General features: G+C 30.9%; 11 protein-coding genes and 2 non-coding genes across 20 annotated transcripts; 5 read left to right on the forward strand and 8 right to left on the reverse strand.

The window, feature by feature from the left end:
• The first annotated feature begins 13024 nt into the window (after positions 1-13024).
• Positions 13025-16538, forward strand: LOC115704912 (protein IQ-domain 26). 2 transcript variants are annotated; one of them, XM_030632130.2, is made up of 4 exons: positions 13025-13713; positions 14513-14966; positions 15403-15609; positions 15696-16538. In XM_030632130.2, exons 2-4 carry the CDS (start codon positions 14535-14537, stop codon positions 16305-16307), a joined length of 1251 nt encoding a protein of 416 aa, XP_030487990.2. In that variant the 5' UTR covers positions 13025-13713; positions 14513-14534; the 3' UTR covers positions 16308-16538. The 2 variants fall into 2 exon arrangements, with proteins under 2 accessions (XP_030487990.2, XP_060971431.1); XM_061115448.1 differs by having other exon boundaries at positions 13131-14966.
• Positions 16539-26334: 9796 nt separating this feature from the next.
• LOC115707548 (uncharacterized) lies at positions 26335-30111 on the forward strand. Its single transcript, XM_030635556.2, has 3 exons — positions 26335-26605; positions 26770-28511; positions 28650-30111. Exons 1-3 carry the CDS (start codon positions 26551-26553, stop codon positions 28779-28781), a joined length of 1929 nt encoding a protein of 642 aa, XP_030491416.2. The 5' UTR covers positions 26335-26550; the 3' UTR covers positions 28782-30111.
• Positions 29176-30375, reverse strand: LOC115707549 (protein OXIDATIVE STRESS 3). Its single transcript, XM_030635557.2, has 2 exons — positions 29684-30375; positions 29176-29587 (listed from the first exon to the last, which is right to left on the reverse strand). Exons 1-2 carry the CDS (start codon positions 30007-30009, stop codon positions 29335-29337), a joined length of 579 nt encoding a protein of 192 aa, XP_030491417.2. The 5' UTR covers positions 30010-30375; the 3' UTR covers positions 29176-29334.
• Positions 30376-35240: 4865 nt separating this feature from the next.
• LOC115708519 (small nucleolar RNA snoR135) lies at positions 35241-35384 on the reverse strand. Its single transcript, XR_004010012.2, has one exon. It is a non-coding gene; the product is annotated as a small nucleolar RNA snoR135 (small nucleolar RNA).
• A 561-nt stretch (positions 35385-35945) lies between these two features.
• Positions 35946-36090, reverse strand: LOC115708518 (small nucleolar RNA snoR135). The gene has a single exon (XR_004010011.2). It is a non-coding gene; the product is annotated as a small nucleolar RNA snoR135 (small nucleolar RNA).
• A 2606-nt stretch (positions 36091-38696) lies between these two features.
• LOC115707552 (profilin-4) lies at positions 38697-40724 on the reverse strand. Its single transcript, XM_030635561.2, has 3 exons — positions 40422-40724; positions 39777-39914; positions 38697-39180 (listed from the first exon to the last, which is right to left on the reverse strand). The coding sequence occupies exons 1-3, from the start codon at positions 40542-40544 to the stop codon at positions 39046-39048; spliced, it is 396 nt and encodes a 131-aa protein (XP_030491421.1). The 5' UTR covers positions 40545-40724; the 3' UTR covers positions 38697-39045.
• A 5297-nt stretch (positions 40725-46021) lies between these two features.
• LOC115704864 (acid phosphatase 1) lies at positions 46022-47493 on the reverse strand. Its single transcript, XM_030632073.2, has 3 exons — positions 46878-47493; positions 46588-46797; positions 46022-46286 (listed from the first exon to the last, which is right to left on the reverse strand). Exons 1-3 carry the CDS (start codon positions 47294-47296, stop codon positions 46109-46111), a joined length of 807 nt encoding a protein of 268 aa, XP_030487933.2. The 5' UTR covers positions 47297-47493; the 3' UTR covers positions 46022-46108.
• Positions 47494-53772: 6279 nt separating this feature from the next.
• Positions 53773-55939, reverse strand: LOC115707554 (acid phosphatase 1). Its single transcript, XM_030635563.2, has 3 exons — positions 55385-55939; positions 55062-55271; positions 53773-54136 (listed from the first exon to the last, which is right to left on the reverse strand). Exons 1-3 carry the CDS (start codon positions 55786-55788, stop codon positions 53959-53961), a joined length of 792 nt encoding a protein of 263 aa, XP_030491423.2. The 5' UTR covers positions 55789-55939; the 3' UTR covers positions 53773-53958.
• A 12642-nt stretch (positions 55940-68581) lies between these two features.
• LOC115707556 (probable inositol oxygenase) lies at positions 68582-104678 on the reverse strand. 7 transcript variants are annotated; one of them, XM_061115576.1, is made up of 12 exons: positions 104607-104678; positions 72683-72853; positions 72227-72302; positions 70502-70583; positions 70108-70312; positions 69954-70013; positions 69815-69867; positions 69583-69705; positions 69400-69469; positions 69221-69299; positions 69046-69127; positions 68582-68953 (listed from the first exon to the last, which is right to left on the reverse strand). In XM_061115576.1, exons 2-12 carry the CDS (start codon positions 72720-72722, stop codon positions 68924-68926), a joined length of 900 nt encoding a protein of 299 aa, XP_060971559.1. In that variant the 5' UTR covers positions 72723-72853; positions 104607-104678; the 3' UTR covers positions 68582-68923. The 7 variants fall into 7 exon arrangements, with proteins under 7 accessions (XP_060971559.1, XP_060971549.1, XP_060971553.1 ...); XM_061115566.1 differs by lacking the exon at positions 104607-104678 and adding an exon at positions 92449-92531; XM_061115570.1 differs by lacking the exon at positions 104607-104678 and adding an exon at positions 92496-92530.
• LOC115707559 (mitochondrial-processing peptidase subunit alpha) lies at positions 83775-88569 on the reverse strand. The gene is made up of 13 exons (XM_030635568.2): positions 88369-88569; positions 87572-87811; positions 87148-87444; positions 86769-86936; positions 86479-86646; positions 86261-86341; positions 86075-86141; positions 85452-85549; positions 84839-84911; positions 84685-84755; positions 84465-84514; positions 84271-84383; positions 83775-84177 (listed from the first exon to the last, which is right to left on the reverse strand). The coding sequence occupies exons 1-13, from the start codon at positions 88405-88407 to the stop codon at positions 84125-84127; spliced, it is 1518 nt and encodes a 505-aa protein (XP_030491428.2). The 5' UTR covers positions 88408-88569; the 3' UTR covers positions 83775-84124.
• On the forward strand, positions 93425-96576 carry LOC115707565 (ATP-dependent 6-phosphofructokinase 6). Its single transcript, XM_030635578.2, has 13 exons — positions 93425-93948; positions 94045-94091; positions 94181-94220; positions 94338-94400; positions 94484-94621; positions 94704-94862; positions 94960-95013; positions 95092-95160; positions 95241-95370; positions 95459-95724; positions 95837-95885; positions 95957-96111; positions 96190-96576. The coding sequence occupies exons 1-13, from the start codon at positions 93685-93687 to the stop codon at positions 96385-96387; spliced, it is 1632 nt and encodes a 543-aa protein (XP_030491438.2). The 5' UTR covers positions 93425-93684; the 3' UTR covers positions 96388-96576.
• LOC115704579 (ATP-dependent 6-phosphofructokinase 6-like) lies at positions 98085-101475 on the forward strand. Its single transcript, XM_030631782.2, has 13 exons — positions 98085-98318; positions 98401-98447; positions 98551-98590; positions 98716-98778; positions 99414-99551; positions 99664-99822; positions 99924-99977; positions 100072-100140; positions 100224-100353; positions 100432-100697; positions 100866-100914; positions 101001-101155; positions 101284-101475. Exons 1-13 carry the CDS (start codon positions 98085-98087, stop codon positions 101473-101475), a joined length of 1596 nt encoding a protein of 531 aa, XP_030487642.2.
• LOC115704580 (ATP-dependent 6-phosphofructokinase 6-like) lies at positions 103151-106333 on the forward strand. Its single transcript, XM_061109813.1, has 13 exons — positions 103151-103247; positions 103360-103366; positions 103470-103509; positions 103635-103697; positions 104236-104373; positions 104491-104649; positions 104760-104813; positions 104908-104976; positions 105060-105189; positions 105268-105533; positions 105702-105750; positions 105855-106009; positions 106142-106333. The coding sequence occupies exons 1-13, from the start codon at positions 103151-103153 to the stop codon at positions 106331-106333; spliced, it is 1419 nt and encodes a 472-aa protein (XP_060965796.1).
• The last annotated feature ends 14719 nt before the right edge of the window (positions 106334-121052 follow it).

The following is a 121052-nucleotide window of genomic DNA, read 5'->3' on the forward strand; positions in this document are numbered from 1 at the left end:
TTTGCTTGTGTATTTTAAGAGTAATTGTTTTTTTTTAAAAAAAAAATTCTTTGTTGGCACGCATTTCTTACATTAAATCCTATACATTACAAATTTTTTTTTTAAAAAAAAAAACATTATACATACTTTTTATTATGTATTTTATTATTGAGTTTAAAAAATTGGCAGATAGGTATGTGTATTGTTTAAGTGAAAAATACATGCACCAATCTATTTTTTTTTTTGAAAATAGATTATGAAGTTTTTTATATTATTATTTTGATTTTGTAAATGTGTAATATTCACATGTTCCACCAATAAATTCATACCACATCCTACAAAAAATCTTAACATGATTAATTAGAATCAAATTGTTTTTTAATAGGCTTGATTTAGAATCTATGACATTACCAAACTTGGAAGAGCATTTTGGTATATTAATTTAAATTTTAATATATTTTCTAAACTTACCTTACGTGGTCTTATCCTTTGGTATATAAATATAAATTTGACATTTGGTTTTTAAAGAATATAAAAAATGAAAGAATCAATATCACATTTTCTTGTGGAATTAGGTACTGGGGGGCCTAAAACCAAGCAAATATAGCCCAAACCCACACAACAAAATATTTATTACAAATACGTCCAAAGATTATTCACTAGTTAAATTGTATCTTTCAATAGAAAAAAAAAATAGAGTAAGTAGGGTCTATGTTGCAGTATCTACAATTTTCTTTATCCAACTACGAAATATGTAAAAAGAGTAGATGATGGTGTTGTTGTTCGTGCTTTTATTGGAAAAGAATCAAAGGTTTTGGTTAGATGGACCCAAGTGAAAGCGATCAATGAGCCAAAAATAGGACAGTTAGGACAGTTGATGGGTTTTGATTGTGATAAAACAAGCACACCAAACAAAGGGGTCGACAGCACAAGCCTCGACTGCTCACATGACCATCCCAACAAAATTTTCCATGCCATGCCACTCTCTCTCTCTCTAAAAACAAAAACCAAAGAAAACTTATAACAATTTTTTCTTTTTTTCTTTTTGCATCAAAATATTTTTTTTTTTCTTTCAATAATGCAACACAATGGTTTTGCAAATCGGTACTTCAACACAAATGATTTCTATCTTTTTTTTTACCCATTAATTATACTTGCTTGTATTGTACTTACAAACAAAAGCCTTTTCATTTTTCAAACGAAAGGGAAACATGTACTTACTTTGGTTGATTGCACACTCTAACCACTTGTGACCACCCTTAAACATAGACCTATCAGCCAAGCCAAGTGGCAACAAACAAGATCCCAACTTCTTAAGCTTCAGATATTATTGCTAAAGACTCGGGGCCAAAATCACTAGTCTAGCCACATTATAGGATTAATTACAACTTAAAATTCAGCTGTATTAGTGTTAGTTTGTTACGGTAATTAGGTGTACATATATTTGAATTTGATGAGTATGGGTTGTTAGTCTTTTCTCCTTTTTTTGTATATAAGAAGATTCTGTAAGCTTATTCTAATGATAAATCATTTTCTTAAAGATGTATCACATTATTTATGTCGAATCACCAAATATGTACATTTTGGGTTCGTTTGGAACGCCGTATTAAATCGTATTGTATTGTGTTGTATTATATTGAATTGTATTTTATACAATATTTTTATGTAAAACTATATGTGGTATTAACTTTTATAGACACATAAATATATAATATTTTAGTATAAATTAAAGTTTAATATAGTATTATATAAAAATACGATATATAATTCAATTCAATATAATACAATACAATATGACCTAATACGACGTTCCAAATGAACCCCTTAACTCCCAATTAATAAGTCTCAATAGAATGATACATTATGCTTCTTCGTTTATAAAAAGAAGGAAAAATCGGAGTAATCTTCCAAATTATCAAGACACAACTTATGTACTTTTATCCCATAAAAATAATAATAATGAAAAAAAACTTTTGTACTTTTAGATGATTTATTTCAAACATGAATGATGATATATAGTCTAAGATATGTAAAGATGACAAAATGGGACACTTTTTCAAGTTGCAGGGTTTCTTGATATAATCAAGGCGACTTCTAAGATAGATGTGATCTGTATTGCCTTATCATTAAAAGAATCGAATCAAATCACAATTCGACCTTGATTATATAATAAAGACTTCTAAGATAGATCGTGATCTTTACCGCCATTAAAAGAATCGGATCAAATTACAACTCGACCCCGATTAGTTTTTTTCTTTCTCATTAACCCTTTGAAAAAAAAAAAAAACTTAGATTAATTTAATAAGTTTTGAAGCTAGGTGGGAAAACATATACAAATATTCATTCTAGCGTTTTGGTATGTAATTAAAAAAAATTGAATATCTTCTTGTAAATATATATTGGCAAGTAGTAATTAAAGTATAAATTCAAAATCTTCTCTTTAACAAAGTTATGCTAAATTTTACTTGTATGAAATTATTAGTTAGGTTAAAAAATAAAAAGAAACTATTGTATTTTCCTAATTAGTTAAATTATTGAAAAAATGGGTCAGTCATGCCCCGAATCATACGGCTTATAGCATCTCTAATAGAGAACTAAAAAAATAAAAAAATTACATTATATACTTATTTTACTTTATATGTTTTAATTTTTACTTTTATTTTTATATTCTTTAAGATATACCTACTTTTATAGATGATGTCCTAATTATACTCTTTAAGTTAATGTAAATTATGTGCTAGACTTAAGTGAAGAGTGATGATTTATTGGACAATCCACTTACAAAAGTGAGTACATTTTAATGAAATATAATATGAGAGTATTTTTAATTAATGGATATTAAAAGAAATTATTCCTCAACTTATTCAAAAAAAAAACAAGAGAAGTTGAAAAATACTTTTTTTTATACATTAACTAAATTTACCTTTAAATAAAATTTAATTTAAATATACCTCTTTTTATGAGTATTGTACCCAAATTATCTACATAACTAACACATAATTTCAAACATAATAGATTTGTGTTCTTTGTAAACAGATGCGTAGGTTTGTAGGAAAATTTGGGCAAAATTTTAATTAGAAAAAAAATAAAAACTATCATAATGTGATAGGAGTAAAATTGGTAAAATAATTGAAAAAAGAGGTAAATATAATAAATTTTGAAAGAAATGGTAAAAATCAAAAGCATCAAATTAAAAGAGGTATGTAGTGTAATTTCCTAAAAAAATGGTGTATTTGGTAACAGTGCTGTTAGGCCCGTGTGGAGTGCAGGGGGTACACACCAGGCCCCTTTTCCAACACTATAATCAAAACATGGGCTTTTTTATGGAACTAATAAATCAGGCCCATTTTAGAGCTCATTCCATCATTCCTTTTCAACAAAAGTTGTTTTCTATTTTGACTCTTTTTTTTCTTTTGAATAAAATGACCAAAATATTTATTGATACGAAGTTGTCTATTTTTAACTTTTGTAAGGTAAAAATATTGACTTTGCGGAAAACAGAAATATTGTCCTTTTTTTTTCTTTTCTTTTTTTTGTAAATTCACAGAAATATTGTCCTTTGAAAACAATAAATATGGCCTGTTTTTCTGATATACACTTTCTAGTTTGTAGTTGGCATAACCAGATTTTCATTTGTACAAAGTAGGCAGTTGGTGATATTGACTCTTTAATCAATTTAAAGAGTAATTATCAATATTCAATATAGACTGATAAGTTATTTCCTCTTTCTTATAATAGTCTTCCTTCTATTATTATTACTTTTGATGATGAGTGAGAGGTTTTAAAAAATTATTAATACACACATCTGATGCCAACAACGACAATACATGGATACAAAATTTATTTTGAAGTACTAATTTTATTCCATTTTTATTTTTATCAAACAACTATTATTTTATAATAAAGGTATGTAACAATTATATATTAAAAAAAAAACTATGTAACAATTATTCATTATTATTATTATTATTATTATTATTATTATTATTATTATTATTAGGATGTATGTAACAATTATTTGAATATTTTTTTTAAAATAAAATATGCAAATTTTATTAAATATCAAAGTATATCAATCAACTTAACAGGGTAGTGACTCCCTGTAAGTAAAATCAACTATTAAAATAGTAACTCTAATTAAGTAGTGAGTAATACGATTCACAAATCGTTTACAAAATATAAAAAAAAAAACATCATGTAAACTAAAGTAATGTTTGACAATCAGTAACACAAAACCAAAAGCAAAACTAAGAAAAATAGAGCTTCTAATAGCTTGAATAGTAACCAAACTAACTCCGCTACCATATTAGAAAAGCTTTGATTCTTTATCCAACTTAAAACTTCCTTAATTATCATAACTTTAGCAAACTCAGAGCTAATTTTGCCCATTTTGCTACTAGATTTTTACCTTCACAATATCTAGCTACCTAATCAAAACTGTATTTATTTTGCTCCTCGAAAATAACAACATCAGCAATGATCTTAATCGTATTTCCAATCAGTTTTATCCAGTGCTCACCCCTCATTTGGTTTCAAAAAAATTTGAGAAGGAACAAGTCTTATAGTGAGTACCATTCCAAAGATGACCAACAGAGCATAACCGCTAATTTTAACTCTTCCTCATTCCACCTGCTAACAACATCTTGAAACCAGCTGCCAAAAGACTAATCCACCTCATAACCAAAAGAAAAATCAACCAAAAACAGCATTTTCAATGCAAAAGGACAAGAAACAAAATAGTGAAAAATGGATTAAGAGGAAAGAGAACATTGTGGACATGCCAAAATAACATTAACATGCTTTGAAATTAGTTGTAACTGTGTTGGTAAACAACTAATCAATGATCTCCAAACCATTAAGAACCTTCAGTGATATTTCAATACTCTATTTTTTTTCAAAAATAAGTGTTAACATCCAGCACCGGCTCATCTTTCAACTCGTGCAGTAAACTATAAGCACTTCTAACAGAATGGTACACTCTTTAAACTAATGCAATATATCAAAGGTAGCAGTAAAAAATAAGGGAATATTCAAATTCAAAGTACCATCCCTACTATTAAAGATATCAACAATACCCATTTTCTTTTACCCACCACCATTAACAAATCCACCATTTTATCCCACAAGAGATTGATTGAAAGAAGTAACATATGGATTAGAAAAATCAAGTAACCAAGGATCTTGTAGAACAACTAACCCCATATTCTGAGCTTCCAATAAACTTTGCCAAATTAATTTAAACTTGGGTTAGGACCAAGTTCAACTTCCAGAAATGATCCCCTTGGATAGTAATGAGACTTGAAATTTTGACCAACCAATGATTGTGGATTGGTTTAAAGCCTCCACCCTTGTTATCCCGAAAGAACAATATTAAAATCAAGACCCCCTACTCTTTAGAAACACACATACATCCCAACTCATCCAATGGATACTCTTAGTTTGCTTGTTTGAGGATCGCCACCAAAATCTACACATCATATATATTTTCCAACTCTTTACACATTCCTTTAGTCAACAAGAATACACTCATTGTATAGTTAGAAAGAGATTGAGCCTTAATTAAAACTTCATTCCTGAGACAAAAACTTACCATCCCATCCCTCAATTCTCCTCTTCATCTTATCTTTTAAAATCTCAAAATAACATTTTTCTTTTTGCTCATTGTATTTGGTAATTCCAAATTGGTACATTGCAAGCCAGCTTCAGAAATACCAAGAATAGTACCAATATTTTGTCTTACCAAAGCTTCAGTATTCTTTAAGGGTGTTTGCGGTGCGGGTGGTGCGAGTTTAGACTATTTTTTCAAAATCAAATTACATATGTAGTTTTTATAATTTCTCAAATCATAACCGCATTGTAAGACCTTAAAACTACAAAAATCACACCACAAAAATATGGTATTGTGCGGTGCAATTTAGGCAGTTTACACTATCATCATTATTAAATATTAAAGTAAAGATTCGTCTAATAAATTTCAACAATTAAATAAAAAACTATCTTATTAAAATTTTAACGTCATAACATATATACTTAAAGTTATTATATTGAATTATCTCTAAAAAATTATATAATACACATATATATCAATAATAATATGTTAACAATAAGAAGTTAGAAATAAAAAATGAGAATAACTTATTTGGACGTTCTTTAAATTTAATTGTGTGACTTGGACTTTGTAACCATATGAGTTGCTCAAAAAGAGAAATCATTGTGTAAAAATTAGTATTATTGTAATATATAATGCAATAAAGTTTGAACCGCGATTATTAAATCTAAAATCACAAACCGCACTCGCATCGTAAAAAATTTCAAACTGTATTTTTTGTGCGGTGTGACGTGGTGCAGGCGGTTTGTGCAATATGGTGTCGGAAGTTTGATGAACACACCTAGTATTCTTGTTTTAAAAAAAAAAAGATTTTAAAAAATTTACCTTTTGAAAGAGGCCCTCTCGAAACAACCTAGCAACTCAACAGTTTGGTGCACTTGATTCTGCAGAGCATGACTATAAAAGTAAATATCTTCAACGAAAAACATGTGAAAAATAGAAAGGGCTCATATGTTTGTAAAACGATTTTGTTTTCAATAAAATTTTGAAAAATATAAATAAGTTACTTTCAAATTTTCTTAAATAATTTACTAAAAAAATTCTATTTATATCTCTTTTTGTCAATATTTATTTTATTTTATTAATTTTTTTTATATCGAGGAGAGGCTTGAGACCTCTTACAAAAAGTATAAAACTACCATCACTACGATTTTGTTTTCAATAAAATTTTGAAAATTATAAATAAGTTACTTTCAAATTTTCTTAAATAATTTACTAAAATAATTATAGGGTGATTCTACAATGCACCCCTATAAAAGGGATGTACTGATACACCCTTAACTTGTTTCGGTATCCAGAAAAAAAATTTAGTCTAATTTTTTTTCATATTCATGTAAGTTATATCTATTTAAGATATCCTACAAAATTTTGAGAAATTCGGAATAATTTACAATATAGAAAATAATGTTCAAACAGTCTATTTTACACGCGTATAAAATAAAATAATCACGCGTACAACGCACTGTTTGAACGCAGTTTTCGGCATGTTAAACTTTTCCAAATTTCTTAAAATTTTGCACGATATCTTAAATAACTATAACGTACATGACTATGAGAAAAAATTTGACTAAAAAATTATTTCGGATGCTAAAATAGATAGGGGTGTATCAATATACCCATTTTAAAGGGGTGCATTATAGAATTTTCCAAAATTATATTTATATCTCTTTTTGTCAATATTTATTTTATTTTATTAATTTTTTTTATATTGAGGAAAGGCTTGAGACCTCTTACAAAAAGTATAAAACTACCATCACTACATATTCATATTATTTTTATCAATATTCATTTTATTTTATTATATTTTTTATATTGAGGAAAGAGGAGTTCGAACTTGAGACCTCTTAAGAAAAACGTGAATCCACTAAACTATCACATATTCATTTTATTTTTATCAATATTTATTTTATTTTATTTTTTATTTTTATTTCATCACTTTATCTAACTAATCTCACTTTGCTTTTAAGATCCTCACTTAAATAATAAGAATAATAAAAAAAAAATACCAATCACATTTTTTATTTTTGAAATTAAAGAAAAATCAAAATTAATTATCAATGCACATTTATTTTTATGATATACAAAAATTTAAAAACAAAAAAGAAATATATAATTTAAACATTTTCTCTTATGGTCACCACTCCAATCCATCATAACACATTATGCAAACAATGCGTACCATCATAATTAGTTTGAGACAAAATCAAAACAAAATACGTACGTGCTGTACATTTTTCAAAATAAATGCGTGATCTTCAGTGGTTTGATGATTTTTGACTTTTGAATCACTACATCATCTAACTTTTGGCTATCAAATATTTTCTTTGATCCCTCTAAATCTAACGAATAATAATTAAAGTTCCTCTTAGATCATACGAATAAGAACGAGTAACGGTAAATAGTAGTATAGATAATTTTTTTAAAAAAATTTTATAAGTGATATAAAGTTAATGTTTATTTTTAGTGGTACGAGTACTTAATATTTGTAAAATTACAGGTTTTGTAATTTAGAGAGTGTAAATATATTATACGGTAAAATATTAAGATATTATACTATTGAAGAGAAAAAAGATGTTATTTTAGGTGGTTGCATGGATGCTATGTAGTAGCATATTCATTTTTTTAAAAAATAAAATTGAAGTTAAAAAGTTATTATAACTAAAAATTAGAATATTTTTAGCATTCTCACACGTGTGTATATTTTTAGCATTCTCAAAAAATAATACTATTGGAGATACTCTAAGATCTAAATTCTAAGTTATTAGATTTAGATAGAAATACCTAAGTATTAGTTATATACTTTTAAATATTCTTTTAATAAATTTAAAATAAAAAAAAATTATAATTTTACAAATATTAAATATTTACCCAATCGTATATATGTCACTTGTTTAGTTTTACAAAAGAGGTAAGCTTTTCATATTGGTATTATTAATATAAAACTCACCATGTCCAATTGTCCATGATCTTGATAGGAAAAGAATAAGCAAATCCCATCAAAAATGAATACCACAAAACTGAATTAGGCTAACGCAAATGGCAAAATACTATTGGTGAGTTTACAGCGCATCGATGGAAGATTATTTTTAAGGTAAAACAATGATATTATGAATGTATTATTATTATTTTTTTGAAAGAGACGATATTTTTCTTTTTTTTTTTGCTCAAATTGTCTTATTTTAACTTTAAGCCGACGAATTTAATCACAAACTATCAATAATTTCTTTTTTGTGAGAACAAACTGTCAATAATTTATCTTCTTTAAAAAGATACATTAATTACTCAGTTGACTGGTCTTTAGAGAGCCTTAATTTATTTGCCTGATCTGATTTAGCTTGGGTCTCCAAAATGTGTCTCAAATAGGTACTTTTTTGCCTGGTCTGTTACCAAACACTGGGTGTAATTAAAAACAGTATTCAACTATATCAATATATAACTCCCTTTCAAAAAAATAAAAATAAAAAAATAACCCATATCAATAGACAATAACCATAATGTTTAAAAGCATTATGAAGTAGTCACAATATAATTGGTGAACTTTTAGGGGAGTGGTCCAACATTCTATTGAAAAAATAACCTTTAATACATCTCCAGCTTTGCATAAATTTATACTCCACATGCCATTAAATGATAATTTGTTACACCAACTATTTGATTTTTTTTTTCTTACTTGAATTTTGGTATCAAAAAATTGAAATGCATGATCAGACCATTATCAGTTTTTGTTAATGATACATTTACATATAGGCTTGGAGCTGGACCACTTTTGTGTTTTTATTATCCGTTTGACTGAGCTAAATAATACATTATCCACTTTCATTCTTTAAATGATGTTATTTATTTCATTACTCTTCAATTTTTGATCTCTTAATTCTTTCACTGAGGTGAATTATACATTATCCACTTTCATTATTTAAATGGTGTTTTTTATTTCATTACTCTTCAATTTTTCATGTCTTAAATCTTTGCAATCGAAACATATAAAATTAAAAATTGTTAATCAAAATAGAACCTCCATTCAAGAATACACTTGGGACTAAGAAAATTATATTCTAATTGAGAGATTATAACTATATAGAGGTACACTAGAAAAAAAAATTAAAACACCAATAAATATCAATGTAACAATAATAACATTATAATACTATATAATAATAAAATTATTTTTGAGTAAATATAATATTTATACATGTATTACAATTTAGAATAAAATTATTAATTCTACGTAAATAATTTTAAAAAATATATGTATATTTTTTATTAATATGTAATTATTCTTATATAGAAGTATACTTTGTTAATACGGGACTTAAAAAATGTATAACTAGTTACAATTTAGAGGTTATTCTTATTTATAATTGGCCGAAATTGGGACTTGATTTTTTTTATAACAAATTAGAGGTTATTCTTGAATAGAATATTATTAGATAGATGTTCTATTGTATATATAAATAAAATATATTGCTCATTATCTATTTGAAGAACATGTTTTTCCAAATATGGGCTATTGAATATTTATCGCCAACCACATGAGACAAGATTGTTCCTCAAAATTTAGATAATAAAATTATGACGCCCTCAAACAACAAACCTAACTTATTAAAATACACATTTTTATTATTAATAGCAGTCACTTGAACTAGCGAATATGAAAAAAAAAAATACATAAATTTGGATACCACATGTATGAGCCTAATTGAATCCAACCAAGAGAGCTAGAGTTCCAGCCCCTAACACTAAAACATTACATGAAACATCACAAAACAAAACCAAAAAACAAATTGTATTAGAATGGCAAGAGTTGAACCAAATAAATTAATATACGAAACTCAAATTTTAACACACAACTCAATTAACTACCGAACCAGACCTGACTTTAGGCGAGGTCAATTTGTTTGTGAATGATGGGCTTCGTGATAAAGAATGTGAAATGGGAATGGGGTTGTTACGTCCAATCCTAATGGTCATGTCCTCTTCTCTAGTGCGTTTTTGAGTGTGGGAACGGTTGAGCCTCATGTCCCAAGGCCAAAGCATTGCTTCATGGACTCTCTCTTTGCATGCAGTTGGGGTATAAGACTGTCACCGCTTTTTTTTTATTACTTGCAATTGGTTCTTGCAGTAAATAGTAAAGATACTTAATGACATTTTTTATGTCTATAAATTTTTTAATAGTATATCATTGTCTCATTGTAAAAAGGTTTAAGAACATTGTTCATTGTTTAGCAAAACGAGCTCTTGTTTTAGGTGAGTCAAGTGCTTGGTGGAAATTTTTCATATTTTGTGCCTTAGAATTGTATAGTTTTCTTTTAAAAAAATAATATTAAAATATTTTATGAAATAATTTATTTGATTTATCAAATCATTGATTAATTAATTACTAAATATAAAATATTATAACACTCTAACCATAAGTATATTTTGATAGATAATATTGTCCCATTCATGCTATATGCTTGGAGGCTTTTCTAATAGTCTCCCTTTATGATAGGCTTGGGGATCGACTTTAGACTAAGATGAGCAAAGCCCTAAGATCCACTCATTTTAGGGCTTAATAAAAAAAAATTACTATTTATTCTTATAATAAAAGCTCAATTTTTATTTTTTCTATGACCTATTTTAACTCAGGATCCTACCGGTAAACTCATATAACAATTGACAATATATAATAGGGTTATTTTCGTCAAAACCCCCTAAAGTAGGGAAGTTTTTGTAACTAACCCCCAATTCTAAAATTTTTGCGGTAAAAATCCCTAAACTAAAGTTCTGTTAGCAGTTAGCCATTTTCGTCCATTTTTGGCTGTTAACTGCCATGGTGGAATGTCTACGTGTACACAATGTACACGTGGCACAATTTTATTGGTCCACGTAAATAAAATTTAAAAAAAATAAAAAAAATTAATTATTTTAAAAAATAAAAATTTAAAAAAAAAATTATTTTTCTTTAAAAATTAAAAAATTTAAAATTAAAAATACAATTTTATTAAAATAAAAATTAAAAAAAAACTTTAACTCCCTTCTTCTTCTTCTTCTTCTTCTTCTTCTTCTTCTTCTTCTTCTTCTTCTTCTTCTTCTTCTTCTTCTTCTTCTCTGCTAAAAATGACACACACACACACACACTCCCGCCTCTGCCATCGTCGAATCCCCAAATCCCCCAAACCCTAATGACCATAACCCTAGAATCCCCAAATCCCCCAAACCCAGATCCCCGAATCCCTCAAACCCAGATCGCCAAAACCCTCTTGATCTCGACGACCCAGAACCGGCTCCATCTCCTCGAACCAGCGAGAGCAATCTCCACCTCTCCGAGACCGAGGCTTTCATCGTCAGAATCTCCACCTCTGCCATCGCCGGTTGGGTGTTTGAAGTGGTTGATATTAGGGTTTCGATTTTGGAGGTCATGGACGGGTGTTTGAAGGAGATGAGGAAGACGAAGAGTTGGTGGAGATTGAGAAGGAGAAGAAGAGTGGGAATGGGTTAGGGTTATTAGGGTTTATTTTTTATTTTTTTTTAAATTGTTTTTTTAATTTTAAATTTTTTAATGTTTAAAGAAAAATATTTTTTTTATTTTTTATTTTTAAAATAATTAATTTTTTATTTTTTAAATATTTATTTACGTGGACCAATAAAATTGTGCCACGTGTACACTGTGTACACGTGGACATTCCACCATGGCAGTTAACAGCCAAAAATGGACGGAAATGGCTAACTGCTAACAGAACTTGAGTTTAGGGCCGGATTTTTACCGCAAAAATATTAGAATTGGGGGTTAGTTGCAAAAACCTCCCTACTTTAGAGGGTTTTGTCGCAAATAACCCTATATAATATTGGAAATGACTATTCATACATTTTATTTGTTTTGAGGCAAATAGTGAATTATATGCATTACAGATGACCATACCATACAATATATATCAAATGTATATTTTTTTTTGAAAGAGTTATATCATATTGTATAGTATATGACAAATTTAAAACAACACATTTTTATTCTTTCATAGTCTTGATGACTTACCTAATTTGTTTTATTATTTCATATGTTACTATGCCACATATATACATTTGTTTGAATCAAGCTGAACTGAAATAACAATAAACAATTTTTTTCTCAGGTAGTAGCTTCATTACAATCCTCACTATAAAACTAATTAGTAATCAAAGAAATTTCAAACAATATAGCAACGTATACTAGAAGAAGATCTGTATTCAAACTTTCAAATCGAATCTCATTTCAAATTAATATAAATAAACACAATTACAGTCAATGATTCAATGACATATAATTATGTGTTTACAGGGTTTTTTTTTTAAAAAAAAAAAATGAAAAAACTTGAATAATGTTAGTTTTTTAAAAAGAAAAACAAAATCGAGCATTAATGGAATTTCAAATCCCAAGAGCGGCTCTCTCTCTTAAATAAGCAAATGCTGAATTCATCACAAGCAGTGAAAAGTATTCAGAGCAACTTCACTACACTCAATTGGGAAAATACCACTTTTCTACTAAAGCATCATTTCAGAGATTTTATGTGCCACGCCCACTGAGATTTTTCATTTTTGTTTAGTTTTGAAAAATAAAAATAGTTTTTTGAGAGAGATACGGAAACTGAAAGATTTTCTTTTAAGCCAAGAAAAGAAATGTTGTCACAGCCTTCTGTTGAGTCATTATTTGAGACAAAGGAGAAGTTATAAAAGGAGCTCTTTTATTGGGACGGCCATTAATTCTGGTTCACCGAACTTGTAGACTCGTAAGTACGGAGAGAGAGACTATAGAGAGAAAATCTTGGCTTTTAAAAAGGGATTGAGATTGAGATTGAGAGAAGGTTGGTTAAAAAGAAAAACAAAGGAAAACCAGGGGCCTTTTGCTTCTTCTTTGTTTATAAAATATCAAATTCTAATTAATACACTCAAAGCTGATTCACGAGATTGTCAGTTCCAATCTTTTTCTTTAATTTTTTACCAGTACACGTTGCTATCCATAAAGTTGGAAACTCTTCATATTCTTAAGGAGAAAAAAGAAAGGAGAGATCTTCTAGTGCTATTTTTGTTGTGAGGGGTTTTTACTAAGTCAGCTATTGGAGTTGGAGAAAAGGGTTTTTTGCTAATTCGACGCTCTTTTTGAATTTAAGAAGGTGGGGCGATTCCCTTGTTTTCTTTATTTACTTTATTTTGAATGTTTTTATGTTTATGAGAGTAAATATTTTGTGCCATTTTCATGATTAGTGTATTCTTGTTTGTATGTATGTTGTGGTGAGTTTTTGAAAGTTCTTTTGTTTGTATATTTTAATTGGGGTTTGAGTTGAGGGAACTTAGCTCCCTCCCTCTTCTCCCCTGTATCTTTCTGTGACCTCTTTTTGTCTTGTAATGCAGTTCTTCACGAGGTGTTGTCAGAATTTCTTTTTCTTTTAAATTTTTTTTTAAAAAATCCTATCTTTTTATATCCGATTTTATTTTTTTTGTTAAGGTTATTGATGCTTTTTGTTTGTTAATCTTTTGCTCCACACTTCTCTGCTTGCAACCTGTAAAGATTCCAAAAGCCCTTTCAGAACATTTCTGCTCAATAAGCTCCACCTGGGGTCTCTGGATTCAGTTTTCTAAACAATATAAATATTTAAATATATACATTTTGACAGTGCTCTCTCTCTCTCTCTCTCTCTCTCTCTCTCTCTCTCTCTCACTATTGTTTGTAAGAGAAAGGTAGCTACTTATGTTAAGCTTCTCAGTCACTCACTGGGGTTATTTTCCTCAATTCACTTCTTCACTTGCTGTCTTTTACTTCTTACTTCACATTTCACAGTAACACAGTGGGTGGTTCAATAGTATTTTGACTAAAAATGACTGTTTGTTTCCAAATAAAACTTCATATTTGACTCATTGACTTAAAAAGGGTACTCTCTTTTTCAAGCTATATTTAAACTCCAAATTCTACAGAGACCAGAAAACTATATCTGCCATGGGGAAAGCTACTAGATGGCTTAAAGGGTTATTGGGTATGAAGAAAGACAAGGAGAATAATGTTGAGACTCCAACAACGGCGGATGCGGTTGCTGTCAGTGACCGGAAAGAGAAGAAGAGGTGGAGCTTTGGTGCTAAGTCAGAAAGAAGAACAAGCGCAAATGGGAATGTTCAGCCAAATATTTCGCCCAATTTGTCACCTTCGGACGCTGCCTGGCTCAGATCCTACATTGCAGACTCTGAAAAGGAACAGAACAAGCACGCAATTGCCGTGGCTGCAGCCACCGCCGCCGCTGCTGATGCTGCCGTTGCTGCAGCACAGGCGGCTGTGGCTGTTGTGAGGCTGACCAGTCAGGGCGGTGCTAAGCATACTGGGAAGAGAGATAAGTTGGCAGCGGTTAAGATTCAAACCGTTTTCAGGGGATATCTGGTATGTTTTTTTTTATTACTTTTCTGTTTAATCATTATGGTATTTTAGTCTGCTTGTTTTATGATTGGGGTAATGGAGGTTAGTAATGTTGGAAGCAACAACAAATGTAGCAAAAGGTTTTTTTTTGTCTATAACTTTACTTGTTGCTTACTTTAATGTCTTTTGTCAAAGGCTTTTGAAAATTGTTTGATATTGTAAATCTTAATAAAACAGTACAAACGTGTTTTAAGGTCCAATGAAACAGTATATTGGTTTCTTCAGTTATTGATCCTGCATTCTTTTTTCAATTTTTATTCTCATTCTGTTCAATCTTCTGAATCTGAGATTTTAATTTTAAAATATCTCTACTTCCAATGTAGTATGGAAAAACTTGGTTTGTGCAGATTCTAAGTTACTGTTCTATTGAATCTGAATATGTTTGCTTCTTAAATTTTAGGCTCGAAAGGCTCTGCGAGCTCTAAAGGGACTAGTTAAGATACAAGCTCTTGTTAGAGGCTTTCTGGTCCGAAAACGAACTGCTGCCACTCTCCATAGTATGCAAGCTCTAATAAGAGCCCAGACTGCAGTCAGAACTCAACGAGCTCGTCGTTCATTCAACAAGGAGAACAGATTGTTCCCTGAATTTCATTCCAGAAAGTCCATTGTGAGTCCCATTTCACTTTGAATATATCCATTACTGAATCTTAATGTCTTACTTAAACTGATATTTTCTTCATTTCCACCTTACAGGAACGATTTGATGAATTAAGATGTGAATTCCACAGCAAGAGGCTATCGGCGACCTATGAAGCGTCTGTCAATGGATTTGAAGAAAGCCCGAAAATAGTTGAGATCGACACATTCAAACCGAAGTCAAGATCGTCTCGTAGATTTAGTACAGCATTATCAGAATGTAGCTGTGGGGAGGACATGCCTTACCAACCAATATCATCACCACTGCTCTGTCCTGCTCCTGGTCGAATATCTATTCCTGAATGCCAACACCTTCAGGATTTCGAGTGGTACTTCAATGGTCAAGAGTGCCGGTTCTCAACAGCTCACAGCACTCCTCGGTTAGCTAATCCCTTATGGTCTAACACCCCGGCCACCCCGGCCAAGAGCGTTTGTGGGGACAGCTACTTCCGGCCGTATTCAAACTATCCCAACTATATGACAAACACAAAGTCATTCAATGCCAAATTGAGGTCTCACAGTGCCCCAAAGCAAAGGCCGGAAGCAACCACGCCTAAGAAAAGGCTTTCGCTTAATGAAATACTGGCTGCAAGGAATAGCATTAGCAGTGTTAGGATGCATCGATCTAACAATGCTCAACTAGTTGAAGATGAAGAATCCTACTGTTGACAAAGATTTCATAAAGATGGATGATCCTCTGCCTTTTGCTTTAGAGAAGATAAAAAATAAAGAAAACTTCTCTAGCTAAAGGCTTTGTTTCCCACTTTAGGATCAACAATTAATAGGTAGAACACAGTGCTTTAATTTGTGTAAATTACAGGCCTTTTTTTTCTTCTTCTTTTTCTTTCTTTTAATTGTCTTTATGAAATGAGCAATGAGAAGAGAGCTTTTCATTTGTTTTTCTTTTCCTTTTTGTGTTTAATTCTTTACAATTTCAAAAGCAAAAAAATAAAATAAAACGAAAGAGTTCTTTGGGTGTGAATATGAATTGTCAATTGGAGAGAAAGAAAAGAGTTTTGACTTGTTTAGTCAACTATGAAGATTGTCAACTTAAGTTCATATTACAGATAGAAAAGAAGAGAGGGCTTGTACAATTGGTACTTTTGCTATGACTATTGATTAGGTAGGGAGGGGTAGGCTGTGGAAGAAAAATAATAATAGGTAAAAGTGGTTGATTATACAAATTACAAAATTTTGAAAACTATAGATTTCCCGCTTTTAAGTAAAAGAGAAGCAGAAAGTGTAGTGTAGTGTAGTGAAGCTTCGGTGTAGGTTCCACTAAACAAGTGGCTAAAAGAAAACAAGTGCAATATGATACCCTGCATTCCATAATTTAGGAATGAAAAGCTGAATTCATATAAAGAATCCACAAGAGAATCTTTTCCATAAATAGCAAATACTAGCTCGATTACTTGTTACCTTTTTTTTTTAAAAAAAAAAAAAAAGAATTGAAAATAAAACTGTGAGTAGTGTGTGTGGTGGTTCAAATTTCATATCCCTAATACAACTCACCCCAAAGCAATCAATGGTGTTTTTTACTTTTTTTTTTTAAGAAAAAAATCTTTGTTCTTTCAGGATACTCTGTACTGTGTGTAATTATATATCTATTTTCATTATTAACTCAATATTTTTTTTTTTTAAAAAAAAAGTGGAGAAAAATGAAAATTAACAAAATAGAGAAATTTTCGAAATAGACGTTATGCATATCATTGGAATTTGGAGATGCCACTATTTATTTATTTTTTAGCTAAAATCTTAAAATAGAATCATGTTACTCCACCATCCTCTTTACTATAAGAATGATTATTTATATTATAAACATAGTTTTAATTTGTTAAATAGAAATTGATTCAATAAAATAATAAAAAAAGAAATATTATTTTGATTAAATATTATTTAAAAAATTGGCAAAAAAAATAGGGACTTATTTTTTTTTATAGTTGGAGTATATTTTTTAAAAAAATCACTCTCTATTTTAGTGTTTATTGTTTAGAGCATATGATTGGAAATGTTCAAAACTCTTCTACAAAACAATTTTATTCAACGTTAATAAATAGGGAAAAAAAGAAAAAAAAAGATGAAAACATAAAAGATTTGCGCTAAGAGCGAGAATGTAATGTATTTATTTATCGAGAAATGTTAATAATAATTTTTTAGTTAATTTTTACGTTTGAAATTTCATAGTAGAAATTTTTTTTATAGCGTCATTCGTTATAAAATTCGTTATAGCGTCATTCATAGTAGAAAATTCGGAATAGTTTATAATGCTAAAAATAAAATTTTTGATATATTTTAATTTACCATACGCTCTCAAAAAATTTTAAACGTAGTTTCAGTACTATAAATTATTCGAAAATTTTTAAAAATTTAAAATGACAGTATAGTACACATAGCAAAAACTGTAATAAAAAAAATTTTAAAAAAATTGTAATATATGTTTTTCGAGAAGATGTATAAATTAAGTCTAAATATAGAAACCTAAAATACATTAAATATTATATTTTTTTTAAGAAAGAAGATGGCAGTGGCACTATAGTGTGGTGAAGTTAAGCCCCATGTTGAAATTGAATGATATCCCATGATACATTTACATGCATTGGGTATGTGCCTGTGTATGGAGTTTGGATAAAATTTGATATTAGCAATGATTAGGGCTTTCGATTTGATTGATGGGTCGGGTCTATTGGGACTTGTGTGGGTCTACCTTTGCTTGCATCATATCATACAAATGCCTCACGTGCTCCACTACAAATCTTCATTATAAAGGGCAATTTGGGTATTTGAGCCTTTCTTTTTGACTGAATCATTATTCATTATTATCCTATTTGCTTAAGCCATACATCATCCACATGCACCTTTTTTGGGACTCCGTGACCCATTGGTTCCCGTCGACAATTCTTTCATTCCATCTCTGCCCTTATGTTTTTTTCCATCTTTTATTTTCTTTTTTAACTCCACAACCACAACAACAGCCCTTTGGTTTTATAAGTTATTTCCATGTAAAACCTAATCATATGAATGAACACGTTACACATATAAGTTGCATGTTACTGTACTAAGTTTGAATATCTTAAAATGACGTTTATACCCCTCTGGTGACTTACTCAAAAACCAAAATAATAATAATAGTAATTTTTTTTTTCTTTCTTTTATATATTTATATATATAGCTAGCTCACTCATTTGTCAGAAAGAGACGTTTGAGAGAACGGCTAAATCTCGATAAAATACTAAACAAGTATTTTCGCCCTAATTATAAGTATGTCTCATCTGATTCAAACACTAACTACTGTGACCAAATGTATAATTTTTTATTTATCTTTTAAAAGTAAAATTAAATAGTATTTTTCAGAAAGTGTTTTGCTCGAAGAACGTGAAAGGGTTAATATGTTTTTTAGGAGAGCCTATGCTTTCGTCATGCTCTCTTGTCTTTTACAAATTTTTTTAAAAAGACGCCTATGATTAAGAAAGCATCATGATTATTTAATATACTAAATATTACTAGTTAATCCTCAAAAGCTTCCATCATATCTAACTTGCAAACAAACCTAAGATTGGTTTTTACTTTCTAGCGCTTTGTTATTTTGAAACTTTCAAATTTGAAAAGTGAGATGGTAAAGGCTAAAGAGAAAGTAAAATTGAAGTAATGTTAGGGGATCATATTAATTAGTATTTAGTATTTAGTATAGTACTAGTACCTATAGCACTACATTAACTAATATGATCAAAAGTTAGACTTAACTATAGGGAGGTACGTAGTACGTAATATATATTTATAATATCTGTGTGTATTATTGTACATACATAATTCTCAACACTAGCTACAATTATTTCTACTATATTTTCCTAAACAAAATTCAAAAAAATCTGAGTGTTGGTCAAAATTTGCATTTATCACAATAAATTTCAATTTGGTATTTTTACAAGTTTTAGAAAGTTTGGATAAAGTAACCGAGAAAGTGAGGAAAACAGAGAGAAGTGTAAACGAGATGAAGAAGTATAAGGAAAAAGAAATAGTCGTAGTTTGACTATCTTGGAGTCTGGCTTTTTTGCATTGATAAGGATGAACATTTATTGTTACATTTGTTTGGGATTAACTAATTAGTAATAACTATGCAATGAATTTAGAAATTTGATAGAATGGAAACATTGATTTTGGTTTGGTCTTTTGATTTTGCTTAGTTGGCCAATCATGTGCTGAAAGGACTATTAAAATCAAAATACTAATACATATTACAATGACTACTACTCTACAATGTATAGGCTCTATGATAGGTAACCTTTTTTCAAGTTCTAAAAAAAGGTTTTTGGGTTTTTGAAACACTTTCACAACTCAAATTGAGTGGACCCAACTCTCCTATCTTAGGCTCAACTGAGGTTGGGACTTTCCCCCAAGTACAAGAACGTAAAGACAAAGATTTCATATACCAGTTTCAATTCAAGTACTCATCCATATCAAAAATACTACTAAAACGCGGTAGCATCATTTTCCCTACTTGGATTTTTTTTTTTTATTATGGTGTACGTAATTAATAAATAGTTATATTAGTGTCAGAGACGACATTTCTTGGGTTTTCCTTTCTTTAAATTAGTTTAGTCATAATTAGAAGCTTCACGTATGAAACCTTTTCATAATTAGGGGACTTTGCTTGTTTTGCAAGGTCTTGAATTACTATTTCGAGGTTGTGTACTTATGTGGGATTAATGATGATCATTTCATCCTAAAATAAACTGAACATTTAAGATTAAAGACAGTAACAGTATTGTGTTTCATCAGAAAATACCTTAATTAATTAAACAGTACTTTACCAGACAGTATCAATGTGAGCAGTGGCGGACCCAGAATTTAAAGTGAGGGGGGCGTAAATAAATTTAAAAAGAAAATAAAAAGTGTAGTTAGAGGGATTTGAACCTTTACCCTCTAACCTATTTACCAACTACCTTAACCATTACACCAAGGTTACTATTATGTCTATAAATATCATCTTTTAATACAAATATATGTTGTAACTAATTAAAATACATATACATTTTTTTCTCGATTTTTTTTTCAGGGGGGCGACTGCCCCCCCTCGCTACAATGTGGGTCCGCCCCTGAATGTGAGGGTAAATTAAAATCATTGTATTATATCCTTAGCAACTCCAACATATATCCTCCCTCAACATTACTTCAAAAAAGCTTGAGTTGGAGACGTGTCATTTCTAACCCAAGTACTCAATCATTTCAAGTGCATGTATAATTCAAATTTTAAATTTGTAGTTTATAGCTAAAAAGAAAAAAAGAGCTATAGACTATACTATAAATACTAGAACAAAAACATTGAGATTAAATTAATTAATTGTAGAGTAAACGATTGTTAAAATTTATTATTAAAATATTGCATTTTCTTAAAGGAAATTGTTGTAGTATCATAATTTTTAATCAGTAATTAATTTATATTCATCAGTAAATATATTTAATATTTTGAAGAGTTATCATTTTGTTATTAGGTCGTGAAATTTTCCCCGTTTGAAGGATTACTCGATGGTACTCGCACTCGTCCCACTCCTACCATAGTGGATCTGACTGAATCTGATCGAATTATTCCTTATTCATATCTCCGATTGGCTCTGCTTAGACCAATTTGATGGGGTTGGCTATTTGGATTTATCTTAAATAAATTTTGATGGTATTTGTGTTGACTCGTCTAACCAGTTTAATAAACGGATCGTATTTAAGTTGACACAACTAACACGAAATTGATTTATTAGTGAACTAGTTACAGTTATTTTAATATTTTAACATGTTATAATTAAGTCAACATGCTGAATATGTCATGAACGTATTAGTAATTATTATTGGTTGACTTGTTTTCAAACAAAACATATTTATATACGGGTTACATATGTTATGTTAACTTGTTTATAAAGGAGTCATGTTCAAATTTTTTATCCTGACACAATTATTAAACAGGTCGTATTTGAATTGAACATATACTTATTATGCAAAAGTCTCGATGTGACATGAATACGACTCACAAACAATTGCCACCCCTAGGCTATACAACTAAATTTTTGTTGGAATACTTGGTCACACTTCTCGCTATATTTCCTCTTAAGATATATGAAAGGTGTTGGCTCTTATACCAAATTAAAAAAGTAAATTATATGATGAAAAAGTGACAATGAGCTCAATGAAAGTTACAGATTAGACCCTGTGTTTTGTTAAATGATAAAATGGACCCTGTATTTTCTAAAATAGTAAAAATAGGACTCTGAGCTTAATTTTTGACAACTTTTTTTTTTAATACAACCAACTTGAAGACAATGCTTAATACGAACAGATACAAAAAATGTAAACAGTTTTGTCATAGCACTTTTAGATCAGATTATAATTAAACTTTATTTTGATAAAAAATCAATTCAGGGTCCTATTTGTACTATTTTAGAAAATACAGGGTCTATTTTGTCATTTAACAAAACACAGGGTCCAATTGGTAACTTTTGTAAAACAGAGGGTCCAAAATGGTATTTACCCCATTATTAATTATATGAGATACAAATATGATTACACTAGAAATTTCAGGTGGTTAGAGGTAATGAAATTAAATAGAATAGAAAGAAAATAATTTTTATTCCATTAATTTGTTTGATTACATTTTAAAGTATTAGAATGATATTGAAATGCTCTTTCTACTATTTTGGTAGAATGATGACTATTCCATTTTTTTTTAAAAAAAGAAGGAAATACTATTCTAATGTAACAAGAGAAAAAATTTAATAATTTTTAATTAATTTTTTTTATGCATTTAAAATTTTATTTTATTATTATTCGTATTTCTATTTTGATTTTTATTCATATACTTTCATTCCTCCTAACCAAATGATACCTAAGAGAAATATGCTACAATTAAGGTAGAGAGGTTACTAGATTTCTACAATTATAATAACAACTCACCTCCTAGTAAGTAACACTACAAATAAATTAAGAGTTTTTTTTTTCCATAAATGTACAACAAAAACAACATAATTATAAAAAATATACAAAAAAAAATTATTTAAAAAACTTATATATTTTGAAAACTTATTACATTGAACTATACATTTTAATCATTAAATAATAAAATATATTTATTAAAACTCAAAATAAATAATTTCGTAAAATTAATTAAACAGTTTTATAAAAATAAACAAGTTAAATATTTTTTTATTAAAAAATAAATGTTGGCACCAAAATTAATTAATTTGCTTTTTGACAAAATTTCATTTTCTTTCTCGAGTCTATGAATCTATGATAGTTTATGGCTGATTTGTTGGGGGAAATTACACTCTATACCATTTTTATATTGTTCTCTTTTATTTTTACCCTCGTTTTTAAAGTCTATCATTTTTACCTTTTTTTTTTAAATATTGTACCAATTTTGCCCCTGTCACTTCAAGATACTCTCTATGTGACTCTCTTATATCAGGGTATTTTGGGTACAATACATATAAAAAGATGTATGTTTCAAATAAATATAAAATTAGAGGCAAATTTGATTAATTGATTAATAAAAAGGGTATTTTTCAAATTACCCCGATTTGTTGGCACCAAAATTAAAAGCCCATAGTTATTGGACAACACGAAGCCCATCCTTTTTTTTTTATGGAAAGGAAGCCCATCCTTATGAATCATCTGTTTGGTATGAAAATAGGAGACGGTTAAAATATATGCGATTATTTCATAAATACATACAAATAAAAAAAAAATTATAAAAATACTATTTTACAGAATTTTAAATATTTTTTACGATTTTTTTAATTTTATTTACAGAAAACACGGTCTTTTTATTTTGTACTCTTGTTAATTTATTGTTAATTTTTTTGTTATTTTTTTTTATGTTATTTTAATATAGTTTTCTTGTTGTTTTTGTGTTGTTTTTATAAAAAACTGTAAAAATATAAAAAGTTTATTTAAATTTAAAAAATGTAATTTCTTTTAAAAAAGAATAGAGCCTTATCTAATTATCCCAAAACATATTAAGTAATATGAATAGAAAATTATTTGGACAATTTTCAAAAATACTATATTTTTTATATTTTATTTATAATTTTACGGTGATCTAATGGTTTTATTTACAGCAATACACTGGCAAAATTTTAAAATTACAAAAAATACATTTTTCTGAGCAAAAAGTGAGAAAATAACTATAAAACAACGAAAAATCAATCTAACGACAATTATAAATTAACTATAAAATAACAAAAAATAATTATTAATTTTACCAAAAGGTATTTTTGTAAATTAAAAATAAAATTGAAGCGTGAAAATAAAAAAAAAAATTCGTGTTGACATTTTTTATGTAATTTTTCAAAAAACATTTGGTTGTAATTTTTTCAATATATTTAAAGTATTAATTTAATCGTTTTTCATACTGATTAGTTGAAGATAAAATGGTTATTTACGCAACATACTGAGTAAGTTTTATACCGTGTACTGTGTTAAATTTTTCACTGTTATTTTACAGTTGTTTTTTAATTGTTCAAGTGTTGTTTTTAGTTATTCTATTTTGTGTTTTACTATTGTTTTATAAAATATAGTATTTTTGAAGAAAAAAAATTGTGTGTCAGTACTTTTTATAAAAGTTAATTCAAATTTCAGTATTTTTTCAAGTTTTCCATGATAAAATTTGGTGACTGTCACACCTAAATTTGTGTTGTGTTTTATCTTTTCTTTTCTCCTCTTTTCTTCTGGACCCAAACAAAAAATGTTGAGCCATAAACAAGTATTCATGGGCCTCACTTCACTTATTTTCAGGAGGAAATTACACTCTATACCCTTTTTATATTGTCCTCTTTTATTTTTACCTTCTTTTTTAAAATCTATCATTTTTACCTTTTTTTTAAATATTGTACCAATTTTTCCCCTGTCACTTCAAGATACTCTCCATGTGACTCTTTTATGTCAGAGTATTTTGGGTACAATACATATAAAAAGAGGTATGTTTCAAATAAATATAAAATTAGAGGCAAATTTAGTTAATTGATTAATAAAAGAGACATTTCTCAACTTACCCCTATTTTCAGATCCAAGATCTGAAGATTTTATTTATTTTTTATTTTGGGAAATTTACACAAATTACTGTTTTTTCCCAATTTATTTCTTTTATACTATTACACGCTCAAATTAACTTTTATACTGTTTTTTTTTTTTCGAAATTAACTTTTATACTGTTTTTTTTTTTTTTCCGGCAGTGTACTGCCAACAATTTTATGTTATTGTTTTGTTTTTTTTTTTGATTTATTGGGACTTGGGCTCAAGTTATTTATTTAATTTTTTATTTTAATGGATGTAAAAGTTATTATTTATTATTTTTAATATTTAATAATTATTATTTTTTGAGATAATTTAATAATTATTATTTTGATGAAAAGGTTGATGAGATGTGTCATAAAAGTGACATGTTTTACTTTTTCTTTTATTTAAATAAATTTAAAAATCACACCCCATGTCTCACTCTTTTTCTTTTATTTAAATAGATTTAAAAATCCCACTCCCATTTCTCACGATTCATCTTCTTCATCATCTTTATCTTCTAGCTTTTCACATAAATCTCACCCCCATGTTCTAATATTCATCTTCTTCTTCAAGTTTTTTTTTCTTCATCTCTACCGTTGTTTTAGTATTGTTCTACTGTTGTTTTTCATGATTTTTATTTTTTTTTCATGTTCAGTTCTTCTTCTTCATCTTCTTTTCTTTTCTTCTTCCTTTTTTTTTTTTTTTTTTAATTTTTTGAAGTTCTTAGTTATGTTTTTTTTTTTGAAAATATAAGAGTTAGTGTGGTTTTATTTTTTTGTTCTAATTTTCTAGAACTTTTCTTGCAAATATAGTGCATTTAGTATTGAGGATGTGCACAGCATAGTTAATTTTTGATCATTTTTTTCTTTTATTGTTTTATTTGTTTTAGTATTGTTTTGGTATTGTTTTACTGTTGTTTTTCATGATTTATTTATTTGATGCCGATTTCAACACCTTTCTCTTGCTCCATCTCGCTGGAATTAATAGGTATTTTCTGGGTGTTCTCGTGTTGTTGTGATGGTTATGTCTGTGAGTGTGGAAGATGGAGGCTATAAATACATTTATTCTTCGTTCTCTTTGGCTATTTTTGTGGTTTTTTTCTTTTGGTTCTCCTATAAATATATTTGACGAGCTCACTCACAAGAGAGTTTTGAGGTGTGTGTTTCTTTTATATTTTTCTAAGTAGTTATATTTGCTTAATTTATTTTTGTGTTGTTTCAGTGTTGTTTTAGTAGTTTTTTTTATTATAATTTTCTAGGAATAGACTTGCAAATATAGTTGATTTTGCATCTGGTGTTGAGGTTGTGCAGGAGATTGTTTGTTTTTTTTAATCATTTTTTTCTTTTGTTTTGTTTGATTGTGTTAGTGTTGTTTTACCGTTGTTTTGCCATGATTATTTATTGACGTCGATTTTACTGCTTTTGTTTAATCTTGTCGGAATTAATGGTTATTTTCCGGTTGTGTGGTGGTTATGTCTGTGATTGTCAAAGATGGAGGCCTCATACTTTTGTTTTGGTATTGACAGTATAAAAGAAAAAAAAAAATAGTACAGTATAAATGTTAATTCTGCCGTGTGGCAGTAAAATTGAAAAGTATTACCCCAAATTCAGTATTTTTGTAAAATGCCCTTTATTTTTATGAAATGCCCAAATATCTGAGATTCTTAATGTCAAATTATACCGTTGGTGATGTAGGTAGGCAATCCCCCAACGGTCATAAAATATGAAAATTCAAATAATTATTTAGCCCCCAACGGTCAGCTTTGCGTTTCAAAGTTCATCCCAAAAGTATTTCGCTCAATTCTGACTCCCAAACTTTTTCAAAAAAACATTAAGCAATTTCATTTCTGATCTGCGAAAAAAGGTTAAAAGACGAAATGAACGATTTTCATCACCGACTTTCTTCTTCACCGTCCATCAAGCCCTCAAAAGGTAACTTTTCTTTCCACCCACTCTACTTTTTTCTGTTCTTATTTGGTTTGGCTAAAGTTTATATAGATAACTTGCAACCAAACGAGATTTTTTTAGTCTCATAAAATACACTCTGTCTAATGGAAACAACTAACAATATGTTTTTTTTTTCTTTTCTTAAATAGATGTAGATGAAAATGAACCAAAGTATCATCAGCAAACAAGTCCCAATTTGCAGAACAATCCAAAACCAATGCCAAAGCATTACATGTCCACAACTATTTCAGCAGCTTCCAAGGCAAATTTTCCTAGAAAGAAGATCTTAGGAGACAGGAACGAGGCTTCCGAACCATCTTCTTCGTTTGAGACTAAATTCGAAAAGATATCAATTCTTGATAACTCTGATGAGTCTTTGTCACAATCGAATGGTGGTGGTGAGGAGGAGGAGAATGAAGATGCTCTTGTAGTATCTGCTGATCTGGCTTCTTCTCCGCCTTATGATCCTTTAACCAATTATCTTTCTCCGAGGCCTCAATTTCTCCGCTACAAGCCTAATAGGCGACATTGCCGTGTGATCTTTCATGGGAGAGAAATTGAAGATGGAGAGGCCAAAGAAGAGGGGTTAACTAGTAGAAGTGGTTCGCTTGATTCTCTGAATGCCAGCCATGAGGAAGAGGCTGCTTCCGAGTCCGGTGGCAGTTCTTCTTCTTCTTCACCATCATCTTCAATAATTCAAAAGAAAGAAGATGATGTAGTTGAGGGAGCTATTGGTGAATCCGAGGAAAGAGATGAAGACGAAATTGTGGAGGAAAAAGAGGAAGAGGAAGATATAGGTTGTAACTTTAAAGGTCTATTCAAATCTTTATTTTTGTTGGCTGTTTTAGTTCTCTCTACCATGTTTATATCTTCCATGAATTCTTCGACGTCTATGTCTAGTTTGAGGTTTGATGAGAGCACTTTGAGTGGTTACTGCAATATGCAGAATCATACAATTTCACAAAATGGGGATCCTATAGAATTAAAGAAGAGTGATTTTGATAGAGGGTTAGAGGAAGAAAACATGGTTGAAGCTATCTGGTTTAAGAATGCAGTTGATTCTAATGTGGAGGAAGAGGGAAATGTAGATGTTGATGAAGATATTGAATTTGATGAAATTGAAAGTACTGATGAAGTGAACGAAGATGATGCTGCTGCTGTGGAAGTTGCTGAAGGTGAAAATAAGTCCATTGTTGAAGATAACATGGATGAGTTCTCTATGGATCTTCTTGAACCCACTGAAGATTACCAGCTACTGACTTTCTCTGAAGAGCAAAATGACATTGAAGTAAGCCAAGATGAGGATGTAACTGGAAGCATTACTGAGGAAGTTGTTTTGTCAGAGAATATGGATACTGATACCAAGTTAAACGATGAGAATCTGAAGCAAATGGAAACTAAATTCTCATTCAAAATTCTTGTTGCGGGTTTGATACTTTCAACGATTATCGCAACTTTGTTTTTGAGGTTCCGGTTGAGAGCAAACCCTTGCACTGAACCTCTTCAAGTAAAGGAAGAAGAGATCATTACAGGTGATTCTAATCCTTTACCCTCAAAGCCTTATTTTGAATCTTGGAAAATAGAGAAATGCAAAGAAGAAATTCCCAGTAAGAAAGATGAGCTCATTGATGAAATTGTCTCTCTTAGAGATCATACCCAACCCCACGCCCCATCAGTTGAATTTCTTGGCGAGTTTGTGGTTAGAGATATTAGGAACTCTGGTGTCAAAAACAGGAGAACAGAAGTTGAAGAAAGCAATTTTTCATTTTCTACAGAGAACCTTGGTGATAAATCTCATTCAGTTTCTATTCAATCCCAACCTGCTCACTCTGAGTTTTCTGTCACGGATGATTCCCCTTCACAAGGAAGCTATGCTGGGAATAAGAAAGATGTAAGTTTTCTCCCAAAATCTAATCTTTTTTCATCTTTCCAATATAGTTCTTAGATTTTAAACCACTACCTTTAATATTTGTTACAATTAATTTATGATTGTTGATATAATTTGTGTGTATATTTGTATCAAATACAGGATGGTGAGTCAAATAATGAGATGATGACTCCAACAACAGCAAAGCGATCAAGCAGCAGAAAAGGAGAAGCTAAAGCAACTCCAGTTAGGCGATCAAGCAGAATCCGCAGTAGGGCAGTATTGTCTCCATAGCAAATGTTATAATTGGTTGGCTATGTCTAATTTTTTGACTTGCTTCAATTGAAAACAGCAGCCTTTGTTGTTTTTAGTATTGTTGTGACCTTAACTTTAGGAATAAAAGAGCTCTTAATCTGTAAGAACTAGTTTTACCTCTATTCCCTCCCTTATCAAATCTATCATATTCAACCTTCTTATCATCTTTTTTGCCCAACCTTTATGTTGCTTTTTCACTACCAATATGAAGGTTATCTCATCTTCTTTTTGGCAGTAGTGGAATAAGAAAAATGTTAAAATTTTCTTTTGAGGTTGCAATTTTGAACTATGAAAGATCACAAAATTGGATAAAAATGTCAACATTGATCAATCTATTATCACCAACATGATTGAAACAGAAGACATTTGAATCTTGGCAAACAAATTTTTCTAATTGGCATTTATAGTCGAAGATGTGTACATATCAAAAGACGAAGGTTTGCATGAATAATGTCATTAAAAAAATAAAGATACATCAGAAGTACTTTTGTACATGAAATGGAAGGGAGGATATTGTTTGTTACATGAAAAACTAGGCAGATCTTCTATTTGTGAAAGAAAAAGATAATGATGAAGAACCTCTTGAGACCTTCTTAGAAATGGTGGCCTTGGGAAGGGTATATAATTTGGTGGTATCTAAACCACCAGCATAACTCTTACATGCCTTCATTTTTCTTCTGATATTGTAAGGATTTTCCTTCTTAGCAAGATCTTCTATACTCAACACTTTTGATAGAGATGTGAATGACTGTGATTTGCCTTGGAAAAACTTGGAAAGACCTCTCCTGAGAATTTGAACAAGAAAAACACATTAGCATAGATTCAAAAAAGGATTAGTATAAAAAATGTACTTGAACAAATCTCAGATGTGAAAAACTTACTTGATGGGTAGTTGGGACATGAGTTCTGACAATTCATACAAAGGTCCATTATGATCATGGGATGAAGAACCAGATGATGAAGGGGATGAAGATGCATCATCTACCAAATCTGATGAAGATGATAATGATGATCTGTTTGAGGAGGTAGAATTCCCAATGGAGGATGATGATGCAGATGATGTTGAATTGTAGGCATCATCATCATGAACATGATTATTATTATCATCACCTTCCATGCTAATCCATCTACTCTTTTTCCCATAATCACCATACAAACCTATAGAGAATGGACTTTGTTGTAGCATCTGTTCTTCACAGGCAGCCATTGATAAGCAGATCACAGCAAAAAAACAAGATAAGGAGGAGAAAGTAATCAAAGGAGAAGAACAACAAGGGAGTGGTTGCAGATATTGTTCTAAAAAACCTATATATATCCAAAGATGAGAACTTGGGATATATATATGTGTTTAAGTGTGTGGAAACGTTTATATAAATAAATATTAATAAAAAAAAAGGTTGGTTTTATTGAATGGATGATAATGGTTGCCTCCCAAAAACAACAACATGTAATTGACAGACAAAGGCATGAAAGTCTTATTTTTTTAAAGTAAAGTAAACACTTGTAATGTGTTTAAACACCTAAACCATTGGTAGTATGAGAAATTGATGCACTTCATTATGGTCCAAGTAATGTCCTTTGTTTTGTTTTTAATTTATTCTTTTTCTTTTATTCTCCATTTATCATGCATTGCCTTATCTTAAGATTCCTAGTTATCTTCTCACATGGTTTGAATTTGTTGACCTTTCTTAATGTGTAACTAATAAAAGAAGATAAGCTCTTTATCTATAAAAGCCATCGAGTCACTTATCCACATTAAATATATGAGTCACTATCTATACCGAAATTGACCACATACTAATTTTATATACAAATTATTTGCATGATTCACAAATTCATAGTGAGTGGGTCAAACTCAAACCTCAAAAAATAAAATTCTTCTAGATGAACCAACCCCCCTAACCCACGTTGGAATTCTTCCAACATTGCCTTCTTCTCTAATAATCAAAACGCTCTCTAGTACAAGTCACTAAGTCAGCATAAACATTTGCTCAAAATCTAATTTTTCAAGTTTTAAAAATTATATATATAATTTTATTAACTAATTCTCATATTAATGGTTAGCAGATGTCAACTTCTTATTTTTTTTCTTTTATTGGTATAAAGTCTCTGTAAAGAGATTATATGGTGGTGAGGTGATGAAACATGCTTAAGGAGCAAATTATAAAATACCACAACAACCGAAACCAATCTAATTGGGCCGACACACACTATTGTTTTTAGTTTGGTCAACACTTGTAAATATAGAAATTAATATATACCCAACATTTAATTAATTAATTAATTAAATTAATTAAAATCTACATCTGGTCCTGTGGTATGGGCAGAATCATCAGATCGAAATAGTCGGTGGAAACACGGTAGAGAAGCTACCTAGCTAGCTTGTGTAATAAACAATTATTTTATTGTTATCTCATTAGTTATATTGGCTAAGATAAGATCCCTAATCTTAAATATTATTATCTTCATATGTTTGGTATCCCTAATCATTATTTATTTCGTAAAAGTTGATTAGTGATAGAAATGAGTTGTCAGTCATAAACATAGTTATGTTTCACTGGACACTTTTTTTAACAAGAAAATTTTCAAGTTCGAATTCTCAATAAATTTGTTTATTGAAAAACAATAAACTTGTTACTTACTACTTATTATTCATTGGCTTTACCACCTAATTCTTTCTCAAAACTTATAATTTCTACATCCATACTTGTTAATTTAAAATTAGTATACAATATATTTTATACCATCTCTTAAATCATTTGGGACTTGGTTTAATTTTCGGCCTCTGAAATATAATGTAAATATGTTTTATTTTTTATTAAAAAATGAACAATCTTACTATTGGGCATGTGTACGTATATCTTACAACTAATTAATAATATTTCTTAAAAATTATTATATTAAACTATATAAAGCTTAATACTTAATTAAATAAATTGCTAAATAATATTGGTGCCTTTTATTAGAATTCTCTTTTCTTTGTCATTTTATAAAGGATTTTTTCAACCTTAAAAATTGGTCTTTTATTTTGATGTTCAAAAATTTGGATTAAAAAGAATTATTGAACTTTAGAGCCTCTGGTAGGCCTTGGTGCATGCCTGGCCCACCTTAACTCAAATCTAAGTCTTGCCCTCGCGATAAATGTCAAGGAGGTGCTCGAGCAATTCTCCAACAAATGGTGCTTAAGTGATGTACCAACAACCATGGCGTCAAAGACTATGCTCTAGTCTTATAGTGTGTGAACTGTGATAATAACATATAAGTTAAGCACTAGGTTCAAGTTATATACTGAAGGGACTCAGCTAGTTGGTTATTCATCAAAACACAAATAACTTATGCATAAAAATTGCAACACATATTTTATCATTTAAATTTTACCTTTTTTTTTTTTTAAATAAAGATTTCATTAACAGAGCAAAACTCAAACAGGATTGGGAAGGTCAGCACACACCGCTGCCCTTACCTCAGAGGGACAAAACCTCTTCCAAATAGCATTAGCTTTAGACTTTAAAGCTGATTTAGCTAGAACATGTGCCACTTTGTTAGTTTCCCTAACAGCAAAACATAAATTCACACAACCAGAAATAGAAGACAATACACTAACATCTGCTACTAAAGGGTCAAGGTCAGAGCAATGAGCATCCTTGCTATTCACCATGTTAATTGCTTGTCTACAATCTGATTCCAAGAGACAGTTAGAGAAACCCGACTCCAAGGCCAGCTTGATCCCAGTCTTCATCGCTAGAAGTTCAGCCCCTAGAGGAGAAGAGGAGATCGGAAAAAATTGGCGAGCCGCCACAACAATGCTGCCATTGGAGTCGCGAATAGCAATCCCAACTCCTACTCCAGGATCCTTGCCGATTACACTAGCATCTACATTGATCTTAAGAAAGTTTGGAGGGGGAGGGGTCCATTTAACACTTCTGTCTTGGCTCGGGCATGTATGGAGGGTTGTCTCAATCTTAAGCTCATGAGTAAAGTCTAGGCACCATTCAACAAGAGCTGACGGAGAAGGGATGACATGACCATGATTTAATGAGTTTCTAAGATACCACAGTGTCCAGGAGAGAATCACAAACATGGTAAACACGGGTTGGTGGTCCTTCTGGATACGGGTCAATAGGGAGATGGGATCCTCCTCGGTATCTTTCTTCAGAAGATGCCACATGCCAGCCGTCTTCCAATAGTTAGCAATGGAATGGCAGCCCCAAATCGAGTGAGTTGTGTCTTCTATTTTTCCCCTCTTGCATCTGTTACAGTGTTTGTTAATTTTCAACCCCCTATACGAAAGAGCGTTATTCGTTGGAAGCTATTGTGACAAGCTTTCCATAAGAACATCTTAATTTTTGGGGGCACTTTCAACTTCCATAGGGATGACCACCAAAGTTCTGTGGCTGCCATGTTGGATGACTCTGCAATGATCTTCTCTTCAATTGCCAGCTTGTAGCCACTTCTAACATTGTATTCACCATTCCTAAAATAGTGCCAAAGAATACGGTCAGGCATAGGGCTGTCTCCACAAGGGATTTGAAGAACTAGGTTAGCATCATCATTATTGAAAATGTTTCTTATAAATTCTTCATTCCAAAGGCCAGAACCCAGCTTCAATTCTGAAACACGCAGATCAGGAGGAAGGTGGGGCTTATCAAACACTTTGAAACTTCTCGGTCTTGGTAACCAGGGATCTTCAAGGACTCTTACTTCCTCTCCATCACCAATCCTCCACCTAGAACCCTTCTTGATTATCTCCTTTCCCCAGATAAGACTTCGCCAAATTGTTGAAGCCTTTCGACCGCAATCCGCAGAAAGGAGGTCATTGTTAGGGAAGTAGCAGGCTTTGAGGACTTGCCCACAAAGGGAAGTGGGGTTTCGCAACATTCTCCAAACTTGTTTTGCGAGGAGCGCTTGATTGAAAAGTTCCAAGTTCCTAAAACCAAGGCCCCCCCGCTCTTTCGGAAGGCATAACTTGTCCCATTTACACCAATGGATCTTCTTCTTCTTTTCCGTAGAGCCCCACCAAAACCTTGCAAACATACTATGGATTTTGTGTATTATGTTCTTGGGAAGTCTAAAGCAACACATAGTATATGACGGGATTGCCTGTGCAACAGCTTTAATAAGAGTTTCCCGTCCAGCCGCTAAAAACATGTGCGCCTTCCAACCTCTGAGTTTCTTCCAAACCCGATCTTTGATGACATGAAAAACACCTTTCTTGTTTCTACTGATGGAGGCAGGGAGGCCAAGATACATACCAAAACTTTCGACCATCTTGACTCCAAGGAGCTCTGTCAGTGAGCTTTTAGTTGCTTGACTCACCGACTTGCCGAAGCAGACCTCTGACTTATGAAAATTGATGAGTTGACCCGACGCCTTTGAATACAACTCTATAAGCTCTTTAAAATGGGCACACTCTCCCTTGTTAGCCTCACAAAAAACGAGGCTGTCGTCAGCGAAGAATAGGTGGGAGACTGAGAGACCGCTGTTGCCGAAGTTGATTCCATTCAGCCTCCCATTATTTTCTGCATTCTTAATTAGTCCGAAAAAGGCTTCAGCACAAAAGAGGAATAGAGAAGGGGATAGAGGGTCCCCTTGTCTCAAGCCTCGTCGTGGAACCACATTGCCATGGATCTCTCCATTAACCAAGAAGGAATACTGCACCGTAGAAATACAATGCATGATCTTAGAAACCCACTGCTGCCTATGTCCGAGCTTGAGCATGACTTGTTCAAGAAAGGACCACTCAACTCAGTCATAGTCTTTTGCCATATCAAGCTTAATTCCCACTTTATTGCCATTCGCCAAGTAATTTCTCTTCATACCTATGATCGCATTGTCACGTATATTATACTTTCATTAGAATACATAAAAAGAAAAAGTGACTAGTCTCTTGTAAAATACTCAGAAGAAAGTGACTATATCTTATCTTTTAATATAGCCTAGAGGCCTACAAACACAAAGCTTGAGTACTCATAATTTTCTAGCCTCCTAGGTAGGTTATTATCATCATCTTTCCTTCAATTCTCACTTATAAACCGGATTCAATATTGGATATAATCTGGTTATTTCCCCTCCAATTTATAATGTCCTCATAATTTAATGTAGATTCTACTTTTCCATTACACCAATTCCTTCAATATCTAGTTCTGATGTGACTTGTGTCATGTTTTCCCAACCCACTATCAATCTTCTACCCTATTTTGCAAGGGTGGAAATTATCAAAAATGCATAAACGACATTGTTGTCTCTCAATGGTAAGTATAAAGATCAGCAGGAACTGTTTCACGAAAGCATAAAAGTGTAGCATATGATCATCAGTCAAGAGACCATACTTCAAAAAAGAAGTAAAACATTTCGAGTTAGCTCAGAAAAACGAAACATTTTGATAAATAGACAATCATAATGAAGAAAATATAGAATCCAAAAAAATTATTTAAATTAAAATATGGGGAAAATGATTGTTGAATTTCAACGAAAGAAAATAAAACACAACTGCCCACTTTCTCCAAATTAATTTTGCAGTGAACTCTTTCGGAAAATATGCACAGAGTTTAGCACAACACCGATACAAACAATTCCTGCTTTAATTTATTAATCAATAAAAAAGAAGAAAAGAGAAATAGTAAACATTATACAACAAAAACTTCTACACTAATGGACACAAACGAACAGATAAAGATTGTGGATCTGACAGTCTCAACAGGTTGTGGAAGTTATTTCATTACTCATTGTAGTTGAAAATTGAACACTGATTAACTACCAACTTATTTTCTATCATTTATGCTCATCCACAATCGCCCAAATTGCTTGCTTAGCATCTAAAAAACAAGAAATTAAACAATAGTATAAGAAAACCTAATCTTAATGATTAACATTTAACCATAAACACTCTCTTCAACCAAATATGATGACTCAAATCAAAAATGCATTCACGACACTATTATCTTGACAGACAATATAAATAAAAGGACAAGAATAAATCTTTTCATGAAAGCATAGACCTGAAACCATTTCTCATTAAAAAGTCTTCTGGCAAATGATCATCAGTCAAAACAACATAAAACATTTTGCAAAATAGACAATAAAAAAATGAGAAAAATATACAATCCATTCATATATAGCGAAAAAAGATAATCATTGAAAATGGGATATGGGGAAAATGATTGTTGAATTTCAACCAAAAGAACATGAAACACAACTGCCCACTTTCCCCAAATTAATTTTGCAGGAAACTCTTTCGGAAAGTGTGCACTGAATTTAGCACAACGCCGATACACACAATTCCTGCTTTAATAAATAAAGAAAAAAAATGAAATAGCGTATGAAGAAAAGCTTATACACAACAACGAAAGAGCAGAGATGAAGATTACGATTCTGACAGTCTCGTTAGGTTGTGGGAGTTTATATAAAAGCACTGCAGATGAAAGAAGGTTAGGGTTTTCACAAAGCCATAATGATTGGGCCTTCCTCAGCCCATTAAATTCAAAAGTCTTTTTATTGATCCTCCCATTGACAGAAAATAGGGGTTTTTATAAAAATATTGGATTTTTGGCAAAAATTTACAATTTTACTATCACACCGAATTTTTTACAAAAATACTATTTCTTTTATAAAATAACCGTAAAACAACAAAACAGAACAATTAAAATAACAGTGGAACAACAAAAAAATAAGAGTAGAATAACTGTGAAAACTTAATACAATACATAGTACAAAACTTATACAGTATTTTTTAAAAAAATTCTGTCTCACAGTAAAAAAGTAAAAAAAATAAGAAATTTCAGTGTGTGGTGTAAAAAGCCCAAACTAATATTATGGACTTTTTGGGTCACTAAATTCGTAGGGTGTTCATCAAATACCTCATTCAATTTAATCCAATACAATTTATTAAAGAGGAAATTAAACTCTATACCCTTTTTATATTGTCCTCTTATTTTTACCTTCTTTTTCAAAGTCTATCATTTTTATCTCTTTTATTAAACATTGTACCAATTTTGCCCATGTCACTTCGAGATACTCTCCATGTGACTCTCTTATGTCAGGGTATTTTGGGTACAATACATAAAAAAAGAGGTATGTCTCAAATAAATATAAAATTAGAGGTAAATTTGATTAATTGATTAATAAAAGGGATATTTTTCAACTTACCCCTTTATTAAATGTGTACAAATTTAATTGAATTAGAAAATTTAAAATCTATACTTGTGTGAATTGAATATTAATTGATATGTAAAAGTAAATGATTTAATCCACACATATTTATGCATGTTTAAAAAATTTATATATACAATTAATATTTTAATACAAAAAAATAATAATTTATGATTAAATTTGTATTCTATTATTATATATATGAAAAATATAATTTAAAACAAAATTAATCATTTCTTTCAACACAACATCTTTTTTAGTTGAATTAATTATTTTATTTATTTTAATTTATTGGTGGAAACATAAAAGAACAATAATTTGTTTTGTTTTGTTGTTATTTATGTGAATTTTTTTTAATAAATATTAAATATAAGGGTGTTCATCTAATCCAATCCGCATTATTTTACTCATAATGTATTTGATCCGCATTAAGTGTGAATTTAATATTTGGGATTTAATTCAATCGGTATAGTAACTCAAATCCAATCCAATCTATAAAAGTGCAGATCGAATTAGTTATTTTTTTATATGAAATTACGTAATAATTTTTTTTTTTTAAATATTTTTTCAGCATAACTAACAACAAAATTAAATAAATTATTAGATTTTAAAATTACTATTATTTACATTGAAATGTTAATTATATATAATTTTTTAATATATATATATATATCAATCTGTATGGATTGGATTAGGTCGATTACTATTACATGTGAATCTACATTTAATCTGCACAAGTACAAAGTTTAGACATTCCAATCCAATCCATTTCTCATAGGTATGGATATCTGTATTTTGTGGATTGAATTAGATTAGATCTGAGTTAATTGTTTAATGAATACCTCTATTAAATAATTGAATATTAAAAAGTAACAAATTTAAAATAACTGATTCAATTCACACTTTTGCAGATTTGATTGAATTAAATTTGAGCTATTGCGCGGATTTGATGAGATCTAAAGTATAAAATCTGCACTTAATGTAAATTAGATGCACTATGAACAAAATAGTAGGGATTGAATTGGATTAACAACTCTAAGCAAAATTGTGACATTTTACTTTCTTCAATTAAAATTTCAAAAAATGATCTAGTGTTTATAATCTTAAATTATGTTTAAAAAATTAGAGTATGAATCCTCCATTTTCCCTGGTCGAATGAAAAATTTAATTAATTTTTTAAATTATGAATATACTTGTATTAGTTATTCCGATTTGGGCCATTAAATAAACAATATACATAACATCTTGCACTTTTTTGAAAAGGAAAAATTAAAAACATGCACTAATTGCAATCAGAACCATGGAGGGATCACTATTTTGTATGAAGCTCCTTACCCTACTTCCAGAATTGAGTTATTTTGTATGAAGCTCCAATCCAATTGAATTGAGTCATCCGATCCATTGGATCGGATCGGATCGGATGACTCAATTCAATTGGATTGGATCGGATGGAAAAATCCAATATCCAATAAATAATTGGATTGGATCGGATGGGTCCAAATCCATTGGATGTGATCCAATGAACACTCCTACCTGGAAGGAGAAACCATTGCTGTCATCCAAGATTGTGAGCAAGCTAAGGAAAGATGATGCAAACCATTGGTGGATTTACCCCACAATGGCTTGCAACCCCATGATTGGTCTCTTGCCCAATTAATTTTAGAGGCCCTCAGGCTTATTAACTCTAAAGAGAGATCGCAATGACACCAATATTATCAAATCCTCAACTATAAAAGTACAAAATTATGCAATATAAATTCATTTAATCATCCCAAGAATAATAGTTTATCTTACTATACCAAATGCCATGAGTGTTCAAAGACTTACAAAATTATAAAACAAAAAAAGCAAACTAATCAAATACTCAACAGGAGCAAACTGTATAGCAATAACAGATACACAAATCAAAGAATAAGAAAATTTAAAGAAATTGACGAACGATCCTAAGACGACGAATATATCATTGCTTTGGTCCAGAAATGATTATTTCAAGAACAACTTCAGTACCAATTCAAGGCCATAGCAGGAAAACAATGCAAGCACAAACATGACAAAGAAAGATCTAAACATGGAAAGCTGCCGAGCCTGAGATAATTTAGAGGTTCTGATCAATAAGGTAATCTCCCAACCTCTCAACGATTATATTACATTGTCCTGGAGTCATTGGTTCATCATAAATGCCAAAAATCATAGCTGCACCGGTTTTCTTCACAGTGATGCCACCAGCACCCTGAATCATAAAACAACATTAGTAAGACTTCACATTGCATACTTGTTCACGCTCAGCATCAAATGTCAAGGCAAAAATGGGCCTTCTTATTATAAACTGTTCTCTTCCCCCCTCCTCCCAGGTTGGGTGTGCTAGTGTGAATATAAGTTATAATGGACCTAATAATTCACTACAGATGTCAAATAGAGTTAGCTAATAAAACTTTATTCAACTGGCATCTATCTGTTTGTGTTTTGTAGAAGTGCTTAATTTTAAGTAGTCTCCTAAAGAGACGGAATAAAAAAAGGTCAGCCGCTTGTATGAAGTGGTCCACAAGTGGGACTCATTAAGATCTGTTATATTCCTTTGAGGGCATAGGTTTGTAGTTTTAGCAGCAAGTGATCTGTAATCTACGTGCACACACACTCGTCACTCGTAAAGCAGCAATTTATTATATAAATAGCTAATTTTTTTTAAACAATGACCGAATTACTGCTTTAAAGCATACCTATTCAACCAGGCATAAGAAAACAGATGTAATGTAATATGAAAATTAGTTATGTATCACATAATGAAAGAAAACGATTGTAGGATGTAGACCAAGGAATAGGACAAACCTTCTTTCCACGAATGACAGCTCCTTGTTCACCCATAATAACCATGTACTTGATGCCACCTAGGTGCAATCCAGTTGGGGCAAGAGACCCAGGTTCATCAAAATCTTTCATGATTGCAGCAATTTCTTCAGGCTTAAACTGCATAAAGGAAATAAATTTCGTCACTGACTGTATCAATCAGAGTTGAATTAATAAAGTTATCACAACTTGGTTGTAAAATTGAGTTTTTCAACTCTCATGTCCACGATCAGATAATTTCACCATCCAATAAATATTCACCCAAAACACCCATCGTTACTACTAATGAAAGGTGCAAAAACCATTAAATTCAATAAATTATGCTCCGGACTGACAACACACATATAAGTGTATACATGTTTTAAAAAAAATTTCTACTTAACATAACGATTTCAATTTTCAAAATCATATTGAACAATGATCCAGTGAAAGAAATAAAAAAAAATTGTATAAGTTTACAAAATGACACAATCCATTTAATTTATGGTTGGCGATTTCGAATACACTCCATACTTCACCAAACCAATCAATCATATTACTGGTAATCGAAATTCGAAACTACTCACATCCAACACTAACCGATTAGAAAGAAGAAAAAAAAAGTGCAAAGGAAAATGGAGAAAGAACCTGAGGAAAGGTGGAGCTCTGAGCCCAGACACTACCGTCGTGGCCGATAATGGCGGCGGCAGTGAGATGTTGACCATCGATATCACACATGAGATGGTCATCGACGTAAGATTGCCAAGACATTATTTTGCGATTGAATTGAATCCTCCCCCACCTCAGTCCTCACAGTTGATTTGTTAATTTAATTTTGTTGTTTTGGGGGGGTTTAAAGAGAGGAAGATGGAGGAAATCAATTAACGTGGGGTGTGGGGCCTAGTTGGTGGAATTCGACGACCGTTATCATTACTGTCGTCGGTGATCTCATCATCTCATCTCACCCGTTCATTACACCTTCTTTCAATGAGTGCCGTTCACGTTCGCCTTTCATTCACATATTCGACACGTGGCAATAGATGCTTCATGGTTCAGATTCAGCTTATGCATGTGACCTCACGTGATTCTCTTCCTTTATACTATATCTGTCTCCAATTGCTTTTTCTCTTGAAAAATAAATGCGGTTTGGTAACACTTTTGTTTTCTAATTTTTTAATTATAAAATGAAAGTTAAATTTTTGTTTTTAAAAATTTTATTTTTGAAAAACAAAAATACGTTCAGTAACTACTTTTATTTTTCAATTTTAAAAATAAAAAACAAAAGTGTGTTTTGTTAAAGTTTATTTTTATTTTTTAATTTTATTTAAGTCGGATCTAGGTCTGAGTTCAGATACGGATTCAGATCATAGGTTGGGTACAGTGCCAAGGCCGTGGGGGGAATTTGGGTTCGGGTCTGGTCGGAGTCCAAAATATTGATTAAGAAAAAAAACTGTTTAAAAAAAATATTGAAAGTAACTTTTTTTTGTTTTTAAAATTTTGATTCTCAATTAAAAAATTAAAAAGTGAAAACAGTTTTATAGAACATGTTTTTGAAAAATATTTTTACTTTTTTTATTTTAAAAATAGAAAATTAATTAAAAAAGTATTACAAAACACCACCTTTACTCCATAATAAAATTTCTAATTAATTTCTTTTTAAAAATAATAATAATAATTTAAATAATTAAATATTAATATTTTTAATTAGATTTATTCAAATACCATTCTTTTCATTTTTCCTTTCTTTCTATCTCTTATCTTCCTCGCATCACTCAGACCCTCCAAACCTACCTAGTCAGGCACCAAGACCACTAATCATCACTACCAAAATACTAACTTTTGGCCCAATCTTTACAAAAATACTACCACACGGCAAAAATAACTTTTATATTGTCTTGGCCAATTTTTTTTTTCTTTTATAATGTAAACACCAAAAAAAAAAAAAATGAGGCCTCCATCTTTTATACCCACGGACAGAACCACCACGAAAACACCAGAACAATCGATAAAAAAAATTAATTACGGTGAGATTGAGAAAAAATAATGAAATCGACGTCAAATAAATAATCATGGCAAAGCAACTGTAAAATAACACTAAAACAACTCAAAAAAAAAAATGATTAAAAAAGCTACAAAATATTCTGCAGAGCAATACCAAATGCAATAGCAATTATATTTGGAAGCCCAATCTTAAAAAATTATAACAAAAAAACTATTAAAACAACACAAAAACAAATATAGAACAATAGGTAGATATAACCACTTAGAAAAACATAAAAGAACCACACACCTCAAAGCTTTTTTTCTAGTGAGCTCGTCAAATGTATTTTTAGGATAACCAAAATAAAAAAACACAAAATAACTATAGAGAAAGAAGAAGAAATGTATTTTATAGCCTCCATCTTCCACACTAACGGATAGAACCACCACAACACTACGAGAACACCCAGAAAATAATCATTAATTCCAGGAAGATGGAGTAAGAACAGTAAAATCGACGTTAAAAAAATAAATTATGGAAAACAACAGTAAAATAACACTAAAACAAATAAAACAAAATAAAAGAATAAACAGTATACTGCAGTATAAAATTTATAAAAAAATACAGTAAAAATATAAAAAATACCATCTGACAGAATTTTTTTAAAAAAATGACAAAATTCATTTTACATGTAAATTTCCCTTATTCTCGTGGAGCATAAAGTGTCAAGGGCTGTTGCAATTTAGCAAGAGTTTTGGGCCTGATTATAGGCCCAGAGCGTTTTGACTTAGGGGTAAGTTGAAAAATGCCTCCTTTATTAATCAAGGGCTATTTACAAAAATATGGGAAAATAAAGATAAGTTTTGATATATATGGCATAAAAACTTAATTACACTAAATATGGTATTTTTTTAAAAAACTTACAAATATGGGAAAAAGTCTTGAGTAATGCCATAAAAAACTTAAAATTTGTGTTTCTTTTTATTTATTTTTTCTTTTTTTAAAAAATAAAATACTAAAATAAATAAAAAATGATCTCAACTATAGATATTATTTTTTTTTACAGAAATTAAACTTGTTTTTTTTTTATTTAAACTACTATTTTTTTTCTTTGTTTTTTTGTTAAAAACTAATTATTTCATTAAAAGCAACAGAAAAAAAAAAAAAAACCAGTTTCATCAACATCATCCTGAAGAAAAAACAATATAAAAAATTATAATCTAAAGATAATATAAACTTTAAAAATCAGTTTCATCAACATTGAAAGAAACTATTAATTTCATTAAAAGAATAAAAAAAATAGTTTCATTATGTTATTAGAATTTTTTTTCAAGTTACTTTTTTATTATTTTGTTTCTAGGTTGGAAACTTACACTTATATTTTGTTATTAAATTATTGGTAGGCATTATGTGTTGTTTTGATTATATTTGTGATTAGTATTTTTTTTTTTTGTATATTTGTGTGTGTGTGTATGTTTTTATTTGATTGTCTGATGAAACTGGTTTCAATTAACTTTATTATTAACATTTGTATTTTGTTATGATTTTTTATAACGTCAAAACTGGTTTCACATGTCGAAACTGGTTTCACATGTTTTAACTATTCTGTAATGGGGTTGCTCAATTTTTATGATATTATTATATATTTTTTCGTTTGTATAAAACCAGTTTTATTATTGTATGATATTTGAACAACAATTTTTATTTTATTTTAATTAATCAGTTTCTGACATACATATTATTTTATTATTTTCATAACTGGTTTTTTTAAGTAATTAATTTTTTTTTATTGTTGTTCATAATTGAGTTTTATTCAATTTTTTATTAATTTATCTCAAGAAACTGGTTTTTATTTGTTTGTTTTTATTTTGGTTGTTTTACTAACTGGTTTCTCACATTCCACTGTTTTTTTTTTGTTATTCTTTTATGGTTTTTATTGCACTTTTGTCTCTTTAATTTTCTTTGTTTCTTTTTTTTCTCTTTGATTTTAATTTGTGATTCTCTTTGTTATATTTGCTGCATATTGTATGTTTAAATTAACTCTAATTTTTGAGCAAGCAAATAAAAAATTAAATGCCAAAATAAAGAATGAAGTTAGAAGTTTGATTATTAGGTATTGATATAAATTTTATATGTTCGAAACTGGTTTTTAAATTTAGTATCGTTAATTTGTAAAAGTTTAGTTATTAGGCATTGTGTATTTTTTATTATGTTATTGTTGAAACTATTTTTTTTTTTGCCTCTTTTAATGAAATAATTCGTTTATTTTAATATTGATGAAACTGGTTTTTAAAGTTAGTATCGTCTTTAGATTGTAATTTTTTTCATTATCTTGTTGATGAAACTATTTTTTGTATTCTTTAAATGAAATTATTAGTTTCTTTCAATGTTGATGAAACTAGTTTTAAAGTTTGGATTCTTTTTAGATTATGATTTTTTATATTGTTTTTTTTTTCAGGATGATATTGATGAAACTGGTTTTTTTTTTTCTGTTGTTTTTAATGGAATAATTAGTTTTTAACAAAAAAAAAACGAATAGTAGTTTAAATAAAAAAACAAGTTTAATTTTTGTAAAAAAAAATGAAATATAAAAATGTACACTTATTATATATATTAAGAGAAAAAAATTAGGTTGAGAAAAAAATTGAAAAAAAAAAGAGAGACACAATGAGAAATTAGAAAAAAAAAATAGAGAGAGATAAGCGAAAGAAAGAAAAAAAAAAGTAGCAACTGACTTAAAAGTTGAAAAGAAAAAAGAGAGCCAAAATTGACTAAAAAATATATAAAAAAGACAAAAAAAAAAAAAACTTTTTGAAGTTTCAATAAGTAAAAAAGAAAAAAAAAATTAATAAAAGTATAAAAGTAAAATGTTCTTATCAAATTAAAAATGTAATGTTTGAAAAAAAAATGTAGTATTTGGTGTAAATTTTTCAAATAAAAAGAAATCTTAAAATGTAAGTGTAAAATAAATTAAAAAAATAAATAAAACTAATTAAGCTAAAAACAAAAACATAAAATATGGGATTGGATAATAAGTTTATAAAAATATGGCATATTAAATACCATAAAAAACTTAAATGTGAAAAAATGCCATAGAAAAGTGGCAAACCTAAAAATGCCATATTTTTCTAACTTTGTTATGAAATACCATATTTCATGTAATTTTCACATTAATCAATTAACCAAATTTTTCTCTAATTTTATATTTATTTGAAATATACCTCTTTTTATATGTATTGTACCCAAAATACCCTGACATAAGAGAGTCACATGGAGAGTATCTTGAAGTGACAGGGACAAAATTGGTACAATGTTTAAAAAAAGAGGTAAAAATGATAGACTTTAAAAAAGAGGGTAAAAATAAAAGAGGACAATATAAAAAGAGTATATAGTGTAATTTCCTCTTTGACTTACCACCTACCAAACAGTGCTGGATACTCTTGATGTTAACCACTCACTATACCAGCTTATAAGAAGCTTTATACATACATGCCACTTTTAAATTGCCTTTTTATATGAATACCACATATTATTTCTACTTCATTATTGTACTCATCACTTATCTCTCCTTTTTAAATCATTTTTTTTTTCTGAGAAATTTTTAAATCATATATATTTTTTTTCTTGATTTATCAAGTATCTAACATAACTTTTCATTTGATCACATTTATTTATTTGATAAAATGTCGTTTATTAATTGAGAAAATTAGGATTTTAAAAAATGTATACTATGACATTTTTAGGTTTGACCAATTTATTTGGGCTCATAAAATGAGTGGGCCCTAGGCGCAGACCTAGCCCGCTTATGTCTAGGGCCGACCCAGATTATAACTCATATTGGAAGGGTTATTTTAAAGAGGAAATTACATTGTATACCTATTTTGCTTTATTTGTTTTAATTTTTACCTCTATTTTCATATTTTTTTTTTAGATATACCCACTTTTATGGATGATGTCCCTATTAGATCACTTAGGTTATATAAATTATATGCTAGACTTAAGTAGAGAGTGAGAATATATTAAACAATCTACTTAAAAAAGTGGGTATATTTTAATAAAAAAATAATATGAGAACATTTTTGATTAATGGATAAAAAAAAAAGTATTTTTCATCTTTATCCCTATTTTAAAAATTTTGAACTATAATTTACCTTTGTAGCTATTAAACCTCATGATGAGACTTATTAATTATTGTTATACAGCAATTATGCACTATTTTTTCTCTCTCTCTCTCTCTATATATATAAAGAAACTTGTAACAAATCAATTTTATTTTGTGGCAAAATCCAAGTTAAGAGGGAGATGTTTTTGACAAGTGAACCAAAGGAAAGAAAAGCAATACAAAGTTAAATATTCAACTAATGTAGTACATTGGGTCAGGCAATTTGAAGGTCCTAAGGCCAATGTTTGTACCCAACAGATCACTCCATTGATCTCCCATATTCCCAATAATTTTATATCCCTCCTTCTCCAATATTTTCCTCTGAGCTGATTTGTACTCAGCTGCTGGTTTCCCTACAAAATTCTTTCCCCTGCAAATGCAAATGCAACAGGTTCAATATTAATTATATATTTATTGTGCTAACAAAATAAAAATATACAAGTTACATATTACACTATCAGGGATATGACACTTAACAACATAGAGAGTATAGAGAGTGTTAGATACAATGTCTTTGAAATTTCGTTGCTTGCTTCATTATTAACCAAACAAATCTCACGAAATTCAAAGCTAATAATATTAAAATATTGAAATTATAATTAATGAATAGAGAATGTATAGATATATATTTTATTAGCTAGATTATTAGGTGGAGCATGTATTATAATTACTTGAGTAAAAGCTTATCCCAAGAGTTGTATCCAACACTTCTAAGATTGGTCTCGGTCACAGTTCTTTGGTCTTCAGTTCTACCAGTGAGAAATACAATTTTAACCTTCAAACGAACCAACTTTTTGTACAGTTTGAGACTCTCTGGTAATGCTACAGCTTTTCCAGTAAAAACCCATTCATTGAACGACGTCGCATTGAACCGCTCCACACTGCACCCACGTATAGTTTCAAATTTCTAATTAGAACCCATAAATTAATTAAACAAGAAAAGTAATTAATTAATTTATACCCGAAGCCATGTTGGGCGTAATAAGGGAGATTAGAGAGCGTAGTCTCATCTATGTCAAAGACCCATACGACGTCGTTGGCGGCCTTCTTAGAAAGATTGAGGGTCTTAACGTAAAGGAAAGCCTCATCATTTATGGCTTTTGAGTCTTTCCTATACTGATCGCCAAGCATGTAGTGACCCACGTAGTCCTCACAGGCCACAGGAATGGTTTTCCAGTTGATGATGCTGTTCGTTTCCACACCGTATCGCCAACTCAGGCACGATACTCCCTTCACATGGCCCCCACCAGACCCTGACTGTGGCCTCAGCAAGTGAATTTGGTTGCTGATTACAGGAAAATCTGAACCTTTCACCTTTGCCACTACAAAAATATTAATCGAAACAAACAAGACCAGTAACATTATTGATCTTGACATCATTTATTACTATGTATATGTAATTATAGAAATGATCTGTGAATTCAATTTGATAGGACTTGCTTATTTTTGGCTTCTTAAATAGCCTTCAATTCGTTCTTACATTATTGTCAAGTGGACAAAAAAGTATACTTTTATCATATTTTATGAGTATTATTATCATATGCTTAATCTTTTAAATTAAAATATGTAAGGTTAATTAACCATCAAAATACCCATTAAAAAAAGATAGTGTTTGTTGAGTATATGTAGCAGTAATTAGTTAAATTAATATTAATTGGTTAGAATATATTCATATTAGCTAGACTACTGTCTAAACAAAAACAAGATATTCGATTTTTTAAAATAATTAAAGTTGATCAACCACGTGATCAGGATGACTCCTGTCTAAACATGTGTCAAACTATTAATATTATATTTAATATAATAATAAAAAAGAATGTTACATGTAGATTATATTAATTAATTAAGCTTAGCTAGATCCATTTATACTTTATTGAAGTTTGAAAGATAACTTTTATATTTATATATTTCTGAATGTGCACCTCGTTTGAATAATATTGCTATATATATATAATCAAGGACATATTGCTGTTCGAGAAAAATACTTAAAAACACACTTGAATTTTTATCTCATTCATTTGACGTGTCTTTAATTTATTTGGATTAAGTAATAATAAATATAGCCATGTAACAGTCAGTAATTATATTTTTATTTTCAAAATAAATAAATAATAATTTTTAGGAAAATTATACTATATATTATTTTTTTTATTTTTTTTTCACAAATTTACGGTTTGGGTTTCTAAAGTAGTTGCAGCTCTAGTTGTAATAGGAGTTTCTATACGATTTTTTGTTGCAATTTAAGTTGCAGCGCTAGTTGCAATATTTTATATAAATTCCGTAAAAATGTAAAACAAAAAAAAAACGGTTTTAAAGTGTAAAAATAATAATAATAAAAAAAACCCTAATTTTTAATGAGATTATAAAAATGAAAATTATTATTTCACACCTTTTTAATTAATATTAATTTCTTATGTGGAAGTTGATAGTAAATTGCATCAACTAATACAATGTGTACTTCATTTGATATATCCCTTAACAGTTAATACTCTTAAATACACAAGCACCACATAAGTCATCAGCCCAATATTGCTCAAACATACCGGTCAGAATTTGGATACATATATATACTGGGTTTTAAATCTACACATCCTCATTAATAAACAATAATATAACTAATTAAAGGCATCATCATTCATTCAGTACTGGACAGTTTAGATAATGGATATGGCCACATGTTACATATCTCATTTGTTATTATTTTATTCCTATTTTGGTATACTCAAAATCTGAATTTTAATGGATATAATAAAAATTGAAGACATTCATTTGTGGTGTAATAACTGCAACTTTAATCTTTGTCGCAACAATAATTCGATCACATACAATGATCAAATTCCTCTCACCTTTCTTTTTACCTTAAGAGAAAACTCAAATCTTTTTTAATTTAATAAAGCAAAGGCACAAATCTTAATATATAATAAGCTACCATGTGGGTAACTTGAGTTTGGATTTGGTAGATATAATATAATGATGATGATCATATGTAAGCGACAAATATATAGTTTTGTAATATTAATTAACCAATGTAGTACATAATTGGGTCGGGCAACTTGAAGGTCCTATGGCCTGTGGTTTGTGCCTAATACAATTTTTAAAAGTGTTAAATATTTTTATATCATCTTTACTTGAGTAAAAGCTTCTCCCAAGTGTGGTATCACTGCTACAAAAGTCAGAATTCGTGACGGTCTTAAAAATATTTTTTTAAGACCGTCGCTAAAAAAATTTAGTAACTGTTTAAAGCTGTCGAAAAAATTAGTATTCCCAACGGTTTATAACAGTAATTACAGGCGACGGTTTCGATTGAAATTCGTAAAATATATTGGACCCTTATAGGCGACAGTTTAAACTAGGGGTGTTCATCCGATCCAATCCGCATTTTTTTGGTCAAACAACATCCAATCCGCACTAAGTGCGGATTTCATATTTTGGATCCAATCCGATCCGCATAAGAGTTTAAATCCAATCCAATCCAATCCAATCCGCAATAATGCGGATTGGATCGGTTATTTTGGATCGGTTACTTTTTTAATAATAAATTATTTAATATTTCATAGAAAAAAAAATTAAAAAAAGACTATTGTTTCTTAATCTCCAATACTAATCTATTTTCATCTCTATTTATATACAAATTAAACCAATATACATATATATCAATATATATATACTTATTTTTAGATTTACACTAAAATATATATATATATCTAATTACTAAAATAAATAAACTAGTATATATATATTTAAACTTTATGTGTATGTGTCTATGTGGATAAGAATTATTTTTCTTGTATTTTTTATTACAAAATAAATAAAATGCACCAACTCAATATATTACTAAAAAAGATTAAGAAATTACAAGTTTGTGTCTTTTTTTAATTAATATATATTACATATTATAATTTTTTAAAAATATATATAATTAAGTGCGGATTAGATTGGATCGGTTACTTTTTGAGGTCAAACAACATCCAATCCGCACAAGTGCGGATTTTAAATTTTTCAATCCAATCCAATCCGCACAAGTGCGGATATCCGCATTTTGCGGATTGGATTGGATTGGATCGTGCGGATTGGATTGGATCGGATACTTTGTGAACACCCCTAGTTTAAACCGATGGGTATAAAAGCTCAATAAAAAATTGTTACCTACTTCTTAATTACCACATTTCTCACGTGTCCACCTACTTTTTTTCTATTTTCCACATGCCTACCTATTTATTCTCCATTTCCCACACCCTAAAAAAAAATCTTAACTTTCCAAAACCTCCACCACGCATCTGCACCATCGCCCTCCTCTCTTGCCGTCTTCCTCCCTCTCTCGATCTCCCTTTCTTCTCGTCTCTCTCGTCCATCGATCTCCACCACCCCTTCTCCCGTCGGTCTCCCTGTCCTCTTCGTCGGACCACCACCACCTTCCGTCGGTGTTCCTCTCATCTCCATCTCATACGTCGGACTACCACCACTTCCCGTCTGTCTCCCTCTCTCTCCGAGCTCAGTATAAATACATTTGTTTATTAATATACTCTTTTATTTATTATATATATTTATTTTGTTATTACATAAATTTAATGTGTTTTAAAGTTAGTTATTGTAATAAAATTAATTAGTTATTTTATTTTAAATTAGGTAAAATTATAAAACTAGTGCAAGAAAAAAAAATAGGGAAAAATTTTTCTGCCATGTATTTTTTTTTTTACATTCCCGACAATTCAAAACCGTTGTCTATAACAGGGTATAGGCGTCTCATTTTTATGAAGAGATCCATTATTGAACATCTATTATTAGCTGGTTTGGCAGACACTACAAATTAAATGCCAAAAGTTTTTTCGTGTTGTATGGAAACTATATGACACTGGCCGTGAAAATACTGAAGCTGGACATCTTATGGATAAAATGAAAACAATTAAGTATGATGAATCAAAAAGAGTGAGAGATTTTATTTTAAAAATTATGAATGTTCAACCCAAATTGAAAGGTCATATGATTCCTCTTTCTGATTCTTACATTATTCATCGTGTTCTTAATGCACTTCGTGTCCCTTTTAGCCTTTTCAAGACAACCTACACTTATAATAAAGCATAAATCGTCGATGACCTAATTTCTCAGTGTGTAGCTGAAAAAAATAAGCTAAAAAATGAGAAGATTGAATTTGCTATTTATGTTTCTCAACTCAAGTCCAACAAAAAAAAAAATTCAAGAATAAAAATAAGTATGCTTCTAAATAGAAAATGGTAATGACAAGGATCATACCAATAAACAGAAGAATAACAATAATAAGTCAAATTACACTATAATGTCAAGTGTTTTTTTTTTGGTGAAAAATTGAGACATCGGAGAACAGACTGTCACGGTTTTATAAAACTTGATTAGAAAAGAAGCAAGCGCAACCAAGAGCTAAGAGTCAAGTTATAGGGAGTCAAAGCTTAAAGTGGGCGATGATGTTGGAGTTGACGTAGGGCTGGCCCTGAAATTTAGTAGGCCATAGGCAAAAAATTATTTTTGGGCCCTTATTTAGAAAAGAAAATGTTATTTTTCAAAATCAGCAAAAAAAATTATGTAATTTTAAAAGGAAAAATTTTATTTTTGAGCCCCTGGACTAGGTGGGCCCTAGGCACAGGCCTAGCTTGCCTATGCCCAGGGCCGGCCCTGAGTTGACGTTATCTATGTTGATAAATTTATAATTCTTAAATTACAGTTTAGAGTTAAGATTATCTTAAGCAATACTTTCTTTGTATACTTTTAAAAGGAGTTTAATTTTGATTCCACTTTTAATTAAATAAGGATATTTTTTTTGCTTTTTGCCAATAGTAATGTTGACATTATAGGTTCCTTTACTATACTATATTTCTCTATATCATAGACTTTTGATCTCTAGTACATGAACCCTATAATACATTTATGAGAATTGCTAAAATGTACACTGATACCCACCATCGTGACATAACATTACTTATTTTATAGAATATTGTAAACTAATGGCAAGATGCTACCTAGCTATAACTAACAATGCTCTATATATAGATGAGTATGATCATCATTCAAATATTTTCTTATCATTTCTCTTCTTCTTTCATGTACATATTAAGTTCATGAACTAGCCGAATTAGGTTTTTTTTTTCTTATATGTTTTACCATAAATTGTAATTTTCTCTTAAATTTTTAGTCATAATTAATAAGCAGGATGCTGAATTTAAAATTTGTGCATGAAAATTAATTTATTAACTACATAATTTTTATCATAGTAATATTGGTGCCTCTTAGCATCATCGTAATTTCAGTTAATACAATTGAAGTTGAAGATATCTTTGAATCGTAGTTTTATTTGGTCCATATATAAAATGATAATGTACGTCCGGCTAGGATCGGATTTTAGTGGATTTATATTACATTAATTCTATCGTTTTCACCGTTGTACCTACTGCATATATTATATATAGGGTAAATACCATTTTGGACCCTCTCTTTTATAAAAGTTATCAATTGGATCCTGTGTTTTGTTAAATGACAAAATACAGGGTCCATTTTGTCATTTAACAAAATACAGGGTCCAATCTGTAACTTTTGCAAAATACAGGGTCTAAAATGGTATTTACCCTTATATATATATATATGCAGTCATCTTCTCTATTTTTATTTTCGATTTTTGGAAAAAGAAAATAAACAATACTTTAGTCATGTGGATGGAAACATTTTAAAGATTATGCGTACTCAGTCTCTCACCCAACCTACACACAGCAAAGATTAATAAATAGTCATCCATAGAATACAGCCAAAATTTGTAATGCACATGAAATAAATCTTAATTATTGCCTTCACTTTTTGATATACATACATACAAATAAAATTATTATTTAGATTTTTTACCAAAATATAAGCATTTTGGGAATGCACACTTTATGACTTTAATATTATATTTTTTTTTTTATTTTACACCATGAAAAAAAAAACCTTTTATTAGAAATGATATAATTGGGGCCTCAAAATAAAGAAGGTTTTGGACATTGGCACAGTCCAATATTTAGGCAAAAAATCTTATTATTATAATATTTTATTATTATTATTATTATTATTATTATTATTATTATTATTATTATTATTATTATTAGGCATTTTAATCTGATCAATACCATCTCATGTTTTGTATTGTAAATAATTAGTAGTTTCTCTCCTATTATTTATTAAATCAAATTACATTTTTTATAGTGCCTCTTAAACATTTTTCATAATATTTCCAGCTATAAAAACTCAATATTTGTCATTGACAATAATTACCTGGTGCGCCCTATGACTAGTGCGAGTACTCAGTTTTTATAAAAGAAATAATCAAATAATATAAGTGATTTTTTTTTTTTTGAAACAGAATAATATAAGTGATTTAATGATGTATAGATCTGTACTTTTTTTTTTCGTTTGGACGATGATGTATACCTAATTTTACATTTTAAGTGTGACCGTACGACTTTTATTGTGTGATTAAATTTAACCAATTTAAAAATTGTGTAAGAAAATTACAATTTAAGTATATATCTCTCTCAATCTATATAAAACTTGAGGATGACTGTATATTAATTTGTTTATGAGACATGGAAATTATATTTAAATGAATTCATATTGTCCGCAACTTTGGTCTGCTTAGCTATAATTGGTATATTCCGAGCTGGTCTTATTAGATGATGATAATAACTAAATAATGACAAAGTAAGCTTAGCTACACTCAAATTAAATAAGAAGATGTTTGTTTGTTTATATATATATATATGAAATTAATTTGTGTCTCGATCACCACATAATTAAATTGTGCCATCTATCATTATTTCTCTCCTCCAATTATTGTGCATCACCTCTTATGGTAGTAATTTTTAAAGCTTAAAATTATTTTGTCCCCACATTCAAACGTAGAATAGTTCTCAACATACATATTATTTATAGGAAAAAAAAGATTGCACAACATCCAGATCCAGTACAGTAGAATGTAGCTCTAGCTTATTCAAATTACAAATTACTTAGTAGTGGGGATATCTTAATAATTAGAGAAAGTAATATTAACCAATGTAGTACATTGGGTCAGGCAATTTGAAGGTTCTAAGGCCAATGTTTGTGCCCAACAAATCACTCCATTGATCTCCACTGTTCCCAATAATTCTGTATCCATCTTCCTCCACTTTCTTCCTTTGAGCTGATTTGTACTCAACTGCTGTTTTCCCTACATAATCACTTCCCCTGCATTGCAACAACCATAATTATTAGTATATATATATACACTTTGTTGGAAATCACGGGATTCTATCTCAAAATCAATTGGTGATGAGTGGAGTAGCCCATGTTTTTATATATGGCTCAATACTTTCACATTTAATTCATATGAGACAATATTCTCTAATATCCCCGGATATGGCTCTGATACCATGTTGGGAATCATGGAGTTCCATCTCAAAACCAATTAGTAATGAGTGGATTAGCCCATGTTCTTATATATGGCTCAATACTTTCACATTTAATCCATTTGAGACAATATTCTCTAATACACTCGACGACAATATGATTGAGGAGATCTTTTGTATCGAGTATGACATTTACATGAGAAGATTTTATTTTACCCTTTAAATTAAACATAATAACTAGTAGAAAGTAACACTATTAATTTTCTCACAGTTTATCATTAGCTAGTACTAATAATATTTAATTGGGGAGTAGGTAGGTGATGATATAAATTATATAAACTATAATTAATTCATTTAAAATATTTCTTTATGTATATACATATGTCTTTTTCCTTGTAAAAACATAAATAAATAAATAAATCCAATAATTATTTATATTGTCCAAATATAATTAGTAAGAACCACTATTTAGCTTAAAGTAGGCACTCTAAAGTCTAAATCATCATCCATTTTTTTTTAAAAAAAGAATATATATAGAGTATATATCTACTATAACTTTTCAAGCACCTTTAAAAAAAAAAGTAATTAAAATAAAAAAAGCTTCAATAATTAGACCGTGCCTATTGTAAGAGTGCCGCATGTAGTTTCGTGAGCTCCCAATAAACATATAATAATAATAATAATTGAGTGAATAATTTATTGCAACAACTCCAATATTATTTGATTAATTTATATTAATTAATGAATGAATTATATATACTTACTTGAGTACAAGCCTGTCCCAAGTGTTGTATCCAACAGCTTTAAGATTGGCCTCAGTAACATCTCTTTGATCTTCAGTTCTACCAGTGATAAACACAATCTTAACTCCCAAATTAACCAACTTATTGTAAAGCTTAAGACTCTCCGGCAAAGCTGGGGCATTTCCCGTGAAAACCCATTCATTGAACTTCGTTGCGTTGTATGGCACCGCCCTGAAATATATATTTTCAAATCACCAAACAATTACAATTTAGTTATTTAATAATTAATGACAGTACTTTGCTAGCTAGGTTATGCATGGGACCATAATATTATATATAATTACCCAAAGCCATTTTCGGCATAATAAGGTAAGTTAGAGAGAGTAGTCTCATCAATGTCAAAGACCCATGCGTCGTTGCCATTCTTGGAAATGTTGAGGCTACTAGCGTGGAAGAAAGCCTCTTTGTTAATAGTTTTAGAGTCTTTTCTGTACTGACTTCCCAACATGTAGTGGCCTATGTAGTCCTCACATGACAATGGAACGGTTTTCCAGTTGATTATGTTGTTCGTTTCCACACCAAATCGCCAACTAAGGCAAGACAATCCGTTCACGGGGGTGCCACCTGACCCGGACTTGGGCCTGATGAGGTGAATTTCGTTCGTTATAAGAGGATAATATGATGAACCATAGGCGCTAGCCACTAGAGTGGCTACAAAGAGCAACACTGGCATTATTATTCTTGACATTATAACTATATATTATCTAATAGCTACCAAGTTTATAATAATTTGATGTGTATTCTGTGTTACCAATATGTAGTTCTTATATAGGCCTCTCCCTCATATATTACCCTCACCCTCACCCATACGTCACATACGTGTTGATGATGAGTGACCTTAATTTATTTTGGTTGGGGTTTCGAAATATTTTTATTTTTAAATTTTTTAATTATAAAAATAAAAAATAAAATTTTACTTTTAAAAAATAAAAATACGTTTTATTATTAATTTTATTTTTTAATTTTAAAAATAAAAAAATAAAAATGTTTTCTACAAATTTTATTTTTTATTTTTATTTGTTGATTTTATATTTAAATCGTGTGTCGAGAGTTCAAGGTCTGGGTCCCAGTTAAGATTTGGGCCTAGATCCGAATCCGAGTCTCAAGATTTAGGTTGAGATAGAAAATTAAAATAGAGATTATTTCACAAAAACATAAAAACAACAAAAAAATTACAAAAATACGATTTCACGGAATTTTAAACATTTTTACGATTTTTTTGATTTTATTTATATAAAATACGGTCTTTTTTATGTTGTAATCTTGTTAAGTTATTGTTGATTTTTTGTTATATGTATGTTATTTTTTGTTGTTACTTTGATGCTATTTTGATGTTACTTTTATGTAATTTTTATGTTATTTTTGTGCTATTTTTTGGAAAACCGTAAAAATATAAAAAATATTCTTTGAACGTAAAAATATAAATATTTTACAAAAAATAGTGTCTTATGTAATTTTTTTATAAAATATTATTCCTTCACTCAGGCCATTGTTGAGACAGATAGCCTCGTTGGTGCAGAAGCCATTCGTAGTGCAGAGGTGTTTGTTTCTTCCTTCGGTTCAGTGGTGGAAGATTGCAAGAAAATTCTTGAGAGTTTGTCTAATGTTTCGCTTTTGTTTGTTAAGCGCTCTGCGAATTGTGCTGCGCATTTTGTTGCCCGACATTCTATTTTTCTAGCTGAACGCATGTTTTCTATTAATAGTGTTCCTATGGAGTAGATGTCTATCTTAAGAGCGATTGCTCGATTTAATAAAGAACACTTCTTTCAAAAAAAAATATATATTTTTATTTTTATTTTTTTATTTTAAAAACAAAAATTAATAAAAAAGGAATAATTAAACACCATTTATTTTTTCATATTAAAATATAAATATTACAAATTACAATTGATGGAGACATAATGGTACCCATGCGGTCATGCCTTTGTCTTTTCTATCGAGTCTCGTTGTATGATACAAATTATTGAATTCGGTAAGAAAAGTAGATACGATCGCCTATAAATTTGACATGCATATTTTCATCGTGTCTAATTTCTACAAGGGGGTTGTTAATAAATTTTACATAAATTGAGAAGGAGAGTGAGGGAGGGGTCAAAGAGATGGTTTAGGGAAATTAGGGGTTTCTTTTTTTAGTTTTTATTTTTACTCTTATTTATTTAGTAAAAATTTAACTTGAAAATTTTGTAACTTTTTCTATTTAAAAGATTTTTTAAATGATTAAAATATGTGAATCAATATAATTTTGACCTAACAAAATATAAGTTTGGGAGATTCCACTTGAAAAAATGTCTCAAGGTTAGTTATTAGAGTATGCAAACTTTAAGGGTTTCAATACTATAAAATAATACTTTGTGAATAGTTAATGGTATTTTTTAAAAAAATTATTATATATAATTATGTAAGATTAAGTACTTAATTACATTAATAGTGATATAATATTTTTTACATTGTTATTAGACATTAATAGTGCCTAACACTTTCTCTACCAATAACGATATTGACACATAGGAAGGTGTGATAAAACTAGTTGTTTTGTTAGTTAGCTTCTTGTGTATAGTTGTCAGGTTCTTGTACATAACTAACTTTTTGTTACAAGGTTGTTAGTTGTTTTTTACAGTTTTTCCTTATGTACCTGTAAATCTTTTCTCCTATAAATAAAGGATTGCATCACTAAGCCTTGTATCTTTTGCAAGCTTAGTTTTTCTTCTTCAGCTTGTATTGATAAGATCATTCAGGATGCCTTTCTCAATATCGTAACATTTCTCAATGTTATTTACGAACATGTAAAACTTGTCGTAATCTGTACTTGTGTAAATAAAATTTATATTTTTTTAATATACTGAATTTGGGTATATTTAAAATTTCCCCTTAAAAGATTAAGAATCGATACCTCACCAAGGACAGCTATTTTTCAGTGAATAGTATTAGGCCTATTTACGCGACGACCAAAACCCAATAAACGGAGGCCCATGCCGTTTTGCGAGGGAGTACTGTTAGGGATTTATAAAACACTTAAGAAATATATAAATCACAGATCTAAACATATTCATAAAGTGCTTTAATATAGAAAACCCTAAATCATAAATCTATAAAGCCTTTGCTAAATTAAAGAAGAAGATGATGATAAAAGATCAGCGGAAGCACTAACCTGAAGCCATTGTTGGAGATTGCAGAGAAGGTTTTGATCTTCCAAGAATACACTATTTTCTTAGGTATTTTCTCTGATGGGGAAGGAGAGAATACAGAAACCCTAGTGTTTCTTGGGGACCACTACCTATTTATAGAGTCATCTTAGAATAACTCTTGGCTATTTATAATTTGGCCCCTCAACAAATTATAAATTAACTTATGGTATCTACACATTAATTCCATGACACTTTAATACCCTTTTGATACCCATAACATAATTGGTCACTTAATTTTGTATCACACTTTATAATAGCATATACATTATACATATGTGCACACAAAAGGATTTTTAATCCAACAATCTCCCACTTGGGCAACATATGTTACCTGATAAATGTATAACCTTATGAGCTCAAAATTTGCTATTATGTAAAGGTATTTCAACAATCTCGTCCATCAACTATACCCATATAGGATCAAAGCGATTTTCGTCATATCAATCATGACTAAACCCATCAATGGTCACATATACAAATATAGCCAAATGACATAGATCAATCATGGATGTGTAGCATGAAAATTACATGCAATGTGAACCGAACATGCCTATTTCCAACTGGTCCTCCTTAAACCAAAGTGAGGTCAAACTTAAACATAACAAAACAGAGTGAATAAACTGAAAATTTTATTTCTGATCAGAAAATAACCAAATACATAAATGTCTTAAACAAACATAAAGCAAAGAAAATACAAACTCCCACTAAATCATGATATCCTCAAGCAAGACGACACCCATATGAGCAGTGTGCTCATGAAAGACCTTGGGTGGTAATCCTTTTGTGAGCGGATCCGCTATCATGGAGTTTGTCCCAATATGCTCTATGGAAATCTGTCCACTCTGCACTCTTTCTTTCACAACTAGGAACTTTATGTCAATATGCTTTGACTTGGATGAGCTCCTATTGTTATTGGAATACAGCACTGCTAATTTATTGTCACAGAATATCTTAAGTGGTCTTTCAACATTCTCCAAAATACGCAGCCTAGTGACAAAGTTTCTCAGCCATATTCCCTGATTTGATGCCTCATAACACGCTACGAATTCAGCTGCCATAGTGGAAGAAGCTACAAGCGTCTGTTTGACACTTTTCCAGGATATAGCTCCTCCAGCTAACAAGAAAATGTAGCCTGATGTAGACCTTCTGCTATCTTGGCATCCAGCGAAATCGAATCGAATACCCTACGACCTCCAAATGATCCGATTTCGTATGTGAGCATGTAATCTTTTGTTCTCTGAAGATACCTCATAACCCTCTTGGCTGCTATCCAATGGTCCATACCAGGGTTGCTTAAATATCTGCCTAACATCCCAACAATGTACGCAATATCTGGACGCGTACATACCTGAAGATACATTAGACTCCCTACAACTGATGCATAGGGAATCTTTTTCATTTCCTGAATTTCAAGGCTGCTTTTAGGGCATTGTCTAAGACTGAATTTGTCTCCTTTAGCGACAGGGGTATCACCTGGTCTACAATCTTGCATGCCAAATCTTTTGAGTACTTTATCGATATAGCTCTTTTGTGATAATCCAAGAATACCCCGAGAACGATCTCGACGTATTTGAATTCCTAATACAAAAGAGGCGTCACCAAGATCTTTCATCTCAAATTGCTTAGATAAAAATCTCTCGGTTTCGTGCAATAAGCCTATATCATTAGTAGCAAGCAATATGTCATCGACATATAGAACCAGAAATATGTATTTACTCCCACTGAACTTGTGATATACACAATCATCAATAACATTCATCTCAAAACCAAATGAGATAATTACTTGATGAAACTTGTGATACCACTGACGAGAAGCTTGCTTGAGTCCATAGATGGATTTCTTTAATTTGCAAACCATATTCTTTGGGTCACCAACCACAAAGTTTTCTGGTTGCTCCATATAAATTGTCTCATCAATGTCTCCATTGAGAAAAGCTGTTTTAACATACATCTGATGTAACTCAAGGTCAAAATGAGCAACAAGTGCCAATATTATCCTAAAAAAGTCTTTCGATGAAACCGGAGAGAAAGTCTCTGTATAGTCAATGCCTTGTTTCTGAGTATAGCCTTTTGCTACAAGACGTGCCTTAAATCTCACCACATTACCATATTCATCCTTCTTGGTTTTAAGTATCCACTTACAACCAATTGGTTTTACACCTTCTGGTAATGGGACAACTTCCCAAACTTTATTGTCTTGCATAGACTTATTCTCTTCATCCATGGCATCAATCCACTTTTGAGAGTTAGAACTTTTCATGGCCTGATGCAAGTTGATTGGATCATCTTCCATCATTCCAATTTCATCCTCATGTTCTTGAAGAAATACAAAATAGTCATCTGAAATAGCATTTCTTCTCTCTCTTGTGGACCTCCTTAATGGCTCTTGTTCTTGAGGGTGTTGAATTTGTTCTTCTGGAACAATAGCCTCATTTTGATTTGGGAGTTGTTCAACATTATCTTGTTGAGGTTCCGGATTCATTTCTTGATCAATGACAGGTGTGGAAGCCTGAACATTGTCTAAAATGATAGTAGGAACTGAGTTTGAATTCAATTCCTCCTCAAAAACAATGTCTCTAACCTTATTTCTCCCCCCAAATTCAACATCCTCAAAAAATGTTGCAGTTCCCGTCTCAAATATATTTCTGACAGTGGGATCATAAAACTTATAGCCCCTAGATCGCTCAGAATAACCAATAAAGTAGCTGCTAACTGTTTTGGAGTCCAATTTATTTTCATGTGGCCTATAAGGCCTTGCCTCAGCTGGACATCCCCAAATGTGGAAATGCTTTAGACTAGGCTTTCGACCTGTCCAAAGCTCATAAGGTGTTTTTGCAACTGCTTTACTTGGTACTCTATTCAGAATGTAAGCTGCTGTCTTTAATGCTTCTCCCCAGAGGGACTCAGGTAAGGTAGAATGAGCGATCATGCTCCTTACCATATCCTTAAGAGTCCTATTTCGTCTCTCAGCAACACCATTCATGCTAGGTGATCCTGGCATGGTGTACTGTGGGACAATACCACATTCCTCTAGGAATTTAGCAAATGGTCCTGGACGTTGTTCACCTGAGCCATCATATCTACCGTAGTACTCACCACCACGATCAGATTTGACGTTCTTAATCCTTTTGTTGAGTTGATTCTCAACTTCAGCTTTGTAAGCTTTGAACACGTCCACAGACTGAGATTTTTCATGAATGAGATATAGGTACCCATAACGTGAGTAATCGTCTATGAATGATATAAAATATTGTTGACCATTCCAAGATGCCGTAGGGAATGGCCCACAAATATCTGTGTGAATCAATTCTAAGACTTCTGAAGCTCTATTGGCACCTAATCTCTTAGTTTTGGTCTGTTTTCCCTTGATACAATCTACACAGACATTGAAATCTGTGAAGTCAAGAGACTCTAAAATGTCATCAGACACAAGACGCTCAATTCTACCTCTTGAGATATGACCTAAGCGTTTATGCCATAATGACGCTGAATTTTCTTTATTTAATTTGCGTTTAGTACCTCGTGATTCCACATGCAAGGTTTCATTATAGGATGCAATTGTTTCTAACAAATAAAGATTGTCATAAGTATTCAAATAACCAGTTCCAATAATATTTGAATTTAAAGACAAAGTAAACTGATTGTTTCCAAATGAACAACAATATCCAAATTTGTCCAACAAAGAAACAGAAACTAAATTCCGTCTAAAAGACGGCACAACAAAAGTGTCTTTCAAATCCAAATAAGAACCAGTTCCTAATAACAATCTGAAATGCCCAATTGCTTCCACTTCCACCGATTGACCATCGCCCACAAAGATGTATCTTTCACCATCACTTGGCTTTCGGTAGCTCAGGCAACCCTGCATAGAAACACTTATGTGAGTAGTAGCACCAGAATCTATCCACCAAGTGTTTCTAGGTACTGAAACTAAATTAACCTCAGAACAGACCAAAGCAAGATTACTACCTTTCTTTACACGCCATGCGTGATATTTGGCACAATCTTTCTTCACATGTCCAGGTTGGTCACAAAAGAAACAACCCTTAGAATCTTGTTGTTGTTTCTTTTGAACTGGACCCTTAGCAGCTTCATTCTCAAATTTCCTTTTCTTGCCCTTATCCTTAGGGGTAGTGGCCAAATGAGCACTTTCGGTTTTGTCCTTTTTCAACCTTTCTTCCTCTTGCACACAATGAGAAATAAGCTCGTTGAGAGTCCATTTCTCTTTTTGACAGTTGTAACTAATTTTAAATTGGTTAAACTGTGGAGGAAGTGTTAACAAAACCATGAGTACAAGTACATCATCTGAAAGCTCAATCTTAAGTGTCCTTAATCTTGAGACAATATGATGCATTTCCATAATGTACTCCCTTACATTTCCTTGACCCTTATACTTCATGTTCATTAAAGAACCAAGAAGTGTTGTCATTTCAACCTTATCGTTTTTAGCAAAACGTTCCTCAATTTGTTCAAGGAAATTCTTAGCCATAGTAACCCCTTCGGATTCGGTGCCCCAAAAGGCTTCTGGAATGCTGTGTTTCATAATCATTAGACTCATGCGATTTGAACGATCCCACCTCTCAAATTCCCTTTTATCATCATGGGAACTTTCCTTAGTGAGAGGTGCAGGTTGTTCATTCCTTAGTGCATGGTCCAAATCCATACATCCCAGAACTATAAGTAGGTTCCTTTTCCAATCCTTGAAATTGGTCCCATTAAGCATAGGAATAGAATTAATGTTAGCAGATATTGAAGCAGCAGAAGATGAACTAGCTGAATATAGAACAAATAAAACAAGCTCACATTAATATGCATAATAAAACAATAAATTCAAAAATTGGTTAATCCCATCTCAAGATACCAAACACACATTAATATCAAGTCTTTGGACAGTAATATTAACTGTAAGCGGTACTCTTGGTGTAGCAATCAAATATTGACAATAAAACTGTGTCAAACAATAGGTTAATCTTTGGACTAACGTATTGCTCACACAAAATACTTTATAATTGTCACACATTTATCGCCACAGGTATGTTTGAAATCTAGCAAAATATTCACTTACCTTTGGGCTAGTCAATATAAGCATCAATTACAAACACACAACCATCCTAATATTTAAATAAATTAATCTACACAAAAGAGGTCACTTTGGCGACATATTGTTTCAATTAATTTACTCAAAATATTAGTCATAAACCAGCACCAAAATTTGAATTAAATTGTTTGAACCAAAATATATGTATATATATACTAAACTATACATTAATATATATAAATATGCCTAAAAGAATCAAATATTCAATATATATATGTATAGCCGAAGAGGACTGATGCCAATAAAAAATACAATTACAAGTTATACATATATATACATGTATAAATTAGTATAGCATATAAAACAAATTCTATAAATATATATATACCAACCTGTGGTCTTGCTTAGAACCGCAAGAAAAGCTTACTGAAGCCATTGTTGGAGATTGCAGAGAAGGTTTTGATCTTCCAAGAATACACTATTTTCTTAGGTATTTTCTCTGATGGGGAAGGAGAGAATACAGAAACCCTAGTGTTTCTTGGGGACCACTACCTATTTATAGAGTCATCTTAGAATAACTCTTGGCTATTTATAATTTGGCCCCTCAACAAATTATAAATTAACTTATGGTATCTACACATTAATTCCATGACACTTTAATACCCTTTTGATACCCATAACATAATTGGTCACTTAATTTTGTATCACACTTTATAATAGCATATACATTATACATATGTGCACACAAAAGGATTTTTAATCCAACAAGTACGGGGACTCCTAATCCTATCAATGTATTAACGGTAGCGAAGAGGCTGGCCATGTAATGTATTCTTCCTATTGTAGCTTAGCTTGTAGCAAATCGACAACGTTGGGTAACTCACACTCACACTGCGTTGAGTTGTTCGTTTTTTTCTTTCTTTTCTTTTAATTTCGGAAAGTGATGATATTCGCTACCTTCAATATGTGGCTGTTCTCCTCATGAAAGCATTATTAGTTATCTGTTATCATCTTAGTTTTAGTGGCCCTCATTGGACAATCTTGGACCAATCTCATATGGGAATTATTATGAAACTGAAAAGAGTATTAAGACATATTCTTATGTTGTGATTATTATTATACTTTCGAAAAAAAACGGATCTGTTGGAATTTCAGAAAATGTTTGAACATTATTAATAAATTACGTACAGTACGATTTTCTTTTTCTCTCATTAAAAACTTTTGAAAAAATGTATTTCATTATTACTTTACTGTGTATGTCATTTTTGACATCGATTCAAATTTTACTTGGTGAGAAAGTGGGTCCTACATTAATAAGTTTAGGTTGGTGGCAATCAAAGCATGCAAAACACATGGTGAGTAATATGTGGTCCACGGTCCACCATGATTTTTCAGTAGTAAATAAATATTCCTGAATGGTCCCATCAAGATTTTATTATTTATGAATATAATTATCTTATTTTTAGTTGGTCCCACGTCTAACATGAGAATTGGTGTGAGTTTTTTTTTTAGGGTAAATACTATTTTGGATCCTTTCTTTTATAAAAGTTACCAATTGGATCTTGTGTTTTGTTAAATGACAAAATGGACCTTATATTTTCTAAAATAGTACAAATAAGACCCTGAATTGATTTTTTGTCAAAATAAAGTTTAATTATAATCCGATCTAAAAGTGCTATGATAAAACTGTTTATATTTTTTGTATCTGTTCGTATTAAGCATTGTCTTCAAGTTGGTTGTATTAAAAAAAAAATTGTCAAAAATTAAGCTCAGGGTCTTATTTTTACTATTTTAGAAAATACAAGGTCTATTTTGTCATTTAACAAAATACAGGATCCAATCTGTAACTTTTGCAAAACATAGGGTCTAAAATGTTATTTACCTTTTGATTTATGAGATTAAATGCTATTTATTGTGAACTACTTGAGGATAGTTTCGGTTGTTGTGGTTCCTGGAACCAAAAAAAAAAAGAAGTGCTTATAAGAGGTGTCTCTTGAAAGTTTTGAGTTGGAATTCAAATTATATATTGTAATATATAAATGTTTAAATTAAAAATAAAAATATTTTGATGCGAGAGTTGGAGATGTTAATAATTTAGTATTGGTGGTTTTCTAAATTCTAATTAATAGTAATCCAATACTTAGTAGGGTGTAGTATTATATGATATCATTACATAATTTATTTAACTATCTATTGAGATTAATATAATGATTGTTGATTATATTTGTTTAAGTAAGAGATATTAGAATTTTATATGAACTAATATAATTACAAATATAATTTTATATTCACAATCATGTTATTTTTTTTTCTTGAGAGACAATATGAGATAATTTCATCGCAGCATCTTTCAAGATACAAAGATTCAATAAATCATGTTGTTTTAATTTGAGTAGCCTCATGAATATTGTAATTGAATAAAGATTTACATCTAAAACTATTTTATGAGTTTTAATATTATGAGGCCAGGACATTGTATTTGACAATTTTAGACTTTAATCATATAAGAGAAGACGAACATCTCAAAGATGATTTTATTGAGAATATCAAGTTTAATAAGCATGTATGTTCTAGCTATCATTGTTGATAAGTATATAAAGCTATCTATGTTGGAGTTTTAAGTTGACATTAGACAACATTAAACTATTATTTAAGGAATAATTAGATATATCATTCATTTTGTTGCTTTCACTATTATTATTGATGGCCTACAATTGGCCAGATTATGGTAAGAAACTTCATATGAGAAGAAATAAAGATAAAGAATCGAAACAGCTTGATGAACCTGTGATTCCATATACGAGATAAGTTTAATTTACATGTACCTCTAACTATATAATTGATAGTCGTTGGTAGCTTAATCTTTTTTTGGAGAATTTAAATAGTTATATCATGATTTGTAAGCTATGATCAAGGGTGAGATCTAGGCTTAATCCAAAAATAATTAGGAGATTTTCTTGATGGTGGCTAATTTTAAAAATAAGTTGTTTGATTGTCAAAATAAAGTGAATTAAAGCTTATAGCTAGCCTCTAACAATAAATTTGTTTGTTAGACATTATTATTGAATAATAAAGTGTAAGGATGTGGGAACTAAATTGTTGTTTTAAGATCTTGTCTTGTTAAATGAATTAAGTCTTAAGAAGGTAACTCACAAGGACACCCGATTTCAATAGACTAAATTCGTTTTGAGGAAAAAAAAGAAAGTTATTATTGTAATTCTTAATATGGTCAATTTGAAACATTGTCGTCAATCCACACTATATGAGAGATCAGTAAGAGCAATGATATGTTTATTTTGTCACTTGATATAATACATTGCTCATATTTTATGATTCTAGCCAATTTTGGAGACGAATTAATGTGTTATTTATCTGTCAAATAAAGAATTCTTGATAAACCTTATCTAATCTAAATAATTAAATTTTTCATGATGAGATCAACAGTAGAAAGATTATCTCATAGTGTGCATTGACTAACTATTATTGTGATTAATGTTTTGATTTCATTGAAAATGTTTAAGTAGTCTAAAGTCACTACTACAAAAATGACCTTTTAGTTTAGTTTTTAAGTGACATATAAAATATTTAGTTTGGTTGGTGTCACCGACACTATAGCTGTAGACGCAAATAGTCTTATTTTCTGTTTCACTTAGTAACCGACGCTTAAAGACTTTTGCTTCGATTCATAATCAAAGCAAATAGTAATAGACTGATGCAAAATAGATTTTTGCTTCAGTTATGAACTGAAGTAAGAGAGTAAAAAGAAAAATAAAAAAATCAGAACCACCACCACCACACCTCATCGGACCACCACAGATTTAAAAAAAAATTACAAAACCAAAGCTATATTCAGGAAACAATCCCAAGCTAACAAATTTGAGAAGAAAATTAAAATAAAAACAATATTCATGAACATAGTAACAAAAATACAATTAAACTTTAAAAAAAATTATACAAAATACAATTTAAGCTTTTTTTTGTCACTGCCACGAAAGAGCTCCATCCACCTAAAAAAATATGAGAATGATTGAGATAAAGAGAGAGAGGGAATGATTTCAGTGAGAGATTAGGAGAGAGAAAAAAAATGAGATGCTTACTATTACACGACGATGGAGGGAGGAGGAGATTGGTCACTACAACAATTAATACTAGGCTAATTAGTAATTTTTTCCCTGAACTTTGACATATACCAAATTGTGCCCCCTAAATTTTTTTGCCGTTAAAAATTCCCCTCGAACTATTGAGATTGTTAAATTTAAGGATTTTTGTCTAATTTCATTCAATTTTACTGTTTCAGTGATTGTTTATGTACTAAACCATGCTCCTTAGAATTTGATATCTACCAAATCATGCCCCTCAAACTTTGATATGTACTAAATCATGCCCCCTAGACTTTCATCCATATTAGAAGTTTTTTACTGAAATTAGACAAAAGTCCTTAAATTTAACAATCTTAATAGTTCGATGGGAAATTTTAACGGTAAAAAAAGTTTAGGGGGCATGATTTGGTACATGTCAAAGTTCAGAGGAAAAAATTACTAATTAGCCTTAATATTATTAGAGGCAGAGAGGTCTACCGGTAAAAAGTTCATTTTCCGTCGATAATAGTTATTATCTCTGCTAATAACTATTTTTATTATTAGATATTTTTATTTAGGAAATTAATATTATTATTTTGTTATCCAATATTTGTGGTTTTCGATTAGAAATTGATACTTGAGCTTTTTCTTCTTCATTTTTTTGTTCCAATTTATTTAGGCTATCATCTAACATGTTAAGTCTCCAATAATCTATTTCAAAATATATAATAACGTAACTAAATCTGAGTTTCTCAAACCCATATATAACTTATTTCAATAAATAAGAAAGATCAACTATATGAATCCAAACATTCAAAAGCAGATCTCACAATAATTAAGAAAAACGAATTTCCATACATTCAAAAGCAGATCTCACATTAATTAAAAAAAACGAATGTCACTATATAACATTATGATTTGTATGAAATATCAATATCGCTAACCATACAATCGATCTGTTAATTAAATTAATCACTGCACTAGCTACATACATATTCGTATAATTTCCTTATAGAATGGTTTAATAATGTGTCGGTTATATGACATTGGCCTTATTTTCTTATGTCTTGTTATTGATTGTCTTTGTAGGTAGCCTTATATTTTTAGGGATATCTCTCACACACAATTATAAACGACAACATCCAAAATGTACTGCAAACAGATAGAAATGTAATCTCATTTACGGCAACCACCACCATTATTATAGCACAGGCCTTAGAAGAAAGGCAAGGCTTTTATTATTATATATAATAAGAAGAAAAAGTCACAACAACACCATATTATACAACACAAATACCAAACTGGAACAAAACACATAGGATGGGGTAGGATAGGATAGAATACAATAATACAATATTAATACAGCGATCAAATCAGGTGACATAAATGATTTATTTTGGGTCCATAGAAAGACTTATGTGGCAAAGGAGCCTTCTAAGCATGAACCGAAAGGTCCTTATGTACTCTACAAACAAAGCCACATATCATTAATCGCTGCAGTGGAAGAGCCCCTTCACTTTTTTACCATTTCAGCTTTTTGTTTGGGAAGTACTGCAAGAAAAATAATAAAAGGTGTGAATAATATGATTAATTGCCTAATATAATTCTTTAAGATATAATTGACTGGTGATAGAGCTAATTACCTTTTCGATGAGGGAGAGATAATATGGTTTGACCTTTTCCACATCAATCAGCTCAGTAGCCTTGCTGTAGAGCTCATATTTGCTGTAAAGAAAAAGTTGTATAGATAGAATTAGTATTATAAGTATAATCATATATAATATACATATATATATATAAAAAGTATTTATTAATTACTTGAAGATTTGGAGCCACTTTAGATTTTCATGGTCCTCCTCATTCATAAGGTGCCTGTATGCTCCACCGGTGTGTAATGCTGCAGTTATCAAATATCCATCATCAATCAAAATGATTTTCAATTATTAAATTTATATACAAAAAATTATAATTTTTACAAAAGTACTGTATATACTTACGATAGAAGGAGTGGTTTCTAATAATGAAAAGAGCAGCTGGAGGTAGAGTGGTTTTGTTCTCCCTGGCCACCTGAAATATTAATTAAATTGTTATGCCATTCTAAACTTTAGCTTCTCTGGTTTTACCATATAAACATATATTAAATATGTGTGATTAGGTGCATGTGTTTGAAGAATATGTACCAAATACATGTAGTCATCATGTCCCCATGACATCAATACATTGTCCAGTCCACAATTCTCTGAGTAGACTCCATACTTGGTGTTATAAGCAGGGTTGTGGTAGTCTGGGTTTTCCTTGAAATACTGAAAATAATCAAAAAAGATGATTCATTATTATTATTAGAGTACTATTAACTATGTTAATTTGATTAACTAAATTTGAGTCACAACAAATGATGATTAAAATAAGTACCTTGTGGTGAAGAATAGACTCATCAAAAGCACATCCAACTGGGTATGTGTCCCCTGTAATGTGAATCAATTATGAATATAATTAGTACAAATTAAGTTTGACTTAATAAAAAAGTTGTCACATGCAATATTTTACTTACCTACAACAGCCCAATAAGGAAGCCCTCCAAACTGTGGAAGAAGAAGCACCTTTCCAAGATCTATACAACATTAGAACAAGAAATCAAATATATTAGCTAACTTAATTAAGTTTGAGTAGTAATGATGTTATATATAGTACTATAGATATTATACCATGGATAAGGCCAGTCAAGTGAAGCCAATCCTCATCGGGATAGTCCTTTCTAATGGATTCAGCAGTTTGGAGCAAGTGTTCCATTTGAGGCAAATCCGAGTCAAGGTCACTCTCATCCACAACATCATTAAGAAGCTCACAACATTCCCATATGCTCATCTCCATCTTGTCCATTTTGATGTACTCTTCCCTCATCTTCTTTACCTGAATTAATTAATTTACACACGTACTATAATTGTAAGAACATTTATACACCTTCATCTGATATATCTTAATTATAAGCACTTCTTTTTTAGTAACACTTTTATTAAATTTTATATGCTTAAGTGTATTGAGGAAAATCTTAATTAACATTTGAGTTGGGTTGTAGTGACTAGTTGTAGTTGTACTTACAAAATCATAAGTCTGGTTCTTGTGATTGATTTTGTAGAAGTTCTCAACACGCGCATGCTTTTCTCCTTCAGCATTGTAGTCCCTATTTATGTCATTTTACAATATAATTATTAGAATATTAACAAGTAGTTATGGTCTTTGACATTCCAACTTTTAAATGTTTGTTTTCTGTTTTTAAAATCAGGTAATTGTTCTCTACAAAGAATAGATAAAAGAATTCGCATCATTTTCTCACAATAATATTTAGATATTTATTAATTTCAAAAAAAAAAAGAAAGAAAAAAAAAAAAACTGAAGGTTTTTAATTAATTATTTTCCTGGTTTTCCCAAATAATTTTTCTTCTTTCCTAACCTTTGGAATAAGTTACAAATTTACAATATGTAAGTTTTAGTAACTTATCAAAAAAAAAAATGTAAGTTTTAGTAACCGTATTTAAAAGAACATTTGTAAATAGTTAAAACTAACAAAAATAATAATAATTGTCGGGAGCTCACACTTAAGAACATTTACCATTTTTTCCTAAATTAAAAGTACACAAAAGTATGAAAGTACTAATTATGTAGCCCATAAACACTAATAAAGTTAGTGAAGCTAAGCAATTACCTTTTTCAACAGAAAAATGTCTTAAGTTTAATTTTAAAGTATATATAATACAATAAATCTCTCTATGTTTATTTTAGCCTATAAAAAATGGCATATTTTAAAAGAAATGGTATAAAGTGTAGAGTAGTATGAGAATATTCCAGATTCCGCAGACCCAATGGGTTAGTAGTCCAGTGAACATATATGGGCTCAGTTATGAGTCTAATTTTAAAGATGTAGATTCTCTAGTAATTTAGGTGACACTTGGACATAAATCACACCAAGTTTTCTTCTAATTTCGTTGAAATATATGATGTCACAAATGTGTGTCTTTTTTATTTTTTTGAACATACACAAATGCGTGTCTATGATCTGTCTTCACCACCAACGAAACAAATATTTCCAAGTTTAGAAAATTTGATAAGAACTATAACTTATCATCCTTCTCTACAATATAAATATATCACATATATAATAATGTTTTAAAACGACAGCTGTTGACAAATTAGTTAGATCATATGTGCAAAATTTCTGCATTTGTAAATATATAAAGTGGGGGGTTTGAGCTGGAAAGAAAGAATCACCAACCTCCAAAGAACCTAAAATAACTGAAACTAACCTCCAATTGCACGTGTTTTTCTTTTTTCCTAATTAATATTTTATTTGTGGGTACGTATTATTCCACTCCAAAAATAAGAACAAAATTGATTTTCTTAATAATATATAGTAAGTTTTATTTATATAATTAATAGAATCAAGGCCATGATATTCATTTTTTTAAAAAAACAAAAAAAAAACAAAAACATATACTTTCTTATTCTAGAGGGATTATTTTATTTTATTTTTCTTTAAATTTTAAAGAACAAAATTAATAAAACTTGCGATTAATTTAAAATGTTGTTTAAGATCACTACAAATACAAAATAATATGTTTCCAAGAACCCACCCGGTTCAAAATAATTAAGACACGGATCTGTTAGATTAAGTTATTATATATGGCCATGTTTATATCATCACTTATATAATTATCTCTTTTTAATATATAAATATATACTAAATTATTTATTGATAATAATTCTGCTTGGAGTACTTTTAGTTGAGAATTAATTAATAATTAAGAGTTAATATGCATAGATTATAACCTAAAGGTTTCACCGAATGAGTTGGTTTCTGGCACCACAAACCCACCGTTGATCTTCTTTTCCTCAGCTTCTTTTCCTGTTGTAATTAACAATTAATTAACAATCAAAAATATTTATGAGGAGGGGAGACCAAAACATTTGAGTACGGAATTTATGTCAAAAAGAACTGTACGTACGGGCAATATTCTTAATTAGTATATGTTTAACAAGTATTATTATAGTCATAATAATAGTATACTTCAATAAACTAAAATAAAATATTATACTAATAGTTGCGGTCCAATATAATTTAAATATATATAAAAGATAAATTAAGGCATGCATCGTGAAAAATGTAAATAATAAAGTCAGCCCAAAAACCTTCAATATATAAATTGGATTCAGAATATTTATTTTATTAGTTAGACATTATTAATATATATTGGTAGGTGGGAATATTTATTTAATTATATATACCAAATTGGTGAGGCGCCTGGTTAGCAACGGCAGTAGCCATCTTGAATCAAAAAGCTGCTGAAAACTTAATTTTAAGAAGAATAATGCAAGAGAGAGCAATGAACAGAAAAGTATTTGAGGGAAGAAAATTAATAATTGTAGTGGTGGTGGTTAAGTTCGCAGATGGGGCTCCTATTTATAATTGCTCGGAAGTCCTTGCCTGAGAATTCGATGTTTCCGAGTCCTTGACAGAGAATTTCGAGTTTCTGAGTCCTTCTCTGAAAATTTGCACGTTTTTCTATTTATTATTACTTTTTTAATATAATTTTTAATAAACAGAAATTAATAGTCCCCACACAACCAGCAAAGTCTCATGTGAGAAAGACACGTATATTTGATTATTTTAGCAAAAAGACATATATATTGAAAAAGCACAATTATAGACCAGGCCCGCACGAAGAAGACAAAAACCAAATAATTAATAATAATAATAAAATCTAAATCAGGTCGACATATAAGTCCATATATTATATATCGATCCGTCGGTCATCGGTGTATGGTTTGAATATTTTGCTTTTACTCCAACTCTATAATAAAGGGTCTCGATTCAGGTTTACAAACTATATATATATATATATGTTTTAATTAGTTAACTTTAAGAAATTTAATTTTCACGTACTTATAGCAAATTATTATATCAACAAATAACATCTCATGCATGTCATGAAGAGACATATGCTATTTTAGGAATTAATAAAACTTTTAAGTATCAGTGTTGGTTATAGAAAAAATATGTATTTTCATCATTTGGAGGTGTCATTATTTTATTTTATTTTCCCTCTTTTCCAAATCGTAGAAACTGCTTGCATACGTACTATATTTCGTAAACAATAAGTTTGTGATTCAAAAAATTATAATTACAAATTAAATTAATTAATTTCACCAAATGAAGATACATAAACATATAATTTTGTATATATATGACATGTGACCATGTGGAAAACCTCACTTTTATTTCCAGCGTGTGAATATATCCATGCTGACATTATTTTATATATGTCAAGACATATATGTGTAACGTCCCCGCTTCAAGCTTCTATTGGGCCCTTACACCCACGGACTGAATGGCTCTTATACACTAGTACGTCACTATGGCTGCTTCATGGACTGATGACTGACCCTACAGACCAACACGAGTGTTTCCAGCATGCTTTGTCCTCACTCGCACGCTTCCTGGGAAAACTTCCCAGGAGGTCACCCATCCTTAAATTACTCCAGGCCAAGCACGCTTAACTGTGGAGTTCTTTCGTGATGGGCTACCGAAAAACAAGATGCACCTTGTTGATATAGGTAGTACCAATCAATCCATTTAAGCTCTATTCAACTGTGTAGTCCCATACCTACACAGTCTTAGAATCATCCCACTTGACCTTCCCCAGCGGTGTGAGATTGTACCTACCCGGTATTTCCCCTTACGGATCACGGGACTACTGACTGTCACAATCACCCCCCCTTACGGGGTCCGACGTCCTCGTCGACCACACTTCCGGCTGGGTCAAGGCTCTGATACCATTTTGTAACGTCCCCGCTTCAAGCCTCTATTGGGCCCTTACACCCACGGACTGAATGGCTCTTATACACTAGTACGTCACTATGGCTGCTTCATGGACTGATGACTGACCCTACAGACCAACACGAGTGTTTCCAGCATGCTTTGTCCTCACTCGCACGCTTCCTGGGAAACTTCCCGTGAGGTCACCCATCCTTAAATTACTCGTGCCAAGCACGCCTAATCGTGGAGTTCTTTCGTGATGGGCTACCGAAAAACAAGATGCACCATTGTTGATATAGGTAGTACCAATCAATCCATTTAAGCTCTATTCAATCGTGTAGTCCCATACCTACATGCCTTTAATCATCCCACTTGACCTTCCCCAGACGGTGTGAGATTGTACAGCTTACCCGGTATTTCCCCTTACGGATCACGGGACTACTGACTGGCACAATATGTACTGCACAGTTACAACTAAATGAACAGACTAAGGTGTTATGTACAAACACTAATTAATATAATATTTACCTTTGGGTTTTCGTAAAAGGGAAATTGATTTTATCAAACAGTAAAAAAATTATAAATAAAGATATGTTAAAGTATCTATAAAATTGAATATGTCATATATAATTATACATGGCAATTAATCTCCTATATTTAATTATTTTTTTCATAATAAAAAAAAAGATTCTTACATATATATTTACGATTTTTGTGACAAAAAGATACTATAAGATTATTATTATTATTATAATTATTTTAAGAAGATATTATTATAATTTATTAGGGTTTTTTTATTTTTATACTTCAAAACATTATTTTTTTTTTTTTTTTTGCATTTTTACGGAATTCTACATCGAAACTCCTATTGCAACTAGCGCTGCAACTTAAATCGCAACAAAAAATCGTATAGTAACCCCTATTGCAACGCTAATTGCAACCACTTTAGAAACCCAAACCGTAAATTTGAAAAAAAAAATTTATAAAAATAGTATATAGGGTATACTATTTTTTTAATTTACGGTTTGAGTTTCTAAAGTGGTTTCTTTGGTAGTTTTTATGTGGGTTGTTATACGATTTTTTGTTACGATTTAGGTTGCAGCGCTAGTTATATTAGGAATTTCAATATAGAATTCTGTAAAAAAAAACTGTTATGAAATATAAAAATAAAAAAAAACCCATAAGTACAAGTATGGAGGAGGGGAAAAGAAAATAGGAGTGTGGTGATACATATTTCATACAAAACAAACAGTTGATGTGTTTGTCATTTGCAAACTAACGGAACATGAAAGTTGTGGTTGTAAATCAATGGATGAATTAATGTGGTACTGGTAGAGCTATGTATGACTTAACTGCCAATACAAATACATTTTATTGAGACTTGTCCTTTTCATGGATCAGACACCAATTTATGATCACTTTAACTGTCGATAGACACGTGTATCAATTCATGTTAATAATTCACTCAAAACGGTCTCCATACAACTCTCTTCAAAAAATAACACACAAACTAGTAGTACCAACACTCAATACAACTTTGAGGAGGAATATTTGTACCTACAAAAATTTAATATTAAACTCTTCAAAAAATAATTAAATATTAAAATGTTACAATTCTTTTTTTTTTTTTTTGGTAAATATACTGAATGTTAGATGATAATGATTAAATATACAACTTTAAAATATGTAATTTTTTTTTTTAAAAAAAATAGGTATGAAAATGTATATTTACCATAAGAAAATTTCGTATGAAAGTGCAGCATTTTGACGGCATGGTAGTATTATGACTACTAAAAAAATTTAATACAAAATATTAAGTATTTTTGCTGTAATTTATATTAAATAAATTAAGTTTAATTCTATTTTTTTGGGTGCTAATATAAACCTCATTTTTTTTTTTTTGAATCTTCTTACATTGATTTCTCTTTCAACTGTTATCTCACATGAGTATATTTATCTCATTTATTACAAATAATTAAAGTGACCTTAAGTTAAGAAGAACGAAAACATATAAATAGGAATGAGAATAGAAATAAAATAAAATAAAATTTAAAATGTATAAAAAAAATTGATAAAAAAAATTATTTATTTTTTCTAATCATGTATTCAAGAAATAATCATTTTACCAAAATAGTAGAAAGATCCTTCCAATTAAAATGACATTTTAATATTTTAATATAAAACCAAACAAAGAATGGAATTACGAAAAAAAAATTATTTCTATTTACCTCCAACCAAACTCCGGCATAGCACTGAATTTACCAGTACATCCATACAAATGAGTTAACACAACAATGAGTTCTATATTCAAAGACATTATAGCGGAAACAATTATAAGTACGTCCACTAAAAATGCAATGCAGTAGGATTTGGTGTGAAAATAAATAATAGAATAGCGAGGGCATTTTTCATTGCTAATAATGAAACCCCAAATTCTACTAGTACTAGTTCCAAAGAAAATAATAAATTATTAACGAATATACATTTCTTCACTAGTTATTTTTAGTGATATATAAAATTTTAGTTGAAATTAGAGAGGATTTCTTTATAAATAATTAAATAATTAGAAAAAATAAGCAGTATTACTCAATTGAATCTTGTTAATTTTTAAAAAACGAATGTACAACTGTAAAATCTAGATTAATGTAGTAATAATATTGAGTTGGTCGTCCCAGTTCTTTGGAATTGTAAATTTGGAGATTAATGTCCTTGCTTTTTCGGAAAGAATAACATGGAATTCCAAGGAATGATAATGTATGTCTAAGGGGCAATATATAGAAAAGAAAAGGGAAGAAAGAAACACAAAGGTGAGCCAATGAAACATGGGACAAAGTGGGGACTGGGGAGAGGCAATAAATAAAGGAGGGGTTGAATTGAAAGAAACAAAAGAGAGAGAGAGAGATGTGAGAGTGAGAGTGAGAGTGAGTGTGAGCACGTTGAAGAAAAGAGTGTGGTGCTCAGTGAGGTGTGGGTCAGTTGATGGTGATGAGATTAGGGAACGTGAACTGAAGTGACCCCCCTCTCTCTCTCTCTCTCTGCTATGGGCCAAATGGCCCATACCATGCATGGTGGCATCCCATGATCCCATCTCAATAATATAATACATACAACAGTACCCTAATTTTTATGTTAAAATTAGAGAAGCTTTTTAAAATTTTGTTTTACATATTATTCCTATGAATTTATATATTTTTCCAATTAATTTGTGACATTATTTAATCATTTATGTTAGTTATGTTTAGTTTTTAATATCTAATTAATTATCATTTTTTCAGATTTTTTTTTTTTTTTAAATAAGCGTATTCATGCATTAAATAAGGAAATTGTTAGACATCACGGTCATTACAAAGTAGCTCCTCCGGTATAGAGGAGATCAAAATGGAACCGTACAATTGGTGGGTGAAAGCCCACTTAGCCACATTATGGGCAACAAAATTACAATTTCTGCTAACATTAGAAAAGTTACAACTAAAAAAAAGGGAGAGGACTTAATACAAAAGGAGGCATAGTTATCAAGGGCCCAATGGAACACTCTCCTATTGAGCGCATTGATCACTAGTCTTGAATCACTCTCCACAATAACATACTTATACCCTTATTCCACAGCCGACGAGACAACCAAACAGCAAGCCGCAACTTCTCCGCATAATGCATCCGAGAAATCCAACAGAGATATGTAAATCCAAATCACCTTACCTAGATAATTCCTTGCTACAACAGCTGTGCATATACTCTCTAAGCCCACTCTAACATCACAATTTACTTTTATCCAATCCTGGGGAGGAGGAGTCCAGGTCTCTCGCAGGATCGGGGTAGGGTTGGGTAAAAGAGAATCATGTAACTCTGCAAAAGAAGTGCAAATATTGTCAATACATTTCAACACATCAGGAGGAGTATTATTGTGTACATTTTCATTGCGCATCCTCCATATAGTGTCGACAACAATTGAAGGATAAAGAAAGACTTCCTCAACCCGGATCCCCCTATTTCTAAGATCCCAAATAAATTTCACCCAGTCCCAGACACGAATACCAGCATCACAAACAGGGTAGATTACCCAAGGTGAAGATCGCCACAAATGCAACGCCACCTCACACGAGAGGAATAAGTGTTCAATAGATTCTTCTCTCAAACCACACAAAGGACAGCTAGAATTCTCGATCTGAAAATGTCTACCAATCTCGACTCTAACAGGGAGCGCATTAGATAGGATACATCACCAAAGAACCTTATAAAAGGCTCTATAGAACAGAAACTAATACCGATGAGATGGCTTTTTATTTTCGCTCTAATACATCTTTTCTTTTTCCTTAAAGAATTTTATTGATTATTTAATTTTTATTTTATAATGTATACTGAAGATTATTTTGTACCAAGAATTTCATAGTTTGTTTTTGTCAATTGTGATTTGTTTTATATGTTGTGTAGTAGTATGTTTATGTGTCCAGTTTAATTACCTTGTTTGGTACCATATTTAGTAGTTTGCTATACGTAGTGGTTTATTTTAGATTTATACTAAGAATGACGTGAGGTAGCAGTGACAAGCTATCCGTTAGGTATGTCAAAATGATCCATTCAATTAGATCGGGTCGGAGCTTCGATCCGACTGAAATATTTGAATACTTATTGAATCTCGGATCATATTTGCTCAGCCCTGCCTAACTTTTTCTGGATCGATCCGATCCGATCCGGTTTCAATATATAATTAAAAAAAAACTTAAATCAAGACCTGAACCCGAGGGCAGGACGCAGACCTACACTCGAGACCCAAACCTAGACCCGGAGCTGGACCTAGACCATGATCTAGACCCAGATCTCGAACCCAAGCCTAAGACTAAATCCATGACCCAGACCCGAACCCTGAACCTGGATTCAGCGCCGGGACTCAGACCAAGACTCGGGCCCGGACATGGGAACGAACCCGAGATCTGAATGCAGACCTAGAACCCGGACCCTAATCGAGACTCGGGACCCAAACACGAACGCGGACCTGGACCCGGACGTGAACCTGAATGCGAATCTAGACGCGAACCTGAATGCGAATCTAGACGCAAACGCAGACTCAAAGCCAGACTCAAACCGAGACCCAAACACAAACTCAGAACCTGGACCCGAGACCTGGACTCAGACTTGGACTTGACCCCAGAACCGGACCTAGGACTCGGCCTCGGGACGAACACGGACCCGGACTCAGACTGGGACCCGAACTTGAATTTGGGACCCAGGGCTTGGGCCCGAACCAGACTCGGGACCCTTACCTGGACCTATGACCCGGTACTCCGAACTCAGACTCGGATAAAATTAAAATTCTTAGGAAGAAGAAGAAGAAGAAGATAAGTCAGTATCCAATCCGAATAAGACGGGTTGGGTCTAATTCGATCTGGGTATCTGATTTAGCGGAGCGAGACAGAGCGAATTATACATGATTTGGATCGAGTTGGATCATAGCCAGATCACATTCGACTTGATCCATTTACACTCCTACTATCCGTTCCACATATAGCAAATAAAAAAAAATTCTTCATAAAATAATATTTTGGTAACCTTTAAATAAAAAAAAAAATTATTTAATTTAATATTACCAAATAATGTGTTATTTAAATTTTATATCTTTCATATATGTGTATTTTTATTTTAGTCATTTGGACATCTTAAGATACAAGGACTTCGAAAGATAAATTTTATTTCAATACAATTTTTAAAAATTTTACAATGTTATTAATTTATATGACATAGTTTTAAAATTAATTATTTTAGCTTTTTTTTTTTCTTTATAAACTTACTAAATTTATTTGTTTGGTATTTTTTGGTTTAGGTATCAACTTTTTCAAGCACTTAAAGAAATCTTAATTAGACTGTTATAAATTCTTAATTAGATTGTTTTGGTTGGATGAAGATGAGCTCAAGGAAATCTTAATTATACTGTTATAAATTCTTCCCGAACTATTGAGATTGTTGAATTAAGGTTTTTTGTCTAATTTCATTCAATTTTACTAATGTGGTAATTGTTCATATACTGTATTATGTCCCTAAACTTTAATATCTACCAAATTGTGTCCCCGAACTTTGACATGTACTAAGTTGTGTCTCATAAACTTTCATCGACTTTCATTAGCAAATTTGGACAAAAAATCTTTGAATTCAACTATCTTAGTAGTTCGAGGAGAACTTTTAACCTCTAATTGAAAAATATTCAAAACACATAATTTAATATATGTTAAAGTTTGAAAAAAAAAATATTAATAAAATCTTAATTAGCTTATCAAATATATATGTGTGTGCATATATGGAGCCTCTAGTGTACGTGGTTGTTCTTCCACCACCCCTTTCTTCATTTCATTCAGCGAAAGAAAAGAAGAAAAAAACTTCTTCATTTTTATACATTATTTTTCTTTTCAATAATAAATAATATATTTCTTTGACAAAAATCCAAAATAATAATAATTAATACAGAACATCTCACTTAAAAATATTCTAGAGACCTCTTTTTTTCTTTGTTTTTTTGAAAAAAAACGATTCAAAAATATTCTTTTTTTAAATCTTTCTTTATTTTTTCTATTTTAATGATTTTTAATATTTAGAAATTAAAGTTATGTGTTAATGTTTAATGAAGAGTTATATGTATGTGTTTTTGAAGATATTTTTGTAGTATTTATAAAGTTTAAACGCAAATTTTTTTCGGTGAGTAGATAAATCTCACGGGTTTAATGTTGACAATTTATTGCTTCAAAAGAAAAATGTTGACCCGTACAAAAAAAATGTAAAAATTAAAATTACTTTTTAAATTCTAAACTAATTACAGTATATGTGTACGCTTTTTCAAAATTTTACTCTTCATTTTTTAAAGTTTTACTAATACACTTCAACTCGTGAGTTGTTTTTAGTTTAAGTTACAATTATTTTTTCTTGGATTTTGTCTTATGCATGTCATATAAATATTATTATAATTTTGTACCTTTATTGATCATACGTTGTAAAATGATAATATTTGTTCATGATTTATTTGGATGTATACTTTATAGTAGCCTTTAGTAATATTTTTTTAATTAATTTTTTATTTTTAAAATTAAAAAATTAAAAATATTTTTTAAAATTATTTTTTATAAAACTGTTTCACTTTTTAATTTTTTAATTGATCAAAATTTTGAAAACAAAAAAAAAAAGTCACTTCTAATATTTTTTTAAATAGTTTTTCTTTTCTTAATTAATATTTTAAACTCCGACTAGACCTAGATCGGACCCAAACTCGGCCCTAACATTGGACCCGGACTCGATCCTGGAACTAGACCCGACTTAAATAAAATCAAAAAACAAATATAAAATAAATTTTACAGAATACATTTTTGTTTTCTGTTTTTAAAATTAAAAAATAAAAATAGTTTTAGAACGTATTTTCGTTTTTTAAAAACAAAATTTTACTTTTGTGATTAAAAAATTAAAATATAATTAAACGGCACTTAAATATAAAATAAATTTTATTTTTTTACTCAAATATAAACTGAGCTCACTAAATAAGAATATTTTCATGTATTATGACATATGTAATTCTATAATTTTCATCAAGCATATGAGCAACTGACAAAAAAAGATATATTGAAATTTTGTCTATTATAAATTAAAGTATTAATCTACCACTCACTAAGTGAAAGTACCTCTCAATACATAGTAGCCATATTATCTTGGTTAAGTATTTTTTTTTTAAAAAAAAAAAAAATCTATAATTTGTCTAATTAATTTAAAGCCACATAATATATTATTTTAGCATAATATCCCTTGAATTTTTATTGTTGAGAAATTGAGTCACTGAAAAAATGGCTATTTATTATGTCCTTTAATTAATACTTAGAAAAATTATGTTTGTTTTTCTTTCAAGGAATGATTTTGATATTTTTTAAACAATTATACACCTTAAAATATTTGTACACATTAAATGTATAAACAAATTTTAAAAAACAAATCACTTAAAAACTACGAATTTTGTTTCAGAAAACAACAAGGACATCTACTACTTATAAATTTCAAAAGCATGGTTGCTAAGAACGAAAAAAAAAAAAGAAGAATTTCTAAACAAAATGCAATTTTATGCAAAATTAAAACTTGCAAAACATATTCTTCAAAAAAAAAAAAAAAAAAAAAAAAAAAAAAAAAAAAACTTTGAATTGGAATATAGATATAGATTCTTTTTGTGGCACACAAAATACTATGTTTAGTTCTAGAAACATCATTTATATTTATAATAATATATTATATGAAAAAATTGAAAAGAGTAACACCTGTTGATAGAAAAAGAAATAATGTGGCACTTGAGTGACCTCCTATAACATATTCCCAACAAGTTTTTTTTTTTCTTTCATAAATACTTTGGTCTTTCTTTTGGTTGGGAACTCTTCATTATTCAACTAGTCTTTTTTTTTTATTCTCTTTTTGAGAAAGCAATTAATCATGTTTTGTAAGGCCTAAAGTCCAAATATATTAGTTTATTTGGTAATAAAAAAAAAGTGGGGATTAAAAGTAAAAACTGAATCTGAATCATAGCAATTACGAAACCATGGAGGCATATGTACTATTAATGTAGGGTTTGAAGTGGATCTAACTGACACAAAATTGTTTACAGCAACATAAGAGATGCAACGTGAATGGTAGGGTCACTTACATTATCATATAATGTATTATATTATATTTGAAGTCCGGGGTCCCTTTCGGATAACAGTATCAATTATCAAATGTCCAAAAAACAATCACAAATGCATATTTCTCAACAAAATGACAATTTATCAAAATGTGACAATCTTATATCCAAAAAAAGATTAAATCCAGATTAACTAATTTTAGCACTTCCACGTCATGAAAATACACATTGAGGTGATATAGATTAAATTTACCGCTTTTTGTCAATTTTAAATAAATAAAATTCATTTCCACCTTTTCAATATCTCGAAAGAAGCTTACAAAATACATTTTTAAGAGAAAAAAAAGAAAGAAGCTTAAAAATATAATGATAAAATGTGACCGGGCAGTCAAATGATTTTAAATGAGCTTTTTGTCCAAACATTAAAACAAGCATAGCCTAATTTACTGTTGCTTTTACTATATTAAAATGAAACATAGAGGACCATAATAAGTATACATTCACTAATGTTAAGTTTATTTATAAATCAAAACGTCCCACTATAAAAATAATTACCACTCACTCTATGAGTGACACAAGTACATGCTACATTTAGTGAGACAACACGGCAACAAATAATATGTTACGACAAACAAGTATACAGATGCATTACCACACACGACTTAGGAAAATGATGAGAGAGAGAGAGAGAGAGAACATGAATAAAAGCCACCGTCAACGGCTGATATGAGGAGTCAACGCAAAAATGATATTGAAACAGCCATCTCTAAATCACAATCCAATTTTTCCAAAACAAACCTCTCCAAGATCAATAATATTTACAAAATGTTACCAGTTTTAGATGCTTAAGACGAAGCATAAAATCATTTACATTTTAACTCTTTGAAGCTTAATTTACTTGTTTCCAACAACCAAAATATTCGGTCAAGACAAAATAGCAACCTCTCACTGCTTTTATCATTTATTCAACAAGAATGATTGATCATAGCGTGTATATCCATACAAAAAAATAGAAAAAAGAAAACAAAGTGTAGGAAAAGAAAATTATAACAAATGCAAAATTTTCATTGATAATGAATTGCTTAAAGAAAGACCCGCTAAAAAATTCCAAGCGAGGAAGATGGCAAAAAAGAAAGCCAAATATCCCGGGTATACTCAATGTGGATAATTTTCCTTCAAAAGATTAAAATTTATTTCAATATTGAACCTTAGTAAGAATGTTTGGGAAGAAGTAACCTTGAACTCTATAATTAAGGCTGATGGCGAAGCGACCGAAGTGCCCTCACCGAGAATTAAACTTGCAGCTCACAGATTCGTAGCTGGGGACATTAATAACTGGGCCAGGAAAAACAAAATCATTTGTCAATATTCAGCTCTATCTAATCAGTTAATTTTAACACTATCTAATTCCTAAAAAAAAACAATTACCATCCCCATATGATGCCATGGTTAGAGGCGAAGAAATAATCTTCTGGGCAATGTTCATGATGTCCTTCAGAGTTATTTCGTCCACTGTCTTTAAGAAATGCTCCACAGGTTTCCTGCAAGTATTAAAAAATTATAAGAATGCTAGAAAGCATGGGTTTCCTAACTGAGAAAATAAAAAATCAACTCAAATTTACCTCTCTCCATATGTCAAAACCTGCCTACCGATATCTTCAGATGCAATCATCTGCAACAATTCAATAAGAAATAGATATGAATGATTGAATACTTAACGTATCATATGCAGCCATATATGAATTGTCATCTCGAAGATAAAATTATCACATTATATGAAAATATGTCAGGATATGTATATATATATATAGAGAGAGAGAGAGAGAGAAAAAGAAAGAATACTCTAGATTCCAGATTCATTAAAACTGCAGATTTTGTGGACTCTTTAGCACGATTAAGCTGCACTTGGGTAACTGAATTATAAGAAATAAAAGTAAGAAAGAGAACCCAAGAAAATACACAAGGGGAAACAAGATTAAAGGGAAGGAAAGATAACCTTGTCCAGGTGTTGCAATTGAATGTAATTCTGCTACAGCAATATCAACTGCTTTTGAGGCAAAGTCAGATCCCTACATCCGAATATTCAACATCTTCAGTCTAAGGAAAAAAGAAACAATAATGTACTCACTAGTAATAAGGATTGACGTCACCAAACACCGTAATAATTTGTATTTTGAGTTCATAATGGCTGTGTCAATGCAAAGGTCTAATGTGATTAGATGACTAGAGCAACTTAACTTTTCTGCCATACAAATTCAGAATGAGTTAAAAATTCCTCATCCATCACCACATAAAACTCTTTAGATCGTCATTGTGGAGAAACGTGCAACCTTAACACCATGACTAATTTGTGTTTTTTATGTTTTTAGAAAAGGAAAATTAATAATAATAATAATAATAATAATAATAATAATAATAATAATCTGCTGGACATCCACTCAATGAGTCATAACTATTCCATTATTATCAAAAAAAAAAAAAAAGAAGAAAAAAAAAGTATCAGCCTAAGAAGTAAACTGCACTAAGTCTCTGATTCCACATGATCCTACTAATACATCAACAAATAGCATCCTAGATTCACAAAGACAATTCTAAAATGTAAGCCTTACAGTGCTAGCATAAATGCCAAATAGACCGGAATTATTGAAGATGCTGTTGAATGCAGAAAAGGACTGCATCTGTTGGTATTCATTTAAGACACGGAGATCTGTTCAAAGGAGAAAAGGCACAATAAGGTATGCTAAACTATGCAATTTATAAAGAAATGAAAGAGTAAAGAGGGCCATGTTAAATTGTCATGAAATAACATATAAACTGTAAAACCAAAACCATGATAAATTAAGTAACAAAAGAAATAAACTGGATAAGTTCTTAAGACTTAAAGATTTCCATGAGATAAGTTCTAATTATTATTTATGTTTATAAAATAACTTTATCATGTGTGTAATTTTCATGTCTTTCCTTAAAATTTGTTACTAATTCATTTCTATTTATGTAATTTGTAAATATTCTTTTGGTGCAATGAAGAAAGCAAGATGAATGCTTCACAACTACAGACTTTGAAGCTTTATTGTCTAGTTTTCCTAGAGCATTTTTGCATGCATTTAGAATAGACAAAGAGTTTTATTGCTTGGAAGAGATTCATCATCCTTCCTGTTCTGGTGTCCCATTAATTTCCAATAAAGTTGAACCTACAAAAAAATAAATAAACTGGAAGACTAAGGAATATTACATAGTCTTGAATGCATCCCCTTTCCGGGACCCCCTGCAGAGAATGAGCCGCCTCCTCCCATAAGCAACTGTAAAATGAGAGTTTGTTTAAGCATGAAAGTAAGCAATGTCACATCTACATCATTGTAGAAAAATGATATAAAATCGAGAAAAAAATCTTAAGAGTTTCCAATATTAAAATGCACACCTGAAGAACAGTCAAAAGGATAGCTTGCTTTTCTTCACGCCAGCCACCGGGGACCTCAAAGGCAAGAGCAACATGCGTGGTCTGAAAAAACACAAAAGAAGTGAAGAAAATTAGCACAAAAGAAAAATGATGGAATGATCTATGAGAAAATTTTGCAAATGAGGAGAAGAAAGAACCAATCTTAAACACACACACACATGCACACACAAACATCATACCCATGAATCAGCATGGCGACGATAATCTCCTCCAACATATACAGATTTGGGCTCTTCAGGATTGGGAACACTGGGTAGGTCTGAAAGAAGTGGCTCCGCTAGTGATATCAACTCCTCATGATCAACCCCGGATGCTGCAAGAACCATCCTAGGAGCAGTGTAATTTTCCTGAAATCCAAATATCATATGTTACGAATAATCAAGAAAAATAAATGCACAATTACCACAATGAAAAGTTTATCAAGACACCTAGAATACATAAGGGATTCATAAATATTATTGTATCTTACAGAAACAAATTTCTCCAGAATACTTCCATCTAATCTGTTCAGTGCAGTTTCAGAAGCCAAAAGAGAATTTGACAATGCACCAGAATAACCAGCGGACTGAATTGCCTCCAGAAGTAAGCCTTGAGGATTATTGGACAATTCTGCGATCTCAGCTCTCACTTTTCGCAGCTACACAAACATAATATCAATTGAAAAGGTAACAAATGAAACAACTTCACAAGCACAACAATAACAATTGATAATAATATATTAATCTTGATAAGATGGCAGAAAAGCTGCAAAACATGACAATAGCATTAGGTAAATGCAACAATTTTACAGTTCCGAATCCAATTTATAAGCTTTTACAAAATAAATAAATAAATAATAACAAGGTTACCTCCTCATTGACTTCCCAATCTAAGAAAACAGGGTTTCGCACACTGTCAACAAGCAATTCTACCATCTCAGGTACATAGGTCTTTAGAGCATCAAATGTGTATCCCATTTGCTCCCTAGAAGCTGAAGCTCCAATGTTTCCACCAATTGATTCCACTTCTCTCACAATTCGCAAGTGGCTACGGTTAGTTGTGCTTTTAAAGGCCATTCGTTCCAGCAAATGTGAAGCCCCACATGATTCTGAAGTCTCGTATGTAGAACCACAGTCAAGATATAAACCAATAGAAGCTGCAGGGTTCTGATTAAATAGCCCGTCAGAGTTTATCACAAACACACACCGTAAAATTAATAAAGATAAAATCTTAAAATAAAATGGAATTCAACTAGTATAGACAGGTTGCATAAAAGAATTGATTATTGCATACCGTTGATGTCTCTGAAGCTATTTTGACACCATTAGAAAGAGTTGTAATCTTGGTCTTGCTTGGTTCAACATAATCGGGTACTGGGGGTGGCAAATTTACGCCTGCAAGTGGGATTTCTAGTGGAGGAAGAGAACCTGAACGTTCCCCAGTCAACCAACTAAAGAAACCCCCTGAGGTTGGTCTTGTGGCAACCCCACTTGCGGTGGCATACCTGGCAGCACCTGAACTCCCCACACGACCCTACTCAGAAAAGAATAAGAAGGCATTGCAGTGCAGACTGCAGTCAGCATTCACTTTTAAGAAAAACCAATTCGTACAGTTTATTATGTTTATGCGAAAAGAAAACAACGAAACTAAACGCTCATAATATGATTTGCCTGAAACACAAAGTTAAAAGATATCAAGTTTTTCTTTTTTTTCAAAAAAAAATTACAATGCTTAAATGAGTTTTCTCCTTTAAGAAAAAGAAAAAAAATTCCCTCGCCAAAATTACGATGATCCCACGCCCCCAAAAACTTTTCTTTTCATTTTTTGGAACAGCGGAGATAATAAACCTGATTAAAATCTTTCATTTTGTCGACCAAAGCATACATAAACACACAGCACTAATAAATTGATTTCCCTAGTTTTTCTCCATTTTCCCATATAATCAATTATAAAGGTGGTGAAGCAATATAATCTAATTAAAAACACAATTAATCGAGCTTGATAATAGAAATGAAACATCACGACACGGATCTTAAACCACCTAGACGTTGAATGAAGCGGTAGAATTTTGGAGTGAAGTTGGTACTAACCTTGAGAGACCTAAGTCGTGAAGCTGCAGTTCGATACATGGCGGGTGAATCGAATGAAGCCCTAGACTAGAGGAGAAAGCAACCCTATTGAGTTTTGCAGTGTCAATGAAGAGGGAGGGAGACTCGCTACGCAAAAGGAAATTAAGCAAAGCAAACACGAAGTTTGGGTTTTGGGGATGTGCAAATTGGACCACGGTAACTACCCTGCTTTTACTCTCGTAATTAATCTCATTTTACTTCCTCCTCGGTCAAAAGAGGTTAATACACGTGTTCAAAACTACTCATTTTTTTTTTTTACATTTAAAGAATCATCCACAAAACAATAAAAGATAGACTTACTTACGTGTTACAGACAAAATCAAAAATCGGTTGGTCTCTTTTAGAGAAATTTCTCCTATCACCAAGTAATAATGTCGCTTTAAGAGCAACTCTAATTAAGTTATTCACATAAAAAATCATAAATATATTTGCTCAAAAATACAAATATTTCAATTCCACCAAATAAAATATACTGCAGCTGGACAAACTGCTGCAACAACCCTATAAAGAAAACTGCGATCTCAGTGATCATTTAACCACATAAGCCAATATGAATAGGACAACGACCAAATGGCATTACCAAGCCAAGAATGAATAACATGCATGAGTTGCTTGGAAAAAGAACAATCAAAGAAAAGATGACTATGACAGTCATCGCCAAGCTCATAAACTGGACAACCAATAGAATTAATAGCGATACCTCTTGTCAACAGGTGATCTCTTGTTAATAAGATATTAAGAGAGGCTTGCCAAAAAAAAAAAAATCTATGCTTTGGTACGGATAATCCACACTAAATTATTTTATGATTATCAACTTTAGCATAAGGAGTAAGGAAATAATATAAAGTTTACTGACCTAAAATTTTGTCCCTTTTTCAGCATCCAATATTGTCTCTCGAGTGAAAAGATTCCTAAGATTAAGAAGTTTTCGTCAATACCAACTCATATCACCTTTCATATCAACCACTCAAAAATCATAGTTTTTCAAGTAGATGACATTGATCCATTTAACCCACAAGACATCTTGTTTCGTAGTAATAGCCCAAATGTATCGAGCAATCGAAGCCTTATTTCAATTGGTTTCTTCCCGAAAACCCAATCTCCATAGTTCTTCGGCTTGTAGACAAGGTCCTGTAAAGCTAGATGCATCTTACTAGTATTACCTCTCGCACCCCACAAAAAGTCTTTGCAGAGTTTGTCAACATTATTGACTACTTTATGCGGCAACATAAAGATACTCATCTAATAACAACAAACGCCCAACAACACTGATTGCATCAATTGTACTCTTCTTACAAAAAAGAGATGCTTAGTTGCCAAGTTGTGAAGCTTCAATTGAATCTTCTTAAGAAAGTGATTACAATCTACTATTTTCATTTAGTTAGTCTCATTGTCACACCAAGATACTTCAGAGAGAAATGATCCTCTTCATAAGGGGCTAGATCCCTAATAACCAGTTTACATGCTTCATCAACCCCGCCAAAATAGATATCAAACTTGTTCGGGTTAGCATAAGGGGCAAAAATCTTAGGATTTAGTTTTGGGAACTTTTCAATAATATACATTATTTATAAATTATTTACAATAATAACGTTACCTAAAATAATTGAAACAATTAACGGTGACACCTCAGCATAAATAACCAAAACCATAAATTAAACATGCCTATGTCTAAACCATTTTTATCAACTAAATAAGAAAAGAAATTAAACCTGACAACTCACATTCTCCCATATCAATCCTTATTGGTATCATTAGTAATTATGTTATTTTTTCTTTACATATTTCAAAACTATTTAAAAAACTAATAAATTACAAGTAAAAAAATTCACATAACATTTTAATTAAATTTATAGACATTTAAGTTATCAATTAATTATTTTAAAGTTACAGTATGATACCATAATGTTACTTAAAATATATTTTTAACAACTATAATTTTGTTCTTTTCAAAAAATAAAATAAAATAAAATAAATAACTATAATTTTGTTATAAACATTAAACACATCATTACTCAGTTTCGCTTAAAAATATATATTATTGTAATCTACTCTTCAATATGAACATTTCAAAATGTGAAAAATATATGTTTTTTTGCTATTTATTGTACCCAAAATACCCTTACATAAGAGAATCAATCATAGATTAATTAATTTGTTATTTTATAGACACACATTGTGTTTGAAATAAAAAATAAATTATTGTTACAATATATGAAAAATAGACTAATAAATTTATTGGCGTATGTTTGATTATAGTTTACTATGTATTGAAAAAAATAAAATGTAGTTCTAACAAATAGAATCTACTAAGTTTATTGACATATATAATGGTAGATTATATGAAATGAACTGAATTATTATTCCAATAATATACGAAAAGAAAAATAAAATTTATTTCAATATGCTAAAATAAACTAATAGATTTATTAGCATATACGATAATAGACTATACGAAAAGGTTACTGTGTAAACAAAAAATGAAAATATATTTTAATATGTCAAAATAAACTAAAAAGTTTATTTAGCATATATGAGTATAGGCATATATGTCAAATAAACTTATGAGCAAGGAATTTCATCATATTTAAATCTTTGACAAGTGCATATATTCTTATCCAAGTTTACTATATAAGACATGTTACAGTCATAGTCATGTACTTTGTATACAATTAAATTTGATGTCTCAACTTGAAAAAAAAAATAGACTAATTAGTTTGTTATTTTATAGGCACACATTGTGCTTTAAACAAAAAATGAATTGTTGTTCCAATATACACGAAAAATAGACTAATGGGTTTCTTGGCGAATATCATTATGTTTGGTTATAGTTTATTCTGTATTGGAAAAAAAAAATATATATTGTTCCCCCAACAAACGATAACTAGTAGGTTTATTAACATATATAATTGTAGGCTATATGAAATGAAATAAAAATTGTTGTTCCAATATACAAAAGAAAAATAAAATTTGTTTTAATATGCAAAAATAAACTAATAGATTTATTAGCATAACTATAATAGTATGTTTTCTGTATGAATTACTTTTTATGATCTATGTTTCTTTTATATATCAGTTTTGTAAACCAATATCATGAATATATTCAATATTTAGTTTGAAAATAAAAAGAAAATTATAAACACCATTAATAATTAAGCATATCAGCTTTTAAAAATGTTGATTGTGAACATATAACTTGATATAAAGGCAACAAAAAATAATAAAATTTTAAGGTATGCTATTATCAACTAATCAATTACTTTAACGTATGCTTAGTATCTTGAAGTGATAGGGGCAAAATTGGTACAATGTTTACAAATTATTAAAGTTATATTAACAAAATTATATTATTTTAAAAAGTTTATTAATTATTATTTTTGTTTCGTAAACTAATCAGTTTGTATGTATTTTAAAATACATCTAGTTACAATATTTTATTAATATCATATATATCAGATATATGAAAGGTAACTAATTAGTAATTTATTTATGAAATGTCACTTTTTTTTTTCATTTAATGTGTATAAAATTATTTTATATGTATATTTGAATTATGTGTAAACTAATTATTTTGTATAATGGTGTAACTCTTAATCTCAAATACCGGTATAGCCAAAATTATTTTTTTAAAAACTACAGAAGAAAAAGAAAAAAAAATAATAGATTTACACAAAAAGAACTCAAGACCAACAAAAAGCCTTTAAGCTGAGATCAATTAAGAGAGAGAAGGAATATACTCACATGTGTTATAACTTGAAACTCAATACTTTAATTTACTACGTAATATATAGTTATATATTTTTGAAATTGCGTTATATTTTTTTGACTAACGACATTTCTATAAATTAGATCATAATTTAGTGTGTAGATGTAATTTTCCCTTTAGTTTTTCTTCTAAAAGGGGATGTCCATAAACAATTTTGAGCCCATAGTTCTAGCCCTATATTAGGGGCTTTAAAGCCGGATAATCATCAAGCCCAATGGGCTTACAAAAGTATGGTTAGGCCCATTAGGCCAATTATTGGCACCTTTTGAGCTCACAAATTTGTATTTTACTCAATACCTTTGTTTTTTTTTTTTTGTAAAACCATTTCTTTATTTCTTTTTTTTTTTTTTTTTAGAATCTAGCAATTACTTTGTTAATGTTTTCAAGTGTATTCATCTATGAAAAGTGTTATTTAAAAAAAAACTATGAAAAGTAGATTATCCAATCCAAAAATAAATAAAAAGACCTTAATTAAAAAAACCACTCACACAAATACCATAAAACTTGTATGAAAAATCGTTAAAATGAATTATTTTATAAGGCTTTTTATTTATATACTAAATTAATATTTATATTGTTACAGGGTTTCTCTGTGGTATCTATATAATTAAAAAAAAAAATTGTTTTGCTAACACGTGTACACATTGTTTTAACTCATTTGAAAAGTTCCAAAATTTATTCATTTGTTTTAAAAGGAAATGTTTCATAATTTATAAGCATTAAGCAGCTTTTAGTGTTATAATAAGTTTGTATAGTTGTTTAAAATACTAAATAATAAAGAGACTCAAAAATTGTTTCTCAATAGAATCTTCAAGGATCTTCTGTTTTATAAAATAAATAAATAAAATGTTGATAAGAGAATCTTTAAAGGATGTTCTTAAGGATCTACGATCGGTTTTTCCTTTCCTTATTAATAAATAGAAAAACATGACCAAAACACTTTGAGTTGAACGTCATAATTATTTTTTAATGTTGAACTCTTTCCCTTATTAAACATGCCAAGGTAGCTTCAAGAACGTCATTCAAAAGGATAATCATTAGTACTAAAAGAATATAAATAAAAAGTGGCGGTCATGGTAGTATTTATCAAGGCTTATCATGCATTAAATTAGAGATACAGATGTAATAGCATAATAGCATGGACCATGAGTCACATTTTCACAAGCATGCCTTTTGATGTCATCCCCCTCGATCATAACCACATCTTTTTTCTTCTCCTTTCCAAATATATGAACAATCATGTGATTTTAAAATTAGTATCCATACAATATGTTTATTCAAATATGTCAACTCAAAAAAAAAGCATCATTAATAAGTATTTAAGATGGGTTCATATAATTTAATTTGGTTTAATTCATATATTTTTAGAAAGTAAACTCTTAGCAAGTGGATATATATACAAATAGGCGGTGGTTCCAGCAGAATTTTAGTGTAGACTCGATACTTCCAAAGCTTGACTACTTAAACTGAGAGAGAGTTTTGTTGTAGAGTTGTAGTGTCATCATCCATTAATGGACAGAATATCTAGCTCTAATTCTCTATCAACACCAAGGTTTCGGTGCTTTGATCCAACCAACTCTTACCCAGATCACACCACTAATCACAAACATTATATTCGAACCTTTTCAAATTCAAGCTTCAACAACAACTCTCACTCCAATTCCACTCCAGAAATGGGACTTTTAATCAACTCTGATCCTAAAATCGAAACCGGTGAAGCCGGCTACGTTCTTGAAGATATTCCCCACCTATCCGATTACCTAAATCATCTCCCTGTTTGTAACTCTTTCTCTTCTATTGTTCCTCGTAATAAAGCAACCTCTGTCGTGTTTCCTTAATTATCTTTCTTACTATGTTTTTCTTTTTTGCAGACTCATCCAAATCCATTACAAGATAATCCTTCGTACTCAGCCGTTAAGTGAGTTGTTCTGTTTTGTTTTAATGAAATTTAAAGTATTAATTTTGGAACCGAACTGAACTGACCGTTAAATTTGATGTTTTGAACAGGCAATACTTTGTTGATGTGGATGATACAGTGGCCCACAAGGTGAATAATATTCTCATCCGTTTGTTTTTCACTTTTTTGTTTGACTCAAAAGTCGTTTTTTAAAGAACTTTAATAGAGTTTGTTATAATTTTATTGAGTTTTCCTTTGTATATAAAGGTTGTTGTCCAGAAGAACGGTCCAAGGGGGACACACTTTCGGCGAGCTGGGCCTCGTCAAAAGGTTTTAGTTTTTCTCATCTTCTGTAGTAAGTTGATCTAGGAAGAAAACGAAGTGATGCATGATCAACTTGTTTTGTTGGTTAGGTGTATTTTCAATCAGATGAAGTGCACGCTTGTATAGTCACATGTGGGGGTCTATGCCCTGGTCTAAACACAGTGATCAGGGAGATAGTATGTGGTTTACACCACATGTATGGAGTTAACACAGTTCTTGGGATTGAGGTAAAGGATTACAATATAAGACATTATCCGTAGTTCTACTACAAATAGTGAAAATGATACATATATTGTTTTCATAATGTAGGGAGGATACAAAGGCTTCTATTCAAGAAACACAATCCCTTTAACCCCAAAAATTGTCAATGACATTCATAAACGTGGTGGCACCATTCTTGGAACATCACGTGGAGGTCATGACAAATCAAAAATAGTTGACAGCATTCAAGATCGAGGCATCAATCAGGCTTGTTTTTCTTTTTGTTCTTTCTTTTCTACTTAAAGAGCCTTGTACAAATACAACTCTATAAACTCATTAAGAAACTCAACCTGATGGACCTCAGGTTTACATAATTGGAGGAGATGGAACTCAAAAGGGGGTTTCAGTGATTTTTGAGGTAAGTTTCAGTTTGAAGATCACCTAAACAAATCTTTACACTATTCAGTGAAATTGACCAAGAAATGATATTCTGTAGGAAATCAGGAGGCGTGGCCTTAAAGTTGCAGTGGCTGGAATTCCAAAAACTATAGACAATGACATTCCGGTACTTTTTCATAACATGGTCAATCTTGTTTTTCAATTCACAAATGTGTCACACTCAATATTCTCATTACCCTGATTCAGGTTATAGATAAGTCCTTCGGTTTTGACACTGCCGTTGAGGAAGCTCAACGAGCTATCAACGCAGCTCATGTTGAAGCTGAAAGCTTCGAGAATTGCATTGGCCTTGTCAAGTTGATGGGACGCCATAGCGGTCAGTTAAATTTTATGTTCGCCACGCCACACCACAGTACTAATCTCTACATGAATGCTGTCATCTGATGAATTTTTAAGTGAATCAGGATTCATAGCAATGCATGCTACTCTTGCAAGCAGAGATGTTGATTGTTGCCTGATACCAGAGTCCCCGTTCTACCTCGAAGGACCTGGAGGACTATTCGAATACATCAAAAGAAGACTTAAAGAGAATGGACACATGGTAATAGTGGTGGCTGAAGGAGCAGGACAAGAAAATCTTTCTGAGAATACTCGTAGCATTAACCAGCAAGATGCTTCTGGAAATAAACTACTTAAAGATGTTGGTCTGTGGTTAACACAGAAAATCAAGGTACAATAACATAGACAAAAGCAAGCAACAAAGCTCAGTTGTTGATAAACTCTTAAAATGCATGTTTCCCCTAGCTTTCTATCTTAATTTAATTTATTGTTTTGTAATGCAGGATCACTTCTCAACACAACAAAATATTAATATAAACCTCAAATATATAGGTAAGTTAAAAGAAAGGGGGTATTTTCATTCTTTCTTATATGAAGCTTAACAAAGTGATGTGATGCTGCAGATCCCACTTACATGATCCGAGCAGTTCCAAGCAACGCATCTGATAACGTTTCTTGTACACTCCTTGCTCAGAGTGCCGTACATGGTGCAATGGCAGGGTATACTGGTTTCACAGTTGGCCCTGTTAATGGAAGACATGCTTACATACCTTTCCATGTAAGTTTAACTATGCAAATATACATACATATAGTTAGTGTAGTGAAAATGATATAATTGTTTTTTTTTTCTATACAGAGGATTAATGAGAAACAGAATAAGGTTGTAATAACTGACAGAATGTGGGCAAGGCTGCTATGTTCAACCAATCAGCCAAGTTTCCTAAATGCTGCAGACAGTTTTGAAGATGATCATAAAGAAAATGAAACAGAAATCCATGCTGAAAATCGGGAAAGCGAACCAAACGGCTATAATGGTCAAAGCTTAATAAGCTGAGAGAGACTGCCTCTAGTCTAGACAGATCACAAAAAGTGTTGAATTTCATTTTCGTTTGAACAACATGCTAAATAATGTGTCATAAGGTTTTCAAATGAATATACTGTAGTCTGTATCATTAGAATCCTCTTTTAAGATTATCATTTTCTATGGTTTTCTATTTTAGCACTGGAATATTTTAAGGTCCAAGTAAAGTATACTGCATTCAGTCATCAATAAAAAATTATTAGCGAAAAATAAATTAATATATACTACACTAAGAAAAACTATTATCACCTTTTGATGTCATCCCCTCCATGATAACCATATCTTTCTTCTTCTTCTTCAAATATATATGAGTTCAATCAAGTGAATTTAATATTGTATATCCCATATAATATGTTTAATTTCTTTATGTCATAGTTAAATTTTGAGAAAATTACTAAAAGTTATCTTAGAGTATCTAACATTCCTCATTTTATCAAGTGAATATTAGTTTTCCATCTTATTTATTAAATTAAATATATTAAATGAATATTAAAATGTACAAATAACAATATGTTATTTCTTGTGGTGACTAATACTATTGTTATTTCTTGTGGTGACTAATACGTTAAGGTGTTTTTTAATATTTTTCATAAATTTAATTTGAATCAGGTAGAATTCGTTATATGTAATTTCACCTGTAATATATTACGTCACTAAACTATTATATTGAGAATATCTCCAATGCTCTATATTTAGATGTACTTTTCCAATTAAAATTTATGCTAAAAACCTCAAATATAACTAAGGAAACTGAATATAATTAATAGCTAAATGAAACTGAGCTTTTCCTCATTGCTATAATAATTTTTGACCTTTTCTTTTATTTCTTGTAATCATACACATTAACATATAATAAACTAAATTAAATATATATTTAAAAAAAATAATATTTAAATTATGTAAAAAAAAAAACAGAAAAATCTGTGTAATATAAAATGTATAAAGTACATTGAAAAAAAATTAAATGTTAGTGAAATATTACAAAATGTAAAGTAGTTGATAGAAACTCTTCCAGTATAATTTATATATAATAATAGTTAAAACCTAATATTTATCATAACAGGATTTAGTTCCTGACTTCATGTAGAAGAAACAAGAATACTAATTTAATTTTTGAATTTAAGTAGACTACCAAATGTATTTAAAGTTATAGCTTCCTAAAATAAAATAAATTATATCTTTAAAGTTTAAACATTCAAATTATTAAAATTAATTGAACACTCGAAGTATTTTTTTTTTCGGAAAAAAAATAAAAACAGATTTTTATATATTTACAATATAATTATTCAGCACTTTTAAAATTATATAAATGGTAAAAAATATGATTTTTTATAATTATCTTTTAGATATTTATTAATTTAAACAAGATCTTATTTTATATATATATATATATATATATATTTTAAATAAGTTCTTATTAATTAGTATAGAATTAGGATTGATGAAAGGCTTCAATTAAGAGTGGCAGCAGAATTACAATTCAGCATGTAAAAGATATTTATCATAAAAAAATGATAAAAGATAGGATTAATTTAAATAATTTCCTTATTAGTATAGAATTAGGATTTGATGAAAAGGCTATAAATAGATGCATAGTTGCAGCAGAAATTTAGATGCACCCTATACTTTCAAAGCTCGAAAACTTAATTAAGCTGAGAAAGAACTAGCTAATGAACAGAATATCTAGCTCTGATTCCCTTTCAACACCAAGGTTTCGGTGTTTTGATCCCACCAACTCTAACTCTTACCCAGATCACACCACTAATCACAAACACTACATCCCAACAACCACTTCAAATTCCAATTCCACTACTGAAATGATAACTCCTAAAATCGTCACAAGTGACAACGGTTACATTCTTGAAGATGTTCCTCACCTATCTGATTACCTCACTGACCTTACTGTTAGTGCAAGTACTCTTTCTCTTCTTCTTTATCATCTATAATGTAACTATTACTTACTATATATTTTTTTTTCTTTTGCAGACTCATCCAAATCCATTACAATATAATCAAACTTACTCAGCGGTGAGGTGAGTTTTTATTTTAATGTTTTTAATGATGTGTTCAATTAAATTTTTGACTTTAGAATTAACCCAAATGAACTAAACCATTAAATGATTGACATTTGAACAGGCAATGTTTTGTTGGTGAGGATGATTCGGTAGCCCAACAGGTAAGTGAATATTCTCATCATTTACTTAATTGATTCCAAAATGTTATTTATTTACGTTTTACTTTATATTTATTTAATATGGAATTAGTAATAGTTATGAATTTACTTGTTTTTCTTCTACATAGATTGTTGTCCAGAAGGACGGTCCCAGAGGGCCCCACTTTCGACGAGCAGGACCTCGTCAAACGGTAATAGCTTAATTTATTAATTTATCTTTTTTAACTTTTTAAAATTATAATTTTTTGTGAAGTGCTTGTGTACACTAATAAATTTTTGCATTTTCGGTATAAAAAATAATTATAATCTCAATTTTTTATATGATTTTATATAATAATGTATATTATTATAGTTATTTAAAATATTTTATAAAATTTTAAAAAATTTACAATAATTTATAATATAAAAAATAAAATTTAAACAACTTATTATTTGACTCGTAAAAAAAAAAAATCAAATGACACATATAATAAAATATTTAAACTATATTTAAGAATTGAAAATTCAAAAGTCAAAATAACTATGATATATTCTTTCATATAAAGAAAAATTATGCTATATCAAAGGACCATAAAACTTTGTCCCTATTTTTTTTATAGTTTTTCTTTTTCAATAGTTAATATGATTTTATCATATTCTTCAACTTTTTTCTTAACTTAATTTTGAAAAGTAAATCTTCTTTTTTTCTTCATAAAAACATAAATTAAAGTTTCCAAAATAATCTCCACTTAGTTTTTCTCTTCATGTGTTTTGAATATCATTCAAAAGTAAGTCACCTTAATCTAACAAGAAAACAACGTCGTAATTAACTTGTTTCCTTCCGTAGGTATCTTTTGAACCAGAAGAAGTGAACGCTTGCATAGTCACATGTGGGGGTCTATGCCCTGGTCTAAACACAGTGATCAGGGAGATAGTCTGTTGCTTACACCACATGTATGGTGTAAACACAGTTCATGGGATTGAGGTAAACGATACTGAATATATATTGTTTTTAGGACTCTATATAGTCATGAAGCAATTTCTTTGAAATTGTCTAGTCTTAATGAGGTGGAATTTTATTTATTATTATAATGTAGGGTGGATATAAAGGCTTCTATGCTAGAAACACAATCCCATTAACCCTAAAAATTGTCAATGACATTCATAAACGTGGTGGCACCATTCTTGGAACATCTCGTGGAGGTCATCACACATCAAAAATTGTAGACAGTATTCAAAATCGAGGCATCAATCAGGCATGTTACTTTTTTTCCCGACTTATTACTTGGTTCTAAAGAGAAACTCTACAAATGAAACTCTATTAACTCATTGAAAATTTCAATTTGATTGACCTCAGGTCTACATAATTGGAGGAGATGGAACTCAAAAGGGTGCTTCAGTAATTTTTGAGGTCAGTTCAAGTTTGAAGATCACATCAGTCTCTAAACTATTGAATAATAATATTTTTAGTTTAATGGTACTAATGAAGAAATCATATCCTACAGGAAATTAGGAGGCGTGGCCTGAAAGTTGCAGTGGCTGGAATCCCAAAGACTATAGACAATGACATACCGGTACTTTTTCATAACATGATCAAACTTGTTTATGAACTGGTGAATGTATCATATTGATGAATATTGTCATTGTTCTACTTCAGGTTATAGATAAGTCCTTCGGTTTTGATACTGCCGTCGAGGAAGCTCAACGAGCTATCAACGCAGCTCATGTTGAGGCTGAAAGCTTTGAGAATGGCATTGGTGTTGTCAAGTTGATGGGACGCCATAGTGGTGAGTTTAAATTTTAAGTTCACTACATTACTAATCTCTACATGAATGTTGTGGTCTGATAAATTTTCGTTAAAACAGGATTCATAGCAATGTATGCTTCTATTGCAAGCCGAGATGTTGACTGTTGCCTGATACCAGAGTCCCCGTTTTACCTTGAAGGACCTGGAGGACTATTCGAATACATCAAAAGAAGACTTCAAGAGAATGGACACATGGTAATAGTGGTAGCTGAAGGTGCAGGACAAGAAAATCTTTCTGAGAATACTCGTAACATTAACCAGCAAGATGCTTCTGGCAATAAGCTACTTCAAGATGTTGGACTCTGGTTAACACAGAAAATCAAGGTACAAATACTAGAATTTCCTACTTATTTCCTAATAGCTTTTAAAAGGGTTTTCGCTCTTATACTTTTCCAGTTCCACTAAACACAATAACGCTCGATTGTTGAGAAACTACTAGAAATCCATGTTTCCGCAACTTGCTATATTAATTAATGTTGTTTTGTATTGTAGGATTACTTCTCAACGCAAGAAAAGATTAACATAAACCTCAAATATATAGGTAAGCTTTTTTTTTTTTTTTTTTTTTTTTAAAAAAAAAGAGTATTTTCATACTTACATGTAGCTTAACAAAATGATGTGATGCAGATCCCACTTACATGATCCGGGCGATTCCAAGCAACGCATCCGACAACATATCCTGCACACTCCTTGCTCAGAGCGCCGTACATGGTGCAATGGCAGGATATACTGGTTTCACAATTGGCCCTGTTAATGGAAGACATGCTTACATACCTTTCCATGTAAGTTTAACCATGAAAAAGTACATACATTATAATTCTCCATCAACCTTGATCGACGTGTCCTACCATAATCACTAGTAGAAATTGATATAATTGTTTTTCTTTCTAATTTTTTATTTTATATGCAGCGCATTAATGAGAGACAAAATAAAGTTGTAGTAACCGACCGAATGTGGGCAAGGCTACTACTAGGTTCAACCAATCAGCCAAGTTTCCTAAATGCTCCAGACACTTTTGAAGATGATCATACAGAAATCCACTCTGAAAATGAGGAAAGCGAAGAAAACGGTTACCATGGTCAATTCTTAATCTGTGACTGACTGCCTTAGACGAGATCACCAAAAGTGTTACTTCTCATTTTTGTTTGAACAGCATGCTAAAGCTAATGTTGTGCTTGTGTCTGTTACTTTTTATTTTTGTCGGTTTTTTAGATAAAAATATTATTACGTACTGTTTTGTTACAATTTCCTTTTAAGATTATCAATAAATTGTTTTTTTTTTCATATATAAAAAATACTTACACACGACTCTAAAAATATACTTTGTTTCAACCATCCATAAAAACATGAATATGCTTTTGTTCTTTTTTATTTGAAAATTTTCTCCCTTTCTTTTGTATTGTTGGTACTATTTTCACTCGCTTTGGCAAAAATTTAATTTTATAATATTATTAGCTTTTTATTTCAAGTTTTTTTTTTTGGAAGTTGACAGCTTTTGTGTTTTGCGTATTCAAAATGGTAATTTTAATTTTCTATTTTATTTTTATAAATTATATAAAATAAATTATATATTTAAAAAATTAAATAAAAATGAAAATAAAAATCGGGGTGATTTTGGTCGTATTAAAAAAAAAAGTTTGACCATAATTAATCTCAGGGTACAATTATGTTCTATTTATAAAAATAGAGAGTTCAAATTATCATTTAACAAAATAGAAGATTCAATTAGTAATTTTTGTAAAATATAAAGTCTAAAATAGTATTTACTGTTAAAAAATAATATTTAAATTATGTTAAAAAAACAAAAAAGCCTGTATAATATAAAATGTTTAAAGTACACTAAAAAAAATTAGTGATATATTATAAAAAGTAAAGTAAATTAGTTGTTAGAAACTCTTCCAGTAGTATAATTTATAAATAATAATAGTTAAAACCTAATATTTATCATAAGAGGATTTAGTTCCTGACTTCATGTAGAAGAAACAAGAATACTAATTTTTATTTTTTGAGTTTAAGTAGACTACCAAATGTATTAAAAATTGTAGCTTCCTAAAATAAAATAAATTTTATCATTAAACATTCAAATTATTAAAATTAATTGAACACTCGAAGTAATTTTTTTTAAAGACACTCGAAGTAAATTGAAATGATATATATATTTTTTAATTTCTTACCTTTAATAAAATTAATATATTTTAAAATATCTTTTTTGATTTAATAATATTTTTATAATAGTTTTATTTTTACAAATAATAAAATTTCGGAAAAAAATAAAAACAGATTTTTATATATTTACAACATAATTGAATGGATGTAGTTTAGTTCGGTTAAACAGAAATAAGTTAATTCAGCACTTTTAAAATTATATAAATGGTAAAACATATGATTTTTTATAATTATCTTTTAGATATTTATTAATTTAAATAAGATCTTATTTATATATATATATTAAATAAGTTCTTATTAATTAGTATAGAATTAGGATTGATAACGGATAGGATTAGTTTAAATAATTTCCTTATTAGTATAGAATTAGGATTTGATGAAAGGCTATAAATAGATGCATAGTTGCAGCAGAAATTTAGATGCACCCTATACTTTCAAAGCTTGAAAACTTAATTAAGCTTAGAAAGAATAAATATCTAGCTCTGATTCCCTTTCAACACCAAAGTTTCGGTGTTTTGATCCCACCAACTCTAACTCTTACCAAGATCACACCACTAATCACCGACACTACATCCCAACAACCACTTCAAATTCCAATTCCACTACTGAAATGATAACTCCTAAAATCGTCACAAGTGACAACGGTTACATTCTTGAAGATGTTCCTCACCTATTTGATTACCTCACTGACCTTACTGTTAGTGCAAGTACTCTTTCTCTTCTTCTTTATCATCTATAATGTAACTATTACTTACTATATATTTTTTTTTCTTTTGGAGACTCATCCAAATCCATTACAATATAATCAAACTTACTCAGCGGTGAGGTGAGTTTTTATTTTAATGTTTTTAATGATGTGTTCAATTAAATTTTTGACTTTAGAATTAACCCAAATGAACTAAACCATTAAATGATTGACATTTGAACAGGCAATGTTTTGTTGGTGAGGATGATTCGGTAGCCCAACAGGTAAGTGAATATTCTCATCGTTTACTTTATTGATTCCAAAATGTTATTTATTTACGTTTTACTTTATATTTATTTAATATCGAATTAGTAATAGTTATGAATTTACTTGTTTTTCTTCTACATAGATTGTTGTCCAGAAGGACGGTCCAAGAGGGCCCCACTTTCGACGAGCAGGACCTCGTCAAAAGGTAATAGCTTAATTTGTTATTATTTTTTTTTTGAACTTTTTAAAATTATAATTTTTTTAGGGTGCTTGTATACACTAATAAATTTTTGCATTTTCACTATGAAAAATAATTATAATCTCAATTTTTCTTATATGATAATATATATTATAATTATTTAAAATATTTTTAAAAATTTACAATATAGAATATAAAATTCAAACAATTTATTTCACTCGTAAAAATATTAAAAAGTACACGCATGTAACAAAATATTTAAATATTATTTTTAACACGTTAAATATTTAAGAATTGAAAATTTAAAAATCAATATAACAGATGTATATTTTAAGTAAAATTATTGTATATCAAAGGACTATAAAACTTTGTCCTTTAACTTAATTTTAAAAAGCTAATCTTCTTTTTTTCTTCAAAATAAATTAAAGTTTCCATAATAATTTCCACTTGGTTTTTTCTTCATGTGTTTTGAATATCATTCAAAAGTAAGTCACTTTAATTTAACAAGAAAACGATGTCGTAATTAACTTGTTTCCTTTCATAGGTACTTTTTGAACCCGAAGAAGTGAATGCATGCATAGTCACATGTGGGGGTCTATGCCCTGGTCTAAATACAGTGATCAGGGAGATAGTCTGTTGCTTACACCACATGTATGGTGTAAACACAGTTCATGGGATTGAGGTAAACGATACTAAATATATATTGTTTTCAGAACAGGAATCTAGATAGTCATGAAGTAATTTCTTTAAAATTGTCTAGTCTTAATGAGGTGGAATTTTATTTATTGTTATAATGTAGGGTGGATATAAAGGGTTCTATGCTAGAAACACAATCCCATTAACCCCAAAAATTGTCAATAACATTCATAAACGTGGTGGCACCATTCTTGGAACATCTCGTGGAGGTCATCACACATCCAAAATTGTAGACAGTATTCAAAATCGAGGCATCAATCAGGCATGTTTCTTTTTTTTTTTTTTTTTCTAGACTTACTTGGTTTAAAAGAGAAATTCTCTAAAAATGAAACTCTATTAACTCATTGAAAATTTCAATTTAATTGGCCTCAGGTTTACATAATTGGAGGAGATGGAACTCAAAAGGGTGCTTCAGTAATTTTTGAGGTCAGTTCATGTTTGAAGATCATATCAGTCTCGAAACTATTGAATAAATATATTTTTAGTTCAGTGGTACTAACCAAGAAATCATATCCTACAGGAAATTAGGAGGCGTGGCCTGAAAGTTGCAGTGGCTGGAATCCCGAAGACTATAGACAATGACATACCGGTACTTTTTCATAACATGATCAAACTTGTTTATGAACTGGTGAATGTATCATATTGATGAATATTGTCATTATTCTACTTCAGGTTATAGATAAGTCCTTCGGTTTTGATACTGCCGTCGAGGACGCTCAACGAGCTATCAACGCTGCTCATGTTGAGGCTGAAAGCTTCGAGAATGGCATTGGTGTTGTCAAGTTGATGGGACGCCATAGCGGTGAGTTTAAATTTTAAGCTCACTACATTACTAATCTCTACATGAATGTTGTAGTCTGATAAATTTTCATTGAAATAGGATTCATAGCAATGTATGCTTCTATCGCAAGCCGAGATGTTGATTGCTGCCTAATACCAGAGTCCCCGTTTTACCTCGAAGGACCTGGAGGACTATTCGAATACATCAAAAGAAGACTTCAAGAGAATGGACACATGGTAATAGTGGTGGCTGAAGGTGCAGGACAAGAAAATCTCTCTGAGAATACTCGTAACATTAACCAGCAAGATGCTTCTGGCAATAAGCTACTTCAAGATGTTGGACTCTGGTTAACACAGAAAATCAAGGTACAAATGCTAGAATTTCTTACTTATTTCCTAATAGCTTTTATAAGGGTTTTCGCTCTTATACTTTTCCAGTTCCACTAAACAAAATAACACTCAATCGTTGAGAAATTACTAGAAATCCATGTTTCTGCAACTTGCTATATCAATTAATGTTCTTTTGTATTGTAGGATTACTTCTCAACGCAAGAAAAGATTAACATAAACCTCAAATATATAGGTAAGGTTTTTTTTTTTTTTTTTTTTTTTTTTTTTTATTTGAAAAAAAAAAAAGAAAGGGTATTTTCATACTTACATGTAGCTTAACAAAATGATGTGATGCAGATCCCACTTACATGATCCGGGCGATTCCAAGCAACGCATCCGACAACATATGCTGCACACTCCTTGCTCAGAGCGCCGTACATGGTGCAATGGCAGGATATACTGGTTTCACAATTGGCCCTGTTAATGGAAGACATGCTTACATACCTTTCCATGTAAGTTTAACCATGAAAAAGTACATACATTATAATTCTCCATCAACCTTGATCGGCGTGTCCTACCATTCATAATCACTAGTAGAAATTGATATAATTGTTTTTCTTCCTAATTTTTTATTTTATATGCAGCGCATTAATGAGAGACAAAACAAGGTTGTAGTAACCGACCGAATGTGGGCAAGGCTACTACTAGGTTCAACCAATCAGCCAAGTTTCCTAAATGCTCCAGACAGTTTTAAAGATGATCATACAGAAATCTACTCTGAAAATGGGGAAAGCGAAGAAAACGATTACCATGGTCAATTCTTATTCTGTGATTGACTGCCTCAGACGAGATCACAAAAAGTGTTACTCCTCATTTTTGTTTGAACAGTATGCTAAAGCTAATGTTTTGCTTGTGTCTGTTATTTTTCATTTTTGTCAGTTTTTTAGATGAACACATTATTACGTACTGTTTTGTTACAATTCTCTTTTAAGATTATCAATAAATTGTTTTTTTTTTCATATAAAGAAAATGCTTACACATGACTCTAAAAATATACTTTGATTCAACCATCCATAAAAACATGAATATGCTTTTGTTGCATAATCTGATATAATATGCCTAAAACCCTACCTACGCCGATAATAAATGAATAACTAAGCAACAACATAGGTATTAATTAGCCAAGTAAATTTACACGTAATATATACAGAGTCAAACAATATCCAATGCAAAAGAGAAAAGTGGCGTTTGGCTCACTTCAACGGGTTAAAAATAGAGAAAATTACGCTCACGTAAACTATATTTTATTTATAGGGTGACTATTCAATGGTTATATTTTTATTGTAACCATATGGTTACATTTTTCTTTAACCTGTAATAGCAGGTTACTAATAGGTAGACTTTCCTTTTTTAGATTTAATTAATTATAATTAACTATTTTCTTAAAATAATTAATTAAATAGACATTCCTTTTTTAGAATTATTTAATTATAATTAACTATTTTCTTAAAATTAATTAAATATTTAACAAGACCTCTTTTAGTAATTAATATTTATATTTAAATCCTTACTTGAATTATTTTAATAATTAAGCCATTTAATTATAATATTTACAAAAAAAAATTATTTTTTTTACAAAAATTAAACTTCTTTTGACACAAATTAAAATTCTTTTCTTATAATAAATTTTCAAATAATTAATTATTTTTTAATTATATTTAATTATTTTGTTACAATTATATGAACTAAGTATGAGGCCTCAAGCTAATCAATCAATAACAAGTGCACCCATTTTTTTTAAAAAAAAATCCTTCAACTTATTTCATTTTTTACTTTTTAAATATCTAAATAAAAAAATTAAATAATTATGCGTAATAATTTAAAATTAAGATTACAAGTATAATAAAATTTAAATTATGAAATTATATGTGTATAATTTTAAATTATAAAAAACTTTGCTATAAAATTTTAAATAATTTAAGTATAAAAAAATAAATTACTAAAAGATCCTTATATAGTAATAAATTGAAAAAAATTAATTAATAATGATAATTAATTTAATTTTAAAATATAATTAATCTTAATTAAAGTTTTCTAAGGAAATAAATGATTAGGTTATTTTCAAGTTACAAGTTATTTTTTATTTATTTTTATTTAATTTCTAAATTAATCACAACCATTAAATAGTAATCAAATGGCTTAAAAAAATGTAACCATGATGGTTACAATAAAAATGTAACCTTTGAAACCTCTTCCTTTATTTATAAGGATACCCATATTAATTTAAATAGATTAAAGTAACGAATGTTATTTACATATACATATATATTCGGTATTCTCTCCCACTGGTGCCTTATTCACCATTTTTTTTTATAAAATTCATTATTCTTTCTTTCTTTCATAAACTTTTATCTAAACTTTACACACATATAATTTATTATTATTATTATTTAAAAATAACTCTCATTTTTTTTATTCAACCATCAATCTGACTTCATTTATTTATTTTATATTTTTTCTCTTGCATCTAAATATCTCTTTCATTTTATCATTTTTTTTTTAAAAAAACTTTATAATAAATTTCCAACTTCATGTATCTCTCTTTTTTTATTTTTGCAAGTTTAAAAAAAAATTATTTTTATTACACAAATAATTGTTTGGTTTTAAAAGTTACATCATTGTAATTTTTTTTACGATGATCATTATAATATGTGAGAAGTATATATCTTTCTCCTTTACCAAAGAAAATTTCCAAGATCAAATGTAGTATTTTAGTTTCTTTTATATTTTTTTAACAAATAAATAATTAATCTTTAAACTTAAACAAAATTTATGTATCAACAACTTAATAGGTTACTAAAAAGTTTTTTATTTTTTTTATTTTATCTGTTACAAGATTAAATTATAAATAAACATATGTTATAAAACTATTTTCATAGATGTATAAAATAACTTGTAAATAAACCAAATAGTATCTTAAATATCATATAAGTTACACTAAGTCAAACATTAAATTTAATTAGACAAAATTAAGTATACTAACCAATTCCATAAGTTTCTAAAAAATTATTTTTTTAATCATTAAAAGTAACTAAATTGTATTTTTTACATACTTATTTTTATAGAACAATTTTGATAAATTTTAAAATGAATTATAAAGAAATCATATAGTATCTTAAATTTATATTTTAAAAAATATAAAATAAAAATAAGTTATATTATAATTTATTAATTCTAAATATGTGTTTAACGCCCAAATGTGACTTCCACTAGCGGTGGTTGTAGTATAGATCGGGCGGTCGATTCCACAGGAAGGTGATTATGGACAAAAGCGTTAGTAGAAAAATAGAAACAAAAGGTTAATAATAAGTGATAATATTAACTAATGATTTTGTGATTTTTAATATGATAATAAATATTAAAAGAAAGCAAATAGATGTGTAATCAATAGTAAAAGAGAGAAAGGCTTCAAGAATCATCCATATGCTTGTTTAGCTATTTTGTACCTTTGATTCACTAAGTTGACACAAATGATGTAACATTAAAGTTCATTATATTTTGAGTATACAAGTTCTTAAAAATAAAAGAAATAATTTAATCTTATGTAGAACCTAGAAATGACATTATACATCAAGCAATAATGCAATAAAAGATTAAATATAAAACTAAACATCAATATTATTTTTACTAAATAGTAACACATAGAAAGAGCATGACTAATCCTATATATTTTTAGTAAAAATAATGACAAAGAGATAGAGATGGAGATGGAGGTGATAGTGAAGGAAATGAACACTAATATTACTTTTATTAATTTTTAGACACATAGGGAGAGCATGACTAAACCTATATATCATTTAACTAAAAGTAAATAAAAATGAACATAAAAGATAGAAATGAGCAATACTATCATTACTATAATCACTAAATAAAAATATATAGAAAGAGCATGACTAAGTCTATATATATATTTGGTATAATAGCATAGATAGTATAGATGGAAGAAGAACATAAAAATAAAAGTGGAATATGAACTTGCATTACTCAAATAAACATTACAACAAAAAGTGAATCAAAGATACAAAATAACCTCACTTTGCATATGGAATCATCCCTAACCTTCCAAGGAAGATTAGGCCATTATGCTAATCATTCTCATAAAATTTCTAAAGAGAAAAGATGAGAAGAAAAGTTGAGAGAATTTTGCTATAGTTTTCCTACACTAAAAATTACACTACCAATTACTAAAATGAGCTCCTATTTATAGAGCCATAAAAGGACTAAAAATAAATAAATAAAAATTTGGGATTATAAAATAAATATTAAGATTAAATTTGACATTTCAAATCAAAAATAAAATTAATATTATTTTTGTTATCATTGTGATTTTGACTTCTACTCTTTGGATGAAGGTTGAGTGTGGAAGAGGAAAATAGGGTTGATGATGACCTAGACTTATCATCATTGCATCACATGCTTTGGAAGAGACAAAATTGATGATGAGCTTCATGGGCTAGGCTTAACCTTTTTGGGTTGGGTTGCTTTGGACTTCAACAAAAATACTATTTTTTTCTTCATTTCTTTTCAACTTTGCTCCTTCCTCTTTCTTTCAACAAAAATACACTTTAATTCCTACAAGAAAGACATAAATTGAATCAAAATCAAATATTTTCATTTATAAAATATATTACAATAATTTCATGAAAATATCAATTAAAACTCAATTTATTTTATCATTTAAAATAAATAAAAGTGTATTTTTAACCACTAATCACAACCCCCAACTAGCTTATTGCTAGTCCCTAGCAATTCAAGCGGAGAAAAAGAATAATCGAGTTGAATAAACAAGTCAAATCACGCAAAAATATCCAAGCATTTTCAAAATATTAGTAGAGAGTTAAAGATTGCTATCAGTGTTATTTCAGTTGTAACAACAAAGTTGTGTGTGTGTGCACCAAATTGTATTTATTTTATTTCAAGTCTTAACACAAATAATATCGAAAAATCTCAAAAGTGTAAAGGTCTCAACTCCAATTTTTTTCACGGGTATTGAAAGTATTTATATTGGAAGGGTGACACTCTTTGGAGTTGGAAATGTAACAATTAACGCACAAATGAGAGAGGATAAACTTTTTAGGACAAGCAGTTTGAACAAATATTGATCACAAGATAGACATATCAAACCAATAGAATTCAAATGACAAACAACCTTTGGGATTTACATGAAAAACTCACAAAATAAAGAGCCAACTAACTAACTAATAAATAAAGAAATATAATAACAATTTTTTTTTTCCTTTAGAGAGACATGTGATGCTTCTCTTTCTTTCTTTTATTTTTTTTTTTTTTTTTAAATAAAATAAACTAACATGATTTTTTTTTAGATATGGAAAGAATGGAGGAAAATAGAAATAAAATGATATTACTTTTGCTATTTTTATTTTTTTTCTTCTCAAGAAAAAAAAAGATGGAGACTTCTTGAAAATCCAAATAAAATGATGTTGCTCTTGTTCTTTTTTTTTTCATTATATATATTTTTTTGATGATTTTTTTTTTTTTTTTGATTTGATGATCTTTTTTTTCTTTACTTTTTTTTTCTTCTTCTCCTTTTTTTTTTTTTTTGACAAGAGACAACATATAAAAATAAAGATATAAAGAAATACAATAAAGTTACAAAGAAATAAACACAAAGGCTCTTTTGACAATAAATTAATCCCTCTAGTAAATGTCATGTTTGAAATTCCAAAAGTTTAACTTTACCAACTCAAATGATCAATGAAAGTTCAAAAAGTTGTTTTCTCAACTCTCACAACTCACCAAAAATGAAAAACTTTACACTCAAAATTTTTCTTAACTATATGTGTTTACAACCATTTTACCACATGTTTGGAAAGTGCGCAAAAGAACTCTGAAAATCACAACTTGGTAACAAAATATAGCAAATATTGACTCAAACTGTAATTTTACAATCATGCTTGGATAATTTTGAAAAAAATTTTGGCTTAAAAATTCAACAAGACAATTATAGTTTTCCAAATGAACGCTCACCAGAGCTCACCACCCCCAACTCAAAATTAGACAGTGTCCTCAATGTCACAAAAAATATGAAATGAAAAAAGATAGGGAAAAGAGTACACCTGATTGACGACAATATGCACGGAGTGAGAGTGGAGATAACCTGATAACAGTAACCCAAAACAAACATAGAAAATAAAAAAAAAAAGATAAAATAACTTAAATAAACTTACTAAAAACATAAAGATAAAACCTGATTAGTCATTGGTAGACAGAAGTGATCTCCTCAGGTAAGTCTACCAACTATATGTTTGTACTATCCATTATCAAAAATGAACTTTCTGTTATCCTTCGTCTCAAGAATTGATGCATTGGTGACATTTTCAGGATAAAGAAAGTATTTGTTCTCAAAATCATGGAGGAAATAGTATGCTTGGTTGCTTGAGAAAATTTTACAAATTTCCTCCACAATTGTGTCTATCACATCAGTATGATAACACTTGTTTTCATTTGGAATGACATTTGGAAGGGTTGGAAGAATTTCAGGATGAGAAATATTGTCACTCCAAATAGTAATAGCATCATCCCCATCGAGTTTGCAAGAGATTGGGGTAGAGGGTGATGGTATTATCTCAATTTGTGGAGGAAGAACATTGTTTGAAATTTGTTCATTGAATTCCATATTTTCCTCTACTAATTGAATGAGCAAAGCACTTTGGTTTTCATTCATCTTTCTTTCATTCTCTAGACTAGAAAAGAATGTTGAACTATTTTCCTCTAGAGATTTGCTATTGGTAAATTGAGATGAATGACAAAACGTATAAGCTTTCTCGGCAAAATCTAAATCAATTGGTGCATTGTAGTTGTACTCAGACTTCCAACTACAGTCAATAAGATTTTTCCAGTTATGATTATCATTCTTATTATCAACTACTTCATAGTCAAAATAATGTTCATCATAAACTTCATATGTATCATCATACTTAGCGTTCAAAACATCTAATTTTCTAGTTAATAAATTTACTTGAGCTTGAAGTTTTTCTCTTTCGCTAAGTTGAAATGCACCATTAAAATTTGTAACGCCCTAAATAATTAGGCACGCTACCCAAAATACTTATAAGGCCCTAATCCCCTAACCGGGATTACTAATTAAAATAGCGCAAAATTTAAACTTTTATATTAAACAGACTGAAAATAAACTTGTAATATATTTAAACTTTTCAAAATAGTTGGGATCCCAAAAATATTTACAAACTTATTACAAGTTCTTTCTTACTAGCCGACCTAAGCGGCAAAACAGAATACAAAAGTCAACACTGTTAGACCCATAACCCGCTTGGTCTGAAGTGGCATGAACATGTACATTCTTCGCCCTGCTCCTGAAACTCATGGCTGATCAGCTAATGCCTTACCCTTTCCCCGCACAAGAGAGCACCCGTGAGCCAAGCCCAAGAAGACAAGATAAATCATAACAAATATATTATGCTCATTCACATATGTCTGTATAGCACAGACCTGATCATTATTTCATCATGCCCATTTATGTCTACGTGGCGTAGACCTATGTGTTGCGCTCACACATCTAATTAAATCTACGTGACGTAGACCCACGTGTTACTCTCACACGTCTAAATACATTAAGGCCTTAGAAGCGGTTCATCTCGGTTATGAGTACCGAGTCCAACCTGATTATGCCTTGAGCACATAATCCTTAAATCTCATTTCAATTAACATGGCATGGCATTTATACACATATATCACTAGGGTAATAACCCTAGGCTATTAGACCGTTCCTATTAGGGTAATAACCCTAATCCCGGTTACTTAACATTCATGCATATCATTCTCAACATAAGCGCCACTGCGCATACTCTACATGCTAATCACTGTCTTACCTGTTGTCCCGCAATAGTAGAGATTCCAAATCCTCGGGTGCTCCTGACCAGGTGCCGGTAATCCTAGTCACACACAATCCGGGATTTTCACAAATAGGGTTAACCCCTGATTTCACATTCATAAAATAAATTCATGGCATTTCAAATAAAGATAATCACATAGAGCTCGAAAAGAGCTTTCCAACGGTATAAAGAACGTTCCAAACGGAGTCCCGAGTCAAAAGTTATGGCCAAAACAAATTTCAGCATTTCCCGATGAACTCCAACCGGAATTCCGGATGAACCAACCGGAATTCCGGTTGTCTGGGCAGAGAACACGAAATTTCTCAATCTTTAAACCCCCAAAACTCACTCAAATCATTCCCAAACATTCCCAAACTTTCCAGAGCATCAATATATGTCATAATAAACATATTCCACAACTTAAACCCAACAATTGCACTAAAAATCAAAAAGTGCCATTAAAGCACCAAGCTTGAGTTCCATGAACTCAAGCTTGCTTTTCACAACCAATTTTACAATTAACCCACTTATAGCAGCTAGCAAATATTATAGGGTCTAAAACACATAATTATGCATCAAAATCCAACAATAAACCCCATAATTTCAGATTGCACAATAATCACAAATCATGCTTCAACTAGCAAAACTCCAAGTTCAAGAACATGAACTTTAACCCAACACATACTTATTCAATTTCCAGCAGTAAAACAATAGATAAAAAATTAGATTAAGCATGTAAAACATCCTTGAATTGTACTCTAAGCCCAATCAAACACAAATCAAGAGATTAACACACAAATTATCAAGATTAAACATCCATTTCCCTAAACATGCAAACCAAGATCAAACAACTTAAAGCATGCTTTTTCCACAATAATTTCAGCAAGAATTCAACCATAAATTTCACATAAACTTAGCAAGAATCTACCTCAACTCCAAGCTCAAGAATTCACAACTTCAAAGCTCCAAAACAAGCTAAGAACCAAGCTTTTCTTCAAATTCAACTTTGAAATAATAAGAGGGTTTGGGAGAGAGAGGGGGTCGGCCAAGAGTGAAAGTAAAACCAGAATTTTGCATTTCATTTCATTAAAAATTAATTTTAATCAAACATAGTAAATAGGGGTCAAATGACCAAAATGCCCTCATGGCTTATTATTCACACCTACACCCTCACAAGGGTAAATAAGTCATTTCAATACTCAATTAATTTCAAATAAATTTCAGATTATCATTCATCAAATAAAATGCCAAATTATCAATCCAATTTACATTTTGGGCCCGAACCCGGTTCGGCCCGAAATTCCCGGTTGTGACTATACCGCGCTAACCTGTCAGAACACACCTGAAAAGACAACACAGGTATACTATATAATAATATAGTTCCATTAAGCACGTAATCAAATTAATTTCATAATTTTACCCTTCTCGGGTCATAATTACTAAAATGCCCCTGGCTCACCAACGGGGTCTTAACATAATAAAATTCATATAATTTCACATATATTAAATTATATAATAATATAATTTCCTCAATTATACATAATTATCTAGTTAGGGTTTTGCTAATCCATTTCTTAATTCCGGTATTACAATTACCCCTCTTATAGAAATTTCGTCCCGAAATTTACCTGAACAACTCCGGATATTTCTGCTGCATATCCGTCTCGAGTTCCCAAGTTGCCTCTTCTACTTTACTGTTCCTCCACAGTACTTTCACCAGCGCCACTGTCTTGCTTCTCAAGACTTTTTCTCTTCTATCAAGTATTTGCACTGGTTGTTCCTCGTATGACAAATCCAAATTTGAAGTTCCAATGCTTTATAACTCGAACATGGGACAAGTCCGAGACATATTTCCGAAGCATTGAAACATGAAACACATTATGTACAACAAGCGCTCGGGGGCATAGCCAACCTGTACGCTACTTGCCCTATCCTCTCAAGGATTTCAAAAGGTCCAATGAACCTCGGGCTAAGCTTTCCTTTCTTCCCAAAGCGTTTTATGCCTTTCATCGGAGATATTCGGAGAAATACCATGTCCCCGACTTGAAAATCAATATCTCGACGCTTTGGATCGGCATAACTCTTTTGCCTACTCTGAGCCGCGAGCATTCGCGCTCTAATCTTATCAACTGCCTCACTTGTTTTCTGAACAGCTTCGGGACCCAAGAACTTTCTTTCACCCACTTCATCCCAGTGAATGGGCGATCTACATTTTCTTCCATACAAAAGTTCATAAGGAGCCATCCCGATTGTTGCCTGATAGCTGTTATTATAAGAAAACTCGATCAGGGGAAGGTACTTTACCCATGATCCCTCAAAGTCAAGCACACATGCCCGTAGCATGTCCTCTAAAATCTGAATGGTCCTCTCGGATTGTCCATCCGTCTGAGGATGAAAAGTTGTGCTGAACTTTAATTGAGTACCCATAGCTCGATGCAGACTCTCCCAGAATCTCGATGTAAACTTTGGATCTCTATCCGACACAATGGACTTTGGGACACCATGCAGACGCACAATTTCTCTAACATATAACTCAGCATACTGATCAATGGAGAAATTCGTCCTAACAGGTAAAAAGTGAGCAGACTTTGTAAACCTGTCCACTATGACCCACACAGAGTCAAATTGTCCCGTGGTTCTAGGCATACCTACCACGAAGTCCATAGCTATATCTTCCCATTTCCATTCTGGTATTTTCAGTGGTTGCAGCAACCCCGCAGTCGCCGGTGTTCGGCCTTTCACTTGCCGACATGTAAGGCACTTTGCAACATACTCGCCGATGTCATTCTTCATGCCCGGCCACCAAAACATGGCTTTCGTGTCTTGGTACATCTTTGTCGACCCTGGATGAACTGAATAAGGAGTCGTGTGAGACTCATCCATGATCTCTTTCTTGATGTTTTCATTCATAGGCACACAAACTCGACTTCCAAATCTCAACATTCCCGTTTCATCTACTGAGAAATCACTAGCCTTCGCAGCCAAAACCCTAACTCGGGTTTTTATCAACTCTGAATCTTGCTTTTGTGCTTCTTTAATTCTCTCTAAAAGAGTGGATTGTAGGGTAATATTAGCCAATTGCCCCACCACCAACTCAATCTGAGCTCGAGTCATTTCATTTGCTAACTGTCGGGAGATTTGCTTCATAGTACTCAACTGACTCTGACCTTTTCTACTCAAAGCGTCAGCAACCACATTGGCTTTACCAGGATGATAAAGGATCTCACAATCATAATCCTTCACCAATTCAAGCCAACGTCTTTGTCTCATATTCAAGTCCTTCTGGGTGAAGAAGTATTTCAGACTTTTATGATCAGTGTATATCTCACATTTCTCGCCATAAAGGTAATGCCGCCAAATCTTTAGCGCAAATACCACTGCTGCGAGTTCTAAATCGTGAGTAGGGTACCTCTGCTCGTACTCCTTTAATCGCCGAGAAGCATAAGCTATTACCCTCCCACTCGCATAAGCACACGCCGAGACCCCGTCTCGAGGCATCACAATATACCACAAACTTTTCCTTATCCGAAGGAAGAGTTAGTACAGAGCGGTAATCAAGCGTTGCTTTAACTCCGTGAAACTTTTCTCACACCGATCGGTCCAAACAAACTTCGGTTCTTTCGGGTCGGCTCCGTTAAGGGTACGGCAATCTTTGAAAAACCCTCGACGAACCGACGATAATAACCGGCCAAACCCGTAAAACTTCGACCTCTCGTAGCCGACTTCGCATCGGCCAATCCCGTACAGCTTTAATTTTAGCCGGATCCACCATGATCCCATCTTTATCCACTATGTGCCCCAAAAATGAGACACGAGATAACCAGAATTCACACTTTTTGAACTTAGCATAAAGCTTGTGATCCCGTAATCTTTGCAAAACCGCTCTGAGATGCAACTCATGCTCTTCTTCTGTCTCAGAGTACACCAAAATGTCATCGATAAACACAATCACAAACCTATCCAGGTAATCCTTAAACACCCGATTCATCAAATCCATGAATGCCGCCGGGGCATTAGTGAGTCCAAAAGACATCACAAGAAATTCATAGTGTCCATACCGAGTACGAAACGCAGTTTTCGGGATATCTTCCTCTCGAATTCTCAGCTGATGATAGCCTGAGCGAAGATCAATCTTGGAAAAGACCGTCTTCCCCTTCAGTTGATCAAACAGATCATCAATTCGAGGTAAAGGATACTTGTTCTTAATGGTAAGCTTGTTCAACTCCCGGTAGTCAATACACATTCGCAGGGTTCCGTCTTTCTTCTTCACAAACAAAACCGGAGCACCCCAAGGTGAGTAGCTCGGTCTGATGAATCCCAAATTCAGTAACTCTTGCAATTGTATCTTCAATTCCTTCAACTCAGCTGGAGCCATTCGGTACGGTGCTTTAGACACTGGATCCACTCCCGGAGCCAATTCAATAACAAATTCAATTTCCCGAACAGGTGGCAATCCCGGCAAATCTTCTGGAAAGACATCAAGGAACTCACATACCAATCTCGTATTCTCAGGCCCCGATGTCACAGGTTGGCTAGTGTCCACTGTAGTAACTATGAACCCTAGACAACCTCTACCCATCAGGTCTTTAGCTTTCAACAGTGATATTCTCGGTATGCGTGCCCCTTGAACTTTACCCACGAACACCGCTGGTTTAGCACCGTCGGGCTCAAACACCACCATCTTCCGTTTGCAGTCAATCATCGCTCCATATTTAGACAGAAAATCCATTCCCAGGATTATGTCAAAATCAGATAATTGCAGCTCAATTAGATTGGCGGTCAACTCACAACCGTCAATCCAAAAAGACAAGGACCGAATCCACCTTGTGGATACTATCAGGTCTCCCGAGGGTAACAGGGTTCCAAACCCCGAAGCATAAATATCACATGGCTTATGTAAACTTTCTATCACTCTACTCGATACATATGAATGAGTAGCTCCCGAATCAAATAACACAGTATAAGCACAACCATTAATAGATAACTGACCTGTCACAACTGACGGACTAGCATCAGCATCTGCCTGTGTTATAGTGAAAAGTCGTCCCGGGTTCTGAGCAACATTCTTCTTAGGCTCTTCTCTCTTGGCTTCGGGGACTTCTCTGATAAAGTGGCCTACCATGCCACACTGGAAACATGCCTTGGCTCGGCACTCACCAGGATGATGCTTCTTGCATTTAGAACATTCTGGATATGATCGGAATGAGGACCCGCGACCCTGACGGCCACCTCTGTTTCCCCGAAACTTTCTATTTCCCCCCGAAGCTGCGGAAGCCTCAGCCTTCCGTTTGTGCTCAGGGTTGCCACTGTCGGTCCCCTTACTGACATTACCACCAGCAGGAGGGTTTGATGCCATGGCGGCATCCTTTGCAGCCTGCTCCTTCATTACTTGCTGCTCGGCCTCCTCAGCAATTAAGGCCAAGTCTACCACTCTCTTATACAGAGTGTCATGTGATGTGGTAATCTTCAAGTCCCGACTAATTGTAGCATTTAGTCCTCGAACATATTTCTGCTTTCTGGTAAAATCTGTAGGCACCAGATCACCAGCAAATTTAGATAACCGATCGAATTCCGAGTATATTCGGCCACTACGTACATTTTCCCCTGAGTCAACTTCACAAAATCTTCTTGGTGTGAAGTCCTCACTGCAACGTTATAAAACTTTTCTTCAAAAAGTTTCTTGAACTCTTCCCATGTCATCACACTGACATCTCGAGTCTGATTCACTATATCCCACCATACGCGGGCATGATCTTGAAACATAAAGGCCGCACAATTCACCCTCTCAGTTCCCGTCACCCCCATATTATCGAGGATACGGGTAACAGTGCTCATCCATTGATCGGCCTTAATAATATCAATGCCTCCCAGAAAAGTCGGAGGTTGCAGCTTCACAAACCGCTCGAACACAGAGTCCCGGTGCGGCATAATATACCCTTGGTTACCCACCACTGGCACAGGAGCTGGTGGTAACCCTTGATTTACTGGGGCAGCTTGTTGCCTTAAACGTTGCAACTCTTCCTCTTGACGAAGTATGACACTTCGCATTTCATGAAACATCCGCCGCGCCGGCGGGAGGATTAGCATTAACGGCCCCCGCATTATCCCCTGGATTTTGCGGAGGTGGAGGCGGTGCTGGTGGATCGGTTCGGGTAACCCCGGGCTCTACTTGCTCGCCCTGTGGTCTAGATGATTGCGGAGGGTCCATTATTAGTACCCCTGTAATCAACAACCCCAGCGAGTTAAGCACCAATACCACACTTACACACTTATTGCCTTAAACCCTAACTCATCTATTTACCTCATACATATTTACATAAACAAAAAGCATTTATAGCATGGCATCACATAAGACATACATACTCTAGATGCTTGAATACTGCCTAAAATGGAAAGCGGTAAACAGATGATCACACATACAGTCAAGTATTTACTCTCAATACTTACTGCACCATGAGTCGAGCCTATCTCTGACGACGAATGTACATGTTCTACGGCCTACAAGAAGTTTAAAAACCTTGGCGCTCTGATACCAAATTGTAACGCCCTAAATAATTAGGCACGCTACCCAAAATACTTATAAGGCCCTAATCCCCTAACCGGGATTACTAATTAAAATAGCGCAAAATTTAAACTTTTATATTAAACAGACTGAAAATAAACTTGTAATATATTTAAACTTTTCAAAATAGTTGGGATCCCAAAAATATTTACAAACTTATTACAAGTTCTTTCTTACTAGCCGACCTAAGCGGCAAAACAGAATACAAAAGTCAACACTGTTAGACCCATAACCCGCTCGTCCGAAGTGGCATGAACATGTACATTCTTCGCCCTGCTCCTGAAACTCATGGTTGATCAGCCACTGACTTACCCTTTCCTGCACAGTAGAGCACCCGTGAGCCAAGCCCAACAAGACAGTATAAATCATAACAAATATATTATGCTCATTCACATATGTCTGTATAGCACAGACCTGATCATTATTTCATCATGCCCATTTATGTCTACGTGGCGTAGACCTATGTGTTGCGCTCACACATCTAATTAAATCTACGTGACGTAGACCCACGTGTTACTCTCACACGTCTAAATACATTAAGGCCTTAGACGCGGTTCATCTCGGTTATGAGTACCGAGTCCAACCTGATTATGCCTTGAGCACATAATCCTTAAATCTCATTTCAATTAACATGGCATGGCATTTATACACATATATCACTAGGGTAATAACCCTAGGCTATTAGACCGTTCCTATTAGGGTAATAACCCTAATCCCGGTTACTTAACATTCATGCATATCATTCTCAACATAAGCGCCATCGCGCATACTCTACATGCTAATCAACTGTCTTACTGTTGTCCCGCAATAGTAGAGATTCCAAATCCTCGGGTGCTCCCCGACTGTGCGGTAATCCTAGTCACACACAATCCGGGATTTTCACAAATAGGGTTAACCCCTGATTTCACATTCATAAAATAAATTCATGGCATTTCAAATACAGATAATCACATAGAGCTCGAAAAGAGCTTTCCAACGGTATAAAGAACGTTCCAAACGGAGTCCCGAGTCAAAAGTTATGGCCAAAACAAATTTCAGCATTTCCGATGAACTCCAACCGAATTCGGATGAACCAACCGG

This window comes from Cannabis sativa, chromosome 1, assembly GCF_029168945.1.
Source record: "Cannabis sativa cultivar Pink pepper isolate KNU-18-1 chromosome 1, ASM2916894v1, whole genome shotgun sequence".
Classification (NCBI taxonomy): Eukaryota; Viridiplantae; Streptophyta; class Magnoliopsida; order Rosales; family Cannabaceae; genus Cannabis; species Cannabis sativa.

Excerpts from the sequence above, each read along its gene's own strand:
- LOC115704912 (XM_030632130.2), top strand. The coding sequence starts at position 14,535 with ATGGGGAAAGCTACTAGATGGCTTAAAGGGTTATTGGGTATGAAGAAA. Across the intron at positions 14,967-15,402 it reads CCGTTTTCAGGGGATATCTG|GCTCGAAAGGCTCTGCGAGC; the intron begins GTATGTTTTTTT and ends CTTAAATTTTAG. Across the intron at positions 15,610-15,695 it reads TTCATTCCAGAAAGTCCATT|GAACGATTTGATGAATTAAG; the intron begins GTGAGTCCCATT and ends TCCACCTTACAG.
- LOC115707548 (XM_030635556.2), top strand. The coding sequence starts at position 26,551 with ATGAACGATTTTCATCACCGACTTTCTTCTTCACCGTCCATCAAGCCC. Across the intron at positions 26,606-26,769 it reads GTCCATCAAGCCCTCAAAAG|ATGTAGATGAAAATGAACCA; the intron begins GTAACTTTTCTT and ends TTTCTTAAATAG. Across the intron at positions 28,512-28,649 it reads ATGCTGGGAATAAGAAAGAT|GATGGTGAGTCAAATAATGA; the intron begins GTAAGTTTTCTC and ends TATCAAATACAG.
- LOC115707549 (XM_030635557.2), bottom strand. The coding sequence starts at position 30,009 with ATGGCTGCCTGTGAAGAACAGATGCTACAACAAAGTCCATTCTCTATA. Across the intron at positions 29,588-29,683 it reads ATGTCCCAACTACCCATCAA|GAGAGGTCTTTCCAAGTTTT; the intron begins GTAAGTTTTTCA and ends TCAAATTCTCAG.
- LOC115707552 (XM_030635561.2), bottom strand. The coding sequence starts at position 40,544 with ATGTCTTGGCAATCTTACGTCGATGACCATCTCATGTGTGATATCGAT. Across the intron at positions 39,915-40,421 it reads AGAGCTCCACCTTTCCTCAG|TTTAAGCCTGAAGAAATTGC; the intron begins GTTCTTTCTCCA and ends TCCTTTATGCAG. Across the intron at positions 39,181-39,776 it reads CTGTCATTCGTGGAAAGAAG|GGTGCTGGTGGCATCACTGT; the intron begins GTTTGTCCTATT and ends TTTATGATTCAG.
- LOC115704864 (XM_030632073.2), bottom strand. The coding sequence starts at position 47,296 with ATGATGTCAAGATCAATAATGTTACTGGTCTTGTTTGTTTCGATTAAT. Across the intron at positions 46,798-46,877 it reads TACGCCCAACATGGCTTCGG|TGTGGAGCGGTTCAATGCGA; the intron begins GTATAAATTAAT and ends ACGTGGGTGCAG. Across the intron at positions 46,287-46,587 it reads TGGGATAAGCTTTTACTCAA|GGGAAAGAATTTTGTAGGGA; the intron begins GTAATTATAATA and ends TTGCATTTGCAG.
- LOC115707554 (XM_030635563.2), bottom strand. The coding sequence starts at position 55,788 with ATGTCAAGAATAATAATGCCAGTGTTGCTCTTTGTAGCCACTCTAGTG. Across the intron at positions 55,272-55,384 it reads TATGCCGAAAATGGCTTTGG|GGCGGTGCCATACAACGCAA; the intron begins GTAATTATATAT and ends TATATATTTCAG. Across the intron at positions 54,137-55,061 it reads TGGGACAGGCTTGTACTCAA|GGGAAGTGATTATGTAGGGA; the intron begins GTAAGTATATAT and ends GTTGCAATGCAG.
- LOC115707556 (XM_061115551.1), bottom strand. The coding sequence starts at position 72,722 with ATGGCTACTGCCGTTGCTAACCAGGCGCCTCACCAATTTG. Across the intron at positions 69,868-69,953 it reads TCCTTATTGGGCTGTTGTAG|GGGACACATACCCAGTTGGA; the intron begins GTAAGTAAAATA and ends TTCACATTACAG. Across the intron at positions 69,470-69,582 it reads ATGATGACTACATGTATTTG|GTGGCCAGGGAGAACAAAAC; the intron begins GTACATATTCTT and ends TTAATATTTCAG.
- LOC115707559 (XM_030635568.2), bottom strand. The coding sequence starts at position 88,407 with ATGTATCGAACTGCAGCTTCACGACTTAGGTCTCTCAAG. Across the intron at positions 87,445-87,571 it reads TAGCTTCAGAGACATCAACG|AACCCTGCAGCTTCTATTGG; the intron begins GTATGCAATAAT and ends CTATTTAATCAG. Across the intron at positions 84,384-84,464 it reads GTTTTGACATATGGAGAGAG|GAAACCTGTGGAGCATTTCT; the intron begins GTAAATTTGAGT and ends TAATACTTGCAG.
- LOC115707565 (XM_030635578.2), top strand. The coding sequence starts at position 93,685 with ATGGACAGAATATCTAGCTCTAATTCTCTATCAACACCAAGGTTTCGG. Across the intron at positions 93,949-94,044 it reads ATTACCTAAATCATCTCCCT|ACTCATCCAAATCCATTACA; the intron begins GTTTGTAACTCT and ends TCTTTTTTGCAG. Across the intron at positions 95,725-95,836 it reads GGTTAACACAGAAAATCAAG|GATCACTTCTCAACACAACA; the intron begins GTACAATAACAT and ends TTTGTAATGCAG.
- LOC115704579 (XM_030631782.2), top strand. The coding sequence starts at position 98,085 with ATGAACAGAATATCTAGCTCTGATTCCCTTTCAACACCAAGGTTTCGG. Across the intron at positions 98,319-98,400 it reads ATTACCTCACTGACCTTACT|ACTCATCCAAATCCATTACA; the intron begins GTTAGTGCAAGT and ends TTTCTTTTGCAG. Across the intron at positions 99,978-100,071 it reads GTGCTTCAGTAATTTTTGAG|GAAATTAGGAGGCGTGGCCT; the intron begins GTCAGTTCAAGT and ends CATATCCTACAG.
- LOC115704580 (XM_061109813.1), top strand. The coding sequence starts at position 103,151 with ATGATAACTCCTAAAATCGTCACAAGTGACAACGGTTACATTCTTGAA. Across the intron at positions 104,374-104,490 it reads ACACAGTTCATGGGATTGAG|GGTGGATATAAAGGGTTCTA; the intron begins GTAAACGATACT and ends GTTATAATGTAG. Across the intron at positions 104,814-104,907 it reads GTGCTTCAGTAATTTTTGAG|GAAATTAGGAGGCGTGGCCT; the intron begins GTCAGTTCATGT and ends CATATCCTACAG.